The 137,472-nt window shown below is 36.7% G+C and overlaps 2 protein-coding genes and 1 pseudogene across 3 annotated transcripts in view; 2 read left to right on the forward strand and 1 right to left on the reverse strand.

The window, feature by feature from the left end:
- The window catches only part of FGGY (FGGY carbohydrate kinase domain containing), a 420,429-nt gene extending 419,438 nt beyond the window's left edge, over positions 1–991 (forward strand). The window contains exon 18 of the transcript XR_013828299.1: positions 974–991. The gene's annotated coding sequence lies outside the window, so the exon portion shown is untranslated. The remainder of the gene's footprint in view (positions 1–973) is intronic.
- Positions 992–33,887: 32,896 nt separating this feature from the next.
- On the forward strand, positions 33,888–101,575 carry HOOK1 (hook microtubule tethering protein 1). The gene is made up of 22 exons (XM_079943824.1): positions 33,888–34,021; positions 41,151–41,236; positions 48,109–48,181; positions 51,272–51,322; positions 52,648–52,780; positions 60,240–60,307; positions 61,476–61,538; positions 62,471–62,554; positions 67,754–67,920; positions 74,205–74,345; positions 75,483–75,684; positions 76,497–76,607; positions 82,127–82,214; positions 82,302–82,362; positions 84,021–84,161; positions 85,972–86,065; positions 89,124–89,158; positions 89,708–89,790; positions 90,406–90,506; positions 93,573–93,674; positions 95,624–95,692; positions 97,486–101,575. The coding sequence occupies exons 1-22, from the start codon at positions 33,959–33,961 to the stop codon at positions 97,654–97,656; spliced, it is 2,187 nt and encodes a 728-aa protein (XP_079799950.1). The 5' UTR covers positions 33,888–33,958; the 3' UTR covers positions 97,657–101,575.
- On the reverse strand, positions 75,756–76,471 carry LOC307193586 (large ribosomal subunit protein eL43-like; annotated as a pseudogene). The gene is made up of 2 exons: positions 76,440–76,471; positions 75,756–76,343 (listed from the first exon to the last, which is right to left on the reverse strand). The product of its transcript is annotated as a large ribosomal subunit protein eL43-like (transcript).
- Positions 101,576–137,472: the final 35,897 nt, after the last annotated feature.

Below are 137,472 nucleotides of genomic sequence, written 5' to 3' on the forward strand. Positions count from 1 at the left end.
AAAATGAAGGACATTGTCACTAAACAAAAACTAATGACCAAGCAGAGCTGTGTAATGTAATTATACTTAAGATGGGCCTTCTGATGAATTACAGAAGAATCTTTGTGCTGTCTCATGTCTCCATAAATGCACTTAACTGTTATTGACAGTAATAGGAGGAAGTCTTGAACATAAAAATCTTTTTCTTCCTTTTCTAGTTTCCACAGAGAGAACTTAAAAAGCAGTACATTTTTAAAAAGGATGTTTCTCCCAGTACTTCTAAATATTTGACAATTATATAAAATTTATAAAACAAAAGTAACTTAAATAAAAACAAAGACCACTGCTAATAAATTAAGGTTTTCCAATTTATTATTAGCTCACCCATTAATCTTACGGTCAATCTCTATTCTGCGCAGAAAATCATTTAAAATTACATATTAGAATAAATGCTTCTAAAGACCTAATTTTATTTGCTTAAGTCATACCTGAAGTCTTGATTAGAAGTGTTTCCTTATTAAAATCTAGGGTGAGCCTGGCTCCCTATTCTACAATTTTAATACACTGGAGGTGGAAAATATTTTACTTATTATTGTCTGGTATTTAGGCAAAGTCAATAATGATGCCTTCCATTTGAATATTTCTTTGCAGTATCCACGTTGAGTGCATGCATGTAATCTCAGCTGCTCCTCATAATAGATTGGTGAGGGGAGACCTGACAAAGGGAGGGATCTCATTTTATAAAAACCACGTCTCCAAGAGCTTAAGTTACTCGCCCAAGATTGGGTAGCTGGATCACAGAGGCAGGATCACTCCAATGCTTCTTCCTAAGTAAATTCAATTAGCTTATTTGTGCAACAGAGGATGATTCATTAGTTAGCTAATTGCTCTCTCCTCTGTGGTCCCCCTCTTTAGAAGATGTATGAATATCTAGGAGGCCCCTTCTGATGCTCATTGGTTGATCAAAGTACTGCATTATTTCTATTGGCAGCAGAGTGGTGAAGCGATAAAGGCTTGAGCCACGGCGTCACTGAGTCCTGCCTTCGGATCACAGCTTCACTGCTTACTAATCCACACAGTGTATGAACTCATGCAAGCTAGTAACCTGTGAGTCTCCGTTCCTTATCTATAAGGTAAAAGAAATGAAAATCTGCCTCACGGCTGATATGACAAGTAAATGGGATGATGTTTTGAAGTGCCTGGCCCAGTGCCTGATATAAAATAGAACTGCAACGAACACCAGTTTTTCTCCTCAACCCATCCATTTTTACATTATAAAGTAAATGCGTTGTTTCTAGAAGCATCTAGAAGCGTTGTTTCCAGTAACGTTGGATGACTTTATATTCATTTTCTATAGGTGAAAGTTCTGTGTTCTATCCATAACAACCAACCAGTACTAGGCCCTTACTACGTCAAGAGTGCTGGAATAGTTCCCGTCAGTGCGTAAAGGGGCCAGCTGCAGATTGCAGAGAAAGGGGACACACATAGAAAGAGATTTAACACGCCCAGAAATGTCATACTAGATGCCCCAATGCACACCACGGTTGATAGGTTCTACAAGAGGTCTAAGGATGTCAGTAATGCAGGCCTGTCTGGAAAGGCTCATCTGTAAGTGATGAAACATCCAGCCCTGCCTTTCTCAGCTCTGCTAAGCTCAGGTACTGAAGGTCTTTCACCCGAAGGTTCAGCTCTGCTCCATCCCGAAGATAAGCCAGGCTGAGGCAGGCTGTGTACACCCAATTCAGACCAGCTGCAGCTCTTCCCCAGCCAGTGAGTCTGGAATTCGTCTTTCTGCCATTAGGCCCTAGGCACTGGGAACCTCACTAAATCACAGGCTTCTCCCCAAGGGACAAACATGTTTATCCAGTCTGGCATGACCCCTTGAAATTGCTCAATTCTTCTTATGCTAGGCACAAAGAAAGAAATGTTGAGTCCACTCACATGGTTCACTGCGTTATTCCTAAGCCATTTGTCAAAGTCCATGCCTCACATTTTATTGCATTCCGCATGTAATCCTCCTGAGCTTTGTTTACTTATTCTCTTATTTCTGGCCTCACTAATCCCTTCAAATTTGACTTTTGAAACTGTCTTCCTGGGTAGAACCTTGGCTCTCCTTCAACCATAAGTTAAATTCACCTTCCTGCTACTCTGACTTATAAATCGTCTCTCCCATCCCACCTGGCCCCAGAAATCCCTCTCAAATTAAACCATATGGAAGGCTTATCTACCTGAACTCAGCAAACAGAAACTAGAGGTAAGCATCTGGCCCTCCAGTTTCTCTCCTGGGGCCAGAGTCCTGCTTGGATTTTAAGCAGTTTGATAGAACCCTGATACATTATCTAGCACTTATGAGCTCTCTGCCCCAGGGCCAAATGCAGTTCCCTGTAATTCTCCAGCCACCAACCCAGGTCTTGCTTTTGCCCATACAGACCTCCCAGAGAGAATCCAAAGGCCTCAAGCATGCTTTCTGGCAAGAAACTTTTATTGCGATGCCAGCTCCGCTGACATGAGTGATAGCCAGTGAAGATGTTCTCCGAGGGCTTGCCGTTCCTGATCTCTTATGGTTGAGTGGAATCTTGTAACCAGTTCTGTTTAATGATCTGTGAGAAATGATGGGTGTGATTTATGGACCAAGTCTTTGTCAAGTGAGAATCCCCAGAACTTTCTTTTCTCCCGTACGACAGCCAGCACTGTTCCAGAAAAGGGTTCTCCCTCCTCCTGGGCTCCAGAGTAAAGATGAGTCAGAACAGAGCCCCCAACCAACCCACAATGAACATGCAGCTCGAGTGAGACATAAGTTTTAAGGTTGTTTCTTCCCTCAGCATAATCTTTTCTACCCTTACTGATGTACCTCACAATTGATATACCTCAAACTATTAGCACCATCCTGACCCATTTGAAGCCAAGTTTGCCATGATCTGAACATCAGGCTCAGTCTTGTTAAATTAGTGCCCTTGGTCCCAGCCCTGAACAACGCTTCTTGCTTCCTTTTCCCACTCGTGTGTGTTGAGTGCTCAATCTCCCAGGAAATCATCAGGACACCCTCTTATTCTACTCCAGGGTTTCCCGAGAGAATGTTTGTCACTTGGGATGGTGCTGAGCTGCAAGTGATAATAACCCGAGAGTAGCTTATATAAGATTTTTTTTTTCCTTATTAAGAAATATGGAGACAGGCAGTCATCAAGTTGGCGTATGGATTCAACAATTCCATCGAAGATCCAAGCCCATTTTATCCTTCTGTTCCTCCCACCTCAGCCAGCTGGCTTTTGACCTTAGGTTTGTTACTTCCTGATTGCCAAGATGCTGTCACTTTTAGAGGCATCTCATTTTTCACATAACAGCATCCAGGACCTTCTCGCAATGCCACCGTTTTTGATCAAAGAAGAGCCTCCCAGCAGACTTCTCCTTAGGTCTCGTTGGCCAGGTTCTGCATCACAGATCTGCCCCTAGGGATTCTTAAGACTGGCTTAGAGAACTCAAGATGCACTGGGACTGGGCATATTGCCGTTCCAATGAAATCATTGTTCTGTTAGAAAAGGGGAGGAGGGAAGAGCTGTTGTGTAGGCAGCCAACAGGGTTTGATCTACAGGGTTTGCCAGAATAATAGGTTTTCCTTGGAAAAGTGAGCCAGGGCCAACTAAGTTTGGGAAACGCTGAGTTAAACAGGCTTTTGTTATTATAGGATATCTTAGAATAGTCTAAATATGGTATGTGCATTGTGAATCTCCTAGAGAGAGATAAGTTGTGAGACATCTTCCAGACTTATTCCATTTTTGTATCGAGCATTTTATTGCACTCATATAGAACCACTATAGTAATTTGAACCCAATGGACCAAGAATCCATAATGTTTTGACCTGAGTCATATGAATGTTTCTTTCGTGTTATCTGTGAATAAGGTTTATTCAGCAAATTAATGGTTACTAAGTGCAATTTGGTTGTTTCACCTAATTATAGAAACAAAATGCTGTTTACTACATTACTGTATCAATTTACTATATTCACTACTTTACTATATCAAATACTGTCTTACAAGTGAATATTATTAATTATCAAGGTCTAAACTAGTCATTAAAAATAGGCTTAAAGAAGATTTTTATTTAGAAACACATTATAATAAATCTTTCAATTCAATTAAATTGCCCTTTCAGTTAAATTAAATTGTAGCTCTTGAAGCACCATAGATCAAGCCATTGGGATAGCTAGTGTCAAATACTAGCTGAAAATTCAATCCTGCATTTCTTGGTGATCTTTTTAAATTTAGTATTTCTATTTATTCTAACTTTAAGTCTTCCTCCCCTCTATTATATATTCCAGGTAGGAACCTCTCTAGTCACCTCTCTAGTCAGCAGCCTGAGGACTTCTCACTCTTATCTCCCCTTCCTGTGCACACCCTAACCCTAAACACACGTACATACCTACAACATGGACAACCTTAACATAGTGTTAGATCTTCGGCTAAAAAGGGCAGAAAGCTCCTTCCTTAAGACCAAGAAGATACCAATGGGAAATATATCTAACATTAGCTATTTTGTGACACATGGAGTTTCTAATACTAAATTTCATGAGTTGCATTAAAATTGAGCTGATTTAAATTCCAATATTGTATAGAAATTTTAATATCATCCTTTTGACAATAGGTTTCTAAGACTTTTGGTTTATTATACGTTAATGATTTTAGAAGAAGTTTTGGCATATCCTAGAAGATTTTAAAAATACTTGTCACAGTTAAGAAAGATTTGAAGAAACCATACAGTTGAGTTATGTTAATAACAAACTTTTTTTTTTACAAATGTGCATTTTCCTTTTTGACATCTACATAGTAATTTTTAAAGTATAATTTCTGAAACATATGGCTTAGCTGTTCTACACAGGTGTTATATTGCGCTGGAGAATGTATTGTGCTTCTGTATATTCAAGCATATGTTTCAAACCTACTTTTCTTAAAATAAACACTTTATAGACTTCCTGCTATTTATATCAGAAACATATACTTGACCTTGATATCACCTGCTCCTTTTAATACAGGGTCTTGCCAGGAAACTTCTGGGAGCTTATGAAATCTACAGGAAGTAAGTACAATGTTGACTTTATTCTAAAGGTGATTGAGTTGGTGAGGAAGTGGTTAAAAAAAAACACTTTTATGACTGTAAATGTAGAATGAGATAACAATGTGTTACCCTTTTAAACCTTTCCTTATCATTTTCCTCTCCTCACAACCTTTTGCATTTGTACTTAATTCAGTGTTCTAAAAATTATTGTTTCTCATACTACACTTTAATCACAGCTCTCACTTTCAAATATATTATAGTTTATGTACCAATAAAAATAACTAATAATGATAGTATCTTACACTGGATAAACTCGAAGAGCTTCCACTGGCCAAAACAGGGCAATTGTTGCATCAAAAAAAGAAACAACTATAATGGATTAATAGGTATATACCAATATATAAGCATCCATGAGTGGTCCCTAAATATGAACATGACTTAATTTATATTTATCCACTGGATAACTCTGCAACATACTGCTCATCAAATCATACATTTGCAAGTAGATTGAGTCAAATCCTTCCACCCTGGACCTGAAATACAGGGTGATATTAAACTGAAACTATCTCTTTTAGGGAAATGAAGGTCCATGTTCCTCATAAAAGAGGAAGAATAACAGGTAGTCTTCTCAAATCTGGAGAGCACAAAGGATCATAAGAGCGTCATCTGTATTAGACTTCTCCAGAGAAACAGAACCAACAGTGTGTATATATGTATACACACAGATATATATATATATATATATATATATATATATATATATATATATATATATATATATCTGTGTGTATGTGTGTGTTGGTGTGTGTAGATAGATAGATAGATACTTGTTATAAGGAATTGGCTCACAAAATTATGGAGTCTAGGATATCCCACGATCTGCTGTCTGTAAGCTGGAGACCCAGGAAGTCCAGTGGTATATAAGTTCCGAGTCCAAAAGCTCAGGAAGAGCCGATGATATAAATCCAAGTCCAAGGGCAGAAGACAATGTCCCACCTTAAGCAGTTAGGCAGAGAGAATTCTCCCTCCACCTTTCGGTTCTATTCAGGCCCTCAGAAGATTGGATGATGCGCACCCACATTAGGGAGGGCAATCTGCTCTACTTATTCTACAGATTCAAGTGCTAATCTCATCCAGAAACACCCTCACAGACACACACAGAAATAACGTTTAACCAAATATTTGGATACCCCATGGCCCTGTCAAGTTGACACACGAAATTAACCATCACACCATCCAACTTCAGATCTATGGTTCCTCTAACCTAGTGATTCTCACTCCCAATTGCATATTAGAAGAACCTGTTTGGGTTCCACCTCCAGAGATTCTGACTGAATTGTTCTGAGATGTGGCCTGGCATTGGTATATTTGAAAATCTCTGCCAAGTAATTCTAAAATGCAGCTGGCATTAAGAACCATTGCAATCTAACTATAGTGGTAACTTCACTTTTTCTCTGGGAGAGAATAAGAGAGATGATCCTTCAGGAAATACATTTAAAAACACCATCACCAGCAATAACAAGCCACTAAATGCCAGACATGCCAGGTCAGATAGTAATACTCATTTAATTCTTTAAATAGCACTATAAGGGGCATATTACTATCCTGATTTTTGTGATAGGAAAATAATAAATGGTAAGTAAATAAATTACCAATAGTCACAGAGCCAGTAAATCGTGAAACCAAGGACTCAAACTAACTCTGAATGCATACAAAACCCATACTCTTCACAATATCACACTTCAGATACATTTTCTTCCTGGATTCTTAGCTAAAAATAGGCTGCTATCTAGGCTGAGTAGGTAACTTCTCAGTATCAGCCTGTGGTGACAAACATTTTCATTATTTTTCATCAAAGAGCCACCTCTGGGGAAGTGAACACTGCCGGGCTCACCTTTACAGGAGAGGGAAAGAAGGCATGTATGAGCCTGGTTAGAATGAGAGTGCACGTGGTTGTTTAGAATCACTGCCTAATGGTATTGTTTTAAAATAAAGTATAGATTTTAAGTGCCGTGATCAATCTTTGATAGCAATAAACTACCTCTTTCTGTAGAGAACTGAGAATTTCTATATAGGAATTGCTCTGGGCACTCAATTTGGTGGAAAGTAGGAGCTACCAGACTTCCCAAAACTGCTTTTGCAAAGCCCTTTCCATAAGAATGAGAAAACGTCAGCTGTCCAAGATCAAGGAATTAAAGGGGAAAACCAGTGGAAATTGTGGAGAAGCAAAAGCCCACTCACCCTAACAACCCTACTTGTCACTGCTGCTGTCTCTCAGACAGGCAAGGATGTTTATGGAACCATCTGACTGAGGCTAAAAGGAAGAGATTAGATACTCTGTGTCTTTATAATTAAATATTATTACTATTATTATCTTCCTTTAAAGAAATCTCTTGGATTTCCCATACATCTTCACCTCTTCCACTCTGAGAGTCTAGGTTCTAACTACATCTAAAAGCTTCCTAGCTAACTTCTTGCCTCTATCTCTCTTCCCTTTAATCTAGCCTGACTTGTTGCTGCCAAACTCATCATCAACTCTCGCATGCTGTCTTTCATTTGGTTTCCTATTTTTAAGGGTAAACTGAAATAAAAGGAAGACCCTGGTAAGGTCCTAAGTGGGGGTGTGGAAGGAGAATCTTCCATCACTGTGGTGGGGCTGTGAGGAGCTGGGAGACAAATGCCAGAATGACCTTCTGGAAGGGATACCAAGGTCAAGGTAGGGCAGCCGGCCAAGCCAGGTTGTTATTCCCAAGGGTGAGGTGAGGAATAAGTGTGAGAAATGGAGCCCAAATGAGGAAGAAGAGAGCAAGAACTCACGTGAGAGGCAGTCTAAATGAATGCTGGAGACAGTGCTGGTGATAGTAGCATCTTTTTGTATGAAGTCCCAGCATGACTAAGCCAGGTTTATTTAAAGGACCTGGAATGGTATGGATGCCCCTGCTCTGGCTCCAATACTCTGGCATACTTCTTTTTTAAAAAATTATTATTATTTTTTAGCTAATTAATTTATTTTTGGCTGCGTTGGGTCTTCGTTGCTGCGAGCGGGCTTTCCCTAGTCGCGGCAAGAAGGGGCTACCCTTTGTTAAGGTGCGCAGGCTTCTCATTGCAGTGGCTTCTCCTGTTGTGGACCATGGGCTCTGGGTGTGCGGGCTCAGTACTTGTGGCTCACAGGCTCTAGAGTGCAGGCTCAGTAGTTGTGGCTCACAGGCTTAGTTGTTCCACAGCATGTGGGATCTTCCCGGACCAGGGCTCGTACCCATGTCTCCTGCATTGGCAGGTGGATTCTTAACCACTGCGCCACCAGGGAAGTCCCACTGTGGCATACTTCTGAGCAGGGGAGCTCTTTGGCCCGTATGACCCCTGATGGATCTATCATTGGGGCTGGCTGTTGTGTCACTGTGATTCTGAAACTTCCTCCTCCCATCAGATGTTTCCTCTCTGTCTGGGACTGTCTGGAAAGCAGTGGTGCTTCAGTAATCCTAAACAGGCTCTCCTCAACACCTCCTTCTTCTAAACGTCAGGATACCTGAAGCCCAGGATGGTTCACAGCACATTGACTATAATAGATACTTAGGAAAACAACCAGTGTAGCAATGGGAAACCTTGCCCCAGAGTTTCAGTCTGTCTGGAAAACAGGGAATTTCATCATGACCTTTGTTTTTGTCAGAATCTAATCAGGAAGTAGAAACCACCTGAGCATTCATAGTAGCGATTCCAAAACTGGTAAAGTTACACGGGTAACGGAGGAACTGAGAGCCAAAATGAGGACAGGGAGGCAACCCAAGAGTCATTGACAGAAGGAGGCCATTAAGACCCTAGGTTACAGGGACAGAGGAAGAGGTGGTACCACTGACCTCTGGGCAAAACCTGAGACCATGGCAGGACTGTTCATGGAGATGTAGCTGCTGCTGGAGTCATTGCCCCAGCCAGGGACTCCAATCTCCCACCCTCCAGTGTCTCACCGTTGCCTCCCATTTGGCCATATTCAGCTGGAAACCATCAGAAGTGGGAGGCTGAGAAATGTATGCTTCAGGGGTCAGCCCTCTGCAAATACAGAGCTGAGTGCGGTTCCAGTGAAGAACCTACCTAAGGCAGCATGCCCCAGAGAGGCTAATCGCTCTTCACTATTAATCAAAATATTGATACAAGGCCCTCAGACATACTTCCAGTACTGCTCCTTGCTTCACTCTCCACAATTTTTACTTCTGCCATCTTTACTGCCAACCTACCCACTGTGCCTCATGGAACCCCCATTTCATTCATACTACTCTGTGCCCCGAACCTTTTCTCCAAACACTCTCTCTTTATGACTTTAATAGAATTGTGACTCTTTCTTAGCAAAAACCTTGTGTCATTCTTTCTGTCATTCAACAATGATACATTGAATGAGAGTTATGTCAATGATAACTAACCTTGCCCTGTTGTTTGTGTTTTATACATAGTAAGCCCTGCCGTTCTTGCAACCACCTTATCTTTCTCTTTATAGATGAGAACACTGAGACTGGAATACTTAAGAAACTTGCTCATAACACAGCTCATAAGTGGCCAAGACAGGAATTAAATGTACAGCCGGGCTCTAGAACCAAAGTCTTATCCAGCATACAGCCCTGTTCTAGGAATGGACATATAGTAGTGATCACTACAGGATGATTCCTGCTAGCAGAGTTCAGTGGGAGAAGATATTTTTAACTTCTCATTTTGAAATAATTTTAGTTTTACAGAACAATTGCAAACAGTATGGAGAGTTCCTATATGTGCTTCCTGCGTCTCGCCTAGTGTTAATGTGTAACACAACCAAAGCATATTTATCACTAAGCATTAACGTTGGTACGATACTCCTAACTGAACTACAAACTTTACCAGCTTTTCCACTAATGTTTTTGTCCCAGGATTCCATGCAGGACACCACATTGCGTTTAGTCAGCTTGTATCGCTACTCTCCTCCAAACTGTGCCAGCTTCTCAGACTTCCTTTGTTTTTTATGACCTTGACACTCTTGAAAATTACCAGTTAGGTAATTTGGGTTTGTCTGATGTTTTCTCACAATCAACTGGAGTTATGGATTTTTTGGATGAATAATCCAAAGGTGGAGTGTGCTTCTCATCACATTGTGTCAAGGATACATGCTATAAACATGACTTATCGCTGGTGATGTTAACCTTAATCATTTAGTGAAGTGGTGTTTGTCATATTTCTTTACTGTAAAATTACTACTTTTACAGTAACTGCTTTCATATTCTATTAGTTAGAAGGGAGTTGACTCAGCCTAGCCTACACTCCAGGGGAGAGGAATTAAGCTCTACCTTCTGGAAGGGGGAGCAACTGCTCTTATTATTTGTAATTCTTCTGTAAGAAACATTTGTCTCTTCTCCTCCAATTATTTATTTATTTATTCTATCATGTATATCATTATGGATTCATAGATGTTTGTTTTATTCTTTAGGTTATAATCCAATACTATCATTATTTATTTTGTTGCTCAAACTGTTCCAGCTTTGGCCATTGGGGGCTCTTTCAGGTTGACTGCCATGTGCTTTTCACATATCACCATTTTTTTTTTCGGCACGCGGGCCTCTCACTTTTGTGGCCTCTCCTGTTAAGGAGCACAGGCCCCGGACGCTCAGGCTCAGCGGCCATGGCTCACGGGCCCAGCCGCTCCGTGGCACGTGGGATCCTGCCGGACCGGGGCACGAACCCGCGTCCCCTGCATCGGCAGGCGGACTCCCAACCACTGCGCCACCAGGGAAGCCCCATATCACCGTTTTTTAAAGCACTTCCTTGTTTTCTGTCACTGCGAGATGCTCTAGGCTCATCTTGCATTCTCTCTGCCCCTAGAATCAGTCATTTCTCCAGGGAGCCCTAGCTCCTTTTATTGGAGAATGATGTTAGAAACCAAGGTCTGGATGCTAGATGTGCTTCTAGGCCGTCTCGGTCCTAGAAAATATACGTATGTATGTATCCTACCCCATGTATATACATATAAGAAGAATTTAAGTAAATAAAAGCCCAAATAGGTTGTTAAATAAATTAGCTATGAAGAAAAATGCCACATTCTGTGTAAAAGAATTATAGATGTGATTTAATACAAATGGGGCGAGGCAGTGGTCAGTGTGGTCTTCTTTGTAGCAGGAATACTTAAGCCAAAATCTTTTAAATGAGCAGGAATTAGCCAGGCTAAAGGGCAAGGAGAGAGCATTTCAGGCAGAAGGAGCAGCCTCTGAAGAAGCACTTAGTAGGACGAGCTCAATGCATTTGAAGAATTGGAAGGGATCCATCATGGTGAGAACAGAGTTATCCAAGGGAAATGCGACTGCAAATGGGCAGAGGCGGGATCATGTAGGGCCTTGAAGGCCATGGTAAGAATCTCCTTTTATCATGAAAGCAATGGGTTGCCACTGAAAGGTGTTAAATAGGGGAGGGGGTACGTCCTACTTCACATAGAAATGTAGGGTTATGTGAAGTGGGAACCTTCCCAACTGCCTCAGCTCTTCTGTCCCACCTATTCGCTTTTCTCCGCTGGCGCCCATCCCCAGGAAGCCATATCACTCTGGTCCACACCACAGTCTTATCTTTCCAGTTTGTTTTGGATTTCACCAAGGCCATATCTATAAAATGTACTCATGTGAGGGATATGTGTATACTTTTGTTGTAAAGTGTGCTCTCATTTACATTATTTATGTAAAGCCTTTTCTAAGAACAGATTTGAATCCAAAGCCTCACAGAACTCCAGGCTCTGCTAAATAGTAAGAATAATGTTTCCTTCTTTTCCTCAGTTGCTAAGAAGTTCATGACTACATATGATACACACTCAGTTGTATTTTCCTGTGACTTCCTGATAAAATTTTTCTCCTTTCCTCTTTTACAGATTGGTTGTTTTTAGTGACTTCGGATTGTTTATTTTATTATACCTGTACTTTTGTTGTAAATAAATTGAAGACCTTTCTTGAAATGAGGACAGTTACAATTTATTTTAAAAATTAACAAAGAAATAAGAAGCCCATCCTACAACTGGATGCTGGAATTTTCTCTTTGGCACCCCTACCAGCCTCAGCCTGAGGATTTCAGTAAAATGTGGAGCTCCTGAGTTGCTCTGTCTCTCTGAGCAGCTCTAATTACTGCAGAGTTATTGATGTTTATTCATTGTTGGGCCAAATGAATTAACAATGGTCTGTTGTTTTTGTTAAATAATGAGGCACTGGTTGTTTAAAAATGTTCATAGTGCCTTACATAAAAACTAAAGCGTTACTAAACTTAAAATACCTTAAGAAAACAATTTGTTTATTAAAATCATAGATTTAAAAATGCATGGATCAAATGTAACTATTAAAATGAAAATAGTAGGTTCTATATCATCTATAGAGTAGTGTTGCTGGAATGCAATAAAGACAAACAGTTATCCCCAGAGGAACACTATTACAATCATTGCTTAATTACGGTTTATTTTTCCTTTCCTCTTGTGATAATTACTCACTCCTTCAGACTAAGAGAAACTGACACTTCACTAACAGCATGATTGTTTTTATTCCACATACCCGGTGGTTTCCTCTCATTTTAGTCCTAAGACAATGTGTTCAATTATTTGCAGGTTCTAAATTTGTTTTAATGGTGTCTGTGTTTATTTAGATTAATGACTCTCTAATTTAAAAAAATAGAAAAATTTTATTTTGATATTTTACAAATATATTGAGTGCCACTTGACTTGTTAAGGAATTCTCAGTCCTCATACCATATATAAACTTAAGTTTGAAAGTCAAGCCAGAAAAGCGTCGGGACTTGGAGTTGCAAGACTTGGATTTGAATGACAGCTCTATCACATACTAGCTGCATGTGAACTTAGATGAATCAATCAATCCCTCTGAGTTGTTCTTTTCTTATTTTTAAGATAGAGTTGGTAGTCATCCCTTTATCCAACCCACTAGGCTGTTATGAGGTTCCAATGGAATAATGTCTGGTCAAGTTTCGAGACAAATTGTCACAGAAAAAAGACTTTTGAGACCATCTGTATCACCTATTTTTTCAGGAGTTTATTTCAGAGTGCAGAAATGGCATTAGGACTCCAAGGGCAAGAGAAATGTGAGCTGTAGTTACAACGGGGCAACAAGGAACTGAAATTCCTGCAGGGACAGCAAGAGACAAATTGATACGCCGAGTTCAAAGATCAGTCATCAAATACCGATGGACCATTTACCATGTACAGAGCACTAGTGACAGGGATACAGCAGTGAATACAGACCTGCTACCCTGCTCATGAAGTTTAGAGAAATGAGGAAGAGTCAAGAAGAGTTAGGCGGAAAAAACAGCACTTGGAAAGACTTGGAGGAAGAAAGAAGCATGACACCTTGGGGCTTGGAGGACATGTTCCGATTTGTTCTGTATATCTGTGTATCACTCCCAATGTCTGGTATTGTGTTGTACACACACAAATGAACAGCAGATATTTTAAAATCAGCAATAAATGATGAACACTAATGACTATGGCATCACTGGATCAGCTGACCCTCCCAGAGCTAGTGTAGCTCTGAATGCCAGAGCATTAGTATCTCCACTGGTAAAGTATGAACCATGATATCCACTATACAGGATGATATGGAAAAATAATGAGGTGATATATGAGACAGTAATTTTTTAAATGGGAAAACATCATCAATGTGTTCATTGTTCATCTTTGAAACAAATAGAGGAGTAGTAAGAACATGGAAAAGAAGAACTTCCAGGAAGATTCTATATTGGAAGGAGTCAGAATCCTGAATACTTTCTTAGTTTTAGTTTCAAATATATCAAAGAACAGACTGTATCTGAATCAGAAATAGCCACATCTGTGTCAATCTGTGGACTTGGGGGAGAAAGAGAAAGTGCTCAGGCTGTCAGTGGAGTAAAAGAATCATCATTCCTTATGATCAAAGCTCACAGGCCAGTGAACCTGAGTTTCACACAGCAGAGCAGAAGGGGAACAATTTGATTAAAGAACATATTAATGATGGCAATCAGCAAGTTTGGGTAGATCCTCCACAGACTCAAACGCATTGTGTTTATATATTTATATACCTACAGACAGATATGTGCATTACTATGCAACTTGTTAAAGCTTTGTTTGGAGGTTATGAAATGATATACCTGAAAACACATTATAATATACCAATACATGCAGAACTCTAAGAAACTGCTATTATCTGTAATATTTTGATTCCAGGGCCATTACGAACTTATGGGCAAGTCTTCTTAATAATGGTCCTTTGGGAACCACTAAATGGTCTTGAACGAAATCCAAGTCTCAAATTGCTTAAACAAATTCCACTGTCTTCTGAATGGTGCAGTCGTGCTGCTTCAGGATGTGAGATAATGTTACTGTGACCCGGCAGCTTTAGCAGAGCTAACTCAATTAATAAGGCCAAATAGGCCTTTATCTAGAATGATAAAAACCAATAGCAAGCAACTTTAAAAAATACCCATTGACATATCTTGGAATAATGCCACACATTTGAGTCTGAAGAAGAAAAATCAATTATTTGTAGAGGGAGTGCACTCCCGTATTGCTCATCTTGCCTTTTACTAAAGTATGGGAAGCAGTCAGACTGTAATGATGGGCATCACATACAATGAGCTTAAGTAAAAGCTCTCAGGATGTCTGTGATTAAGCATAGAAGCTACTCTCTCCATGCTGTATAAATAACTGAATTAAATTAAATTTTTTAAAAAAGAAGCTACTCTCTCCATAGGGCATTTCCATATTATAGACCCTGTAGATTTATCGGTCAATTTACTGGTCATATTATACCAGACATAGCAAATAGGTTTCAACTCCCCTGCCAATATTAATTGATGGGTAGTGGCTGCTGGGGGTAGTTTGTTGAAAAAGGCTGTGATGATAAAACCAACTCTGAAGCAGAGGTCATGGATGTGTGTGTTTGAAAGTGGAGGTGAGGGTTAGGGGTCCCTATACAGTGGTAGTCTGTATTAGGAGAAAGGCTGATCAAGCACAGGCCAAAGGTCACACAGATACTAGCTGCTCATTTATTCATTTGTTTATCCTTCACCTCTTCAAAAAAGACATGGAAGAGAATATCTGTAATATAAAAAGATTTTAAAAATCAGGGCAAAAGGAAAGTAAGATCAAAACAGTAAGTTAAGGCCACTGAGAAATGCAAATCCTGCACACTTAGCAATGGGGGCTTAACATTTGACTGAATTTCCTAACAGCCAAATTAAATATGGAAGTCATAATCATTGACAAGATTCACATTGTCAGAAATATAAGGTTGGTCATGTAATGTCAACTGTAAGACAGACATTCTGGTATAAAAGAATAGGTGTGGAACTAGAAGACGTGAATTTAAATCCAAAGGCTGCCACCTAGTAGCCATGTGACCTTCAGCAAGTGATTTAAACTTGACTGCCTCAGTGTCATCATTTGTAAAATTTGGATAATAATGCTGCTTCGTGAATTGCTCTGAAGTTAAATTATGAAGTGAGCATGCTCTTTATTTTCCATTTGGTCACCTAGATCCATGCCCTTCACTTCTCTGCCCAGCAGACTGCATCAGCCAGGCTCCCTTTGCCCTCTGGCTTCCTGTTCAGTTCAGCCAATAAGGAGTAACCTCTCCCCACCTCTTCAGTGCCGAGAGTCTAATGGTAGCTGGTCCCTTTATGACTGTAGCCCTTATGGGCAGCAGCCTTTCAGAGCACCAGCTCTCACCAAGCTCCATGATACTGTGGCCTCCCCTTGCTTCTTCAGGCCTAAAGAGTAACAGCTACTTGACGTTGCTATCTCTGGGTGCCTCAGGATCACTTTTTGGTTCCCCCAACTCCATTCATACTTCTGTAAACTGTCTCTGCATTTAATTCTCATCAGAATCCAATGTGAACATGTTTTCTGTTTCTGGCCACGGCCCTGACTAAGACAATGAATATTTATAACAAATGGGAGGGAGATGGGAATAGAGTCGATTTTTGAGCCCCTACTACAGCCAAGCAGAGAACCAGTCACTATTTATAACAGATATTCAATAAATGCTGATAAATCTGAAGTAAGGGGTCTGAGACAGGATAAGGGAGAACAGATTTCACCAGAATTTGAGACACAGGACTCAGATCCTTTCCATCAGATGACCTCCTTTCTCCAATATGGAATGTCAACAGAAGAAAGAGAAAGAATCAGGATTAATCGGCCGGTTTAGCCTGAGCAACAGCAACAAAATGCTAACATTTATGAAGGTGTAAAATCTGTTCTAGGTTTCAAAAAAAATTCAGAGGGAAATGGTGCAGCAGAGAGCGAGAATGTGAATTTTCTTTGTGCCATTTTAGGTACCTGGGGGAAGAGTGGAGGTGAGTGGGCATAATATAATTAATGGAATGCCTACTGTGCTTTTGTGCCATTCCATTTTGGAACGATTTACAATTTTCCAAGGATGTGCTATCAGAAAGGAAGTATTTTGCCTCCTTTTCACACAAAAAAAGATACTTTAAGAATCACAAACAAAAGAGAAAGTAACAACACGTGAACTATGTTCTGGCACCGGGACAACCAAAGGTTTGTGGGCACCCAGCAAATTCTGCTGTTGTCCCTAGAAACCACCAAAGGCAGGTCATTCCAAGTGCTTCCCTACTGAAGCATCCTACATGTTACTGCGGTCAGGAGAGGCTCACATCCTCAGATCCTCTTTATTGATAGAAATCTATTTTTTTCTCTGTTGACACACATTTTTACAGGAAGGCAGAGATGTCTTAGATCTTATGTGCACAAGTTGTTCCCATAACCAGAAAGACAGACCTGGTACAAAATAACCACAGCGCAGGGGAGAACTCACAAACAAAGAAAAAGAAGCATAAAGTGAAATGTTTTGCTTTTCTTTTCGCCATTTTCATCCTGTTTTGATTTCCAACATGTGCAAGTCGTTCTGTTGCTATAAAACTTATTAAATGAAGTAAAAGAGCAAAGACCAAAAATGTAATAATGAAATGAAGTTTTAATCCCTTACAGTTTTTTGGCATCATCAGCTTGATAATATTTGATATACACTGAAGGGTTTTTGAGTTTTAGACAGAACTTTTCTTAAAACTGTTCATGCGTCCCAGATGTGACCTAGTTTCTTTCTGGGAAATGGATGCTGAGTGTTGCACAGGCAAGTCAAGCAGGCATGGCTATTTTAGGAGCCATTAATGTAGTATATTTACAGGAACCAAATATGTGACTCCAGCTGGCCCGTGAAAAACCTTCATTGAGCATGTACTATGTGCTGAGCACAGAACTGTAAACACAAAGGACCCGTCCTGATCTTGAGGAGCTCAGAAACCAGGTAACAAACATGTTATATGGTAAAAGAAAACACATGTAAAAATAAAGCCAAGGCATAACGTGTGCAAATGTCAGAAGCTGGAAGAAGGTAGAGAAGTGTTCCGTAATATGTAGGCATTTTTTTTTGTCTTAGGAGAGTTAAGGGAATGCTTCACAGAGGAGGTAGAATCGGAACAAATTCTAAAGTTTTAATTCCAGCTGGGAAATTCTCTTCATTTAGGTCATGACTTACTTATGGACAAATGAATTTATGGTCCACTTGTATTGACAAGAAAACAGATGGAAAAAGCCTAAGATAAGGCTGGGCATAAAATAAGAATCATTAAGTGCTTTCTCTCTTCTCCAGTATTGTTTCAATTGAGGTAAAATTCACATAACATAAAATTCATCCTTTTCATCATTTTAAACTGTCCAGTTCAGTGGTGTTTATAAATTCACAATGTTTTACAAGCATTACCGCTATCTAATCCTACAGTATCTTCATTAACCTACAAAGAAAGGCTGTGCCCATTGAGCAGTCACTGGGCCTTCCCCTTCCCCTCCAGCACCTGGCAACCACTAATCTTTCTGTTCCCATGGATTTGTCTGTTCTGGACATTTCATATAAATACAGTCATAGAATATGTGGCCTTTGTGTCTGGCTTCTTTCACTTAGCAAAGCATTTTCAAGGTTCATCTAAATAGTAACATGAATCAGTACTTCATTCCTTTTTATGGCTGAATAACATTTATGATACACAAATACCACATTTTGTTTATCCGTTTGTCAGTTGGTGGACACTGAGTTGTTACTACCTTTTGGCTGTTGTCAATAGTGTTGCTATGAACATTCACATACAAGTTTTCATTTAAACATCTGTTTTAAATTTTTTTGGGTACGTATCTATAAATGGAATTGCTGGGTCTTATGCTAACTCAATATTTAACTTTTTGAGGCACTACCAAGATGCATTTCCATTGTGGATGCACCATTTTACATTATTACCAGCAATGTATAGGTGTTTTAATTTCTTCACACCTCACAGACACTTGTTATTTTGTTTGTTTGTTTGTTTGGTTTGGTTTAGTTTGGTTTTGCTTGTAGCCATCCCAGTGGGGGTGAAGTGGTTTCTCATTGTGGTTTTCATTTGTATTTCCCAAGTGACTGATGATTTTGAGCATCTTTATATGTGCTTATTGACCATTAAAATACCTTCTTTGGAAAAAAGTCTATTCAGATCCTTGGCCCATTTTTAAATTGGATTGTTTGATCTTCTTGTTGTTACATTGTAAGTTATTTATATATTCTGCAGACAAGTCTCTTAACAGATAGATGATATGCAAATATTTTCTCCCATTCTGTAGTTGTTTTTATTTAAATGACAGTGTCCTTTGATGAACAAAAGTGCTCTTTTAAATTTTTATAAAGACTAGGTTATCTTTTTTTTTTTTCTTTTGTTGCCTATGATTTTGATATCATGTTTAAGAAACCATTGCCTAATCCAAGGTCATGAAGATTTACACCTGTGTTTCCTTCCAAGAGTTGTAGAGTTTTAGCTCTTACATTTAGGTCTTTTGATTCATTTTGAATTAATTTTTGTGTATGATTGAGGTAGATACCCAAATTCCTTCTTTTGTGTGTGGATATCCAGTTGTCCCAGTATCATTTGTTGAAAAGACTATTCTTTCCCCAATTGAATATTCTTGGTACCTTATAGATGTCTGGGTTTATTTCTGGATTCTGAATTATATTCCATTGGTCTATATGTGTGTCCTCATGCCAGCACCACAGTGTTTTGATTACTGTAGCTTTGTAGTAAGTTTTGAAATAGAGAAGTATGAAGAATTTTGTTCTTTTTCAAGATTTTGGATATTTGGTATCCCTTGCAACTACATGCAAGGGATGTAATCAGCTTGTCCATTCTTCACAAAGGCAGTTAGAATTTTGATAGAGATTGCATTGAATATGTAGATCAATTTGAGGAGTATTGTCTCTTAACAATATTAAGTCTTCCAATCTATGAACATGGAATGCCTTTCCATTTATTTAGGTCTTCTTTAATTTCTTTGAACAATGTTTTGTTGTCTTCTGTGTACGAGTCTTACTCCTCCTTAGTTAAATTTATTACTATTTTATTCATTTTGATTTTAAATGGAATTGTTCTGTTCTTTTCAGATTGTTCATTGCTGGTGTATAGAAATACTACGATAAGATTTTTATATGTTGGTCTTGTTTCCTGCAACTTTTCTGAATTCCCTTATTAGCTCTGTGAGATATATATATACATATATATATGTATATATATATGTGTATATATATATGTGTATATATATACATATATATATGTATATATATATGTGTATGTATATATGTATATATATGTATGTGTATGTATACACATATGTAGATTGTATATATATTCATATCATCTGTGAATACAGATAGTTTTGCCTGTTCCTTTTCAATTTGGAGGCCTTTTCTTTCTTTTTCTGGACTTGTTGCCCTGGCTAGAGCTTCCAGTATCACATTGAATAGAAGTGACAAAAGCGGACATTCTCATCTTATTTCTGATCTTGGGGGGAAAGCTTTCATTCTTTCACACTGAGTGGGGTTTTCACACATGGCTTTTATCATGTTGAGGAAGTTGCCTTTTACTCCTAGTTTTCTGAATAATTTTATCATGAAAGATGGTTGAATTTTTAACTTTGTCAAACGCCTTTTCTGCATGAATTGAAATGACTGTGAGGGTTTTTTTCTTTTTTTTCTATTAATATGATGTAATATACTGATTGCTTTTCATATGTTAAACCACCCTTGCATTCCTGGGATAAAAATCACACTTTGTTATGGGGTATAATCCTTTTAATATGCTCTTGGATTTGTTTTGATGATATTTTGATGAGATTTTTGCATCTATATTCAAAAGGGATATTGGCCTATAGTTTTCTTTTCTTGTAATGTCTTTTTTGGTTTTGATATCAGAGTAATGCTGACCTCATAGAATGAGTTAGGAAGTGTTTCCTCCTCTTCTGTTTTTTGGAAGAGTTTGAGAAGGATTGGTGTTATTTCTTGAAACACTTGGTAGACTCTACCAGTGAAGCCATGCAGTCCTGAGTTGTTCTTTTTTGGAGGCTTTTGATTATTGATCAAAATAATTAGGTCTATTCAGATTTTCTATTTCTTCTTGATTCAGTTTTGGTAGTTTGTGTGTTTTGAGTAATTGTTCATTTCATCTAGATTATCTAATTTGTTGATACACAAATGTTTACGGCGTTCTCTTATAACCATTTTTATTTCTATAAGGTCAACAGTAAATCTTCATTTCATTTTTTATTTTAGTGACTTGAATCTTTTTTCTTGATTAGTAGATCTAAAGGTTTGGTAATTTTGTTGATCTTTTCAAAGAACCAGCTTTTATTTCATTTATCCTACCATTTTTCTATTTTCTGTTTCATTTATCTCTACTCAAATCTTCGTTATTTCTTTCCTTCCACTTGCTTTGGATTTAGTTTGCTAGTTTGGATTTTTCTTTGCTAGTTTCTTAGGAAGTTTAGATTATTGATATAAGGTTTTCCTCTTTTTTTAATGTAGACATTTTAGAACTATAAATTTCTCTCCAAGAACTGCTTTAACTGCATCCCATAAGTTTTGGTGTGTTGTATTTTCTTTTTCATTCATCTCACAGTATCTTCTAATTTCTTGTGATTTCTTTTTTGACCCATTGGTTGAGAGTGTGTTGTTTAATTTCCACATATTTGTGAATTTGGCAGTTTTCCTGTTTATCTTCCTCCCTGCCTCCTTCCCTCTCTTCTTTCCTCCCATTTCTTCTTTCCTTCCTTCCTTCCTCCCTTCCTCCCTTCCTCCCTTCCTTCCTTCCTTCCCTCCCTTCTTTCTTTTCTTTCTTTCTTTCTTTCTTTCTTTCTTTCTTTCTTTCTTTCTTTCTTTCTTTCTTTCTTTCTTCTGTCTTTAAAAAGGTTTTTTTGTGTGTGTGTTGAAGAACACTAAACATGAGATCTACTCTGTTAACAAACTTTAAGTGTACAATACAGTATTATTATAGGTTAACTATAGGCAGAGTGTTGTACAGCAGATCTCTAGAAGTTTTTCATGTGACATAACTGAAACTTTATACCTGTTGAACAGTGCCACCCCATTTTCCCCCCCTCCAGCCCCTGGCAACCACCATTCTATTCTCTGTTTCTATGAGATTGACAGTTTTAGATACCTCATATAGGTGAAATCAGGCAGCATTTATTCTTCCGTGACTGGGTTACTTCACTTAGCATAGTGTCCTGCAGGTTTATCCATGTTGTCACATATAGCAGGATTTCCTTCTTTTTTAAGGCTAAACAATATTCCATTGTATGTATATACCACATTTTATTTATTCGTTCATCTGTTAATGGATATTTAGGTTGTTTCTATATGTTGGTTATTGCCAGTAATGCTGCAATGAACATGGGAATGCATATATCTTGTAGAGATCCTGATTCCAATTCTTTTGGATATATACCTCAAAGTAGGATTGCTGGATCATATGGTAAGTCTAATTTTAATTGTTTGAAGAAACCCCATACTGTTTTCCATAGAGGCTTCACCCTTTTACATTTTACATCTACCAAGAGTGTACAAGGTTTCCAATTTCTCCACATCCTCACCAACACTTGTTACCTTTTAAATAGATATATAATAACTATCTTAGCAGGTGTGAGTGATATCTAATTGTGGTTTTGATTTGCATTTCCCTGGTGATTAGTGATGCTGAGCATCTTTTCATATACCTATTGGCCACTTGTATGTCTTTAGAGAAATGTTAATTCAAGTTCTTTGCCCATTTTTTAATCTTTTTTTTGTTTTTGTTTTTGTTTTGGCTGTTGAGTTGTAGGAGTACCTTATATACTTTGGATATTAATCTTTTATAAGATATATGGTTTTAAAATATTTTTTCCCACTCTTAGTTTGTCTGTTCATTCTGTTGATTGTTTCCTTTACTGTGCAGATTTTTAGTGTAATTACATATGTAATTTTGCTTTTGTTGCTTGTGCTTTTTGGTGTGTTATGCAAGAATCATTGCCAAACCCAATGTCATGAGCATTTCTTCTATGTTTTCTTCTGGACTTTTATAGTGATTTCTCATTTTATTTCATGGTGGTCAGAAAAAATGTTTTGTATGGTTTCAGTCTTTTTAAATGTATTGAAATTTATTTTGTGGCCTAACATATGATCTTTCCTGGAGAATGTTCCATATGCGCTTGAGAAAAAAGTGTATTCTGCTGCCGTTGGGTGGTGTGTTCTATATATGTCTCTTAGATCCAGTTGTCTTATAATGTTATTCAAGTCTTCTGTTTTCTTGCTGATTTCTGTGTAGTTGTTCTATCCATTATTGAAAGTGGGGTGTATATATATATATATATATATATATATATATATATATATATATATATAAAATATGTCCTACTGTTACTGTTCATCCCTTTGTTAGTTTTTGCTTCATATATTTTGGTGCTCTGTTTATGTGTCTATACTTAATATATCTTCTTGATGTATTATGCTTTCATCACTATGTAATAGCCTTTTATAACAATTTTCCTTAAACTCTATTTTGTCTGATATTAATATAGACAATCCAGCATGTTTTTTTGTTTGTTTTTTTAAATTTTATTTATTTATTTATTTTTGGCTATATTGGGTCTTCGTTTCTGTGCGTGGGCTTTCTCTAGTTGTGGCGAGCGGGGGCCACTCTTCATCACGGTGCGCGGGCCTCTCACTGTCGCAGCCTGTCTTGTTGTGGAGCACAGACTCCAGATGCGCAGGCTCAGTAGTTGTGGCTCACGGGCCTAGTTGCTCCACAGCATGTGGGATCTTCCCACACCAGGGCTCGAACCCGCGTCCCCTGCATTGGCAGGCAGATTCTCAACCACTGCGCCACCAGGGAAGCCCCCAGCATGTTTTGATTAGTGTCTGCATGGAATATTTTTTCACATCTCCTAATTTTCAACCTAGCTTACCTTTGAATCTAAAGTGAGTCTCTTATAGATGTAGTATGGTTGAATCATGTTTTTTAATCCATTCTGCCATTTTTTTGCCTTTTGATTGAGGTTTTAATTTCATTTACCTGTAATGTAATTACAGATAAGGAAGGACTTGTATTTTGTATAGGCTGTCTATATGTCTTATATCTTTTCTTGTTCCTCAATTCCTCCATTACTGCCTTCTTTCATGTTCAATATGTATTTTTTAGTATTCCATTTGGATTCCTTTCTCATTTTTTTCCACACAGTTTTAAGTTATTTTCTTAGTGGTTGCCCTAGAGATTAAAATTAGCATTTTGATTCATAACAATTTAGTTTGAATTAGTATCAGCTTAGCTTCAATTATGTATAAAATGTTTGTTCCTGTACAATTCCATCCCTCCCTTAATGTTATTGTCACAAATTACTTTTTATACTTTGTGTACCCATCAAAATAGACTTATTATTTTATGCCATTTTCTTTAAATCATATAGGGAAAACAAGGAGTTACAAAGTAAAAATACATTAATACTGACTTTTTATTTACCTATGTAGTTACCATTATTGCTCCTCTTGTGTTTTTTCCTTCCCCTTCTCCCTCTCTTCATTTGTTCCATTGTTCCTTTGCCCCTTCTTTCCTTGTTTCTTATTTTCATTTCTAAAACATTGGTAGAAAAAAGAGAAAGTTGTATTTTATTATTATTTTAAATTGGGAAGCTTATAATGTCCTTGGTAATTAATCGTTTCTCTTGTCTTTGACACTCACATGGTGTGTTACAAAATTGATTTGCCTTTTTTTATATGCAAGTTCAGCATCCCCAATTAGATGGCAAGCAGAGTAAGGGTAGACACTCTGCCATATACTTCTGCACATTTCCAGTGTCAAAGGAAATGTTCTGTCTATAGAAGATACTTAATAGGTGGTTGTTGATGTCCTAGATATCCTGCCTCCTTCCTTCAGGTACGCAAGCTATTATTATCTGCATTTACAGTGAGAAAACTGAGAACCAAGAGAGTTCAGGAACTTGACCACAGGCTTTGTACATGACATTGTTTTGCAGGCAACTTGCCTCAGTTATCTCTGACAAGCCTACAACAAGCTTTCCCACCACTAGCACCAACTTCTGGCAACAGGCAGTACTTGTAATGAATAATCCAACTGAGACAGCATTCAGTTTGAGATGCCTATCTGTTCTTTTTGAATCAACACTGAAAGCAAATGAAATAGAATTATTTCCCACAGACTTCCTGAGCAGTAGAGAGAAATGTTTGAACCTTATTCTCAACTGAAGGACAATATTTGTGAGGGTAGCTCTGCATGCAAGTCACAATGAACAACTTCAAGTGGAGCAGGGAAAGCAGCATGACCATAGTTTGCTATTCTTGAGACTTGAAGTGGTTGGTACTTGTCCTTCTGGCTCACAAACCTCCTTGCTTGGCTTGGGGAACACAGTGGGATAGTAGAAAGCACAGATGAGGCTTTTGGGGCCAAACAAAAAGGGTTTTAGTTCTGGGCTATCTGCCATACATATTGCAACTTTGAATAAGTTACTTCCTCATTTGCAAAAATAAGGATTGTTGTAAGGATTAATTTAAATTGTGTACGTGATGGTGCCCGGAATAGAAGAAATTGATGTTAGCTTTCTTTCCATCCATGGACCCATCTCACTTCTCCACTTCCCCCACCCCCACTTTCACATTGTCCAGAGTCCTCATTCTCTCTGCTTCCAACCCCTTATAAAATATACGAGCTGTTAAGTACTTTCACCCTGAAGTGTAAATGGCTACTAGGTTCAGTATTTTAGTTTTTACAGGGATGTTATTATTTTAACACAGAACTAAAATCTAATGTCCAAGGAATGAAATTATAATTAGAAAATATAACCTGCTTTGGTCATAGAAATTCAGCCTTACTAAACACCATTCCCCATAAAATGGAGCCAGGGCTTCTTTGAGAAATGACTGATGTCAAGATAGGGACAGGAAAGTACAATACAAGGGGAACCTGGAATGTCTTGTGTATGGAAGAGCTTAAAAAACAGTAGAAGTATGCAGAAATGACTCAGAAGCCAACTTGAAGGGGTTCCCATTAGCTGAACTTGGGACAGTTTGATGATTAAAAAGAAATAGTGGCAAGAATTTATTGTATCATATTGAATAAAAACACATTTATGCATCCATATTTATACTTTAAAAAGTAAAAGGTGGATATGGAGATAAGAGGAAAAGTCTTTTTTCTTTTAACAGAATAATGTCAGCTAATAGATGTAAAAAGAATAATGGAAGTAGAAAAGCACCATTTTGTGACCATCATGGTAATAGTTAATTCAGGCAATAATTAACAATGGAAGCTAAAAGCAAAAACATTGGGTGACAAACTTTTGGGGAACCATATATTTACACAGTCTCAAATTACTAAGTAATTACAATGGAAAAAATCTTTACAATGGAGAAATCTGGTGGACACTATCTGACTAAATTATAAAATCTAACATCTCCCATAATCAGACAATCCAATGTCATATTCCTGCCAAGGCGACACACTGAGCTCCTATATAATCTCTGCTAAAAATGGTAAAACCAAATCTGGTCATGAAGAGACAACCTGACAAATGTTACTGGACTGGACTCTTCAAAACTGTTGCTGTCATGAAATCACACACACACACACACACACACACACACACACACACACACACACACAGGCTGGGGAACTGACCTAGATTAGAGGAGACTAAAGCAACTTGGCAATAAACACAACGCATGGTCCTTGATTTCTTGATTTTTGGACTCCAGAGCAGGGAAAATAATTAGGGGCAATTAGGTAAATTTAAAGAAGGATTGCATATTTAATAATAATATTGTATCAATGTTAAATTTCCCAAGTGTGATAATTATATGTGGTTATGTAAGAGAATGTCCTTATTCTTAGAAGATTTAAGGGTAATTTATTTTGTTCTATTGAAATATATATATGGAGAGAGAGAGAGAATGTGGCAACTATAGCCTAAAAACCAATTTGAACATAAAAAAAATACACCCCCAAGAGTAGGCCAGTTATTCAGTCCAAATGGTCAACTTAATTATTCCTCAGAAAAATCATGTGAAGTTTATAAGAAAAATTGTATTCGAAATAACAGGTCCAGCTCATCTTCAGATAAAAAATGTCAAGATCTTAATCCATTCAAGGTCTCTCAGTCATGTATTTTAGTCACTAGGCTTCAGTCAGCAGATTCTCTAACAGCGACAATTAATTTCACTCATCTAGATATGATGGCTTCGCTTGCTTCACAGTGTTAAACAAAAAGAATCTTGACTGCCTGAAGAAATATTTCAGTAGCAAGGGAAAGTACAGAAACAATGACTGAAGAACTGTACATGCTATAGTTTATTTTGCAATGATTGTCTTTTAAAAAATCAGTTCTAACCACAAAAAACACACACACACACACACACACAAAAGAACACAATTTTTGGAGGTGATGGCTGAGTTTAGAACTTTGATTATGGTGATGGCATCATGAGTATACACAGATGTCCAAACTCATCAATATGCATATATTAAATGTGTGTAAATATTTGTATATCAATTATACTTCAATAAAGCTTAAAAAAATGGTTCTGATCTCCCCTAGGAGAATTCTCCTCTTTACATTTGAAAAGAGATTTTCTGAAGTATGCAATTTATTCATTATATGATCAGTTTCTTCATCTATAAAATAAAGATTAAAAGTGTTACCTATCTTGTCAGTTTGTTGAGGATAATGAATCAGCAAAGATGAAGAACTTAGAATAGAGCTTAGCACCTAATAAGTACTCCATACATTTTAGCTGTTATTATTGTTGCTGTTGTTGTCGTAGGTTTTTATAGCCTCAGGACTGGATATCTTCATGGTTACCAATCATGTTCATACAAAACACTGTTCCAGCGTGAAGTCCCATATGTTAATGAAATGTGCAGCTTCTCTCTTTTCTCTATAAGGCTAAGCCCTGATCAGTTTTTTAATTTATGTTTGTTTTGTTTTGTTTGGGGGATATCTGGAAAATATTTCCAAATCACATAACAGAGTATTTATTTATTTGGTTAAATCATTTCAAAAATTTTATTAACCGTAACTGGACTTCTAGGTATTTCCTACAACTGCTTCTATTAACAAACCCATCACACATCTTTCTTGGCATTTCTGTCTTTGTTTTTACAGCCCAACTTTTTATGGCTAGATAGCTCCCCCCTTCTTCTGTCCTTAAATGATCTGATACATTTCTTCCTTTTAGCATTTTGGTATTTTAAGATGTATTAAATTCTATATAAGTTATATTATCTAACACATGGAGAGTGAGGAAGATACATTTCCTCAGGCAAAAATCACTTCCTGTATTTTCAACTGATATATGTGTGGAGGTTTCAGAATACCATGTTTAGCCACGATGGTTTCAAGTATAGTTTTCTCAAGCTATAATAAAATATAAGCAGTATCTCTAACACAGTGATCCCTGTCATTTTTAGAAATCATGCTCTTATTATTATTTCTGTGAACCTTGTCTCATGAATGTGATTTTATTCACTTTCCATTTATATAATGTAAATTAAAGAACTTCTTATTTTAAAATATTTATTTTCAATACCCTTGAAAACAATAGGAGGTACCTTGGGTAGTTATACTGTAAAGTTAGATTTTGCTTGCTTTTTAGAGACAAACATCTTTGGATTAAGTGATTATCCACTATGTGTCAGTGTTTAGATTTTATTTTAAAAATCTGCTTACATGGATTAGAAGGATTTTTGTATAGAAGAAACAGGTCACCAACAGAATGAGGCATCTGGATCATCTCTTCTAACACAGTGTAAAATGATGACATGTCTTGTAATTCACTTAAATAAGCTGAGCTAGAAAGTACAGGATTTATATGTTTAAGTGATACTTTAGGTTGGTTACATCATCAGTACCTTTTACTAAATGTTTATTTTTGTTACCTGTTGTTTTTATGTTTTTGAAAACATAGCTTTTAAGAACAATATACCTTGCTATTACATTTTTTTCTCATCTGAGTGCCTTAGGACAAGATAAAATAATCTGGTCCAATTTTATTTGACTTAGAGCTTTGGGGTGAGTTTAAATATGCTTAATAAAATGAAATAGTTATATTCATCTTCACTCAATAAATGGCAAACTAATCATTCCTTCCCATCAGTGTAAAATGCAATTGATAATATCACCCTATGTTGTGATTTATCTTTCATAACTTTTGTTTCCCCAGGCACTCCAGTTTTAAATTCTCTAAGGCAGCGTTTGTTTGGTGTTTTGACACCAAGCCCCTACGTGAAATTATAACCATGGCTACGATCCCTTTCCATTTTGGTGCCTTCTCAATGCAAGAACCAGGAATACCAACATGCTTCCTCTGTGACCATTTTAACTGTGTGGTTATGATACTATTGCCCCAGTTAAGGTTACCTGTCCATGCTTTTTTGAACCATGCTTTACCATTCTGAGTGATGGTACCCCCACCTCTACCTAAATGACTGTGGACATTACTGCTGTTCAGATGATACTGTGATGTGATACCCAGATCCCAACATCTGGGAGTGCTGTTGGCAGACAGCCATCAGCCTTTGTGAATTGCCTAGGCTGTCATGCCACCTTTCCACAATAGTCCACATCCAAGGACTCATCAACATGGTGGCATAAGGATCAAGCCCCCTTCATCCAAACTCAGACATCTCAGAAGGGTCATTCCAGCTTCAGAGCTCCCCAGGGATTGGTTGGGACTTTCAGTAGGACTGCATCACAGCCTTCCTTCTTTCTCCCTCTGAGCACTTCTGCTTCCTTTCCTTGCCTTCCATGGCTGTTATTCCCAAGAGCACTTCTTAATAAACCTTTTGCATGCTAATCTCCATCTCGGAGTCACTTCTTGCAATTTTTTCTTATAGTATAAATTTGAAATCCCTTGCATTGTAGATGTACATTCATCAGTGACAGAGATGACTTCACCCTTAATTTGAACTTGCACTTCTTCATTGAAACCCTAGAATAATCTCTTTTTGGGCAACCCAACAGGTTAGTAATAACATCACTTGTAAATACTGAACTAAAATGCATTAAAAAGCAGTATCATTAAGTGATACAAAATCACTTAAGTCTATAAAAGCCCCAGAAGCAAAATTCTCAGTGTCATGCACAGTCTCCAAATGAACATTAATTTCATAACAGGAGTGAAATTATTCCCTTTTATACACAGTGGAAAGTAGTCCACATCCTTTATCCCCTTTCTCCAGTTTCTTTCTCAATAGTCACCATAGCTGAAAATACCTGTGGGGATGAAGTTTGTCCTAATCCCATCACCTAAAAGTTCAGATCTACTGAGTGCCCAAGTCAATTCTTTCCAAGATTGTCTCTTTGTCAAAGCCTAAAACTCACCCATGGTTAGTGTTTGGGATTGGTCTTGCTTCCCTAAACCCAGTACAGTATTTAACAGAGCTAGGCACTTGCAATGAGTGTGATCACAGGTCTGAGAACTAGAAGCTGTTTTAAAATGTCAATTTTTGTCATCATCTCTCTTCCCTACCTAGGGTTTGTAAATCCCCTTGCCCAGGGCCTGGGCATTCTTATTTCAAAATGTCTCCCAGATTCTGAAAACTGTTACAATCTAGAAATGTCTCCTGTTGCATTTAACTGACTGTGGATCTCGATGCTGATCGGATGTTGGATCTTCTGTGTGGGGGAATGCTTCAGGAATGAATGCTTTGCTGGCAAGGTCCACTGGATTGTCTGCTGCTGATATGGTGACTCTGCTAGAATGGCTGCTCTTTTTGAATGTCTAGTTCCATGCCTGTCCAGGCCAGGGTTTTCTTCTAGCTGGTGAACACCCTCAGCCATTCAGGGTATCTACCTATCAGCAGAGAAAACCTTAGACTTCTCCATTTTTTCACTCCATGGTTTGAGTGTGCAAGACATAGATTTCCTCTTTACAAGAGAGCCTACTACAATTCTTCTTAAGGTACTTAATCAGAGATTTTTCTCCTTTTATCATGTATCCATCCACTTAGAGTCCAACTCAGAGCTTAAAATCTCATCCTGACCTCGTCTTTCTCTTAAATTTTTTTTGGTTTATTTTAAAAAGGTAATGTTAGTTCATTTTGGTAAAATAGGAAAATGAAAAAAAATAATCACAGTGAATAACCTCTACAAACATTTTAATATATCTTCTTTCAGTTTTTTTAATGAGTGCAAACACACACACATACCTTAAGACATACACACAGTGTAAATAATAGTTAAAATAGATTGAGCAAGTATTATGAGCTAGGAATTCTGTTAGGCATTTTATATGCATTTGATCTTCACAGCAACCATAAGAGAAAATGTGGAGAGAATTGCTGTTTTTGTTTTTGTCTGCAGGCATCCAGCTCCCCTACTCCATCCACATGGGGCAACCACCCCATGATTTCATCTTGGGTCTGCAGTCCTGGTGGGGCAGCCAGTCGAGGTCCTTTGTCCTCTTCTGGCAAAGGGTTGGATACATATCCCTGATAGACCCATCAGATGCCCTTCCTGCAACTTGAATCTTGAACAGAATGACTCAGAAAGACTTGCAACCATTTTATCATATTCATCTGGGTGGTGCTCTCCTGAAAAGACTTCTTATAATTTTTGCTACCTCGATCTGATGAGCTGCTCTGGGACCTGCCCTTTCCCATGCAGAGTTCTTCAAATTTTTCTCCGAATCTGTGAGATTTTCTACACTTGCAATAACATTGTTTTCTTTATAGTTACCAGGTTTGATTTCACCCACTTACCACCAAAAAAATCCCTAAGCAATATACACATGTACAGAAATATACAAGTATTATTCGAGTTTACAGATGATAAGATCACTACAGAAATTTTCTAAATTATTGTAAAGTACAAAGAAGGTAAAACTTACCAATTATTCCAAAACCTAGATATTATCATTATTACTATTCACATTTTTGTTTATTTCCTTTAGTCTCTCCTCTCTCTGTGTATATATACATACATATATACACACACATGCGTCCACAGATATGTGTCTATATATATACAGAGAGAGAAATCCATACTGTATGTACAGATTTGTATCATCACTTTTTAATTTTAATATTATTTTGTAAGCATTTTCCTGAGTAATTAAACTTCTTTCAAACTATTTTAAGATCTACAATATATTTTATTGTATGGATGTATCATAATGTAGTTAATCATTCCTCTTTCAGACATTTAATGGCTGTTTCTTTTTTTGCTTTGATAAATAGCACTGCAATCAACAACTTGGTTGGCATCTGATTATTTTCTTAGAATAGATTCTGGAAGTAAAATTGACTTAAAGGCTTTGAACATTTTAAAGATTCTTGATATCTATTCTCAAAAACTTCTCAGAAAGATTGTGCCAATTTATAATTCCATGGCTAGTGCTTCAAAATTAGTTTTATTCAGTTCTCCAAATATGGATGCTGACTTTTAGGAATGAATGCCAGAAGTTGGAAAATAACAGCCTATATTGTATCAGGCATTTCTTTAATATCTTTTTTTCCTGGTATAATGTAATGCAAGCTAATTTTATAATTAAAAACTTAGAAAAATATTCTAAAATGCTTGTTCCAGTTGTATATGCAAGTGTACTTTACTCTTTTCAACATTGTTTTGTGTTGTTTTATTTCAATGATTCATGTTTTGCACTTTTCTACCTTTTCATATTTGTTTGAAATATTTGTATTTCTTCTTCTCTGAATTCACAATCATGTCCTTCACACATTTTCCCATTAGATCTAGTACCATGAGGACAACTGGGCATCCTTCCCTGAGGACCTATTCTCTGCTTGTATAAAGCCCAGAAGGATAGCTCAGTTGCCCCTCACTTACTCTTCTTAAATACTTCAAGTAGTTTAATCACCTGTGGCTCTTAGTAGTAAGTGTTCTCATACACTTCTAAGCATATATGGTTGCAGTAACTCATATTTGCAAAGGAGTTTTTAATTCATAAAAATCTTCCACATCCGTTATTTTTGCCTCTGTGAGGTATGCAGGGCAGGTTAGCGTCATTAGCATTATTTCAGGAATGTGGTGGTTGGGTTCCAGAGGAGAAAGCTGTCATCATTGCCAGTGAGAAGTAAAGTCAAGACTCAGACAAGGTCTTCAATTCTTAGATCTTTTACTTTTCATTAAGTCATATTACTAATGTTGCTAGTGTCCCGAAGTATAAAATACTTCACACAAGGTAAGAAAGTTCTGGAATAATGTTAAGGGACTCAATAACAAATGCATGTACTGTATTTTAGAATGAGACTGATTTATATTGGCGGGCTTTTAATTGCAGTCATCCATCGGTTTTAAACTTTCAGTGTCTAAGTATAAAGATGCAGTAATAGAAAGGATCCAGCTGCATTTTTACACAGAGCATGAATTGATGAGTTTATGAATGAGTTGAAGTGATGTAAATCAACAGCAAGACTAACAATATGCCAGCCCATTTCAATAGCCTAAGCTATACATCAGTACCTTGGAGAGTTTCCAATTTTACACCTCCCCCTCCCCCATGAACATTCTCAGAAAAGACAAGTTTTCAACCGTTAAAGAAAAATAAGAAGCATTGTACATTGATATCTTCCATGTTTTTTGAAAACTAAAAGATCATTTCATTTTTCATTTTCCTACCTTTTGCCTCATTTAAAATAAAATTGCCCATGGTTTGTAATCTCGTGAGAGCTTATTTGATTTAAGCAGCTTTATAGTATTTTTCTCCCATAGGAAACACATTTCTTTGCCTTATCTGCAAATTAAAATATCGTTTTCTAATGAGAGCCTAGAAGAAAATCAACTCTCCCTATCTGGAGTGGTTTTTATTCACGGGTAGGATCTATTTCTGCAGACGTTGTGGAAGCAGTGTGGGTCTCCATAGCTGTAGCCAGGAGCTTGTCCTACCGGCGAGGAAGGAGGCCGGAAGATGCCCAAGCCGGCCCTGCGTACCCTTAGGCCCCCGTGGCCGCTTCTGCCCTTGGGGCTGCGCCTCAGCAACCCCCAACCGCGCACGCGCACTCGCTGCCCCCCACCCTAGCTGCACCTGCCAGGTCATAAACCCCTTCCCACCGTCTCGCTCGCTCTCTAGGAGGCACAGTCTTGTCTCACGTTGATTGGTCGAAGCCCAAGAGGGCGTGTCCAATCAGCAATCCCTCCTGCTCAACCTATTCCCGCTCTTCCCGCCCCCTCCCCGCCCCACCCGTCCCCCTCCGGCACCTATCTTCTTTGTGACTGGTGCGCGCCCAGGTCACTCAGTGCGGAGGGGAGAGGTGTGCCGGAGTGGAAAGGAGTGCCGGAGTGGAAAGGAGGGGTGGGAGGACGGCGGGGAGGGGAAGGGAGGGGAGGGGGCGGGGCTCAGGTGCTGAGCTGCGCGGCCCGGGCCAGACGGGGGAGGGGGCGAACTGCGGGGCGGGGCAGGGGCAGCGGCGAGGAGGGGGTTACGCCGGCGACGTCGGCAGCGCGAGGCTTCGCGCGTGAGCGGCGCGGTCGCTGGGCCTGGCTACCGAGCTTTCCTGACGGGCGAGCAGGTCCTCGACACCGGCGCCTGGCGGAGCGCGGGGAGGAGGGAGGTTTTGGTGTCAGCGGTGTAGTTGACGGCAGTCCCGGCCATGGAAGAGACGCAGCCGCTTCCGCAGTCCGAGCTGCCACTGTGCGACAGCCTCATCATCTGGGTGAGTACCAGGGGGCGAGGGGGGCCGGGAGACCGCGGAGAGGTCCTGGGGGGTGCCTGGTCACTGGCACCTCTCAGGTGAGCCTGCGGAGCAGCGGGGACCACCTGCGCCGTAGCGGGGGCCACCTGCGCCCCGGACTCCGCGCATTGCCCTCCGCGCCTCGCGTCGCCCTTGACCGCGAGAGTGCCACCTGCGGGTCGCGGGGCAGGTGTGCGTCCGTGAGTGAGTGTGCGTGTGTTTATGTCTTCGAGGGCGGGGGGAGGGTAAAGGGAGCTCTGGGGGGCGGGACGGAGGAGGCTCGTCTTACCGCCCTGATCGTGCTCCGAACAGCTGTGGCGGGAGCCAAGCGCCCATCCCTTTACTCCCTGCTCTCCCATTTTCTGCCCCTGCCCTGCGCCCAAGCCCTAGACTTTCTGGGCCACTGACACCCTTGCCTTCCGTCTGCTGAACAGTCTTCCCACAGTGACCTTTGTGTCACTTGGGAGTGAAGACCCCCGCTGAAACCTCCCTCCCACTGCAAGCACCTTCCTCTACTTGGACACGGGTGACCAAGAGGTGGTTTTAGTTAGTGGATCATTGCTTCTCCCTGACCCCAGGACATCCATTTTTGTAGAAGCCTCTTAGAAGAGATGTTTCCACGTATTTCCTGCATGGATCAGAAGATATGTTAGGGGTGGGGGCATGTATTCCCTTTTTCTCACTTGTTCCCCTCCCCTTCCAATGGACAAGCATTTTCCTTAAAGAAAAGAACGTGGCATTTTCGTTTGCACTTTATCCACGTTTAGTATTTCTGTTAATTTGTTGGGTTTGGACGGGCAGGATCTGTCCCCACTATTCCCACCAGCAAAACAATGTCTCTGTCACCTTTTGGAGGTGCTCAGCGATCAGAGAGAGCTGACATTCAGGTGTGGCTTCTAACCCACATTGGGCAAGGTTGATGCTCGATGGTCCACAAGGTGCTGTCAATGATGCCCATCCCTAAACCAGTTGTTTAGTTTTGTGTAGGGGACTGTGTGCAGAATGGAATGTAAACAGACTGGATTAGGAGGCGGTAATTGGTTGATGAGATTCCCTGTCTATCTCACAATGCATGTAATTCAAAAGAATGAGAAATTAGGGAAGGTTTCTGACAATGTGTGAAGTTTATTGGAAATAACCATAATGTAAAGCAACCGTTACACTTTGGAGGTAAATAGCTTTTGCTTTAAGTAGAATGCAAGCATCTGGAGTTTCTGAGTTAAAAGCAATTAGCAAAGTGTTCATCTGTATTTTCACTTAAAAGAAGTATTGGGAGTGCTTCCCTGGTGGCGCAGTGGATGAGAGTCCGCCTGCCGATGCAGGGGACAGGGGTTCGTGTCCCGGTCCGGGAACATCCCACATGCCGCGGAAAGGCTGGGCCCGTGAGCCATGGCCGCTGAGCCTGCGCGTCCGGAGCCTGTTGCTCCGCAACGGGAGAGGCCGCAACAGCGAGAGGCCCGCGTACCGCAAAAAAAAAAAAAAAAAAAAAAAAAAAAAAAAAGAAGTATTGGGATTTAGATGCCATGTTTAAGGCTGTCATGAAACAAGGCAACATTACTTCTAATGATGTGTTTTATTAAACAAGTGACTAATTAAAGGGTGTATCCTAATCTGTTGCATTGTTGCTCTAAACATGACTTACCTAGTAAACTTAGTCTTTATGATGTCATTGACTTACATGAGAGTTGGTGGTGAAGTATAGGATTTTCTTGAATTGTATTTCAAAATTTAAAATATTTTGTGACTGTATCCATTGTTTTAATCAGTATTAATAAATAGTGAAGTTCCTACTTTGTGTAAGACACTGAGGAAGAAAGATATCAAGCATAATCAAAGAATTTTCAATTTTAATTGATGTGGTAGGCAGAGCTGTGTATTTTTTATAATGGAAGGCAAAATTCCTTAAAAACTGTAAAAATATTATTTATTTATATTTACTTTTATTTTTCTGGCTGCGCCATGTGGCATGTTGAATCTTAGTTCCCCCGCACAAGGGATCGAACCCGTGCCCCCTGCATTGGGAGCACAGTCTTAAGCACTGGACCGCCAGGGAAGTCCCATGTAAAAATATTATTTATAATATAAGGAAAGATAAGGAATCATAGGTGACAGAGTATACCTGGTTGTTCGCTTCTCCAGTTCTCTCTCAGGCTGCTGAAACACTATGGAGAAAATGGAATTAACGTGCAGACTGTTGCCTCTCAAATGCTGCTACAGCCAAATTCTCTTGTTCCTGTATACTGCCCAGCTTTATGATTAAGAATAACCACACAGTTCCTCTCTTACTTCTCCTTGCAAACCTTTATCAGTACCCTGTTTGAGCCCCAAACCTTCTCCCCATCAGGAAAACGACCTCCTCCTTATCTTTGGCTCTGGCTCTAGGTCCACCTCTTTCACCTCTTGTAAAACTTTGCTCTGTCATTTATCCCCTTTTGGTATTTATTTTTTTCCTTTCCATTAGCTCTTTCCTCTCTACATGTAAACTTGCTCGAATCTTCCCTCTCTTAAAAAGAAAAAGAGCCATCACTCCCTATTAAAGCTACACTGTATTCCCCCTCTTCCTTCACAGTCATATTTCTTGCATTTTTAAGTACTCATCCTTTATACTTTTTGAGCTTTAATTTACTCCTCAGCCCATTGCACTTGAGCTCTTTTCTCTAAGGCCTTCACGTACTGGGATTGGCAGACTGGGAACTATTATATTATCCTTATCTTGATTGATGGCTCCTTTGTGAAATTATCTTCTGCCTTAGTTTCTTAAGTTCCTGCCTCTAGGCTTTTCTTTACCTCTCTGGATGATTCCCAGTGAACTTTGCTGTTCGTCAGCTACTGCATAGTTGGTCTTACCTCACCTCCCCAACTTTCTGCAAACTGGTCTCATGCCACACTCCTCCGTGCCCACCATGCTGTGTTGACTTTCTGTTTCTTGAAGTCAAGCTCCTTTTTTTTTTTTTTTTTTGATGCATCAGGGCTTTTTAACTTCTCTTCCCTCTTCCTAAAATATCCTCCTTCTGGTTCTTCCAATGGCTGGCTTCTCACCATTCAGTTCTTGGGTCTCTTGTCATCTTTCAGAGACAGTCTGTGACAGTGAGTGACCTACCTGTCTCCTACTCCTATCCCATTGTAACCTGTTAACCCCTTTTTGTTGTGTCTGTAACACTTAACATTTTCTGAAGTCATCTCGTTTGCACTTTGGGGTCAGAGCTCTTGTCTGACCTGTTTTCTGCTTTATTCCCAGAAACAAAAACTGACTAGGATCTGCAGTACAACATTGAATCAAAGTGATGATAGTAAATATCCTTGTCTTGGTCCTGACATCAGAGACTAGTATTTCACCATACATTATTCACCACTAAGTATATAGGTTTTTGTAGATACCTAGGATAAATTTTTAACTATTTCATAGAGGATTGATGAATTTCAACAAGTAGAAATCAAGAGAAATGAGTTTTCCAGACACAGGGAGGAACTTCTAGCAGTAACGTAATAGTCTTCTTTGAGGATAGATTGAAAGAAGGTAATGGAAGACACCTTTGTCATGATATCCCTGGACTCTTAATGAATGTGCTCCCTGCCAAGCTAAGTAATGTTGCGTGTTGAGGGGAAGTTGTAGGAGATATAAGATTAAAAAACCGTTATGATGGGACTTCCCTGGTGGCGCAGTGGTTGAGAGTCCGCCTGCTGATGCAGGGGACGCGGGTTCGTGCCCCGGTCCGGGAAGATCCCACATGCCGGGGAGCGGCTGGGCCCGTGAGCCATGGCCGCTGAGCCTGCGCGTCCGGAGCCTGTGCTCCGCAACGGGAGAGGCCACAACAGTGAGATGCCCGCGTACCGCAAAAAAAACACAAAAAACGTTATAATGGAAGTGAGAAGACAGCTGGTAGTAAACTGTGTTCTTTCAGTACTGGACATTGTTCTAGGACAATAGAACCATCCTTAACAGAGAGGTCATCAAGAAAAGTCGGTTAGGTGAAGAGATGCCTGTTTTGGCAGTTCTTTAAAAGTTATATTTTATGATTTGGAGCTCACCTTAAAATAGTTAGTTCTTAGAAATGTTATACTGCTACTTAGCAAAACATTCAGGGCTGAAGGATAAATTTGGGCATCATTTACATGGTAGAGAGAGTTTGAAGTACGTGTGTGAAGATAAATTTAATTCTGCATTTTGGCTCTGTGATTTGAAAATTTTAAATCTTTGGACTTTAATTTCTTCAATAAAGTTAGAGTGCTGGACCAGGCTTTCCTTAATGGTTTACTTGGTTCTTTCATTCTTTGCCTTCAACATGCTGGTGAAGGAAAAACTAATACCGAATGTATGCCCAAGTTACAAAAAAAAAAAAAAAGGCTGAATCATTTTTATGAAGATCTTAAAACTCAGAGCAGTGATTCTCTTTCTGAAATGAGCAGCTGACGGAAGAGAATTTGAGAATAATTTGAGAATAAAGTTGACCCAAAGTTGAGTTTTTGTTGGGTATCAGTGGTGAAAACCCCTTTTCTTCCTTGATTTCTTTGACGTTTATATTGAAGCAGTTCAGGAACAGCATTTCCACATTTCTGATTGTTTGCTTTATTTAAAAATAAAGAAGAAAGTAAGATGCTATTTGCCAGAGCACTGTGTTTAGTGATGGAAGCCCTGTTTGTCCTTTCTGGGTCACTCACCAAAAGACTTTTGCATCTTCACCTCTATGAAGAGTAGTCTGAAAGGTACATTTTCTTTTGTCCCACTGCTTTGGCTTCACTCCCCTCACTGAGCTTTATAATTCATTCACACTTCTTGGTTATAAAGTCTTTCAATTTAGCCAAATGAAGTGACGTTCTCTGTTACCTAATTTATTTTGCAACTAGTTTAAGAGCTTCCAAGAAATACTTTTCATGGCTGTAAAAAGAAGAAATTGATCTTAATCTGGGCGTGGTGGACCATGAGGCACTCAGTGTATTTACTCCTTTTACATATTTCTTTACTATTTTGCCTAATATTCTGTGTCTCGTGAAATTGCCTTCTTAAAATCACTAATCATATCCATTTTGTAGAAACTTAATGATGTAATGTGTAAGTAGGAAGGGTTGAGAAGTGGGAGCCACATTTTACCCGAACGTATATGATTATCTTCCTTTTAAAGATGCCCTAAACCCTGGGGTTTTTCTTCCTTGTACATCCACCCAACTGCAAAATCCTTCTTATTTTATAATTTAAACATTCCATGAATTCACGCTGTCCTGTTAGTCAGCATTACCCTAACTAATCTTAGCATTCCATGTTGTCAAAAAGACCATTGCAGGAGCCTTCTAACTGAGCAAGCGTAAAGCTACTCTCTCCCATTCTCTGTGTCACTCTTGCTACTATCCAAAACATACTAAAGATGTCTCTTCCTTGTTACTCTTTAGTGATTCTTCATCACCCAGAGCAATGGTTCTAAAGAACTGATGTACATAAGAATCACTTGGGGATTTTCTGATTTAGTTTGTCTGGAGATTCTGTTACATATTGTTCTTAGATGCCACACTTTGAGAAACCCTGACTCATAGCTAATGTGCTAACAGCTGTTGAGTTTGTACCACGTGCCAGGCACTGATCTGAGTACACTGTGTTTGCTAATTTATTTAATTCTCACAACCAACTTGTGAGGTAGAAACCATTCTACTGTTTCCCTATGATATAGATAATACCATTAAGGATAATTCCAAGTTTGTTGCCATGACCCCGAGTTCTGACGCATGCCTGTTTTTTATCCCCTTGGTTGTCTCCCTTAACAACTGAACATGCAGAGAAATCCAGCAATACTGAACTGCATGTTACCTAAAAATACCATATCTTTTCTTGTACTTGTGCTTTTATCATGTTGCTATTTCCTGAAGTTTCCTTCCCCTGGCCCTTTCTTTACTCAGGGTCATCCATTGGAATCATCTCTAAGAAGTCTTTAATAAATAAATCTTTAAGAAGTCTTTAATAAATACAAGCCCTAATTAGGTTAGTTGACTCTTGTATATTTTGGAACATTTTGTGCATACTGCAGTCATGAGACTAGAAGTGACATCTTCTGCAAATGATTTGTGTCTTTTTCTCCTCTCCTTAACTCTGGATTGAAGCGACTTGAGAGTGGAAACCTGGTGTTTTTCCCTTGTAACTCCTTCCTATACTACAGTGCCCTACGTAGAGTAGAAGCTCAGTAAAGTATCTTTATCTTTGTGCTTTGAAAGTAACTGTGGCTAGATTTACGTAGTTTGTGTCATTCTTCCACTTTGTATAAGGATAATGGAGACAGATTTGTAGAATCTCAAAATACAACAACCACTAAAGGTGTATTATGGTGGTAAACTAAGGAATTATAATTGAATAGTAAAGGAGATGAATATGTGAGGGAATAAAGAATCATAGTATATTTAATTTAAGATATTTATGGATTGAGATTAGATTTCGAGAAAGTATATAATCCATTGAGCTCTGTTGCAATTTGCTTTAAAAAAATTCCTCTATCTTGTATTTGCTTATTAGGAAGAGTTGCCACTGTTTCACTTCTGTTTTTAAAATGTACATGAATGTTTAACACACAGAGATTTGAAAAGTTAGTAGCATCTAAAGCCAAACTAGATAGATACAACTTGACGTGATTGGTGGGCCCTGGACTGTTCATGCTCTAAGGGTAACTGTTGATAACAGGCAGAAGTCCTGCCTTATTTAGAGCTTATTGATTAACTAGGTAGTTTTAGACTTGACATTTCTAGCTTTTGTTTTCCTACCAAATGATATGAGTGAAATTTTAACTTGCAGATGTTAGGTTATCTTAAAATTCTTTTCCTGATGTTATTCTCCTAAAAATTGACAAAACACAGACTATTACTATCTTAAGAGTTCTACACGTGTTTTTCAGAAATTCTGAAGTACTTCATGCATGACATCAATACGTTTGACTATTAGGTATGGTAATGATTTTATGAAATGTTAAGTATTCTTATAAAAATATAACAGTCATAGAAACATATTAGTATAATTTCATTTGTTTGGCAGGGTCTATTTAAACAAAACAGTTTTCTCTCTAGTGTTCATTCATGTATATAAATTGAGGGGGGAGGGGAGTAAAGCAGTTAAGTAACTTGCTTTATGTCATTTTAGCTGCAGACATTCAATACTGCTGCACCTTGTCAGGATGTGAAACAGCTGACTAATGGAGTTGCCATGGCACAAGTTCTTCATCAAATGTAAGTAGTGTTCCACACTCTTCCTGAAATAATTGTAAACCCAATTTCAAGGAAGAAAATTTAGACTTGTGTTCTAAAGGTTATTGAAACTTTATCCTTTCCAGTGATGACAGGTGTATTTTGCCAAGGCATTCTTGCATGTAAGGAACAAAAAATTTTACCACCTGATTATTTCTTGCTTGTTCATAGAGATACATCTTAATTAAATGAGCAATCAGGGTTCTTATCTATTCAAGAGATGTTAATTTTAAACTTGTTCTGGTCATGTTCACAAGTTATAGTTACTGAGAAAGAAATAGGTTAAATGAGTGATATAACTTCTTATACTGTAATGTTTCCTTCAGTTATTCTGTTGTCATCTTAAGATATCAATACATGGAGATTATTATTTTTGAGATAATTGAAGCAGGAAATACTGGATTTGGAAAAAATATTAATTTAAAATCTATATTGAATTAATAATCATAATTGTATGAATCCACCAATAATGAAATGTTGTGTAAATGACATTTTAAGTCACAAATGCTGGGTACCTTAACCAATAAAGTGATTCTGTTTGGGTTGGGCCCCTTTTATATAATTATACAATATCAAAAGTTCCTAAATCCATTATTTCATAATTTTTGCCAAACATTGTATAAGGATTAGGGTTATAATATCTACAATATGAGTTGTACTCTTCTGTACAGGGCCTATTCTATAGTCATAATTTTTTAAAAATTAATTAATTAATTTTTGGGGGCTGTGTTGGGTCTTCGTTGCTGTGCACGGGCGTTCTCTAGTTGCGGCAAGCAGGGGCTACTGTTTGTTGCGGTGTGCGGGCTTCTCATTGTCATGGCTTCTCTTGTTGCAGAACATGGGCTCTAGGCACACGGGCTTCAATAGTTGTGGCACATGGGCTCAGTAGTTGTGGTGCATGGGCTTAGTTACTCCACGGCATGTGGGATCTTCCCCGGCCAGGGCTCGAACCTGTGTCCCCTGCATTGGCAGGTGGATTCTTAACCACTGTGCCACCTAGGAAGCCCTGTGGTCATAATTTATTAGTTAATAGTCATACTGATTTTGTATTAGCTTACTTTCATGGTAATATATCTTCAGTGAGACCAGACTCCTATTTCTGCTACATGCTTTTATATATCAGAAATTATTTAATTATTGCCATCATTTTGTAAAGGTTTTTTATGATTGACATTGAAAAACTCTGTAGATGGATTAGAAAAAATTCTTTACCACTCTTAGAAAAACAACTTCAAACAATGTAATCTTAGTTACTTGGAATCTTCAAAATGATCTAATTTGAATAGACAGATTTTATGGTTAACTCAAGATTAACACTTTAAAAGATAAATTTAGCATGTTAACATTTTTTTTTGGCAGTCATTCTAAAATATGCCTTACTCCCCTGCTTTCTTAAAAATGTTTCTTAATTATTTATTTATACCCTAATTGGTTTCAAAGTGATTTAATTGGTCAGAACTAAGAATTCTGAATATGGTCCTTTCTTGATGATTTGGGAAAGTCATCATTGTTTTTTGTCATTAGAACATACGACCTGGCCTTTTCTCATTCTTGTGCGTGTTGGTGTAGACGCAGCTACGTTGTTTTGGTATAGGTGTAAGGCCGGTGAGCATTCACTCACTTCAACAGTGCCATCCAAAGATGTCATTTATATGTATTGAAGTGTCTTTAATAGCTTTACACCACAACACAGTAGATGAGACCTGTTTTTACTATTATATGGTGATACATATGGCTCTTTGACCTCCTGTATGCTAGCACTGTACCTGATGTTTAGAGTAGGGTCAGGTCAATTTTAGTTAAACCGTATCCTTTATCACCAACTCATTCTTACATAATGTGTTGGATTCTGTTGTTACTGCTGATCCTCTGTCTCTCTGATTTTTCTTTTTTTATTCTCTCTTTTGTCTCTTACTGTCTTCTAATAGCTTTTCTGCAGGAATAATAAAATAGCCAACCAATCAGAAAGCTCTCATTCTTCATAAAACAAATGACAGTGACCTAAAATTGGGCCTAAACCTCTTTTTTGTTTCATTTGTCTGTTTTTGCATGTACTTAGATGTCTATACCTCCTTATAGTATAAGAGCCAATTTAAATTTATTTTTCTTTTTGAACCCCCTTCCTCTTCTGTAAGCTTTTCAGAAGTCTGGATCCAGACAGTGAAACTTATAGCATACATTTTCCCCTAGTTGGGTCAGTTTATAATATTCCTGCTAAAAAAAGCAAATTTTACCTTATTTCTTTGAACACTTCAAAGCACTTTATATATGTTCCAATTTATTATGTATTGCGTTGATGGCTGTTGTGACTCACATCAAAGTTGTTACTGAAAATGAGAAGGAAAAATTTGCTTTTTAAGGAAGTAGCAAAATCTAATGAATAATTCTTTCATTAGTTACCTGAGGCAGGTATGCTTCTAAATAATAAAATCTTAAAAATCAATTCCCAGGGCTTCCCTGGTGGCGCAGTGGTTGAGAGTCTGCCTGCCGATGCAGGGGACACAGGTTCGTGCCCCGGTCTGGGAAGATCCCACATGCCGCGGAGCGGCTGGGCCCGTGAGCCATGGCCGCTGAGCCTGTGCGTCCGGAGCCTGAGCTCCGCAACGGGAGAGGCCACAACAGTGAGAGGCCCGCGTACCGCAAAAAAAAAAAAAAAAAAGAATCAATTCCCAAAGTATATGACTTAGACATGGTGAGCCATGGAATTGTTGCTAGGATTCTACAATTCTTTAATTGTTTTCTTAAGTCTTAATACATAATATGTATCTCTTTTTTAAATGCAGAAACTGTTGTTATTTTAAAGACACATGGGGGGAAAATTATAACTACAACTGTATTCATACTCCATGGTTTCCATAACAGTGCCACAGATTAGGTGGCTTAAAACAACAAAAATTTGTTCTTTACGAGTTCAGGAGGTTAGAAGTCCTATATCAAGGTATTGGCTGGACCATGCTCCCTTCAAAACCTCTAGGTCAGGATCCTGCCTTGCTGTTTCTAGTCCTTGGTAGCCCCAGGCATCCCTTAGTTTGAGGCATCATAACTTCAATCTTTGTTTCCGTCTTCACACGGCTGTCTTCCCTCTGTGTCTCTTCTCCTCTTAGAAGGACACCAGTCATAATGGATTAGGGTCCACCCTAATTTAGTGTGACCTCATCTTAACTTGATTACATCTGCAAAGACCCTATTTCCGAATAAGGTTACATTCACAGGTAGTGGGGGTTAAGCCTTGAACACATCTTTTTTTGGGGACATAATTCAACCCATAACAGCTATAAATAGTGCATGCTACTTTTTAGCTTTGTCACTTTAAGCACCAGATAATTTCTCTGTTTTTTTCTATTGTCTTTGACTAGACATTTTTATGAGAGGGAGAGGAATGAGACAGAGTGTAGAATATCCAGAGACCTCAAGTATCATGCACTTACTTGTTCATTCATTCATTCAGCAGATATTTGAGCATTTAAAATAATAAATCATGAAAGCCAACATATGAGTATTTACTAAATGTAAGACATTGTTCTATACCCTATACATATGGTATTTCATTTAATTTTTATTACTGTTTTGTGAGGTAGGCATTATTTTTATCCTCAGTTTATAGGTGAGGAAACAGAGGTTTATAAAGGTGAAATGACTTCAGTAAGTCAAATAATGAGTAAAATTGCAAAGCCCATATTTTTATCACTTTGGCCTGACTCAAGCCAGTGCCCTCAGTCAACTGTAATCATTTCAGCCTAGTATGTTGAACCCCTCCTGATAGACTTTTACTTTGGAGTCTTAATAAATGAGAGGCCAGATGTGCATGTCCAAAGTACAGATCACAATTTGATGTGCTAAGCACACAAGGCCTTTTGATTATTTACGAAGAATGGTGTCAGGGTGTCCACTGAAGCAACACAGCTATGTTGTGTCTAGTAACCAGTAGGTGTTAATTACTACCTCTATTTAGTTGGTAGAATTGTGAAGACAAATACCATGGGTGGAGTTAAAAAATAATCCTGTAGTGTTTCTTACTTAGTTTTATTAGAAAACAGTTAAGACCACATTTCACTTCCTTAGTCTTGTGTTCCCTTCTTATTTGGTGTCTCTTAAGTTTCATTGAAGTTCTGGGAAATACTAGAAAAAAGGAGCTAATTGTTGGGGCCAAGAGTCTAGTTAAAGCATGTAGATGTGGCAGTGCAAAAACGTGAAAGAAGGATATGTCCTGAATGTTCTGAGATTGGATATAAAGTTTAATAGTGGGAAAGATTGGCTGCAATTATAATTGTTTGAGAAGGATGGATTTGTTTATAAGAGAACAGGAGTTAGATTTCTATGGAGAAGTTAGAAAGTATTTCTCAGTTAGGGTATTATGGACTAAATGTTTGTGTCCCTTTAAAATTCCTGTTGAAGCCCAAACCCCCAGTTTAACTATATTGGAGATGGGGTCTATACAGAAGTAATTAAAGTTAAATGAGGTCATAAAAGTGGGGAGACATCATCCAGTAGGATTGAACTCCTTATAAGAAGAGAATTCAGAGAGCTCACTCTCTGTCTATAAACATACAAAAAAGAGGTCATGTGAGCACACAGCAAGATGATAGCAACTAGAGATCTCAGAATGAAACCTACCTTGCTAGCATCTTGATTTTGGACTTCCGGCCTCCAGAACTGTGAGGAATACATTTCTGTTAAGCCATCTAGTGGTATTTTGCTGTAGCAGCCTGAGCACACTCTAAGACATAGGGCTAAAGCTGATTTGAGATGGGAAGGAAGACAAGTAGGAATGCAAGACAAAAGGAGGAAACACTAGAAGAGGTTATCTCTAGATCCATTTTCTAAAGGTAATTACAATGGAATTATAGAATTATAGAATCATATATGAAGATTTTTTTTAGGGTCAGAAGACAAGTGTAGTAGGTAGTCAGGGTTCTCCAAAGAAATAGAACCAATAAGATATGTATATATACGCATGTGTATATGTACACACACACACACACACACACACACACACACACACACACACACACACACACACACGATGAGACAGAAATTTAAGAATTGGCTCACGTGATTTTGCAGGCTGGCAACTCCAAAACCCACAGAGTAGGTAGACCAGCAGGCTGGAGATCTAGGGAGGAGTTGATGTTGCAGCTAGAGTCCACAGGCAGTCTACTGGCAGAATTTACTCTTTCTCAGGGGAGGTGAGTCATTTTCTTAAGGCCTTTAGCTGATTGGATGAGGCCCAACCACATTATGGAGGGTAATTAGCTTTACTCAGAGTCTACTGATTTACATGTTAATCTCATCTAAAATACATCTTCACTACAACATCCAAGCATGTTTCACCAAATATATGGGTACTGGGGCCCTGCCAAATTGACACATAAAATTAACCATTGCAACTGGCATACCTCTTCAACTTAAACTGATGTCAAAAGAAAGTAAATTTACTTTGAGAGTTTTGACTCATTAACTAAATAAATTTAGTCTTTTCAGGTAAATACCTGGTTAGAAATATACCATTTATACACTTAGCCAAGTTATTTTGGTAATTATAGCCTTAGCATCTGAGAAAAGTCGAAAATAATTAACATTAATTTGCTCAAAAGAAAATGGTTACAAATTCCAAAGAACGAATTGAAAATGGTGAAGCCATTTCTGGTTACTGTAGTCAGAAGTGACATCTTCTGTTTTAGCACATCTGAGGCAGAATGATTGCTGAAAAACTAGGCACTGTTTTCAGCTTTGCATCTTTAAATTCAGGATACCACCTTGGAAATAACCTCTTTAATTTCTACCCTCACTTTAGTTGGCTTATCTGTAAAGTAAAAATTTAGGTAAGACCTCTTCTAGTACTAACATTCTGTAATTTCTTGGTGTTTGTTTACTCCTTAAAGCATTTATCACATTCTCCTTTGAGTATAGTTATTTGTGCTCTTTACTTTCTCCCTTTATTAGATATTTCTCTAAGAGTCAGGCTAATAAATTATTCATCTTCATTTTACTCTTACTCACAGCAAGCATCCAAGTATTTGTTTAGAATATAATCTATTGGGCTTCCCTGGTGGCGCAGTGGTTGAGAGTCCGCCTGCCAATGCAGGGGACATGGGTTCGTGCCCCGGTCCGGGAAGATCCCCCATGCCGCGGAGCGGCTGGGCCCGTGAGCCATGGCCGCTGAGCCTGCGCGTCCAGAGCCTGTGCTCCGCAACGGGAGAGGCCACAACAGTGAGAGGCCAGCGTACCGCAAAAAAAAAAAAAAAGAATGTAATCTATTATTGTAGTTCACTATTTATAATCGGGTGTTATTCTTCAAGGCCTTATTGATTACATAAAAATTTGGTATAGCAGTTCTTTGTCTTGGCCTTCAATGTCAATATCGGACTTAATACTAAACTTTGCCATGTAGTAGTGTCACTTGGGGAAAATTATTGTCTTATTCTCAGTTCACTGAGGAGTAAGATTGGGGATAATGGTTGCCTTGCCAAGTTACTATGATATTTAAATGAAGTAATATGAAAAAACATCAAGCACAGTGCTTGATACATAGTAGACATGTTAAAATGTTTTCCTTTTTTTTCCCTTTAGGATTGGGACTTTTACATCTACCTACCAGGGTGCCTAGTATGAGATATTTAGTAAATGTTTGTTAAATTGAAGATGTTAATGACTTAATTAATTTACTATGAGAAATTCCAAAAGAAACCCTTAGGAATAACAAAAAGTTCAGTGGGTTCATTTTAAATAATATTTACTATTCTTATTAAGGACAGGCTTTAAGATGGAAAATAACTTTGAATCTGTTGATTAAATTTGGTATTTTTCATGAAATAAAATCATTTTAATGTTCAACATTTGTATTTTTGTTGTAGTGATGTAGCTTGGTTCAATGAATCTTGGTTAAGCCGAATTAAAGAGGATATCGGTGACAACTGGCGAATAAAGGTATGTAGAATGAATGCTAGAAATACTTGATCCAAACAGTGGTCTGAAATTAGCACTAAGCTCAACTAAATCTTATTTTTTAAATTAACTGAAGGGTACATTTTATTGTGTATAGTTTGAGTTTTGACACTTGTGTATGTTCTTATACCATCATAGTTAGATATAGAACGTTTCCATTAAGCAAAAACAGGCACATATGCCCCTTCCCAGTTAATCCTCACTCTTGACTTGGCCCTGGGTGGCCACAGGTCTGCTTTCAGTCAGTATTGGTTTAATTTCTGGAGTTCCATATAAATGGAATCAGATATTATGAACTCTTTGGTATTCTTTTACTCATGTATTGTTTTTGAGACTCATCCATATTGCCTGTATTAGTAGTTATTTCTTTTTTTTGCTGAGTAGTATTTCATTACACTGATTTACCACAATTTGCTTAGCCATTCACCTGTTGATGGATGTTGAATTGTTTCTGTTCTTTCTTCTCTAATATTGGTAATTTATGTCTTTTTTATTTCTTCCTTGATAAATCTGGCTTGATGTTTTTCAATTAAAAAAATTTTTTTTGAAAAGAACTAGCTTTTGTTTTCTGTTTTATTGATTTCCTTTCTCTTCTTTGTTATTTCCTTTCTTGACATCTGCTCTTTTTCTTGCTTCTTAAGGTGAAAGCTTAAGTCATCAGCTTTAAGCACTTTTCCCTAGTAGCTAGCATTGCCTTAGCCACATCCCACACATCTTAACATACTGTGTTCTTATTTTCATTTAGATCAAAATATTTGGTAATTTCCCTTGTGATTTTTCTTTTGACCCCTGGGTAGATTAGAAGTAGGTATTTCAAATTCTAAATATTTGAGGATTTTCTACATATCTTTCTTTTATTTATTAATTTCTAATTTAATTCCATTTTGTTTTGAGAACATACTCTGAATTCTTTTACATTTACTAAGACTTATTTTATGGCCTAATATATGGTCTGTCTTGGTGAATATTCCATGTGCACTTGAAAACAACATGTATTTTGCAGTCCTACAAATACGGATTATTACAGCTTTGTTGATAGTACTGTTTACTTTTATATCTTTATTGATTTTCTGCCTGATTATTCTATCAGTTAAGGGGGGAGGAGTCCTCAGATCTCTAATGATGATTGTAGATTTGTCAATTTCTCCTTTCAATTCTAATTTTTTAATCATGTAATTTGAATCTGTGTTATTTGGTTTATATACATTAATTTTTTATGTCTTCTTGTTGAATGAATCTACTTATCATTATAAAATGACTTATTTTTATCCCTGGTAATATTTCTTTTTTGGAAGTCTACTTTGTCTGATACTGATGTACCACTCCTGTTTTTTAAAGATTATTTTTGCCTATTATATCTTTTTCTCTTCTTTAGTCTCTCTGTGTATTTATATTGAAAGTGATGTAGTCACCTAATAGTTAGGTCTTGCTTTTTTATCCATTGACAATCTCTTTATTTCGTTCTTTTTTTAAAAACAAAATACTTGTTTTCTTATATTCCTCTTATTTAAATCCTTGAACATTTTTTTTTTTTTTTAAATTTTTGGCTGCGCTGGGTCTTCATTGCTGCGCATGGGCTTTCTCTAGTTGCAGCAGGCGGGGGCTACTCTTCGTTGCGGTGTGCGGACTTCTCATTGCGGTCGCTTCTCGTTGCGGAGCACAGGCTCTAGGCACGTGGGCTTCGGTAGTTGTGGCACGCGGGCTCAGTAGTTGTGGCTTGCGGGCTCTAGAGCGCAGGCTCAGTAGTTGTGGCGCACGGACTTAGTTGCTCCACGGCATGTAGGATCTTCCCGGACCAGGGCTTGAACCTGTGTCCCTTGCATTGGTGGGCGGATTCTTAACCACTGTGCCACCAGGGAAGCCCCCCTTGAACATTTTTAAACTAACAGTTTTAACTTTTTTATCTTCTGATTCTTTCATCTCTCATTTTAGGCTTGTTTCTATTGACTGAGTTTTCTCCTAATTATAGTTCACATACTCCTGCTTCTTCACATGTGTAGTAATTTTTTATTGGACGCTAGACAGTGTGAATTTTATTATTGAGTGCTGGGTTTTTTGTATTCCTTTAAAGAGTGTTGGACTTTGTTCTTACAGGCAGTTAAGATACTTGTGAATCAGTTTGATCTTTTCAGGGTTTGGGGGGATGGAAGGCAGATCTAGAGTTATTTTCTCCTCTAGGGCTAGGTTAGACTCACTACTAAGCTGTTACCTTTTGGGGGTTTTTAGTGAATGCTTGTCTGTATTAGCATAGTCATGATCTCTTCACTCTGACTGGTGGGAATTTCAGCAGTTTCTGGCCCTGTGCAATCTTAAAGGAATTGTTCAGCTTATAGTTTGTTGTTTCCTAGATTGTTGTTTCCTCGGAAATCATTTTTGTTTAATCTCATTGAGTTTCACCCATGCACATGCAAATTAGTATTCAGCCAAAGAGTCAAAGGGACTACTATGGAGATTTCTTTCCAAAGCTCTCACCTCTTCATTTATCTGCCCTGCAAATCCCAGCTACCTCGACCTTCCTGAACTTCTGATGTCTATCTTCTCAACTCCACGAAAACATCAGGCTTTGTTTTGTTTCCACCTCCCTGTGCCATGGTATGAAAATTGCCTCTAGAGAGAAATCTTAGACTAGTGTAGGGCTCATCGTTTTTGTTTTCCTTCTCTTAGAAATTAGAGTTCTATATTGTCTTTTGGCTAAAGCTTGAAAACAATATTCCTTGTATTTTGTCCTGTTTTCTAGTTGTTTGTGGTGGAGAGTAAGTCTAGATCCAGTTACTCACTCATGACTGAAGGTGGACATGCTCATAGCTAAATCTTTTAAGTTGGTACTTGAGTTTGTTGTGGCTCACTTTAAATACAATCACTCTGGTTCAACTATCTAAGGAAGAAGACATTTTTTCTATAATCAAACTCTGAATAAAGCTTTGATGTTTAAAAATCATGTATTTGTATTTATAGAACTCTAATATATGTTTTTGTTGTCATTTTTATCAGGAAGTTTTTATTGTATTTCACCTTGGCATATATTTTATTTCATTGTTAATATTAAATAATTTATTTTTTTTCCTCCATTAGGCTAGTAATTTAAAGAAGGTACTTCAAGGAATTATGGGTTATTACAATGAGGTATGAAAATCATTTGACTTTGTTTAAATATAAAATACTCTGTGATAATTATATTGACACTGAAAAATGACTTGGCTTTTTGTTTATAACATTTTACTGGTATATAATTCATAATTGAAATATATTATGATTTTTAGAACACTCAAATTTTGTTAGCGTAAAGGGGCTAAAAAGTAATATATTGATTTGTAAAATAATGTTTCTATATTGATACTCTTCAAGTTGATTTTTTCTCAAATAAAATCACTTTCATCTTTATATAATTTGATTTTATGCAGTGCTATAAAGTAGACCTTATAACTAAATTAAAGTACTTTTCTATTTAAAGCGTTGTTTTTATATTTCTTTCCAATGTAAATAACAGCAAAGACATACTATGAAATTATGCTTGTGCAAGTGAATTGGGAAAAAATGCAAAATAAAAGAAGTATTAAAGTCACATTAGATAATGCATTATTCAAGTGATTTGTTTTTCTTATTCAGCATCTTAAGAAGTTCTCTAGCAGGATTATTTGATATTAGAAAGTTTATTGCTTAATGTGTAAAAGTTTTTGGTTTGGTTTTGCCATTAAAGAATTTTGTTTTTACTTTTTAAAGTTTTCATACAATTGAACTTGCAGTTTCTTCCAAATAATTCTAGAACTAAAATTTTTCAATTCATTAATGCCTAAAACTCATTTTGAAGTTTTTTGGTGTTTTTTTAATGGCAAGAATACTTTTTAATTTCTTGCAAAAAACAATCTTGGGAATTCCCTGGCAGTCCAGTGGTTAGGACGTGGCACTTTCTCTCCCAGGGCCTGAGTTCAATCTCTGGTCGGGGAATTAAGATCCTGCAAGCTGCATGGCACAGCCAAAGAAAAAAGAAAAAAGCAATCTTAAAAAAAAAAGATAGAGCCAGGAAAGATTAATCCATTAGATTTTTTGTTCATTTGGTTTATTTTATGGTTCTCTATTCATTGAACATGTATCAAAATATTATGAACTTTCTTTGACTTAAGTCTGTTTATTTTTTTATGGAAAGGCATAAGTTTTATCATAATAGATCAGGCCAGGGGCTTCTTAAACAATTCCTCTCTCTGACAGTGGGGTAAAGGATATTTGTTACAAAACCATTTTAGTTGCTTTTGGTTGGTTCTCAAAATTTTGGGAGGTGGCTTGAACTTTACTAACTGGTTTTAGTCAGTAATTGTGGGTTTATCATTTGTTAATTTATCTGAGTCTTTTCGTGAACCTATTTATAATTTATTTTCCTTGCAATAATTCAGTGTAGTCAATTCTCTGTAGCCTACATAAATGAGTGATCTAATTTATTTTCAACACTGCAGTTTTTGGGACAACAGATTTCTGAAGAACTTATCCCTGATTTAAACCAAATAACTGAATGTTCCGATTCTGTGGAGCTTGGGAGGTTGCTCCAGCTTATTTTAGGTTGTGCTGTCAACTGTGAAAAGAAGCAAGGTAAGTGAATTTCAGTCATTTGAGGATATCTACTTTCCAGAGACAACCTACATTGCTATAGGAAATTGCATAAAAATGTACTATTGTAGACTGGTGGAAAGCACACTGAAATGTAAGCCAGAAGATCTGAATTCGAGCACAGCTCTGCAATTAAAAAGCTATAAATCTTCAGTATCCTAACTGTACCTAGATTCTGAGATTCGTATTCAGTGGCTAAATAAAATGTACTTTAATTAGGTTAATTTAATCAATGCTTAGGACTTAGTGGATATTCAATAAAAATTGTACTTATTTATTTGATACATTATCTCTTTAACATGTGAGAGACAGAACCTTAGGTTGATTCAGATTTTCATAAATGATTATGCAACTACTTCCAGGCTTCTTCAGATGATATTCTGCTCTTTTTAGAAGAATGCTTCCAAAGTATCCTCCAGATAAAGATAAGCAGTCTGATGATATAAATGGAATTGGTGTGCTATGTTGGTATATATGAACACAGTGATCCATATCCTGCTGAGTACAAAAAGAACATTTTTGGTTGAATGTAATGAATAAAATGTGAACTGAACAGACCAAGGTCTACTTCCTTGAGGGGCTTGCATCAGTCTGGGTGATGACATTTTTTTTTTTTTTTTTTTTTTTTTGCGGTACGCGGGCCTCTCACTGCTGTGGCCTCTCCTGTTGTGGAGCACAGGCTCCAGACGGGCAGGCTCAGCGGCCATGGCTCACGGGCCCAGCCGCTTCGCGGCATGTGGGATCTTCCTGGACCGGGACATGAACCCGTGTCCCCTGCATTGGCAGGCGGACTCTCAACCACTGCGCCACCAGGGAAGCCCTGGGTGATGACATTTTTGATGCTGATGTTCTTTGCATGCTCATCCAAAATTGGCCTTAGGACATCACCTTCATAAAAGAATGTTGGGTGCTGAAGTTTGTAAAACATTTTAAGTCAGAACCTTAGGAAACACATTCAGTGTTATCTAACTAATGAAGAGAACATATGAGACAAGATAAATTCAGTAAGAATCAATTCAGGAAGGAGAAAAATGAAACACATGAAATCAGCTATAGTTTATCATAAAAAAGGGTTTTGGTATCAGAAAACTTTCATATTAGTCCATCTCTATTATTAACTGGCTGGTTTTTTTCTAGGGCAAGTCAGTACTTCTCCATAGGCTTTTATTTCTCATAGATAATGTCAAAGGTCTCTATGTTTCTGTTGTTTTGTTTTGTTTTTTTTAATGAAAGTAAGAAACGTTTTCTTATGGAAAGTTAAAACTTCTATATATTTTTAACTACAAATTGACAAATAGTAATTCTTTTATGAATTACCAATTTTCTATTACCGTGATCCTTTTTATTTTTCTATTTAATGCTTTGTTTCTATTTCAGTTACTGGTTATTTATAACATCTTTTGGCTTAACTTTAGCATGTTTGTTGATTTTAATAGTCTTTTTCAGAGAACCAACTTTGGGCTTTGATTCATTTTGTTTGTACTATTTAATATCTATTCTGTTATCTCATTGCTTCTATTGTGAATTAATCAGTTCTTTCTATTCTAAGCTATAATTGATGTTTTAAGCTATAATTTTCTCTTAAGTTTTGTTGCCTCCTATAAATATTGATATAATATGTAGTATTTTCATAATTTAGTTCTAAGCATTACTTAGCAATTTTGACCTCAGATTTTTAAAAGGAGGCTCAATTCCTGGGTATATAAATAAAAGTTTAGCAAGTAATAAATATAAAGAAATAGTTTAATTTTCATTATTTTGAAAGTCAGGATTATCTGATTGGGTCTATTTTTGGAGGTATGTGTCTGGGGTCTCAATTTTTAGGAGTGAGCAGATAAATGGAAAAAAAACTTGTAGTAATTTAATTAAAATGTAAAACCAAAACACATCCATAATATAAACCACCTTCCACATATTTGTACTTTTCATTGAGAATTGATTTTCAAAATGATTCAAAGGTATTGCAGCAGTCTTAATCTTGAAAGAATTAACTAATTTGGTTAACAGTACCCTGTTTATCTTGGTGTGGAAAGAGAAAAATTTTATGAAGGTTTCAGTAGACTTGAAACACTCCATTATCCAACAAATCCAGTTAAAAGAAATCATTCCATTGCTTGTGCCTCATCTAGTTAATTCTTCCCCCTCCAACACACACACACACCATAGAGTTTAGTGGTCGGGTGCATACCAGAATCTATCAGAATTTTTTTCCAGTACTTGGCTTCACAAATAAAAGAGAGATTTAGAGAACTTTTAGAAGTCTTCCAGAGTATCATTAAAACAATAAAAGCATTAGAAAATAATAAATCCTTAAAACTTTTGGAAAATTGTTTTAGGTGGAGAACATACAGTTGCTGTCGATCTAAACCTGCAAATACAGGAAAAACTCTCATGATTCATCACTTCTAATTGTGACAGAATCAACTTATTGCGCTCCCACGTGTGTGTGTGTGTGTGTGTGTGTGTGTGTTAAGGTATAAGGATCTCCTTAAGGTGAAACTTGGTGAATGTCGAGCAGGTGTTTGCAGGAAGCTGTATAAGTCTCTTCATTGAAAACCTTCCTGAAATGAACTAAGTAGGTGATAAATGAAACTTTCTGAGCTTAGATCTTAAGAGTTCACTGAATACAGGCATACCTTGTTTTATTGAGCTCTGCTTTATTGTGTTTTTCACAAATTGAAGGTTTGTGGTAACCCTATGTCCAACAAATCTATTAGCACCACTTTTCCAACAGCATTTGCTCACTTCATGTCTCTGTGTCACATTTTTGTAATTCTCACAGTATTTCAAACTTTTTCATTATTATTATATTTGTTATGGTGATCTGTGATCAGTGCTTTTTGGTGTTACTATTGTAATTGTTTTTTTTTTAATTAATTAATTTATTTATTTATTTTTGGCTGTGTTGGGTCTTCGTTTCTGTGCGAGGGCTTTCTCTAGTTGCGGCGAACAGGGGCCACTCTTCGTTGTGATGCGCGGGCCTCTCACTGTTGTGGCCTCTCTTGTTGCGGAGCACAGGCTCCAGACGCGCAGGCTCAGTAGTTGTGGCTCACGGGCCCATTTGCTCCGCGGCATGTGGGATCTCCCTGGACCAGGGCTCGTACCCGTGTCCCCTGCATTGGCAGGCAGATTCTCAACAACTGCGCCACCAAGAAAGTCCTATTGTAATTGTTTTGAGGCACCATGAACTGCACCCATAGTAACGTGGTAAACTTAATCAGTAAATGTTATAAATGTTGTATGTGTTCTGACCGCTCCACCAACCAGCCATTTCCCCATCTCTCTCCCTTCCTCTGGCCTCCCTACTCCCTGATACACAGCAATATTGAAATTAGGCCAGTTAATAACCCTGCAGTGGCCTCTTCGTGTTCAAGTGAAAGGAAGGGTCCCACGTCTCTTACTTTAAATCAAAAGCTAGAAATGATTAAGCTTAGTGAGGAAGGTATGCTGAAAGACAAGAGGGGCCAAGATCTAGGCCTCTTCCACTAAACAACCAAATTGTGAGTATGAAGAAAAAGTTCTTGAAGGAGATTAAAAGTGCTGCTTCAGTGAACACACCGATGATACGAAAGCGAAAGTCTTATTGTTTATAGGCAGAACATTTTAGTGGTCTGGATGGAAGATCAAACCAGCCACAACGTTCCCTTCAGCCAAAGCCTAATCTAGAGCAAGGCTCTAACTTCAATCTTGTGAAGCCTGAGAGAGATGAGAACACTGCAGAAGAAAAGTTTGAAGCTAGCAGAGGTTGGTTCATGAGGTTTAAGGAAAGCCATCTCCAGAACATAAAAGTACAAGGTGAAGCAGCAGGTACTGATGTAGAAGCTACAGCAAGTTATCTAGAAGATGTAGCTAAGATAATTAATGAAGGCCACTATATTAAACATATTTTCAGTATAGACAAAACAGCCTTTTATTGGAAGAAGATGCCATCTAGGACTTTCATAGGTAGCTAGGAAAAGTCAATGCCTGGCTTTGAAGGACATGCTGACTCTCTTGCTAATGTAGATGGTGACAGAGTTGAAGCCCGTGCTCATTTATCATTCTGGAAATCCTAGGACCTTAAGAACTATGCTAAATCTAATCTGCCTGTGTTATAAATGGAACAACAAAGGCTGGGTGACAGCACATCTGTTTACAACATGGTTTACTGACTATTTTAAGCCCACTGTTGAGACCTACTTCTCACAAAAAAAAGCATTCCTTTCAAACATTACTGCTCATTGACAAAGCACCTGGTCACTCAAGAGCTTTGATGGAGATGTTCAACAAAATTAATGTTGTTTTCATACCTGCTAACAAAACACCTATTCTGCAACCCATGGATCAAGAAGTAATTTTGACTTTTAAGTCTTGCTATTTAAGAAATACATTTTGTAAGGCTATAACTGCCATAAATAGTGATTCCTCTGATGGGTCTGGTTTTCAAAGTACATTGAAAACTTTATGGAAAAGATTTACTATTGTAGATACCATTAAGAATATAGGTGATAAGGGGGTTCCCTTTTCTCCACACCCTCTCCAGCATTTATTGCTTGTAGACTTTTTGATGATGGCCATTCTGGCTAGTGGGAGGTGATACTCATTGTGGTTTTGATTTGCATTTCTCTAATGATTAGTGATGTTGAGCATCTTTTCCTGTGCTTTCTGGCCATCTGTATGTCTTTTTTTGGAGAAATGTCTATTTAGATTTTCTGCCCATTTTTTGATTGGCTTGTTTGGGGTTTTTTTGATATTGAGATGCATGAGCTGTATGTATATTTTGGAGATTAATCCCTTGTCGGTTGCATTGTTTGCAAATATTTTCTCCCATTCTGTGGGTTGTCTTTTCATTTTGTTTATGGTTTCCTTTGATGTGTAAAAGCTTTTAAGTTTAATTAGGTCCCATTTGTTTATTTTTGGTTTTATTTTCATTACTCTAGGAGGTGAATCCAAAAAGATCTTGCTGTGATTTATGTCAAAGATTGTCCTGCCTGTGTTTTCCTCTAAGAGTTTTTATAGTATCCAGTCATACATTTAGGTCTTTAATCCATTTTGAGTTTTTTTTGTGTGTATGATGTTAGGGAATGTTCTAATTTCATTCTTGTCCAGTTTTCCCAGCACCACTTATTGAAGAGACTGTCTTTTCTTCATTGTATATTCTTGTCTCCTTTGTCATAGACTAATATACCATAGGTGTGTGGGTTTATCTCTGGGCTTTCTATCCTGTTCCATTGTTCTATATTTCTGTTTTTGTGCCAATACCAAACTATTTTGATTACTGTAGCTTTGTAGTATAGTCTGAAGTCAGGGACCCTGATTCCTCCAGCCGTGTTCTTCTTTCTCAAGATTGCTTTGGCTATTCAGGGTCTTTGTGTTTCCATACAAATTTTAAGATTTTTTGTTATAGATTTGCAAAAAATGCCATTAGTATTTTGATAGGGATAGCATTGAATCTGTAGATTACCTTGGGTAGTATAGTCATTTTGACAATATCGATTCTTCTAATCTGAGAACATGGTATATCTTTCCATCTGTTTGTGTCATCCTACACTGTTGGTGGGAACGTAAATTGGTACAGCCACTATGAAGAACAGTATGGAGGTTCCTTTAAAGACTAAAAATTGATTTGATCCAGCAATCCCACTCCTGGGCATATATCCAGAGAAAACCATAATTTGAAAAGGTACATGCACCCCAGTGTTCACTGCAGCACTATTTACAATAGCCAAGACATGGAAGCAACCTAAATGTCCACCGACAAATGAATGGATAAAGAAGATGTGGTACATATATACAATGGGATATTACTCAGCCATAAAAAAGAATGAAAGAATGCCATTTACAGCAACATGGATAGACCTAGAGATTATCATACTGAGTGAAGTAAATCAGAGAAAGACAAATACCATATGATATCACTTATATGTGGAATCTAAAAAATGATACAAATGAACTTATTTACAGAACAGAAACAGACTCACAGACTTAGGAAACAAACCTATGTTTACCAAAGGGGAAGGGTAGTGGGGAGGGATAAATTAGGAGGTTGGGATTAACATATGCACACTACCATATATGAAATGGATAATCAACAGAGACCTACTCTATAGCACAGGGAACTCTACTCAGTTCTCTGTAATAACCTATATCAGAAAAGAATATGAAAAATAATGGATATATATGTGTATGTATAACTGAATCACTTTGCTGTACACCTGAAATGAACACAACATTGTAACTCAACTATACTCCAGTGTAAAATAAAAACTTTTTAAAAATAAAGGAATGTTTCCCTTGAGGGGAAAAAAAGAACATAAGTGATTGATGGGAAGAGGTCAAAATATCAACATTAACAGGAGTTTGGAAAAAACTGATTCCAACTCTCATACATGACTTTAAGTGGTTCAAGACTTAAGTGGAGGAAGTAACTGGATATGTGGTAGAAATAGCAAGAGAATTAGAAGTGGAGCTTAAAGGTATGACTGAATTATTGCCATCTCATGACAAAATGTTAACAGACGAGTCGCTTCTTATGGATGAGCAAAGAAAGTGGTTTCTTGCGATGGAATCTACTCCTGGTGAACATGCTATGAAGACTGTTGAAATGACAATAAAGAATTTAGAAATTACATAAACTTAGTTGATGAAGCAGCAGCAGAATTGGAGAGGATGGACTCCAATTCTGAAAGAAGTTCTACTGTGGGTAAATGCTATCAAACAGCACTGCATGCTACAGAGAAATTGTTTGTGAAAGGAAAGGTCAATTGACATGGCAGACTTCACTGTTGTCTTATTTTAAGAAATTGCCACAGACACCCCAGCTTTCACCACCACCCTATTCAGTCAGCAGCCATCAACATCAAGATAAGATCCTCCACCAGTAAAAAGGATTACCACATGCTAAAGTCTCAGATGATGGTTAGCATTTTGTTAGCAATAAAGTACTTTTTAATTAAGGTTTGTACGTTGTTTTTTTAGACATAATGCTATTGTCACTTAATACACTACAGTATTGTGTAAATATAACTTTTATATGTACTGGGAAACTAAAAAATTCGTGTGACTCACTTTATTGCGATAATTGCTTTATTGGGGTGTTTTGGAACTGAACTGGTACTATCTCTGTGGTATACCTGTACATGTGAATTCATCTCATAATACTGAATATTTAACAAGAGGAAAGAAATTGTCATAATTGTTTTAACATTAATTGCAATTTCTTCTCTTTTTCTTCCTTGTCAGAAAATTAGAGATTTTCTTTAAAACATTTATAGATATTTTTATGAATATTTTCAGTTCTGCTTATTTGTTTACAATGGACATATTTTTTGTGGTAAAATAATATACTTGCATAAAGAATTATGTGTAGTGAATGAATTTTTATGTTGTTAATTGAACGACTAAATTTCTATGGGTGAAGAGTAGGGTTTTTTCAGATCTGACTTTTTTTTTTTAATCATAGAACATATTCAAAATATAATGACACTGGAAGAGTCTGTTCAACATGTGGTCATGACTGCCATTCAAGAGGTAAGCTATATCATGATCACATATGTATGAAAATCCTAAACCAAATTATATAAAACTGTTCACATAGATTTTATGGATGTATATTTCACCCCTGTATAAACGAGCCCTTTGTAGTAGGTTTACTTATCTTTGGCTGTTGTGTCTTCCCCAAAAATTTCTTATAAGGACTTGAAGCCCAATTGTAGTACCTCTGCATTTTAAAAGTTAAATTAACATTGTCAGTTTCCTTTAAATAACTTCAACTAAGCAAGATAAACAGCCTCTTGCCAGTTAGGAGTTTTTATAACTTCTCTTTGTTTCTGCCAGGTAGAGTAATCTTTTCTGAAATTTTAAAGTGTGTGTGTGTATGTATCTCATATGCATTTTCAGAATGTTAGAACTGTGAGCAAATAGAGTGAAAATTAGGTTTCGGAGCCAGGTAACCTGAATTCAAGCCAGTCTAGTTATCTAAGTTGTACCATAGAGATTCAGAATTCATTCGGTGCATGTTCATTCTTAAAATCAGAACAAAAGGCTGAGATGAAGTCAAGTGAAGAGGAGGCCTGAGGGAAAGTTGAGTGAAGGGTTAGTGAGGAAGACATAGTTTGGAAGAGGCATGACTTAGAGGGAGCCAGCATCTAGGACTTTAGAAGTGTGTATACTCTGAGTTTGCATTGCTGGTTTGAATTCAAAACATCACTATGCATAAATCTGCCTTTCATATGCAGAAAAGTTATTTTACAGTATCCTTTTTTTTTCATATAATTGTAACTCCTACTTTTAAAATGACTTCTCAAATTAGGAATTTTGCCACATCACTCATTTAAAGCTCTATTTTTAAAGTGCCAATTCATGTTATGGAAAAATAAATTTTTTTATTATGTGATGTGTTCAGTTTTATTTAGTAATTCATTGTTTAGAACTTGAATTATAATTTTTCAGTACATTAGTATTTTAAATATATCTAAATATTTCAAGCACATTTTACTTATGTCCTCACTAATGTAATGCTTGAACACTGTTATTTAGCTTAAACCTCTATTCATTTTTTATTTGAATAATATAAGGATCATCAAATTAAGGCAAGGAAAAGTTAAACATAAAGCATTTTACTTTCCTTTCAAGTAAACATATTTTTTACTGTGTAAATCTTACTTTATTGTACTTAATTTTACTATTTTAATTCTAGTTGATGAGTAAAGAAATAGTGAGCTCTCCTACAAATGATGCTGTTGGAGAATTAGAGCAACAGGTGAGTATTTTAGTATGTGAGGAAAATGTTGCACAGTGATAGAGTTCCTTTGTCAATTACTATCTTAAAGGCTTACATAGGAGACCACATACGAGATTATTTTCTTCCATGAAATTTAGTTTATTCTCCTATAAGATCTTAATTGACTATTATGCATTCCTTCATGAATGCAAGTAGTGTTCATCTTCAGAGTTTTTAATGATCATGTTTGAAGAGATGAGTGGCATTAAACTTTCCTGACATTTGTTAATACATATGTGGCCCATTCTGTATAGTTACATAATTAAATAGTACTTAAAAATTCTGCTGAATTCTAATTTACCTAATAAGGAAATATGATTTTTGTCACGGTTGCTTTCCTCTAATATTGAAGAATTAACTCAAAGGTCCTGTACTCAGGGCTTCTTTCCCTGGTTGTTTTACACAGTTGTTTTACATGGAGGAAAAGGCACACTCCTCTTCTGTATAACCAATCTGGGTTATAAGGGGAAGGGTAAGAGGAGAGGTAAATGCATCAAATACTTTTCCTGTTATATGTTTGGACACTTGACTTTCCTGAGTGTCACCAGCCATCTCAAGAAGTATTTCAAATTAAAAAAATTTTTTTCTATAAAAATTTTATTTAAATATAAACATGCTGTGCTCTAAATTTTTTTCTGTGATAAAATAAACAGCTCATCCTCTAATACTCTGTTTTAAATATTTCACAAAGATTTACATAAAATTTTATTTCTGTGGGACCTTAGCCTTAAATGTTAATGAGACTCTGTTGATATTATTTACAGAAAAACAACATATTACTACTTATTTGTTAATAGGTAAATTTTAAAAGCATTTCCAACATCAGTGTATATATGTGTTTTGATAAAAGTATATTTTTCAATTTGTTTCAAAATGTGATTTACTAAGAGTTAGGACATTTTCTATTTCAGCTTAAAAGGGCCCTGGAAGAACTTCAGGAAGCACTAGCAGAAAAAGAAGAACTGAGGCAAAGATGCCAAGAACTAGATATGCAGGTATGGATCGAAGAATAATTTCCTCTTTAAATTTACAAGAGTCTTATTTTAATTAATTAATTAGTAAAGTGTTTTGGAGGTTGGGTTTCATTTCATGGAGGGACCATTGAAAGAGTCTGTTATAGGCTTGACTCTTCAAACATGAACTTTATAATTCTTCTTTTAGAGTTGAAAATTGCTTGCTTAACTACTTCATTGAGAGGGTCATTCTAATTGCAGAATTTCAACTGCTTAGATGATGCCTTGGTTTGTTGTTTTGTAAAAAGGGGAAACTAAAGTATCTACTTTATAGGGTATGAATATTAAGTGGGGTCCTTTATGGAAATATTTAGAAGGGCTTGACCCCCAATAAATTTGAGATCCAAGTTTGTTTTGCTAACATGTAGGTTTATATGAACACATGTATGTGATTCTTGGGTTCCTATGCACATACGTGTTAGCAAAATAAACTTGACATGAGAGACAGTAGTTAACAGTTAAAGGAGTAGATTGTCAAACCAGGCCGCCTATATTCAGAACCTGGTTATGTTACTAGCTGGTTGTATATGCTCAGGCAAATTGCTTAATTTCTCTATACTTCATATTTCTCTTTTGAGAAATGATGTGTTAATAGTATATATCTCCCAGAGTGATAATTACATTTAAATGAATTAATATACATAAAGCACTTAAAGCAGGGCCTGGTGCATAGGACTGTGTATATGTTTGCATGTATTGTTATTATTGTTATGTGAAAATTATGCAATGTCTCGAAAAATTATACAAAGATTTAAATGTACCATCATATTATGCTGTATGTAAATTGCACTTTTCATTCAAATAATGAGCTACATAAATAATTGACTCTGAAAAGTGTGAGGACAAGGAACAAAGGTTGTGGTAGCATTATCCTTGCTTGATGAGATAAATATCTAAAGTGATAGGGCTGGGTAATATTTCTAACATTCAAGGGTCTGCAAATAAGAAGGCGAGAAGTGACTTGGTCAGGGTGACTCAGCTACGTAGGGCAGTGACAGCACTAGAATCCAGATCTTCTAACGTCATCTTTAAACATCACTCCTCTATGTTTGAACAAAGCCAGTGTTTATATTTGTACGAAGCTAGTGTCTCAAAATTATGAGAACGTCTACCTTTTCTCCTTTTTCCTTTCCTAACCACACTCACCTTGCATGTATATCATCACATATATGCACAGACCTGCACAGCATCAGAGATGTTTTATTTTCAAGTAAGATTATATCCTCTCTCCAGAATACCTCATATAAAGAATAGAGGATTGAATCATTCACGTATTACCAGTCTCATGTAGGATCTCTGTACAGTTTTCTGAGAAATTCTTATTCAAAAAAGAACACAAAATTCTGTGTTAAAACATTTCAGTGTTTGTAACACATGATGGAGAGTATGTGATGATCTGATTTTAGTTGAAAAGTGTAGACATCCCAAGTTTTGGCATTTTTAATTCCAGTATCAAAATAGAGTCAACCCTCAACTATCTGCTACACATGTGAAATGAATATAATCAAAACTGCATATAATCAAAACAAAAATAATTAATTTAACAATATGAATTTCACACAGGTGTATATGATACCCCAATTTTATAAGGAAAATTATTTTTGAAAAATGTTTACTTTTAATCATATGTCACTTGAGAGTGATTCTAAAATTTGGGGGGAATTCTTTTTTAATACTCAACCAAATAAACCAAAAAAGAAAAATAAGCTGCAAAGAAATTCACCAAGGGCAGGTGAATAAACAAAAGGGCATAACCTAATGAAGTTAAATTAAAAGCTGGTAATCAAGGAAAGAAGCAGGCATATGATGTTGACAGAGGTGCTGCATGGCAGGAACCTGCTGTTCTTCCTTCATCCCCAGCCCATGCAGGGGAATCAACAAAAATCTTGAGACTTCCCACAGTAATCTACCCAATCAGAAGGAAGTTCACACTATGAGTCCTTCATTTTCTTTGGACTGGGGAAGAGTGGAAATGATGGCTAAGAAGAAACTAAGGACTCTTTCTGATAGGAACAAAGGCTGTAGGGCCACACACTGAATTGGGGAAACAGTCTGATGCCCAAAGGAATTTCTCCATGGGAATGGAATATACTTCTCACCACCCTGGTATGAAGTACTTAAACCTCAGAAGTGAGAGCCTAGCCCAGGTGTTATAAAAAGATTGCCCGTTGTCTCAGCTGCCCCCATGCTGCCCGCCCCCTCCACTATCTTCCCTGACCATTCACAAGGCTATATAGAGAGGTGGAGAGAAAACAGTCCCAACTATTACCCAGAGGGGAGAACATACTGGGCCATGGGTTACAGTGGAAAGGGTGTCCAAGAAGTCTTCAACACTATGCCAGAACAAACGGGGTATCTTAACTGCCCACAAAACATGAACTAGATGAAAAGAATCAGAGCATGACATCTCTGTGAACATTACAGACTAAAACCAAAAACAGACAAGAGCATGTAAAAGACAATAGCCAAGCTTAGAAAATAACTTTCACTTCATTTAGTATTACAATTTCATAAGAACACATCAATAGAATAGACTAGGTGGTAGGACAACAAAGTGAAGATTTAAAAGGAAATCGCAGCTAGATAGAAACAAATCAGTGAATAATGTTTAACACCAACCCTTACCCTAGTTAAGCTATCAGACTTCAAGAATACAGGAAAAACAACTCAGTCAGTCAAGCAGAAAAGGTAAGTCACCCACAAAGATAAGAAAATCAGGCTCCCCTACAACTTCCATGCCGGAATATAGAGGAGCAATATCCCCAAAATGCTGAGGCAGGGAAACAGCATTAACTGAGGAGTGCAGGTGCAAACTCCCTTTCTTGAAAAAAAACTACTCATTGACACAATCCAGTTAGCGAACATGTTTTAATCAGAATAAAGAATGCAAGAACAGAGGAGATTCTGTAGTGAAAGATCTGGTGATGAAGCTCAATCCATTTAAATAAAGATCTGTGTGAGTTCTGTGTAAATTATGGTTATAGATACTGGGACAAATGAAATTATGACTCACTAAGTCAGGAGTAAGGCCTGATTATACGTACTTTAAAAAAAGAAAGAAAAAAAATCCACATGAGAATTTGATGTAAAGTTTTGAGAAACTTTCACAAAGTTTTGGTCCAAGATGATTATGGGGCCTTGGGGCAAGTTAGGACAGGTTTATCAACCACTCTTTACCTGCCTTTCCCAGTCATTATTGATACCACCTGGCAGCAGTAGGTAACACTGCTTCACTTACTGCAGTAACAGAGGCTGGTTATTCTTGCTTCTAGTATGTTAGAGAAAAGCATACTTTTACCCAGCATTGTATAAGATTCAATGAGGCAGTTATTTTCAAACTTAAGGTGTCTACAGAGTATGTGTGACTGGGCACAATGTGATAAAGAGGACTCCAGCTATAGCAGTTTACTTTATATTTTAATTTTTAAAATAAACAATTATAAAAAATATTAAGTCTGAGTGATGTGAGAATATGAGTATTATTTTGAGCTTTTTTTTTTTTCTTTTTTAGCTTTTTGAACTTTCTGTCTCTTTTAAATAGCTCAGAGAGAAAGAGAGACAGAGAGAAACAGAAAGGGACAGAGGCAGGTACAGAGTGAACCTAAACAAAATATCACCATGGCATCTTGTTAAAAGAGATGCCTAGAACCACCACTGGACACTCTTAAGTCACCCATCTGGGATGGGTCCGAGGAATTCTCATGTTTAATACCCGCCTCCTTCATATCTGTGATAAAGGTGGCTCTAGAACCACAATGTAAATTGCATGGATAGGAACAAGTTTGGTTACCCACTAGGTACTGAAAACTAAGTTTGCCCGTGCTCCTCTCCCTTCTTCAGGGGATTCTTAGCCAGTTTGAAGACAGGGTATTGTTTCTCCTCTACCAGTCTTTTTACAACAGCCCCTACCTTCAAGCTAGAACGAGATCTTGTTTTCTTTGTGGGCCCCCAACCCCCCATAGTATAGTTCCACCAAAGCACCACATTTTCTGTCCTGTAATTGTTTATATTTCTGCTGTAGCGATCTTAAAAGGGCACAACCTCTCATTCTTTTTTGTATCCCAAACACTTAGGATTGTACATGACAGGTCATTAGACTGCTTGCATGACAAGAATGGATGCATGTACTGAATTTAGGAAGAGAAACTGTTTCCTCCTAGACAGGTCACTAGACTGCTTGCATGACAAGAATGGATGCATGCACTGAATTTAGGAAGAGAAACTGTTTCCTCCTAGTCTGTCTGGGAACAGTTTCCCAGCCTTTGTTTGTGTTCCTCATTTGGAGGACAGTGTTTGTAACATGCCTACACTGTATTTAAGACTATAATTTGATTTTAATTTCCTCTTATTAGCTTGGTGTGTCAATATGTAGTCCCATTCCCATAACTGGACTGAATTGATTATACCTTTTGAAAATATAAATAGCAAACTTGTGCAATATTATATTGTAAGTTATGGGAGGTCAACCTTTTTTCAAACTAATCTTAATAAAATCACACATAAACTTCTAGTCTTATAAAAGGTCACAGCCTTAGCTGTAAATTTTTAAAGATGTTTTTAAATGAAAAAGAAATAAAACTGAGAGAGCAAATCATGCTTAACATAAATATGTAAGTAAAATTAAAAATGTATCAAGTGCTGATGTTGATGTGATTCTGAAGTTACATGTTTGTATCCATTTTAAATAGTTTCAGTGTGCAGTTGCATTCAATTCAGGTTTTTGTTACTGATTCATTAACCAAATAATGTGCCTATTGCCTGAAGACATGATGTGTAACTGATAATTTTCTACCAGGAACCTAAAATGGTAACTTTGTATATATGTGTGTATATTTTGGCTTACTAGGTAACAGCATCCTAAAAAATTATACCTAAAAGGGAAACAAATTAATTTTTTGAAGTTCATTGGTATTTAGAGATTTTAGAGACTTAGAAACATTTTCTTTTCAGAACTAAAGCAAACATAACATTTGAAAGATATTCTTATATGTATTAACTCTGTTTTCTCTGTATTAAGAAAGTTGATTTCTTCTGACCCAAATCTCCCAGACCCAGAACTCCAGAGCTCTAAGGATCCTTAGAAATTATCTAGTCTGCTTGACCAAGCTATTTAATGGCTTGGTCAGATTTATTCTAAGCTTTTTTGCTATTGATGCTTATGTTTGTGTATTTGTTTTTTAGGTGACAGCACTTCAAGATGAAAAGAATTCACTAGTTTCTGAGAATGAGATGATGAATGAAAAACTTGACCAGTTGGATGGTTCTTTTGATGATCCAAATACAATGGTTGCAAAAAAGTATTTTCATGCACAGTTGCAACTAGAACAATTACAGGAAGAAAACTTCAGGTAACATTTGCAGTGGAAATCATTTTATACAGTTTTATTAAAATAGTAGCTAAAAAATCATAATATCAACAACTAATTTTTAAGCATTACAAAGCATGTTTAGGATTAGAATCCTAAAAATACTGTTGAAAATACTGAATGGTGTAAGTGGTTCCTGCCCTCATAGGGCTAACAGTTCAGTTTGGCAAGTAGGATACATACGTAAAAAACAAAACAATTCAAAATAATGTGTGATAAGGGCCAAATGAAGGCCATAGGCAAGTCCAAGTGTAGTTTAAAGGAGTGATTGCTGAAGCCTGGAGAGAAGTGGGAGTTTCTTACATAGGAGAAGGAACTTGATAATAAATGGAAAAAATGTAAATCTTAAGCTAAAGATGCTTTTCATATAAACTTTTATATTTCTTCTTTTAAAAAAAAAGTGTACATCTAACCTTTAATAAAAATGTATTGTCTCTTATGTGCTTACCACTGAGCCTTGCACTATAAGGCCTTGAGGGTAGGTGCTCCAGTTGTACTGTATGTATTTTTGTTGTTGTTACTTTATTATTTTTTTTATTATTATTAGTTTTTTTTTTTTTGCGGTACACGGGCCTCTCACTGGTGTGGCCTCTCCCGTTGTTGGAGCGCAGGCTCCAGACGTGCAGACTCAGCGACCATGGCTCACGGTCTCAGCCGCTCCGTGGCATGTGGGATCCTCCCAGACCGGGGCACGAACCCACATCCCCTGCATCGGCAGGCGGACTCTCAACCACTGCGCCACCAGGGAAGCCCCGTTGTTACTTTATTTTGATATGATTTCAAACTTACGAAAAAGTTGCAAGAATAGTATAAGGAGCTCCTTTATACCTTTCATTCAGATTTGACAGTTGTTTTACAGTTTTCTTCATTTGCTTTAGCAGTCTCTTTACATAATCATATATATATATATATATATATATATATATATATATATATATATACACACACACACACGTGTTAGTTTTTGGAACCATTTGAGAGTAAATTGGAGACATGCCCCTTTACCCCTATATACTTCAGTATGTATTTCCTAAGAACAAAGATATTCTCTTATAAATCACAGCATAGTGATCAAAATAGTGAATTGGTCATTGATACAATATCATTATCGAATCCACAGATCATATTCAAATTCCAGCAGCTATTTCAGTGTCCTTTATAGGTAATTTTTTTCTTGGTTCAGAATCTAATCCGGGGTCATGCATTGCATTTAGGAAATGGATCCAATTATTGATAGTAATGGATATTCAATGGACAATAGTTCCATTACTGTCATCATTTGTCTTGATGTTTAAATTGTCCCAGATTTGACCACTGAGAAACCTTTCAATTTCAACATGTTGCTATCCTTCTTTGAGTATTTTCTTACTTACTGGCACAACAAAATGTTCCAGACTCTTCTTATTCTTCCTCAACTCTAGAATCAGCCATTTCTCCAAGAAGCCCTTATTGCTTTTAGTGGAGAATGTTATTTAGAAACAAAGAACTATGCTCCAGATGAAACTTTCTGTCATTACTTCTGAGCCACCTTGGTGTACAGAGCTAGGAAATACTCTTGCACAGGTTCATACCAGTCCATGTTTGCACACGTGCGTATATGCACATATCTGCATTTATTTTCATACCTACAATTATGAACAATGAGTTCATCTTATCATCTTCCATTTTAGTCCAGTGACTTCAGGGTTCATTCTGATTTTCTCCATTTCCATATTGTAACTCCCTTCTCCAACAGTGAGAAACCTGGCTTCCACTTTCCTCAATACATTTTCTCATTTACTCAATCCCAAAACACATAGGAAGTAAGAATTGCTAACCCATACCTCTGTAAAAAGCAAACTCATACTAGACTTCAGTACATTTACAGTTCTGTTTTTTTTATGATGACATTTGCATATTGTGAAATGAATAAATACTGAGTACAATTTGGCCTGTTTTAACAAATGCGTACATTTTTGTAACTCACACTTTTATTGTTTGATAGATCATTTCTGTCACTACAGAAAGTCCCCCTATGCCCTTCCCAGTCAACCCCTATCTCCCAGAGAGTAATTACTCTTCTGATTATTTTCCACCATAGATATGTTTTCTCTCATCTAGAAGTTCTTATAAATTGAACTGCAATATGAATTCTTTGGTAACTGGCTTCTTATGCTCAGCATATTTGTGAAATTTACAGATGTTGCTGAATATATCAGTAGTTCATTCTTTTTTATTGCTGAGTCGTATTCTATTATATGGAATTATTTCTCATTATGACACATTTTGCTTATTCATTTTCCTTTAGATGGGCATTTGGGTTTCCAGATTTTGGCTAATATAAATAAAGCTGGTATGAACATTGGAGTATAAGACTTTCTGTGAACATATTTTTTCATTTCTCGTTGGCAAATACATGAATGAACTGGTATTGCTGAGTTACACATTATGTCTGTGTTTAGTGTTAAAAGATACTGGCAAACCATTTCCCAAAGTGTTCATATTGTTTTACATTCCCACCAGCAGTGTTTGCTGCTGGTTGCTCTAGTTACTCTGCCTGTATAACATAACTTGGCTTTATCAAGCTTTTTAATTTTAGTTATCCCAGGGGATGTGTTAAGGGTGTTGAATTGTGGCTTTAATTTGTATTTTCCTGATAACTAATGATATGGTAAGCCCCTTTTCTTGTGCTTATTGGCAATATATCTTACATTGTGAATCGTCTCTTCACACTGTTAGCCTATTTTTAAATTGGGTTGTTTGTCTTTATTACTGAGTTGTAGGAGTTTTAAAAATATATATTCTGGATACAAAATCTTTGTCAGATATACAGGTAGTAATATTTCATCCATTCTTGGCTTGCCTTTTCATTTTTCAAATGGTATCTGAAAGAGTTAAAGTTCTTAACTTAGGTGAAGTCTGATTTATCAGTATTTTTAAGATCAGTGCTTTTCGTGCACTGTCCGAGAAATCTTTGTCTGCTCCCTTGTCATGAAAATACACTCTACGGTTTTCTTCTAGAATCTTTATAGTTTTAACTTTCACATTTAGGTCTGTGATCCATCTTGAACTGATTTTTTGAAACTAGTGTGAGGTGTGGATGTGAAGCTTTATTTTTATTTTCCTTATGAGTATTTAGTTGTTCCAGTATCATCAGCTGAAAAGAAATTTATTTTACTCTGTCAAATTGCTTTGGCACCTTAGTGAAAAATGATACAACCATAAAATTTGGGTCATTTTCTGGACTCAGTTCTTTCCCATTGATCAATTTTTCTATCTTTATGCCTATAAGACACGATTTTGATCACTATGGCTCTAGAGTAAGTCATTTAAAATCAGGTAGTGTGAGTATTCCAACTTTGTTCTTTCTCCTCAAAATTTGTTTTACCTCTTCTATCCTTTGCTTTTTTAGTCAGTTTCTGTTAAAAAAACAACCTTTTGTGATTACGATTTGGATTGTATGTGATTGATACCTTGACCATATTGAGAATTTCTGTCTATGAATGTAGTATCTTCGTCTATTTAAGTCTAATTTCTCTAGCAATTTTCTGTTGTTTCCATCATAGTTTTATGTGTGTCTTCTGTTAATTTTATTCCCAAATATTTAATTTTTTTGCTGTTACAAACACAAAACATTATTCTGAAAAGTTACTGCTGATATATAGATACACAATTGATCTTTGTATATTGAAACTTTTATCTTGTATCTTGAAACTTGTGTCTTGTATTTTGAAACCTTTCTGTCTTGCAAAGTTTCTTAATTTCCTTACTGATTCTTCTAGTTGTTTATTGAAGTAGAAAATCCTAAGGAATCTACACTCACCTTGTCTATTAATAGAGCTTTACCTCTTCCTTGTATTATTTCTGCCTTGTATTTATCTTCTTTGTTTTGAGCAAGAGCAACCATCTTGGTTTGTTCTGGGTCTTTGGAGAAAATGTTCAATTAAGTACTGTCAATTATGAAGCTAGCTGTAGAGTTTTTAAATTTGCTTTTTATCAGATTGAAGGAGTTCCCCCTTTATTTCTGCCTTGCTACAAGTTTTATCATTAATTGGTGTTGATTTTTTGTCAAATGACTTTTCTGCGTCTTGAGAAGATGGTTTGGTTTTTCTTTTTCACTCTTTTAATATGATTAATTTTTGAATGTTAAAAAATCTTGTATTCTAGGGAAAACCAATTGGTCATATTTTATTGTCTTATATACATATGACTGGATTTGGTTTGCTAATATGTTGAAAGTGTTTTTGTGTCTGTCTTTATAATAGATATTGGTCTGTAACTTTTTTCTCTTGTAATGTCTTTCAGGTTTTGTTATCAGAGTTTTGCTAGTCTCATAGAATAATTAGGAAGTATTCTCTCCTCCTCTATTTTCTGAAAGAGTTTATGTAAGAATGATACTATTTTTTCCTTCAGTATTTGATAGAATTTATCAGTAAAGCAATGGGATCTGTGGTTTTCTTTGTGAAAGGGCTTTTAATGGCACATGTAATTTCAGTAATGGTCATAGGGCTTTTCAGATTTTCTGTTTCATCTTATGTCAGTTTGCTAAATTGTTTTTTTCAAGGTATATGTTTATTTGATTTCAGTTTTGAATTTATTGGCATAAAGTTGTTCATAATATTCTATTTATTGTCCCTTTAGTGACTGTAGGAGCTGTAGTGGTATTTCCTTTTTCATTCCTGATACTGGTAATTTGTGTTTTCTCTCATTTTTCTTAGTCACTCTTGCTAGAGGTTCATCAATTTTATTAATCTTTTCAAACATCCTTTATTAACTTTCCATATTGTAAGTTTTAGAGCTCTGTTCTTTATTTATTTTACTTCCTTTGGATTTAATTTGCCCTTCTTTTTTTAGCCTCTTCAAGTTAGATGATTGATTTTAAGGCTTTCTTCATTTCTAAAATTAGCCTTTAAAGCTGTAAATTTTCCTCTAAGCACTGATTTAGCTGGGTCCCCAAAATTTGATTGATTGTGTTTCTATTATTATTCAGTTTGAAATATTTTCTAATTTCCCTCGTGATTTCTTCTTTGACTTGGGGATTATTTAGAAATGTGTTGTTTAATTTCTAAATATTTAAGGCTTTTCTACAGACTTCGTATCGTGACTGATTTCTAATTTAATTTCCTTGTGGTTAGAGAACATATTCCATGAGACTTCAATCTTTTAATATTTATAATACTTATTTTATTGCTCATCATATGTTGTATTGTGGTGAGTGTTCCATGTGTACTTGCAAAGAATGTGTGTTCTGTTTTTTTGACTGACTTGTATCATAAATATTAATTATATCAAACTCGTTAATAGTGTTATTCAGATCTTTTCTGTATTTTTACTGACATTTTTGTTTAGTTCTATCATTTATTGGGAGACTGATGTTAAAATTTTCGACAGTAATTATCGATTTGTGGATCTCTGATTCTGTTAGTTTTTGCTTTATCTATTTTAAAATTTTGTTTTTACTTATATATACCTTTATGATATGTCTTTCTGATAAATTGACCCTTTTATTATTATGAACTGTCTCTCTTTATCTTTGGTAATACTTTTTGTCTTTAAAATTTTTTTGATGTTAATATAACCACCCCAGCTTTCTTTGCTTACTGTTTGCATGGTACTTTTTTTCATCTTTTTACTTTTAATATATTGTGTCTTTATATTTAAAATATTTCTTGTAACTAAAATATATTTGAGCCTTGCTTTTTTTTATCCAGTCTGATAGTCTCTGCCTTTTTAATTGGTATGTTCAGTCCATTTGACTTTTATGTAATTTTTGACATGGCTGTATTTAGGTCTATCGATTTTCTATTTTTCATTTGTTATATCTAGTCTTGGGTTTATTTTCTTCCTTTTTTGCATTATTTTCAGTTGATCAAATAATTTTTTAATATTTTAATTACTGTATTGTCATTTTAGTTTTTGTTGTTCTAGGCTTTGAAGTATTTATTCTTTATCATAGTCTATACTTAGAGTTAATACTTTACTACTTTACACGCTATGTATATTTTTGGATAACTTTAATATATACATTTTCTCTTCATCTTTTGAAATTAAAATTCCTGTTTGAACTAGAAAACCAAGCTCAGTGTTTTAGAAGTAAAAATGAAAATTCTGAACATCTGTTGCTTCTCAGGTCTGTTTTAAAACCAACAGCTGAAAACTTTAGTTTTTCTTCTTTTGAATGCAGAATCCAAAAAAACATTTTAGAAGTAAGTTTTGCTAAGCTCATATCTCAGTAAGAAAACAAATAATGGAAATTACATTATAAATACTTGTTTTCTTTATGCAAGGCTCGAAGCTGCAAAAGATGATTACCGTGTTCACTGTGAAGAACTTGAAAAGCAATTAATTGAATTTCAACATAGGAATGATGAGTTGACTAGTCTTGCTGAGGAAACAAGAGCCCTGAAAGATGAAATAGATGTTCTTAGGTATGGCATGTCTAAATATAATTATGTCACTTCTAAGTTATTACTTAGTCATTTCAGTATTCCATATTTGAATCAGGGATTCTTAGAGTTTTCCCTATGTATCAAGTATTGATCAGTTTTTATCCAGCCTCCTAGTCTTTACTTCTTTTATGCTTGTTGATAGTTATGGACTGTTTAAGGATAACATTTGATTCTTGTTAGGACAGTTTCATAAACCTTTTTCTTATTTCTCATTTAAGAAAATGATACCTTTTTCTTAAAAATTTGTAAGCTGAGTTACTTTTAGATACATTTGGCTTGACTTTCTTGTGCTTACTAGTATATCTTGTGAAATTTTTGTGTAAGGAAATGCAGTCACAAACCACATTTTGACATTTGATAAAATATAGATAAGAATCCTAGCATTTATTTCAAGGTTATCTCAGGTTTGTCTTATAGTCTTTGACAATATAAAATTTATATTTAGTTTTTGCCTGTAAAATGTTACTGAAGCAAATAGTCTATCCACATGACTTTTATATTTTCTGTTAAATTTTTTTAATCAGCCATTTTCTTGCACAGTTTTTAATGTCCTTATTTTAAACGAAATCTTTATAACCATTAATTTGAACTTGCATGTGATATTGAAGTGGTTTGGTTTATTTATTTATTTTTGCTCTAGCCCAGTTGTCAGATAAGCACAACTCCAAAGGGAAGTGCTTTGCTAAACAAATTATAAGTTGAGTCAACTTCCTTAGTATATCAAATACTTAGAGCAGAACTACATTAAATATTATGCACAAAGCACAATTGGCCTGTAAGCTACAGAGCAGCTCAGAATTGTTCAATTATATTTAGAAAACCATTCTTTTTTTATACATTTTTCTGATATATAAAATAGTTTGATAATTCAGTTTGTCAAATTTGAAGCATTTTTATTTTGATGACTTTATAACGGAAGGGTTGAACTTTAGACAGTTTTAGGCCTGAGTCTGTCTCCAAAGTTCTCGCAAAGTTTATGATTTCTTTTCTCTGTCCCTCTCATTTTTTTTTAACCAATTGATAGTTCATTGGGAAGACTCATTTTACAGCCAGAATAACATTGTTATGTGTACTTACTAGTTTTTACACAGTAATGTTTAGTCTTTGTTATTATAGGGCTACCTCTGATAAAGCAAATAAACTGGAGTCAACAGTTGAGATATATCGTCAGAAGCTCCAAGATCTGAATGACCTTCGCAAGCAGGTGAAAACTTTACAGGAAACAAACATGATGTATATGCATAATACAGTCAGCCTAGAAGAAGAATTAAAGAAGGCAAATGCAGCACGTACACAATTAGAAACATACAAGAGACAGGTAAGAAAATATCTTGATTTTTTAAATCAGTAAAATTGAAAAGAGTTTAACTTTGAGTTGTCTAAGTCTTTTACATTTTTGTTGGCTTCTGAGCTTGTATATTTTTTGGACATTTTTATTGTTTTGTTAGTATTTCTGGTAACCAGTGATAAATGCCTAGAGAATGGAGTTATAGCCTAAAATATTCTCTTCTGCTGTTTATCAAACAACCTAGATAAACAGGGTAGAAGGCTGATATTTTTTTTTTGCTAAGTTATTATTTGTGTATTTTAAAACTTACGTTTATTCTTATCTACATGCCATTTCCACAAATTTTTTTTTTGTTATATAAATTAACCAATTTTTATAGGCTAGCAACATTTCAAATGGTGGTGCTTTACTGGGCCTTCAGTTCCTTCAGTCCTCTGATGGCAGACTTTACTGTGACAGCAGAAGTGGTATTGTAGGTCCAGGCACCACCAGCTACCGTTTTCATGCAGGAACCACAGTGCCAAATGCCCACAGCTCATCTCTTCATCTTGGTTTTGCCACAGAAGGAGCAAGTGTATTTGGCATGCTGGCTGATTTCAGTTTTCTTCACCATTTTCCTGAGGGAGGCACCATAATGGGTCCCGTATTTACCCACAATTCCAACCTTCTTGATGCATTTAGCCACGTTGCTGCAACCTAGGACCAAGCCCAGAGAGTCCACAAATATTTAGAATTAGACTATAATCTTAGTATAAATTTTATTTCCAGTTTCTCATTTATTGAACTCTGAAAAGCTATCAATATTATATACTCTCATTTTGTACTTTTGTTTCCGATAAAAGGTTCAGGATCTTCACGTTAAACTTTCCTCTGAAACCAAAAGGGCGGACACACTAGCATTTGAAATGAAGCGGCTTGAAGAAAAACACGAAGCTTTACTTAAGGAAAAAGAGGTAAACGTAAATATAATTGATATGTAATATGTATGTCTTGTTTTAGTTTTTAATACTGTCCTTGCTGTTTTAAGAATGGAAGTGATGTAATCCGTTCTGTCTTTCTCCAAATTGAAATTGGTGATATAAAAGAAAGTCTTGTAGACATTTTTTATGGGGTTTTGTAAGTTTCTTTCATATGGGAAGATGAAGTCACAGAGCCTAGGTCATGTCTCAGTGCATGTTTTCCAGCTCTAGACTGTCAGCTCCTTGAGAGCAAGGACCATAGATGCAATTTTTTAACAGCTTTATTAGGATATAATTTATATACCATAAATTTCAGCCATTTAAAAGGTATAGTTTAATGGTGTTTAGTGTATTCACAGGGTTGTGAAACCATTATCACAATCAAATTTTAGAATACTGTCATCACTGCAAAAAGAGACCGTGTGCCCATTAGCAGTTACCCTGCATTCTGGCCTCCCTTCCCTCAGCCTTAGCAATCATTAATCTACTTGCTGTCTCTATAGATTATATGAATATAATATATATATAATATACGAATATTATATATATGAATATATAATCATACACTTTGTGGGTTTTGTAACTGGATTCCTTCATTTAGCATAATGCTTTCAAGGTTCAACCATGTTGTAGTGTGTGTCAGTACTTCATTTTTATTGCTGAATAATAATCCATTGTATGGATATACCACATTTTATTTATCTGTTCATCAGTTTATGGACATTGGGTTGTTTCCACTTTTTGCCTATTAAATGAATAATGTGGTTATAAACATTTATGTACAAGTCTTTATGTGGACGTATGTTTTCTTTTTTTTTTTAATATTTATTTTTTGGCTGCGTTGGGTCTTAGTTGCAGCACGTGGGATCTTTCCTTGCAGCACGTGGGATCTTCATTGTAGCGCGTGGGCTTCTCTCTAGTTGTGGTGCGCAGGCTCCAAAGCACACAGGCTCTCTTGTTGTGGCACGCGGGCTTAGTTGTTGTGCGGCATGTGGGATCTTAGTTCCGCGACCAGGGATCGAACTGGCGTCTCCTACATTGCAAGACAGATTTTCAAGCACTGGACCACCAGGGAAGCCCCTTCATTTCTTGAGTATATACCTAGGAATGGTATTGCTGGATCATATGATAACTATGTTTAACTTTTTTAAGAACTACCAGACTTTTCTAAAGTGGATGAACCATTTTTCATTATCACCAGCAATTTGTAGATTCTAATTTCTCCACATCCTTGACTAAGTATATTAAATTTTAATTTTGGCTATCCTAGTGGGTATGAAGTAGTATAGCATTATGATTTTGATTTCCCTAATGACTAATGATATTGAACATCTTTGCATGTACTTATTGGCCATTTCTAATTATCTTTGAGAAATATCTCTTCAAATTATTTGCCCATGTTTTGTCATTTGCCTTTTTAATTTCAAGTTCTAAGAGTTCTTTATATATTCTGGATATAAGTCCCTTGTCAGATACATGATTTGCAAATATTTCCTCCCATTTTGTGGGTTGTCTTCTCACTTTTTTTTTTGATGGTATTTTTTTTGCAGCAGAGTAGTTTTTTTATTTGATGAAGTCAAGGTTATCTATTTTTTCTTTTGTTAGTTTTATGGTGGTGTTTCTATGAAACCATTGAATAACCCCTTAAGGTTATAAAGATTTATTCCTATGTTTTCTTTTAAGAGTTTTCTAGTTTTAACTCTTATATTTACTCTGTGATCAATTTTGAATTAATTTTTTATGTGGTGTGAGATAGGTTTCTAACTCTATTCTTTTGTGTGTGTATATTCAGTTGTCCCAGCACCATTTGTTGACAAGACTTGCCCCATTGAATTGTCTTGGTACCCTTGTTAAAAATCAATTGACCATGATACTGTAATGATGGATATACCTTTGTCAAAACTCATAAAAGTGAAACAGAAAGAATGAACCCTAATGTAAGCTATGTCCTTTAGTTAATAATAATATTATTATTATATTGGCTCATCATTTCTTACAGGTAACCACAATAATGAAAGATGTTAATAATAGGGAAAATTGGGGAATGGGGGGAGATGAGGGAATATATGGGAACTTTGTACTATCTGTTCAGTTTTTCTGCAAAAAAGTGTATTAATTTTTTTAAGTAAAAAAAAATCATTTGGCCATAAATATATGACTTTATTTCTCGGCTTTTCTTTGTCATTGATGTGTATGTCTAGCTTTATGCTAGTACCACACTGTCATGATTACTGGCGCTTTGTAGTAAGTTTTGAAATTGGAAAGTACGAGTTCTCCAACTTTGTTCTTCTTTTTAAAGCTATTGTTTTGGTTATTCTGGGTCCCTAGCATTTCATATGAATCTTAGGATCAGATTAGCAATTCCTGAAGAATAGCCAGTTTGAGATATTGATAGGGATTGCCTGAATTTGTTGATCAGTTTGGAAATCTGGCCACCTTAATAGCATTAACTTTCTGATCCATGACTGTAGGATAACATTCCATTTATTTAGGTCTTTAGCTTCTTTCAACAATGTTTTGTAGTTTTCCTTGTACAAGACTGCACCTTTTAAAGCTTTATTCATGAGTGTTTTATTCTTTTTGTTACCATTATAAATGAAATTATTTTTTCAGTTTCATGTTTGGATTTTTCAATGCTAATGTATAGAAATACAATTGATTTTTGAACACTGATCTTGTATTTTGCATCCTTGTTGGATTCACTTAGTATTTCTAATAGTTTTTAGTAGATTCTTTAGGATTTTCTATATAGAAGATCAGGACATCTGCAAATACAAGTAGTTTTACTTCTTCCTTCGCAATCTGGATGCCTTTTATTTCCTTTTCTTGTCGAATTGTTCTGGCTAGAACCTCCAGTACTTTGTTGAATAGAAATGGCAAGGGTGGATATCCTTCTCTTGTTTCTGATATTAGGGAGAAAGCATTCACTCTTTCATCATTATGTATGTTACTAGCTGTGGGTTTTGTTTGTAGATGCCCTCTATCAGGTTGAAGAAGTTTCATTTTATTCCTAGTTTGTTGCATGTTTTTATCCTGAAAGGTTTTTGGATTTTGTCATCTGCTTTTTCTGGGTCAGTGAGATGATGTGTGGTTTTTGTCTTTTATTGTATTAATGTGGTATATTACACTGATTTTTGATATTAAATCAGTTTGCATTCTTGAGGTAAATTCCACTTGGTCATAGGGTATAATCCTTTTTATATATTGCTAGATTCAATTTGCTAGTATTTTGTTGAGTGTTTTCCCATCTATATTATAAGAGATATTGGTTGGTAGTTCTCTTTTGATGTCATTGCCTGGTTTTGGTATCAAGATGATACCACACAGAATGAATTGAAAATTTTTTCCTGCTCTTTAGGTTTTAGCTCACTTGAAGTCTTTTATCTAGTGTGTCCACCCACTAGGGTCATCTTATTGACTTTTTCTGTTAACTGTTTGTCTTTTTTTTTCCTGCATTGGGACTGTCCTGTTTCTTTGCATGTTTCATACTTTTTTTGAAAATATGACCTTTAAAATAATATAATATTTCAACTCTGGAAATCCAGATTTTCCTTCAACCTCAGAGTTTGTTATTATTGCTGTTTTTTTTAGTGACTCTTTTGGACTAATTCTATAAAATCTTCTTTCTTTGTAATGTTCAACCACTGAATTCTCTGCTCAGTTACCATTGAGATCAGTTAATGATTAGTCAGATATTTCCATAGATGCCTTGAGCCAATAACTCTCCCAACCTTTGCCAAAGGACTCAGTGTGTATTTTGGAAAACGTCTTCAATTCTTAGGCAATTTCAAACTCTGCCTTTGCCTTTATTTCCTGTTTGCACAGGGCCTTAAGTTTATCCAGAGCTGAGACATTGGGGCCCTCTCAGGTCTTTTCTGGGCATGCACACAACTCTATATATAGCTGGCCTCCTGGATCTCCAGGGATATGTCAGAACTTTTCTAAGTCCTCTATGGATTTCTTGTTTCTCAGCTCTTCCTTGTAAGGTTTTGGCAAGGCTCTTGTTTGCCCTAACTGGCATCACAGCCTCCAGCAGCTATAGTGAAAACAATTGCTGATGATTGTTTTTGACAAATCAGTCAATGAAAAGTATGACTGGGGCTTCTCCAGAGTGCTTCTAGACAGACCAGATAGTGACAGTTCTCTAAGCATGGGGCTTTTTTAGGAGGAGTTTCATATCCAGTCTGACCATTCTGGTGGTGGCTAAGCTGCTGTTTTTCAAAGCCATAGAAATTGAGAGGGAATTCTCTGGTGGTACAGTGGTTAAGACTCAGTACTTTCACTGCCGTGGGCCTGAGTTCAGTCCCTCGTCGGGGAACTAAGCCGTGTGGTGCGGCCAAAACAAAAAACAGGAACAAAGCTACAAAGATTGAAAGTCTGCTGGTTTTCAAGGCTACTCCAGAGTTGGGGAGAGGGTGATAGTAGTAAGAATAGTTAGAAGAACAAAAAGCTCCCTGTTCTGAGATTTAGCAGAGTTTCTTTAACAAGTGCTCCTCAGATCATGGCCGACCCTTGGTTAATTTTCAGAGTTCTGGAAAAGTTGATTTTGACAAATTAGCTAGTGTTTGAATTGCATTTATGAAGGAACAGATTTATAGGGGTCCTCATGCCTGACTGTAGTTATAGTTTATAGTGTTCATGTTCAGAGATTCCTACGGCATCTGTGCACTCTGGCCTAAGGACCCTTGGAGTCAGGACCCTTGGACCCTAACCAATTTACTGTTAGGTTGATTTGAACCACATAATGGACTAAGTAGAGTTTTGTTTACTGATTTGAAATATAACATTTAAAATATGATTTTATGTTAAAGTACTTTTCAAGTTCCGGGAAAATCATTTAAACATGAGCCTTTTGTACAGAGTGTAGAAATTTGTCATTGGCTGTCAGCGGTAAAATAAAATAGCCAATGATATGAAGTCCTAGCATGCTATCCCTAGGAAATAATGTTTTTCCACAAATTCATACTTCCAGTATGCTACTTAGAGTAATAGAAGGAAATAACAAGTCTCCAGCATCTCTTACACACCAGACTATAGTCTAGATATTAGACAAACTTTATCTCATTCGCTACTCAGAACACCTTTGCAGGGGCTTATGAATCAGTATTCTCATTTTGATGATAAAGATCTAAAGCCAAAGAATCAATAACTTGCCTTAGATAGTATAGCTGGAAATAGTGAAACTGAATTCGGGGCATGATCTATTTGCCTCCAAAGTCCATGTACTTTTATTACTCTACAGTTGCATATTTGTGCTCTGTTGCATAATTACATTCATTTGGTTCAAAGATAAACTATCTAATGGGGAAAATCACAAGCTTTGTGTTGTATAAAGTCTATTATTTATGTGATTTATACAAGAGAAATTACCCCTTAGCACTAAAACTAAAACATTGTCATTTTTAATTAAGGAACAATTATCAAATTAAATTAAGATAAATTATTCTAAGCATAAATTAAATTGCCTGTGGGCAGAAGTAAATATTTTGCTTATATAAACAATTCTTTTTTAGAGACTAATAGAACAGCTTGATACTCTGAAAGAAACAAATGAAGAGCTTCGATGTTCACAAGTACAACAGGATCACCTAAACCAAACAGGTGAATTTTGTTGCATTTAGAAAAGGTTTTGTTAATGGTAGATATACTGAAATGTTAATCTATTTTTTTGTTGCTGATGTTGTTTAGATGCATCTGCTACAAAAAGCTATGAGAATCTTGCTGCTGAGATTATGCCAGTGGAATATAGGTAAACTTGTTTTTATTAATTGATAACCCATACTTAATATTAGAAACGTGATTTCTTCTTCCTTTTGTAAATTTCTAAGCCTTTAACATTTTCCATTTTACGAGTCATAGGGCTTGAAAATTACTTTGTCTCATGCTTATGCTTTCTAAATCAGATTGTTATTGCTACTATGGAAGCTTAAAAATTTACCAGAAATAAAATTTCACTTACTAGCTGAATAACATATTCTAGTTTATATAATACAGCCTTTATTGTGTTTAACTTATTTTTTTATCCTTAATCTCTTTGATAATACTTCAAAATGACAGCTATTGAGTGGACAGGAATTTCCTCTTTTAAACACTAAGGAAAACCTTTTTAATACTTGGCATTCAGATCCACACTGGTGAAAAAAATAGGAGAGGAGCTGTCAATTGCAGGAGGATTAAGCTGGAGTTAAACAAAATACAAATTTTAGAGGTTCCTCTTGACCTAACTTTAATTTTGGTATTTTACTGCTATGTTTACTTCTAGGTATTTGACTAATCTGGTATAAAATTTTCTTTTCCTTTTTTGTGGCAACAGTTTTATTTGTTAATTACTTCTAATTCTACTCTTTATTTAAACAGCTTTATTGAGATATAATTCACCCGTTTACAAATATACAGTTCAGTGGTTTTTAGTGTAATCACAGAGTTGTATAACCATCATCACTATCTAGTTTTAGAACATTTTCATCCTCCACAAAAGATACCCGGCACCTCTTAGCAGCCATTCCCCATTCCTGCCTCCCCTCCATCGCCAGCTCCAGGCAACCAGTAATCTACTCTGTCTCTATGGATTTGCTTGTTGTGGACATTTCATATACATGGAATCATACAATATGCGTGTATGATTGTGTATGAGTGAATTCTTTCACTTTGCATAATGTTTATAAAGTTGTTGATTTTCAATTTGTTCAGCTTTTTGCTGTTAAGATAGAGCTCCTTACATGCTGGGCTGGAAACTAACTTGCACTTTTTAGTTAGTAATATCCAGTGATATTAATCATTTAAAAATAGCCATTTTTTAAAGTGATGGTGCTGGCATTCAGAAGAACAAATATTGTGATTAATTAAAATTAGTTGCTTTTGGGGAATGGAATTTAGGAGGGCAGCAGGTAGGAAGCATTACTTTTTAATTTAATACCATTCCTATCATTTGCATTTTTAAAAACATGTATGTAAACCTTTAATAAAAATTTTTTCTAAAAACAAAAAGTCTAGAGACACTCATATGACTGTCATTATCATAAGAGTATACTTAAAAATTTAAAGCAAACTGTAGTTTCTTAAATCTGCTTTTTATTTATATGTTTTCTAAGGATATGCTATATATTACCTTTAGTGTGAATAGTTTCTAAATTATCAAAGTAAAATAATTCATATCATGTCTTAGGGATTTACATAATAAACATTTATTGACGTATAATCTTATACCTGTACCTTTAAAAACTTACCATTTGTTTTTTTGAGACATAGTACTACAATGCACAGTTTTTTCTTAAGAACTTTCAGAAGCTTTGGTAACGTTTCAAAATGACAGCTAGCGAGTGGACAGGAATTTTCTTTTTTACAAAGCAAAGAATTTAAAAAACTCTTATACTTAAAAAATTGTTTTTAATTGCTTTTTAACATCAGGGAGGTGTTTATTCGACTGCAACATGAAAATAAGATGCTTCGATTACAGCAGGAAGGTACTGAGAATGAACGTATTGAAGAACTTCAGGAACAGCTGGAACAGAAGCACCGCAAGATGAATGAATTGGAAACTGAGCAGAGGTGACTGACACACTCCTTCATAATTGATAGTCATAGCGATTTAATTACCTAACCACAGAATCTTGATTCGCAGAAGTGGAAGATATTGTAGTTCCAATAATTAGGATTTGCACAAGTTTCGATTTTTGTTTTTTCATCTCACTACCCACTATTTTTAGCAGACTTTGTTAAAGCAAGTTGCTTATTCTTGAATTTCATTTAGATGTCTTCACAAATGACAAAAAATTAACAGATGAATAAATGACAATCTGGTTTTCAGCTGGAGTCTTGTGCATAGATGGTATGTAGATTGTGGAGTCAAATTTGAATTCCACCTCTACTTAAACTGGGCAAGTTACTTAAATTCACACTTAGTGTCCTCAGCTATTAATTGGAGATGACACCTATTTGCAGGTTCTTATGAAGATTACAGATAATGTGTTTAAAGCAAGTGGTGTACTTATCTGATATCAATGAGGTGTTCAAAAATTATAATGTTTAAAAAAAATAACGTTTATATGGTGCTTACTAGTGCCAGGCACTTTTCTAAGCACTTTTTAATATTAACTCAGTAAATTCTCACAATAAGTCTATGAAGTAGTAACTATAATTATCTCTTTTTTTATGGACAAGGAAGCTGAGGTGCAAGGTGTAACTTGCCCAAAGTTACACAGCTAGTAAGTTCTGGATCCTGCGTTTGAACCCTCTGTCAACCTGACTTCAGAGTCTGTGCTCTTTAACCACTTTGCTAACCTGCCTCTTATAATAGCATACTGACAATGAAGGTATTTGGATTTATCTGACCTACCTTTATTGGATCTTAGAGACCACCAGGAATTTTAAAGACACTTGAACCTTGTCTCTCAACTTGTATGTATACTATTACATCAACTGCAGTTAAAAGAAAAATAACGTTTTAGCTTTCTGAAGAGACCATTAAATATTGCTGTTTTATATGGTTCAATATCAGCACTGGAGATCCTAAGTTTCAGCTGTTAATATAGGAAGATAGACATGTGAATAGATAATTATTATGTGATAACTGTAATATTGGAAAAATGGAGTGTCATGATGGGCAGGTGTGTTGTGTCATATATATATGAAGAGAGAAAGTCAGACAGATAGTAACTCTCTCTCTCTTGCTGATAACTTCAATGGCAGTAATGATTAAGCAGGGTTTTTTGTTTTTTTGTTTTTTTGACTGGAGTATAACTGCTTTACAGTGTTGTGTTAGTTTCTGCTGTACAACAAAGTGAATCAGCTATACGTATACATACATCCCCTCCCTCTTAGACCTCCCTTCCACCCCACCCCCATCCCATCCATCTTTAATGAGATTTTGCCAAGTTAAAAAGCTGCAGTAGTTGCTAGTGCCAATCTCTTTAGTTGAAATAAAAGTCATGAAGAAATGGTTGGAAAATGGTGGCCTTCCTCTTCTCCCAACACCCTGTGAAATCTGAAACAAGAAATGGAAACCTAATTTCCATTCATTAAAAATACAACTGAAGGAAAACTGAGCTAGTTTTCTGATTTTTATACCAGTGAGTACAGTGCAGAAACGTTATGATTTGCCACTGACTCATTAAGAACCTTAAATTTTTAAATGTGGGCATGTATGCTTTCAGGATAAAAATGTCTTTTTTTAAAGAATATTTCCTTGAAAGTAGGCTACTATACCATATATTATACCTAGCCACAGATAATTGTTCAGCTTTGGTTATTGCTATTAAATGTATACATTATGAGTTAAATTGCATAAATGCACCTTTATAGATCCTTAACTACTTTGACTTTCAGTACAAATAAACACGTGTGATTCATCTTATAATAGGCTGAGCAAAGAACAAATTCGAGAATTGCAGCAGCAGATTGAGGACCTCCAGAAGTCTCTGCAAGAACAAGGCTCCAAGTCTGAAGGAGAAAGTGTAAGTAACTTAAAAGTTATGATAATTCTGTTGTGTATGGACTCTCTGTAATAGGTCCTGATGTCCAAATTAATCTTGTACTTGCAAGTGCTACCCTTATCATTGGGGGTGCCCTTAAATACCGTATATATATGCATAACAGATGCAGTGATTTTGCCAACTTGAAGCCTATAAATTGATCATATGGATTGGAAGGTGATTTCTATCTGTCCTACTTCAATAGCTACCCTTAAGTTCATGGTAATTCCTGATTGGGAGCATGCTACAATTGAGGCCTTCACAGTTTTGCTGGGATCCCAACAGGACTGGCCTGAGAAAACCCTAGTGAGAGTAATCTGCAGTCAGAATAGAGGAAAAGAGAGAATGAGAAAATGATTTCTAGCAAAAGAACATTCAAGAAGTAGGTCACATCAACCTCCAAAGGACAGAAATCTTAAAGCAGTCTTGAAGTACATCACCCCTTATTTCTTCCCTCCTTTCATACAGACTCATGGCCTTGCCATTTCTCATGGTTTTTGATGGCAAACAATTGTGAGGGCAGCGGTAAGAGGACTTAAAAAAGATCAAACAGCCTAAGTCTGAATAGAACTAGCGATGTTTATATAGTTCAATCTCTATATACTGAGAGGAGAAGAAGTAATAATTGAGGGAGGAATGTATTTAACTAAAACAACAACAAAAAGATAGGGCTGATGTCATACTTGACACATTGGACCTGTCTTCAAGATCACACAAGTATTACAGCAAATATTTTCCTTTGTTTCCATTGGGAAGTGTGACAGAAACCGAATATCTGCCCTTGATTCTTTTGCACTTGCCATCCTATCTTCATGCTTTTCAGTATAGACTAAATCCTTCCTTAATCTAGTGTCCCTTGTACTTCTTTTATAGCCTAGCATTTAAGCTAAAATTAGGACTCAGGGCCATATTCTTGTTAATATCCCTTGTAAGAAGGTGTGTTTCTGTTGTGTTAGCAACCTGTGTAGCTCATTCTCAGTCTGGACTTGCAACTAGCAAACTTACAGAACGAGAGCAAAGCACAGGTGGGCTGGCCCACAGACCATTCTTTCCTCTTCTTTTCTGCCACAGCTTGCATCTCAAACAGTCCCCCAAGAGAATTATTTGATGAAAGTTTGGCATTTGGAAAATATAAATAGACTTTGTAAAATAGTATGGATGAGCAGAGATTTTTTTGAACTAATATATGAGAGAGAAAATGAACAACATTGAAATGGGAGTTGGATCCATAAACTCAAATTGAAGAACTGCTTTCTTCACAAAGACTTCAAAATACTAAATGGGCTTTGTGCCAATAGCTCCTCAGTGGGCTATGCTATTGGGAGTCTAGGAAGCAAAATGAAGGACAAAATGTTCATTTCAACAAAAAGCCCTTTTTGTTGACTATAACATACATACAAAAAAGTATGTTGTGTATGTGCATTGTGTATGTGTGTGTGTGCATATTTCCTAGCTCTGCTCATGGAAGAGGCTTAGAAACAATGATCCCAATAAGCATGCTTGAAACTGAGCGGGACGCTGTAGAGCCCTCCCAGGTACAAAAGTCTTTCTCTGTCTCCCATTTCATGTTTTAAGGAAAAAGGCTTTGGCCTCCTAGACCTTACCTGAGTTCTAAAGGGCAGATTCAAACAGTTACTAATTAGGGAAGGGAGGGAATGCAGAAACAGAGGAGGAGCGGTCAGGAAACAACAGTGCAGATGAAGGATGGTCCTGGTTCCTCCTCAAAGGATATACATAACAATATATCTCTGAGTTCTTCTACAGGAAGTAAGATCCCCACCCAGGTGGAGGATGGTAACTTCAGGCTGAGCACATGATTTCTAGAGCACTGCCCTGTTACCTCACCACCAACCAATCAGAGAAAGGTCATGCACCCTGTAGCCCTCCCTCAAAATTTTGCCTATAAAAACTCTTCCCTGAAAACCATCAGGGAGTTCAGGCTTTTTGAGCATAGGCTGCCCATTCTCCTTGCTTGGCCCTTCCATAAAACTTTTTCTGTTCCAAAAAAAAAAAGATAGGGCTAGATGTGTGTTAGATATTGATTGGATAGAATGTTAGGTAACTATACTTGTATTGATGAGGGAGAGTAAATAAAGAGATGAAAAGGAAGATTGAAAGGGTTGAGTTTTCTTTCTGTCTTTTATACGCTTTATATGATTTTCTCTTTTTTCCCTGGGGGCTTGGAAAATAGAAATCATCTCATGCATGGCAGCATCTCATATGTGCATATATACAGTATTGTAACCTCTCTAATACAAATTTTTTTAAGCCACATTAAAAAATATTTTTAAATGGGATCATTTTGGGGTAGTACATTTTGGATTGCAGTGTTTTAAGGATTTTAAATTTATCTTTTTAAAAAAATTTATTGGTGTCCAAATTACATTTTAGATTATATATTTTAAACTCTTCAAACTATTTGGTAGATGATACAGAACTAGTATTGCAATCTAAATTCCTTTTTGCAATCTAATTCCTAAATTCCTAAGTTCTTTTAAAGAGGAAATTTTGTGTTTTAAATTTTATTTTTTAACAAAATCCAATTGCTTCATTTTGATGTTAATATTGAAAGTGCTTGCATTTATAATGATAAAGTTTTATTATAGAGATAATTTTTGTTCATTAAGTCTATTCTTTAGTGAAGGTCTAAAATCCTAAAATTTGTGTTTTAGATGGATGATTCTTTAGGAGTTTAAATGTTTGATACTCCTCAATATATCACATTCAGCTTGCATTTGCTATTTTCCTTTGAGTTCAAATTTTATTTTCATTGTATTCAAAAATATGAAGTATTTTTCTTTCTGCTATTATACTTACTCTTCCTAATTTAATTTCCTATTCTCTTTCTCTTTCTTCTTTGAAGTAAGAATATACCTAAAATTTCCTGTTTTTAAAAGTATGTTATTAGAAATACAAATTTTTAAAACATTTATAATTTTATATAGTATCCCTTCAAAAGGAGGTAAAGAGATTTCAATGTCTGGAAAACTTACCTTTGTCACAATAGTTATCTTACAGCAACTTTTTCTAATTTTTATAGTCCAGCAAACTAAAGCAGAAGTTGGAAGCTCATATGTAAGTAAAACTGATTTTCATTTCAAATATGAGAGGGGAAGGGTTTTAAAAGCTTCTGAAGTTATTAATATCCTTTTCTGATTTTGTTTATTAAAAGTAAAAACGCTGATGCCAATTCAGTGTTCACCACTGCTATCAAAAGTGAAAAGAAGAACATGGTAAAAGGGTCAGCCTACCTGCTCATGATCCCAAACTCCTACATTTTTTTATCGCTAATGTCGTTTGAAGAGTTTATAAAGCAGACAACTGTCAGAACTAGATTATGTGGAAGTGTGGGATGTTTAACCTATAAAATATTTAACTTTCTTAGGAAGCAAGGGTGGCCAGGGGAAAACTGTAAAATTTTTGGCACCCACCATGTGTCAGGCAGTTTACATCCTCATAACCAACCCCTAGAATATTTGGCAGGTATTATTCCCATTTCACAGATGAAGAAACTGAGGATCAGAAAGTGACTTTCCCACAGTCCACAAATGTTATGTGGCAGAAACCAGTTTTCATTCTTAGGTCTGTTTGGCTCCAAAGCTCCATGCTCTTTCCACTACTTAGGGAAAAACTAACGGAGGTCCATGAAGAATTACAGAAGAAACAAGAGCTCATTGAAGACCTCCAGCCAGATGTAAACCAGAATGGTAGGTATTTGTAAAAATCTGGATCAGACTTTATGTAAAGACTTGACTTTTTTAGTTGAAGGATGCAAGAACTGTGTATATAAGTCTTCAGGCAAGGCAGATACGTACATTGCAAATAAGAATCATAATAATTTTTAGTGATTTAAGTAATTAATAAATGATCATATCCTAAAGCAAAAAAAGGTAAATCTAATAAAATGACCTGATATATAGGAGTATCAAACATTGTAAAATATAATAAAATTAATACTATGGAAGTGTAAATAAAATAATTTATAATCAGATTAAAATGAACTTCAAACATGTAGAAAGAATGCTTTATTTTGTGATGGTTGTGCTTACATTGTAAGGTGTATTTGCTCAATGAAATACTTGATAGAAGGGAGAAAAATAACTCAGTAAAGCAGATTAGAGATATTTTTTAAGAAAAAATAATACAAAATGATCAGGGATGTATTGGGTGTAGTTCAAAAGTTTTAGATAAGAATTGACTACAAAGAAGAAATGAAATGTTTCTCTTCTAAGTTCTCATTATCAGTCTTTAGAAAATATATATTTTTTTATGTGAGGAGGGAGTACTTTAAATTGCTCGTTTCATTTTCTTTTCAATAACAGTACAAAAGATCAACGAACTTGAAGCTGCTCTTCAGAAGAAAGATGAAGATATGAAAGCAATGGAGGAAAGATACAAAATGTACTTAGAGAAAGCAAGAAATGTGAGTGGCTTACCTTTCAGGGTTTTAGTCTTTGTGAGTTGGGTTCTAATTGGGCCTATCCCACCTCTTCTTGGATCTATGTCACATCGCTTTGCTCCCCACTACCCTGCCTTGCCAGTCAGGTTCCTGGTGCGTCTCCACCTCAGTCCTCATGTTCTTTCCCTCTCACTCATCAGCATCAGAAAATACTACGCATGGCTTCATAGGGACAGTTAAATATTGATTGTAGTGACCTCATATAGAGAAAATGACTACTGTAAGGTATGTAATCTTTAGCTCTTACAGTGAACATTTGCCTTTGTGAAAATTGAGCTTTGCAAACTTGTTTAAATTGTTTTAGCATTAAGTCTGTATTAGACAGTTAATGTTCTAAATGTTCACCAAACTTGTTTAAATTGTTTTAGCATTAAGTCTGTATTAGACAGTTAATGTCTAAATGTTCACCAGACTAATTATTCTTTTCCTTATTTCATACTTTTTCTTAAATATCTGTAAGTACTGTTCTCATAAAATCTTTTATTTCCATGAATATATTTTCCTAATTAACTGTAAGTATTCTCAAAGAATGTTAATGTGCCCTTTTTTAGTTACTGAATAAAAGAAGAGAATTTTATGACAGAGCCTTAAAATACTAACATGTCTTCCCTTATGTTTAAGTTTTTTATTTATTAAGGTGTAAATAGTACCTGCAGCAACAGGTACGCCCCAAGATCTCAAGGCTTAGCAAGATAGAAGTTCCCTTCTTTTCTTTTTATTTATTTATTTATTTTTTTGCGGCACGCGGGCCTCTCACTGCTGTGGCCTCTCCCGTTGCGGACGGAGCACAGGCTCTGGACCCGCAGGCTAGCGGCCATGGCTCATGGGCCCAGCCGCTCCGCAGCATGTGGGATCTTCCCGGACCGGGGCACGAACCCGTATCCCCTGCATCGTCAGGTGGACTTTCAACCACTGCGCCACCAGGGAAGCCCAGAAGTTCCCTTCTTGATCACATGAAGTTCAGTCGTCAGTGTGGGAGGGGCCGTACTCTATGCAGTCATTCAGAGCCCCCAGCTGACGAAGGGTCAGCCTTCTTCACTAAGGGGTTCTCAGATTCACTCGACATTGTCCAGCTACAGAGGAGGGAAGACAAGCCAAGATCGTGTGGGACATATGTAATGGATCAGGCGTAAATCTCTTCCCTTGCATTTCATTGGGCAGAACTCAGGCAGGTGGCTGCACCCAACTTCAGGAGGCCGACTTACTAAACATCCGGGCAGTCTGCCACAGTTCAGTGTCTCTGTTACAAATGTGTAAATGCTTTCAGTAGAAAATTTATTGAAAGGTTCCCAGAGACAACTGCTGTTAACAGTGCATTTTTTTCAGTGCCTATTATCTCTGTGATTGTTTACCATAACACACCCACACACCCAATTTGTATGATCGTATCATGTATGATTTTGATCGTGTGATTTGTATTTTTAAACTTAATGTCCTCATGTTATATAAATATAGCTTCATATTTATCAAGCACCTGTCATGGTAAGCACTGGGAATACAGCAGCAAACAATACACTCGTGTATGGAGCAGACTGCAAAATTAAAGAGTTAGCTACATAATATTCTTTCAGTTGAGTAGATATATCATTGTTTACTTAGTCAACATCCTATTGTTGGAAATAGTTTGTTTCCATGTCTTTTTTGCTCCTAGAAATAAGGCTACGGGAAACATATTTATACAGAAAGTTTCCCCTTATTTTGGTTTATTATGTTAACCTTGTTCCTAGGTTAATGCATCAAAGTTATTGGGTCAAAGGATAAGAACATTTTTAAGATGCTTAACATGTATTTCTACATGATATTCTAAAAGTATTATAACTAATTGGACAAAGCAATGACAATGAATACTGTATTCTTGCCATCATCAAATATTATCATTTAAAAAATAGTTGCTTTCTTGGTAAACATGATTTCATTTTTTACCCTTACACTATTTCAGGGGAGAGGTTAAAATAGTAACATATGTACATGATAGAAAGCTCAGAAAATATAGAAAAGTCACAACCATACTTTCTATCACTTAGAGGCAACCAATTTTTATGTGTTCTTTGTAATTATGATTTAAAAACTAATGTGTCTGCTTTTACAATGTGTACTTCATAAGGGGAGGTACTTCGTAAGAGTCAGTTGCCCTGACTCTGGCAAACTGCTGCAGCCCCATCTGCCACAGTGCCTGCCACGTTTAGCAGTGAATCGTTTTGAATGAACCACAGTAATGTTTAGGGATATTACTTTCTACTCTTTTTTCTTTACCTCTATAAACATAGATGAAATTTTCTTGTCATTAAATTTTAAATCTTTTAAAATAGATTTGTAATTAGGTGATACAGATGACCTTATTATTGGAAACTTGTTTTGCTTGTATTTATACCTAATATTTCTGAGTTGATTTGCTACCATACTGCTGACTACATAGTTTAGTTCAGTCTCTGAACAACATTCTGATCAAACTTTGTTTTTGCTCACATTTGGTAATTTACATGGATATGATTGAATACTCTAGAATTTGCAGACAAAATCATCAATGTCTATTATATTTATCTTATATATTGAATTACATCTAACTAGATAATGGTAGTAAAAGATTGTTGCTAAGATTTTTTTTTGTGTTAGTTACTCCTACTTTGTACAGATAGCAAGTTCCCATATAACTATTGAATTCATTTTAATTAATTAAAAAATGTTTTAATTTATCTGATTCAAGTTAAAGGTAGAAAAGGGTTATTTCAAGACCTCAGTGCTCAAAGCTTGATAAGGCTAAGTAACTATTTCTGAGTACTGAGCCTGGAGAAGGATATTTGATTTGGGGATGGGTATCTTCCCATTTTTGTACTGAATTTTTACACCATTTCTAGTCTGTAGAATGTTATTTTTGTTACTCAAATTAGAATGTGAAACAAGTTATAGTTAGCTCCTGGATCACTTTCTGGATAATGTTCCACTTTACACAGATTTTACACACTGTGTTCTTATTTCAGTATTTGACAAGATAAAGTGAATGTAAGAGATTTGTTTTTTTCCTTTAAACAGGTAATAAAAACTTTAGACCCCAAATTAAATCCAGCATCAGCTGAAATAATGCTACTTAGAAAGCAGTTGGCAGAGAAAGAGAGAAGAATTGAGATTCTGGAGGTAAAACTTCCATATTCATATATCTCCTCTTAATTATTCTGTCAATGTATAATTAACTGCTGTCAGTATTTGCCATTAATGATCAAATTTCACAAGAATTTAGAAGTTAGGAGTGTCATGTTTTAGCACTCAGTATGCTTATTACAAAGCATCTCACAAGCCCACAAGATGGGCCTCTACAAGCTCATGTGTCTTGCTCCATTGTATGTCTCTCCCTCTGTATCAGCCAATCATATAGACAGCCCTTCTTTCTAGTAGAGTCCTGCCATCATGCTCCTTTTAATATTATGTGGATGAGAGTTCATTTAAAAAAAAAAAAAACACACAAAGCTCACCTTTTTAAAAATGTACTACACTCAGTTAACCAGATTCTTCTTTTACTTTTCTTCTCCCAGTAAATCAACTAGGAAGGTTATGTTTCAGGGAAATACACTATATTCATTTACCATTTTCTTCATATTATTTCAGGGAAATACACTATATTCATTTACTCATATTATTTCTGAGCCAGTAGATAGAGACTGTGGTGGAAATAATTTATTTAAAGCTTTAAAGACTTTAATGTACAGAGTACACACCAGCCTTATGGTGCACTTGCTGCAAGTGCTTGTCCAGGCCATGTCAAGTGTTGTAAAAAAATCACTGGATAGAAGTGTCTCTCTGAAGAAATACTATTCATTCTTCAGGATCCAGCTCCAGTATCTCCCATTTATAAAGCTCTCCTTGTATATCTTAGGCAAAGTTAGTTGTCTCTTTATAGTGACTCCATGTACTTTGAACTCATGAATTCATCCCACAATAGCATTTTTCTTTATGGCATGTGTCAGAGTGTCGTGAGGGCAGAGGCTGTATCATATCTCTGTACCCCCATGGCATTAAATATCACATCAATCAGAAGCCAAGGTTACAGCTTTACTGTTAACTTGTCTTAAAGTTGTCACTCCTTTCTGGTCCTCAGTCTCCTCATCTGTAAAATAATGGGAATTGAACTGAATAATCTATGAACTCTAAGTTGCTTTGAATAGTCACTTCCCAGTGAAAGCCAATGAGAATGTGCACCAGTGTTGATACTTGAAATGTAGCTCCTTTACAAGTGTGATGACAAAATGGTGCCTCTAATATAGGGCTGTGAGGAAAATCTTCAGTTAAGTCACAGCATATGGGCCTTTAATTTATGTGTAGTTATCTGTACACACACTGCAAACACTAAAAAGGAGAAAACTAATGTTTATAGCAGAGGTTATTCTGTCTGCATCCTTCTCGGGCAGTCTGTCTGGAGTGGATGTGAGCGAGAAGATGGGCATCTTACCTCCTTTGTTTCCTGTATGCTTTTCGTACCATGAGCATCTTGCTGTAGGAACATTCATATGTTTTAGATGCCAGCTATATCTGGCGTGCTCCACAACATGTACAAAATCAGCTGTATTAGAGTAACTAAGAAATGAACGTCAGTCTCTAGGGTGGCACGCAGATAGGGCCCTGGGCAGTGTAGCATACAGTCACCAAGGACTGAGACAGAACAATTCTTGTTAAGCTTTACAGGAAATTTTAAAGGATTTTCTGGGGTATTTTTCCCTACATCCTTTTTCTCCTTAGTTTCGACTCTCTGCAGGTGCAGCTTTGTTTTGTCACCTAAGCCAGTTGTTACTTTTTTCTCTAGATATAGGAGACAGTAGCATAAGAATCACTCGTTTCTCGTTTGTTATTGTTTAATATCTGTTCTACCAGTACAGTTCCTAAAATAAAGATTTATTAGTCACAATCTTACTCTTTCCTAAAGGTGCTGGGCATGCATTTCCCATGATTCAGCTTTACAATGTGTATACTTTCTGTGCCTCACAATGCATTCTTCCCATTCTCTTGATCATGGGCATAGTGAAAAAAATATTCCATTTTCAGTAATTTGGGTTTGTTTCTGGAATTTTAATAGTCCTCATATCTTTTTCCAGAGTGAATGTAAAGTAGCAAAATTCCGTGATTATGAAGAAAAACTCATTGTTTCTGCCTGGTATAATAAGGTGAGTTGAAATTTAGCCAGTGAATCGATGTTTAGAACAGTGTTTATCAAACATTTTGACCATGAACCACAGAAGGAAATATACTTTATACTACAAATTAGTATGTGTTCATGTTTATGTATAACTGAACAAAGTTACCTTGACTGTGTGTGTTGCACTCAGGTGTTTTCTATTATATTCTCTCGTTTTTTTTAAATGTTGATCATAATCCAAATTTACTTTATATTTTAATATTTTTAGTTGATTTTGACTTTGAAAACCACTAAATTGATTTCAGGACTCACCAACCTTTAAGTTAATGCACATGAAGCACTCATACAGTTCTTAAACATTTTTAGAATCGCCTTATTTGAACTAAAACATTTAATTTGTGCTTCATAAAGTGTTTCTGTAGAAATACGAATATCTGTATAATGCAAAATTAATTGCTTCTAGTACTCAGCATGTATTTTAACATCCCTAAAGCCTCTCAGTGTATCCTTTGTTGTATTTTCTTTTTTTTAATCCAGAGACTGCTCTTTAAGAATTGTCTATCTGTCCTAACAGAGAAAATAGTATAAAATAATTTGGTATATTTTATTTTGTCATCCTTAGTATGGTGGGATGTTTTCAAGAGTAGCATTTCCTGATGTATATGGTTCTTTTGAGTATCCTAATCAGCTAGCATAGATAATAACACAGCCATTATCTACCTTAGCTGCCATTTATTTAGTATGAGGGAATATCAGTTTATAGACTCTCCACATGTGAAGCCTGTGCTTCACCATGAAGAACTGGTTCTCCATCCTCAAACATGCCTTTTTCTTTCATGTCATCATACTTTTTGTCTGCGTTTTCTCCCTCCCTTCTCTATTTGGTGAAATCTGGCTTAATTTAGCAAGACCTTGAAGGAGATTGTGTGAGGTGTCCCCAGAACCTTCCTTCATGGGTTAGCCATCCTGGTTAAGATTAGGGACAATGTATTATTTTCCTTGTTGTTCTGTGGCCTCTTGATACATAAATCATCAAAGATATTAGAGCCAAATAATGCATTATTTAATCATTTTTCAACCCATATTTTTTGAGCATTTACAATATTGTTGTCTATTGTACTAGTTACCAGTGAAGCTAAGTTCAGTAAAATCGCTTTATGTGATCTAGTGAGAGAGGAGTAGTGACTTCTTCCCTTAGTAAGAAACCCAGTAGCCACAACTACAGTAATTTGTCATGTACTGATATATAGCTAGACCATAGTAAATTTGAACTATTCTGTGATTCTCAAACTTTAGCATTCAACAGAAGACTTGTTAAAACACAAACTATTGGACTTACCTGCAGAGCTTTTTATTCAGTAGGTCTGGGTAGAATCCACAGGTATAATTTGCACTTTTAAATTCCCAGTTGTGCAAACGTTAATCCAGGGACCACACTTCAAGAACCATTGATCCTAAACTTTTCTCTTGTGCTGTGTCTGCTCATAATGGCTGGAGTAATGGCCCCAACACAAAAATTTGCCTTGGGACTTTTTTCTATTGTTAGAATTAAGCTTAATTCTGGAGCATTATTTTAAGCTACTGTTTTTAACAATTTCAAATTTAATGGGTCAAAATAGAGAAACAGGGATTTATGCCTTTGTTTTCCCCTTTCTTACTGGCATTATCACGTGGAGTGTAGCTCCTGAACCCTTAATTTTTCTATAACAATGAGGAAGATACCAGCTATATAGAATTGTTTTGAGGATTAAATGACTTTGTATATGTGGAAAGCACTTTGCAAACTCTACATAGTCATGTTATTTGTTTATTTTTGTTCAGAGTCTAGCATTCCAGAAATTAGGGATGGAATCTAGACTCGTGAGCGGCAGTGGTGCTTACAGAGACACGGGGGCTTGTGCTCCTGCCCGGTCTTTCCTAGCACAGCAGCGGCACATCACCAGCACCAGAAGAAATCTCTCTGTTAAAGTTCCTGCTACGACATCTGATTAAACTGCAAAAGAACACATAAACAGAAGTGCCCTTAAAATATTTTGTATCTTTCAACTAACTACCAGGTTGGAAAAGAAGTGTATGATTCTGGACATCAGCTATTTTAAAATCAAAATTCATAAAATTAGTCTTGCCAGCTGATTTTGAAAACAGAATGTGAAATTAGCATGTGTGAATAAATGGAAGATATAATAAGGCAAAAATCTCAAACATTTGTCTTTTGAGAGTATTATATTATCTCAAATTGACTTTGTATATTTTAATGTTTTCGGTTGGACCAGTAACTAATTTGCAATGTGTAATCGGTAATATGTAATCTAAAAATACATCTATTTTAGTGTTTTGGTATAAAAATAGTTGTGAAAAAAAATAGTTGTGAGGTAGGCATGTGGAGAACTATACAAGAGTTATATTTTTTGACTTGACCTACACAAGGCGTTACCTCTGTCCTCTAATTCTGTCGCTGAATGGGTATATTTTATCATGTAATGGAAGATATAGCATTTGGAAGATTGGACTATTAAAATGACTTCTCCATAGAAGTGACTACTTGGCAATTTTGCAGATTTAGAAGAGGTCACAGTTCTCATATGTACCTACTATAAACTAAGGCTTCTGTGCAGCATGGTTGAAATGTTAAGGGTATAGAAATGAACTGACTTGAAGAGATGACTTTCTGATGGGAAGCAAGCTAAAAAATATACTTCGTGTGAAATGCCCACACTATTTTAATATAATTAATGAAGATTACAATTATTATTACTTTTAAGCATAAAATTATCAGGGTTTCTGCTAAAAAAAAAAAAGATGCATTAGTAGTTTTGCCTCTTCACTGAAAAGAGATAGTGAAGTAGAGGAACAATTTGGAATCACTTTTTTTTTTTTTTTTTTTTTTAGCGGTACGCGGGCCTCTCACTGTTGTGGCCTTTCCCATTGCGGAGCACAGGCTCCGGAAGCACAGGCTCATGGGCCCAGCCGCTCTGCGGCATGTGGGATCTTCCCGGACCGGGGTGCATGAACCCGTGTCCCCTGCATCGGCAGGCGGACTCTCAACCATTGCGCCACCAGGGAAGCCCTGGAATCACTTTTATCTTGCTTACTAATTAAGGAATTTGTCTTGGGTTGAGTTTATGGTATTCAGTTCATTTCTGCCCAAAGCTCCTTTTTTCAAAGGCATTCCTCTGCTATTTTTGGTCATTTTTAAGAGTCACACTTTGGAATTTTAATTTAGTTGAGTTAAATCTGTGCTGTCCAATAATGTAGCCAAAAGTCACATTGGCAATTTAATTAAAATTAAAAATTCAGTTCTTTGGTTGCACTAGCCACATTTCAGATGCTCAATAGCTGTATGTGGCTAGTGCCTACAGTACTGGACAGTGCAGATATAAAATACTTTCATCATTGCAGAAACTTCTTGGACAGTGTAGTACTAAATCTTTTTATAATAACTTGGAAACACTCATTGATGTTAGACCACAAAAATGAAAAAAAGAAAAACGTTAGGACGATTTCAGATATGAAAAATAATTGAATTATGATGTAACTAGTATCTTACATTCCTTATGGTTGAATACCTTATGTTGTGACATAATCTTTCCAGTGCTATTCAGAACTACATACCTATCAGCATATGTCTAGACCACGGGTCAGCAAACTTTCTGTAAAGGGACAGATGGTCAATGTTTTAGTAAGTATTTTAGGTTTTGTGGGCCATATGATCTATCGCAAGTACTCGACTCAGCGGTAAGTATAAAATCAGGAGCCATATACAATATGTAAATTAAATGGGTGTAGTTATATTTCGGTAAAACTTTGTTTGCAGAAACTGGCAGTAGGCCAGATTTGGCCTGCAGGCTGTAGACATCTGTTCTAGATTTTATTCTTAGCTTTTTTTTTTTTGCAAATATGAGTATTGTTCCATTTACAGTATTATTCATTTAGATACTTGGTTTTTATATTCTATACCAGTAAATGTTTTCTAATCACTGAAAATATAAGAATTTCATACTATATTTGGGTCTCTGAGATTAGGGAGCATCTGTCAGGATATTTTATCAGGGTTACTTCTTTTGACTACCTCTTAGATTTTGGTGTTCTTTACTTGTACAATTATATTGTTGGATTTCATTTTCCTGTATTATTGTAGTCTCTGCTTGCCTGTGACTTTTAGTGAAATGAAATAAGCTTTTGAAAATATTTTAGCATGCTAATTAAAATTTTCTAAATATTATAGCATTTTGGTACATTTTGGTCAATGTAAGATATCTGCTCCTTTGGTGTTTACTACTTGCTTATAATTGAGATTTCACAAGCTCTTCAAGCTCCCTTTTAATGAAATTTATTGTAAAACATCAATTTCAATAAATTAGTATTTTCACAGTTCAATTGCTTATAAATTTTCAATCATTATATTTGGAATTTCTGAAAAATTCATTCAATTTCTGAATAAGGATGTAAGGCTAGATTCTTTTTCCTAAATAGAGAAAAAGCAAATTTTGTGATTTAGCACTTTTCTAGTTGGTAGAATTTAAAATGCTCAATATGTATTTATACTAATAAATTACTAATGTAATTTAAAGTTCTGTATTATTGTGATTAATCATATGGAAATTCAGGAACTGATCAGAAGTGAGAGTCTTTTCCACATCTGGTTAGTGTAGTGAGATTGACACCCTGTGGGTGGTAAAGCATTATAAATATTCATCTTGAACCATGATTATACATGTCTGTGCTGTGAGGCTTGAGTGCATATACCAGGGAAGAGAAATTCAGCATTTATCTCTCTGATTGATAAGGAATTGAATGTCCCAGTGATTATAAAGTAAAACCACAGACCAATTTGGGAATGATCTTTAATTTTGAGTATTTGCTCTAAGATTAATAAGTATTCCTTTACCTTTTTAAAATAAAAGTGTGTATACATATGACAATGATGTTTATCCTCAGCTTAACTTAATGTATTGTGAAATATTTGAAGTTCACTCTATTTTTTTTAATGAATAAGGCTGTTGAACTAATGATTTAATATAGATTAAGAACTAATGTCTTGTCTAGAAACATTAAACTGAGTAGCCCTTACTCAGATGTCATCGTCTTTGATAACTGGAGCGCTCATTTGAATGTCAAATAATGCTTCTGCATCTACACCTGTTGCTGTATAGTGGCATATGTGGCCCAGTGGGTTGGCTTTTAGGCCACAGTACTATCTGTTTTAGGTTCTCTATATGTATATTTAATGAGAAACATTCCTATGTAAAAATGTGTGTATATGGTTGTATGCATACATTCTTGTTGTGAACCTGTACCTTGCAAAGAAGTAGTTTGGAAATTTGTAAAGCACAAACATAAAAGGAAATCGTGTGCAGTTATTAAACTTGATGGAGCTTAAATGTAATTTTTAGTTTATAAAAGGTTCTTTCTATTTTCTATGGCAAAGACTTTGACACTTGAAAAATAGAAGCAATACTTGATTTATTTTTGTATTTAGTATATTATTTTAAATAAATGATTGTCCAATAACAATACTTGTCAAATGTTTTAAAGTAAATAAACTTTCCGATTCTGTGTCTGACATGATGAATTTTTAGTGGGTACAAGTGCACATTTGTTGCTTTAAATAAAGGACTTAAATATTTAGATTGGTAAAGAAAAAATAATTCTAATTTTTTCATTTGTTTTTGTGTGTGTGTGTGGGGTGAATGATGTGTAAAAATGATATTTTTGGTGTGCTCTTTTATATCTCCAATTTGCATTATCATGGAATCCAGAATATTTCTGGGGTTTTTTTGTGTTTTTTTGGCAAAGACTACGACTATATCCATTCTTTCTCCCCTTCTTCCTTTAGCAATAGAACCCCATACTTCAGCTTGTTATATTTACCATGAGGTGGGGGAGTTAGATTAACTACTTGCCAGATTCCCTTGTAACTAGGTGGGGCCATTTAACCAAGTTCTGGCCAAAGAGATGTGAATAATAGTGATGTGTGCCTGTTAAAAGAATGGGCTGCTTTCCCTAGCTCTTCTCCCTCCCCATCTGGAATGCCATGTGCCTGAGGGCAACCCTAGTGGAACAACAAGGAAGAAGGCACTTGTATCCTGAAATCACCATTTAGTCATATCAGCTGTGGACTTCCAACCCAGATTTCTCTTAGTTAAGCAGTTTTTAAAGCTGCTTTATTTGGAGGTTTCTTTCTTCTAGTACCCCATTTCCGAATCTTACACAGGTTTTTCAAAATGAGTTGTGAAGTTTTTAGAAAAGTGCAGGTGTTTCATGTTCTTGGAACGTGTCTTGGAAAGGTTTAATTCTGTTCATGTTAATGGATGCTCAATAAATATTTGTTTAATCACATGAAGTTAGTTAATGTGTCAGTTATGGAAAGATGATGGAGACAGAAGTGAAGTCCTATCTCACTCTAGGTAGATCAACATGATCCCAAAAGACCATGATTCTACGAATTTGACTTTCTGAACTATACAATAAATGCTGGCCATACATTATTTTGTGACTAGTTCACTAAGAACAACCCAGAGTTCTAGCCCTGTACTGACCAATGTGATGGCTGTTAGCCACACTGGTTATTAAAACAAATTTAGATTTTATTTCCTCCTTCTAGCCACATATGGCTAGTGGCTCTGCTATTGGACAGTGCAGATTAAGAACATCTCTATCATCACAGAAAATTCTATTGGACAGCTCTACTCTAGATGTCTAAATTAAATGTACACATTCTACAGCTCTCTGAAGTTCCATATTATAGGGGATAACAAATGTAGTGAAGTGAAACTTTCAGGCATCACCCTGCACACAGGGACATGCTGAGGGATAGAGCTACAGTTGGATCCTTAATCTGGCTATGGTTTTGATGGTGACGTGCTCCATTCCCTTGCCCACCTGGGCTGCAGCAACTTGCTATCAGTAAAGTGGTTAAAAGTTGCAAGTTAGACCTCTTGCCTCTTGCTTCAACTCAAACATTCCCCTCTTCCATAAATTCTTCCGGGATTTCTCAAAAAAGATGAGATACATTTTTTCTAAAACTTTCAAAGTCTTTGTCTTAGCAACCTTAATGTGATCTACCTTTGTTTTTTTTTTAATGTGTCTGTCTTGCTACACTGTTTCTTGAAGTCACCGGCCTTATTTGGTTCATCTCTGCTTCCCTCACAACACTCAGCACAGTACCTTCTACACAGTTAGTAAATATGAACTAGCTGCATTAGAATTGCTGATGGACACAATGTTTTCTTTAGAAATCCAGTCTCAAGATGCTCTGAAGAGATCAGGGGGTGCATTGGAAGGAATATCTGAATAGGCAAAAGATCTTCCACCCATAGACTCAATAAACTGCTTCACATGTATCAGTACTTCTGAGAAAAATCCAGAAACTAGAAAGACTCCTACACACTGGGTGACTAAGAAAATACCCACATTGAAAAAGGTAGGAAACGCTGATACCCTCTCACCATAAACCCCACCCCAGCAATGTGCCATGCAATTGGCAAATGGGAGGAAACCCTCAACTACCTTCAACCTGAGGAGTGAAGGCTTTGGGCCAAACAAACATCTAGCATCACAATTTTTATGGCTGCTACCTGAAGGACTAGCTTCTAACTCACCCATCTCTGGAAGCTGATAGGTCCTGGCATTTGCTAGTTCCCTGGGACCTCAAGGAACTATGAGGCAGTTTTGAACTTGTACAAGCACTTGCCCAGCTCGTTCCCCTTAGCTAGGAGCTGAGTGAGCAGGCAATAAAGTTCAGCTCCCAGCTGCTCCCTGGAAAGGGTTTGACTGCACATCTGGCAGTGACTTTTCCAGCTGCTGCCTGAGGATTTGCCTTCTAACTAGCCTGCATCTTGTAGATAATGGGGTAGGCAATTACTAGTCCTCTCAGAGCTTAAGTGGACATGTGGGCATTTCCTGTGGCTTTTCCCCTTAGCTCACTCCAGTGAAAAAAACAAGCTTCCAGCTTCTCCCTGGAAGGAGTTGAACTACACGTGTCGTGATTTTTCCAGCTGCTATCGGAGGGTCTAACCTGCCTGTCTCTGGGAGGTGATGGGGCCCAGCCTGTACTTCTCCCCCAGGGTCTACAGAGAAAGCAACAATTTTTAATGTCCCTGCATGCTCTCCCCATGACTCCTCCCCCTCCTCTTAGCTCACTCCAATAAAACCCAGCTCTCAGCATCTCTTTAGAAAGGGTTAGACTGCAAACTAGTGCTCTGACTTTTCCAGCTGCTGCCTGAGGGTCTGGCATCTAACTTGCCTGTCTCTGGGAGCTGACAGGACAGGCAATGACTAGTCTCTTGGGAGTCTGAACAGGTGTGCAGACACTTCCTGCAGCTCCTACCCTCAGCCTGCTACAGTGATAAAATCAAGTCCTCAGCTTCTCTCTAGAAGGAGGTGGGCTTCACATCAAGCCACCCACTTTCCAGCTGCTACCCAAGCGACTGGCTTCTAACCCACATGTCTATGAGACCTAACATGACCCAACATTTGCTAAGACCCTGGGGGCAACAGAGAGCAAAGCAGGCCATTCGAAAAGGTGGTTGGTCTGAATGAGGGTGTAGAAATTTGCCACAGTTCCTCTCCCAAGTTCATTGCAGAGCAAGTGAGTGAGAAACTCCAGCTTCCAACTTCTCACTAAGGAGAGAAGGAATTGGTTTACTCATCTAGTGCCCCAACTTTTCTAGCTGTTATTTGAGCTACTGGCTTCTTTCTTGCCTTCTTGAGGCACTGAGGACTTGGCATACTTTATTCTCCTGGGGGACACTAAGAACAAAGATGGCAGTTTGGACAAGCACAGAGGTTTCAGAGGCACCCAGAATCTCTGGCCAGGATGATTGGTGAGGTTTATTTCCTATACTATGAGGCCAGTCCAGGAAGACAGAGAGAGATGGGTGTTTTATCTAATGTGCAGACACCAACATAGAGAGTCAAGGGAAATGAAGAAAGAAGGAAATACGTTCGAATAAAAGAACAAGATAAGTCTCCAGAAACTGACCCTAATAAAATGGAGATCTGTGATTTTCCTGACAGGGAATTCAGAATAATGGTCATAAAGATCCTCACCTAGGTCAGGAGAGCAAAGCATGAACAAAGTGAGAATGTCAACAAAGAGGAAATTTTTTGAAGTACCAAGCAGAAATCACAGAGCTGAAGAATACAATAACTGAACTGAAAAAAATTTAAATGGGCTTCAGAACAGAATAGATCAAGCAGAAGAAAGCACTGACAAACTAAAAGGCCATTGGCAATCAGAGGGGAAAAAAAAAAAAAAAAGAAAGAAAGAACATAGGTTAAAGGACTTATAGAATATTCATTACGAGAGTCCCAGGAGGAGAGGAGAGAAAGGGGAAGAAAGTTTATACAAAGAAATAATAGCTGAAAACTTCCCAAACCTAGGGAAAGAAATAGCCACCAAGGTCCCTGAAGCACAAAAGACACCAAATAAAATGAAAAAGACACATTATAATCAAATTGTCAAAAGTTAAAGACAGAATTTTGAAACAGCAAGAGAAAGGTGACTTGTTACATACAAGGGAAGCCCTGTAAGACTATAAGCAGATTTTTCATCAGAAATCTTGCTGTCTAGAAGGGAGTTGCATGATATATTCAAAATGCTGAAACACAAACAAACAAACCCTGCTAACCATGAATACTATACCTGATAAACCTATCCTTCAAAAATGAAGGGGAGAAAAATACTTTCTCAGCTAAACAAAAGTTGAAGGATATTAAACAGCCACATAAGAGCTTAAGAAATTATGAAACTCATTAGTAAAGGTAAATATACAGACAAAAACAGAATTCCATATTACTATTTCAGTGGTGGATAAATCATTTTTCATTCTAGTAAAAAGTTGAAGGACGAAAGTATTAAAAATAACTAAAACTAAATCATGTTATTGGATACACAATATAAATAGAAGTATATTGTGACATGACCATATAATGGGGAAGGAGAGATGAAAGTGTAGATTTGTTTGTAAGTGGAGTTGTTATCACCTTAAATAGACTGTTACAACTATATTTTATATAAGCCCCAAGTTATCCACACAGAGAATACTTAGAGAAGTTACACAAAAGAAAAGGAGAAAGGAATCAATACAAATAATAGCAACAACAACAAAACACAAAGACAGTTGGAGAGAAAAAAAAGGACAAGAGAACAATAAGACAAATAAATCAGTTAACAAAATGGTAATAGGAAGTCCTTTTCTATAAATAATTATTTTAAATGTAAGTTGATTAAGCTTCCCAGTCAAAAGATATAGAGTGGATGAATGGATGAAAAACCAAGACTATGTGCTATCTACAAGAAAGAAGCGGACAGGCTGGAAAATGAAGGGATGTTAGAAATGTAATATATCCCTTTCTTACAGCAATTCAAAGAAAGCAGAAGTGGCTATAAACATATCAAACAAAATGGACTTTAACTCAAAAAGTGTCTCTAGAGACAAAGAATGTCATCATGTAATGATAAAGAGTCAATTCAACAAGAAGGTAGAACAATTATTGGGTGCAATATATATATGCACACAACAGGGCACCTAAGTACATAAAGGAAATACTGACAGATATGAAAGGGGAAATTGATAAAAATACAATAATAATAGGAGACTTTAATAAGTCTCACTTTCAATAATGCATAGAACATCCAGAAAGAAAATCAATAAAGAAACAGCTGACTTGAACAATACTACAGACAAAATGGACCTAACTGATACACACAGAACTTTCCACCCAACAGCAAGCACACATGGAACATTCTCCAAGATAGATCACATGTTAGTTAACAAAACAAGTCTTAGTAAATTTAAGATCTAAGTCATACCAGCTATTTTTTTTTTACCACAACAGAATGAAACTAGAAATCAATAACATCAAGAAAATGGGAAAATTGGCCGGCCGGTGGCGAGGGATGTGGGGGGAGAACTTTCTAGAGACGGCGGCCGGTTCGGGCTCTGGAGCTCCTTTCTGCGAAAGGTGCTTTCTGAACCCCTTTGCTCTCTGTGAAGTTGACTCTGCTGGAATTTGGTGCTTATTTTCCTACCTACAGGGTTTTTGCTTATAAGAGAAATCAAATCTCCATGTTATGGCGAAACTGGGACTTTCTGGAATAATGCAAGGGGTTCAGAGAATTGAAGAGAGCCTGACAGATGGAATCAAAGCTGCAGGACTTCCCTGGTAGATCAGTGGTTACGAATCCGCCTGCCAATGCAGGGGACATGAGTTTGAGCCCTGATACGGGAAGATCCCACATGCCGTGGAACAGCTAAGCCTGTGCGCCACAACTACTGAGACTGTGCTATAGAGCCCATGAGCCACAACTACTGAGTCCGCCTGTCAGAACTACTGAAGCTCACTTGCATAGAGACCGTGCTCCACAACAAGAGAAGCCACCACAATGAGAAGCCCGCGCACCGCAACAAAGAGTAGGCCCCACTTGCTGCAACTAGAGAAAGCCTGTGCAGAGCAATGAAGACCCAATGCAGCCAAAAATAATAAATAAATAAATAAATAGATTTTAAAAATATATATTGCATTATAATATTAGAATATTTTACTACTGAGTAAATTTATGTATTATATTAGCTCTAGAGGAAATCTGAGAAACCATGTTGTTTAACTGCATCTACAATATTACAAGGAAGAAAAACTTAAAGGCACAAAACAGGCTTGCTGAAAGTAAGAGGTAGAAAGCAGTTCTATTCTTTCCTTAGAGCCATGGCACTTTTTTTGTAATATAATTTAGTGTTTTTATGGAATATTCATTCTTTATTCCATAAGAGAGGCCTGTGGTTCTTTCATTTGACTTTTAGAGCCCTATTCCTTTACTTCACACTCTTCCATTTTTAAGAAATTTTCTCCAAAGAGAAAACCTTACTTGGTTCTGAATGGCTTCCTGGAAGATGAGAAGTTGAGTGGACCTCAGGGATGACTGGGGAAGGACAGAAACCTGGCTTGTTCCACAGAAAGAGAAGACTCCTGAGGAACTAGCTTTAGAATGAGATGTCTTCTCATTGTTGGTCAGCTCAAGTGGACAATCAAGGTCTCTTGGGAAGTGACCCAAGGCATTTTCACCTGGGAACAAACTTCAAGCAAGAATAGCTAAAGGACCATCTTAGCCTCAAGAATTTTTAATAAAATACTCCAAGATTGTCTAACCTAGGCCATTATCATTTCAAACGAACTTCTCTAGATAATTATTGTAAAATATTTTTCCAACTAACTGCATGATGGGACTTTCCCTGTGGTTAACCATAAACCAGTAAGAATTTGAGGATTTTTATCAAGTATTATGCTCTGGTTGTAAAAGTATTGGTCTGAAACCAGGCTTTCTGAAGCTATGCAGAAAGTGCGGCCAGCCTACAGTTTGAGAGATATGAAGCTACCTCATGCTGATGGTACTTCAGGCTCTCCATTTCTCCTAGTTCAGGCTGGTTTGGTGACAGTAGCAGAGTTGCTTTCCTTAACAAAGCTCAATGTAAATGCCATGGCAGTTTACGCAGAAGGACATAAAATAGAGCGTCTAGATGTGAAGACACCAAGGTGGGGAATTTGGAGAGATGATAACACAAAAGAAATCTCCTAAGAAATCCCTCATTTAAGAATCAAAATGATTAAGTAAAGCCTGTGAGGGAGACCTAGGAATACCATTCAGGCAGAGTAAAACTAGGGCAGTGACGTAGCTTGGAATCAAGCCATTAGGGAAGAATTTACTTGAGATTCAAGAGATACCTTATAAATAAGGAGGGAGAAGAGGCAGGTGAAAATGGGGTTGTTAGGACAGGTGAAGGGATTAGTTTTGAAAATGGGAGCAGGGTATTTCTTTGTGACAAAATTGAAGAAGTGTATAGGAGGAAATAAGGTAAACTTTTCAGATTAGAAAAGAGAGGAAGTCAATCAAGCTTATTAATGACTTAAACCTTTTCAGTGAAATAGCCTCTGGGTTTTGATGTAGAAGACATACTAGGAATTTGGGGAATGTGAAAATTATTTACAATAGACTCTAGGGAAAATAATGAAGAAACGATTGCTAACTAATTTAAGCCTGGTTGAATTTAGTTAGCATGATTTTAAATGAGTACAATCAACCATCATGGGTATGAGAACGATGGAAACCATAGGATTAACCCAAAACAGGGGATTATCATTGCTGGTATAACAAAATGCCAGGGGAACAAAGGATTCTACGTTGATTTTTGGACATCTCTGAAACGACTTACCATGAAGGCTAGGCTGGGACAATAAAAAATGGGGCAGAGATAAAAAAGGACTGTGGAAGGAAAATAAAAATGGAATTGGTGTTGCTAAAAGGATCTCTAAAATGGAGCCAGGAGGCCATTAATAATGTGTGACTTATATATGTCTCAGCCTGGATGGATCTGACCTTTTGACCACTTACTGTCCTGATGATGTCATCCAAAATATCTGCCAGAAACTCAAGATACTTTTTGGACCCTTACTCTAAAATACCTTGGAACAGCCTAAATACTTATCAGACCCCTACCCTAAAATAACTTGTGATTCTTAAGGACAAATATTTCCTGACTCACATGGGAGACAAACACAATTCTCACCAGGCAACTTTTAACAACCTCATGGCTTTTTGTTTTTATAAGCCCCTGATTATTTCTCTTCCCCAGAACACTCTTTCAGGGTTACCTGAATCTGTGCCTTCTGAATTGCAATTATTTATACCCCAAATAAACTCTTTTCTTATTAAAAAAAAAAAGAAAATGGGAAAATTTACAAATATGTAGAAATTAAACAACATACTATTGAACAACCATTGGATCAAATGGGAAATAAAAAGAGAATTTTAAAAATATCTCAAGATAAATTAAAATGAAAACACAATGAAACTATGGGATTCAGCAAAGCAGTACTAAGAGGGAAATTTATCAGAATAAATGCCTACATTAAAAAAAAAAAAGATCTCAGGGAGAGCAGCCATGATGGCAGAGTAGAAGGACCCTGAGCTCAACTCCTCTCACAGACACACCAAAATCACAGCTAACTGCAGAACAACCACTGATGAAAAAGACTGGAACCTACTAGAAAAGATCTTCTACAACTAAAGACATAAAGAAGCAACCACAATGAGATGGGTAGGAGGGGTGGACTCATGATATAATCAAATATCATACCCCCAGGTGGGCAACCTACAAACTGAAGAATAATTATATATAATAATTATATTATAATAATTATTATAGGGAATTCCCTGGTGGCACAGTGGTTGAGAATCCATCTGCCAATGCAAGGGACACAGGTTCAATCCCTGGTCCAGCAAGATACCATGTGCCGCGGAGCAACTAAGCCCATGCGCCACAACTACTGAGCCTGTGCTCTAGAGCCCACAATCCACAGGTACTGAGCCCACCTGCCACAACTACTGAAGACTGCCTGCCTAGAGCCCGTGCTCCACAGCAAGAGACGCCACTGCAGTGAGCAGCCAACACACTGCAGTGAAGAGTAGCCCCTGCTTACTGCAACTAGAGAAAGCCTGCACACAGCAACGAAGACACAACACAGCCAAAAATAAATAAAATTAAATTTAATAATAATAATTATTATAACACACAGGGTCTTGTTCACACTAGGACCCAGGGAAAAAAGTGGTGATTCCATAAAAGACTAGGCCAGACTTACCTGCTAGTATTGGAGGATCTTCTGCGGAGGCAGGGGGTAGCTGGGGCTCATTGCAGGGACAAGAACACTGGCAGCAATAGCTCTGGGGCGTACTCATTGGCGTGAGCCCTCTTGGAGGCTGCCATTTTCTCACCAATACCTGGCCTCACCCAACAGCCTGTAGACTCTAGTGCTGGGACTCCTCAGTCAAAAAAACTAACAGGGCAGGAACACAGGCCCACCCATCAGCAGACAGGCTGCTTAAAGTCTTCCTGAACACAGAGCTGCCTGATAAACATACCCCATGACACGGCCCTGCCCACTAGAGGGACAAAATCCAGTTCCACCCACCAGTGGGCAGGTACCAGACCCTCCCACCAGGAAGCTTGCACAAGCCTCTTAGACAGCATCATCCACCAGGGGACAGACAGCAGAAGCAAGAACTACAACCCTGCAGCCTGTGGAAGTGAAACCACAATCTCAGAAAGTTAGACAAAATGAGATGGCAGAGGAATATGTTGCATATGAAGGAAAAAGATAAAACCCCAGAAGAACACCTAAGTGAAGTGGAGGTAGGCAATCTACCTGAAAAAGAATTCAGAGTAATGACAGTAAAAAGTATCCAAGATCTCGGAAAAATAATGGAGGCACAGAGCGAGAAGATACAGGAAATGTTTAAGAAAAAGCTAGAAGAACTAAAGAACAAAATAACAGAGATGAACAATACATTAGCTGAAATGGAAAATACACTAGAAGGAATTAATAGCAGAATAACTGAAGCAGAAGATTGGATAAGTGACCAGGAAGACAGAATGGTGGAAATCACTGACACTGAACAGGATAAATAAAAAAGAATGAAAAGAAATGAAGACAGAAGAGACAGCTGGGACAACATTAAATGCAACAACATTTGCATTATAGGGGTCCCAGAAGGAGAAGAGACAGAAAAAGGACCTGAGAAAATATTGGAAGAGATAATAGATGAAAACTTACCTAACATGGAAAAGGAAACAGTCCCCCAAGTCCAGGGAGTGCAGAGAATACCAGACAGGATATACCCAAGGAGGAAAGCACAAAGACACATAGTAATCAAATTGAAAAAAATTAAGGACAAAGAAAAAATATTAAAAGCAATAAGGGGAAAGCAACAAATAACATACAAGGGAACTCCCATAGGGTTATCAGCTGATTTCTCAGCAGACATTCTGCAGGCCAGAAGGGAGTGGCATGATATATTTAAACTGATGAAAATGAAAATACTACAACCAAGAATACTCTACCCAGCAAGGCTCTCACTCAGATTCAACAGAGAAATCAAAAGCCTTAAGGTCAAGCAAAAGCTAACAGAATTCAGCACCACCAGACCAGCTATACAACAAATGCTAAAGGAACTTCTCTAGGTGGAAAAGAAAAGTCCATAACTAGTAACAGGAAAATTATGAATGGAAAAGCTCACTGGTAAAGGCAAACATACAATAAATGTAGGAAGTAACTGCACACAAATATGATATCAAAACCAGCAATTGTGAGAACAGGAGAGCACAAATGCAGGATATTGGAAATGCATTTGAAAGAACAAATTAAAAGAACAGCAAATTAAAACAATCTTGTTTATCTATATACTGCTATACCAAAACCATATAGTAACCACAAACCAGAAAGCTACAATAGATATACATAGAAAAAAGGAATCCAACACAACACTAAAGTTAGTCATCAAATCGCAAGAGAAGAAAACAAAAGAGGAAAGGAAGAAAAAAGACTTAGAAAAACAAACCTCAAAAAATTAACAAAATGGCGATGAGAACATACATATAGATAATTACCTTAAACATAAATGGATCACATGCTCCAACCAAAAGACACAGACTGCCTAAATGGAGACAAAAATAAGACCTGTATATATGCTGTCCACAAGAGACCCAATTCAGATCTAGGGACACATATAGACTGAAACTGAGGGGATGAAAAAAGGTGTTCCATGAAAATGGAAATCAAAAGAAAGCTGTAGTAGCAATACTCATATCAGACAAAATTAGACTTTAAAATAAAGACTGTTATAAGAGACAAAGAAGGACACTATGTAATGATCAAGGGATTGATCCAAGAAGAAGATATAACAATTGCAAACATATATGCACCCAACACAGGAGTACCTCACATCCATAAAAGGAGAAACTGACAGTAACACAATAATAGTGGGGGACTTTAACACCCCACTTCCATCAATTGACAGATCATCCAGACAGAAAATCAATAAGGAAACACAGGCCTTAAATTACACATTAGACCAGATGCACTTAATTGATATTTATAGAGCAGTCCATCCAAAATCAGCAGAATACACATTCTTCAAGTGCACATGGAACATTCTTCAGAATGGATCACATTGTGGGCCCCAGAGCAGGCCTCAGTAATTTAAGAACATTGAAATCTATCAAGCATATGTCCTGACCACAATGCTATGAGATTAGAAATGAACTACAAGAAAAAAAAAATGTAAAAGAAAAAGAACACAAACACGTGGAGGCCAAGCAATATGCTACTAAACAACCAATGGATCACTGAAGAAATCAAAGACATCATCACAAAATACCTAGAGACAAATGAAAATGAAAGGATAATGATCCAAAACCTGTGGGATGCAGCAAACACAGTTCTAAGAGGGAAGTTTATAGCAATACAATCTTATCTCAAGAAACAAGAAAAATCCCAAATAAACAACCTAGACTTATACCCTAAATCAACTAGAGAAAGAACAAACAAAACCCAAAGTTAGTAGAAGGAAAGAAATCATTAAGATCAGAGCAGAAATAAATGAAATGGAGACTAAGACAACAATAGAAAAGATCAATGAAACTAAAAGTTAGTTCTTTGAAAAGATAAACAAAATTGATAAATCTTTAGCCAGACTCAAGAAGAAAAAGAAGAGGACTCAAATCAATAACATTAGAAATGAAAAAGGGGAAGTTACAATGGACACCACAAAAATACAAATGATCATAACAGACTACTACGAAAAACTATATGCCAATAAAATGAACAACTTAGAAGTGGACAAGTTCTTAGAAAGGTGTAATCTCCCAAGAATGGACAAGGAAGAAATAGAAAATATGAACAGACCAATTACCAGTACTGAAATTGAATGAGTAATTTAAATCCTTCCAACAAATGAAAGTCCAGGACCACATGGCTTCACAGGTGAATTCTACCAAACATTTAGAGAAGAGTAAACATCTATCCTTCTGAAACTATTCCAAAAAATTGCAGAGGAAGGAAGGAACATTCCCAAACTCATTCTATGATGCCACCATCACCCTGATACCGAAACCAGACAAAGATAACAAAAAAATTGAAAATTATATGCCAATAGCATTGATGAATAGATACAAAAATCCTCAACAAAATGCTAGCAAACGAAATCCAACAATATATTAAAAGGATCATACATCATGATCAAGTGGGATTTATCCCAGGGATACAAGGATTTTTCAATATCTCTAAATCAAAGTGTGATACACCACATTAACAAATTAAAGAATAAAAACTATCATCTCAATAGATGCAGAAAAAGCTTTCAATAACATTCAACATCCATTTATAATAAAAGCTCTACAGATAGTGGGCATAGAGGGTACGTACATCAACATAATAAAGGCCACATATGACAAACCCACAGCTAACATCATACTCAATGGTGGAAAGCTGAAAACATTTCCTCTATGATCAGGAACAAAACAAGGATGCCCACTCTCACCACTTTTATTCAACATAGTTTTGGAATTTTTTTTTTTTTTTTTTTTTTTTTTTTTTGCTGTACACGGGCCTCTCACTGTTGTGGCCTCTCCCGTTGTGGAGCACAGCCTCCGGATGCTCGGGCTCAGTGTCCATGGCTCACGGGCCCAGCCGCTCCACGGCATGTGGGATCTTCCTGGACCGGGGCACAAACCCGTGTCCCCTGCATTGGCAGGCGGGCTCTCAACCACTGCGCCACCAGGGAAGTCCTAGTTTTGGAATTTTTAGCCACGGCAATCAGAGAAGAACAAGAAATAAAAGGAATAAAAATTGGAAAAGAAGTAAAACTGTCACTGTAGATGACACGATACTATACATAGAAAATCCTAAAGATGCTATCAGAACACTACTAGAGCTCAACAATGAATTTGATAAAGTTGCAGGATACAAAGTTAATACACAGAAGTCTGTTGCATTTCTATACACTAACAACAAAATAGAAGAAACAGAAATTAAGGAAACCATCCCATTTACCATCACATCAAAAAGAATAAAATACCTAGAAATAAACCTACCTAAGAAGACAAAAGACCTATACTGTGAAAACTATGACACTGATGAAAGAAACTGAAGATGACAAAAACAGATTTAAAGATATACCATGTCCTTGAATTCAAAAGAATCAATATTGTTAAAAAGAACATACTAAACAAGGTGATCTACAGATTCAATGCAGTCCCTATCAAAATAAAACTGGCATTTTTCACAGGTCCAGAATAAAACAAAACTTTTAATTCATTTGAGACCCAAAAGACCCTGAATAGCCAAAATAAACTTGAGAAAGAAAAATGAAGCTGGAGGAATCAGCCTGCCTGACTTCAGACTATAACGTTACAGAAATCGAAACAGTATGGTACTGGCACAAAACCAGACATATAGATCAATGGAATAGGGTAGAATGCCCAGAAATAAACCCTCACACTTATGGTCTATTAATCTATGACAAAGGAGGCACGAATACACAATGGAGAAAAGACAGCCGCTTCAATAAGTGGTTCTGGGAACATTCTCTAACACCATATACAAAAATGAACTCCAAATGCTATAAAGGCCTAAATATAAGACTGGGTACTATAAAACTCCTGGAGGAAAACATAGGCAGGACACTCTTTGACATAAATTACAGCAATATTTTTTAGATCCGTCTCCTAGAGTAATAGAAATTTAAAAAAACAAATGAGACTTAATTAAACATAAAAGCTTCTAAACAGCAAAGTAAACCATAAACAAAATGAAAAGTTAACCTACAGAATGGGAGAAAATATTCGCAAACAATGCAATGGACAAAGGCTTAATTTCCAAAATATACAAACAGCTCACACAGCTTAATATCACAAAAACAAAAATCTCAATCAAACAATTGGCATAGGCCTTAAATAGTCATTTCTCTAAAGAAGACATAGAGATGGCCAACAGGGACCTGAAAAGATGCTCAATATCACTATTAGAGAAATGCAAATCAAAACTTCAATGAGGTATCAACTCATACAGGTCAGAATGGCTATCATCAAAAAGGAATGAAATTAGGTCATTTGTAGAGATGTGGATGGACCTAGAGTCTGTCATACAGAGTGAAGTAAGTCAGAAAGGAAAAAAACAAATATCGTATATTAACGTATATATGTGGAATCTAGAAAAATGATACAGATGAACCTCTTTGCAGGGCAGGAATATAGATGCAGATGTAGAGAACGAACATGTGGACACAGGGGAGGAAGGGGAGGATGGGATGAACTGAGATTAGGATTGACATATATACACTACCATGTGTAAAACAGATAGCTAGTGGGAACCTGCTGTATAGCACAGGGAGCTCAGCTCAGTGCTCTGTGATGACCTAGATGGGGGTGGGAGGAAGGGTGGGAGGGCGGTCCAAGAGAGAGGGGATATATGTATACACATAGCTGATTCACTTTTTGTACAGCAGAAACTAACACAACATTGTAAAGCAACTATACTCCAACAAAAAAATAAAGTTAAAAAAAGTCTATAAATAATAAGTGTTGGAGAAGGTGTGGAGAAAAAGGAATCCTCCTATACTGTTGCTGGGAATGTAAATTGGTGCATCCACTATGGGGAACAGTATGGAGCTTCGCAAAAAACCTAAAAATACAATTACCATATGATCCAGCAATCCCACTCCTGGGTACATATTCAGACAAAACTATAAGTTGAAAAGATATATGCACCCCAGTGTTCATAGCAGCACTACTTACAATAGCCAAGACACGGAAGCAACCTAAATGTCCACTGACAGATGAATGTACAAAGAAGATGTGATATATATAAATAATAGAACATTACTCAGCCATAAAAAGAATGAAATAATGCCATTTGCAGCAATACAGATGGAACTAGTGATTATCATATTGTGAAGTCAGAAAACAAATACCATATGATATCACTTATACGTGGAATCTAAAATATGATACAAATGAACTTATTTACAAAACAGAAATTGACTCACAGACATAAAAAACAAACTTGTGGTTACCATAGGGGAAAGGGGGGAGGTATACATTAGGAATTGGGGATTAACATATACACAGTACTATATATAAGATAGATAAACTAGCATAATACAAAAGAAAATCATCAAACCATAAAAGGCAAAAGAAAAAGAAAGGATCAAATACAAAATCAACAGGAAAACAAGGTTTAAAATGGAAATAAATACATATCAATCAATAATTACCTTAAATATCAATGAACTAAATACTCCAATCAAAAGATATAGAGTAGCAGATTGGATTAAAAAAAACCCAAGAGCTTACAATATGCTGCCTAAAAGAAACCCAATCTAGGGCAAAGGACACACATAGATTGAAAGTGATGGGATGGAAAAAGATATTTCACGCAAACAGAAATGACAAGAAAGCAGGGGTTGCAATACTCATATCAATCAAAATAGACTTTAAAACAAAGGCTATATATATGGGGGTGAGGTCCAAGAGGGAGGGGATATATATATATACATATAGCTGATTCACTTCACTGTACAGTAGAAACTAACACAACATTGTAAAGCAATTATACTCCAATAAAAAAAGGCTATAAAGAAGGACACTAAACAATAATAAAAGGATCAATAAACGGAGAGGATATTACACTCATCAATATTATGCACCCAGTAAAGGGGCACCCAAATACTAACAGACATAAAGGGAGAAACTGACAGGAATACAATAATAGTAGGATATTTTAACACCCCACTCACATCAATGGACAGATCTTTGAGACAGAAAATCAATAAGGAAACAGAGATCCTAAATGACATAATAGAACAGTTAGACTTAATTGATATTTTCAGAAAATTACATTTAAAAAAAGTCAGAATGTACATTCTTATCAAGTGCACATGGAACATTCTCTAGGATGGACCACGTACTAGAGCACAAATCAAGCCTCAACAAATTTAAGACTATAGAAATTATTTCAAGCGTCTTTTCTGAGCACAGTGGAATGACATTAGAAATCAACCATAGAAAAAAGAAACGAGAATAAACAATTACATAGAGACTAAACAATATGCTACTAAAAAACAAATGGGTCAATGATGAAATCAAAGAAGAAATTAGAAAATAGCTTGAAGCAACTGATGATGAAAACAGAACCACACAAAATCTATGGTATGCAACAAAAGCAGTTCCTAGAGGGAAGTTCATAGTGATACAGGCCTTCTTTAAGAAAAAAGTAAAATCTCAATTAAACAACCTAACTCACCACTTAAAAGAATTAGAAAAAGAAGAACAAACAAAAACTAAGGTCAGCGGAAGGAAGGAAATAATAAAGTCAGAGAGGAAATAAATGAGATTTTAAAAAATAAAAAAATAAATAAAACCAAGAGCTGGCCTTTGAAAGGGTAAACAAAATTTACAAACCTCTGGCCAGGCTCACCAAGCAGAAAAGGGAGAGGACCCACATAAACAAAACTAGAAATGAAAAAGAGACATAACAATTGATACTGCAGAAATACAAAAAACCATAAGCGAATACTATGAACAATTATATGCCAACAAATTGGACAACCTAGAAGAAATGGACAACTTTCTAGAAACAGAGCCCACCAAAACTGAATCAAGAAGAAATAGATCACTTGAGCAGACCAATAGCTAGAAATGAAATAGAATCTGTAAAAAAACAAAAATAAAAAAACTCCCTACAAACAAAAGTCCAGGACCAGATGGCTTCACTGGGGAATTCTACCTAACATACAAAGAAGAACTTATACTGATCCTTCTCCAACTCTACCAAAAGATTGAAGAGGGAGGAACACTCCCCAAAACATTCTATGAAGCCATCATCACCCTGATACCAAAACCAGACAAAGACACTACCAAACAATAAAATTACAGGCCAATATTTTTGATGAAGATAGCTGCAAAAATTCTCAGCAAAATATTAGCAAGCTGAATACAACAACATATAAAAAACATCATACACTATGACCAAGTTGGATTCATCCCAGGGTCACAAGGATGGCTCAACATATGCAAGTCAATTGATGTGATACACCACATCAATAAAAGAAAGGACAAAAACCACATGATCATCTCAACAGACTCAGAAAAAAACATTTGATAAAATTCAACATAGATTCATGATAAAAAAAACCTTTAGGAAAATGAGTATAACATGAACATACCTCAACATAATAAAAGCTATTTATGACAAACCTGGAACCAATATAATACTCAATGGTGAAAAGCTGAAAGCCTTCCTGCAAAAATCTGGAACAAGACAAGGATGCCCACTCTCACCACTTCTATTCAATACAGTATTGGAATTCCTAGCCACAGCAATCAGACAAGAAAAAGAAATAAAAGGTATCCAAAGTGGAAGGGAAGAGGTACAATTGTCATTATATGCAGATGACAAACTATTTATAGAAAACCCTAAAAAATCCACACAAAAACTATTAGAACTGATAAAGGAATTCAGATGTGCAGCAGGATAAAAGATTAACATATAGAAATTGGTTGCATTTCTTTACACTAACAATGCAGTATCAGAAAGGGGATGTAAACAAAGAATCTCTTTTAAAATTGCATCCAAAGGGCTTCCCTGGTGGCGCAGTGGTTGAGAGTCCACCTGCCGACATAGGGGACAAGGGTTCGTGCCCCAGTCCGGGAAGATCCCACATGCCACGGAGCGGCTGGGCCCATGAGCCATGGCCACTGAGCCTGTGCATCCGGAGCCTGTGCTCCACAGCGGGAGAGGCCACAACAGAGAGAGGCCTGCGTACCACCAAAAAAAAAAAAAAAAAAAAAATTCCATCCATAAAAAACAAAAGACTGAGGAATAAGCCTCACCAAGGAGGTGAAAGACATATGCTGAGAACTACAAAACATTAAAAAAGGAAATTGAAGATGATTCAAAGAAATGGAAAGATACACCATGCTCTTGGATTGAAAGAATTAATATTGTTAAAATTACCATACTACCCAAAGCAATCTACAGATTTAATGAGATCCTTATCAAATTACCCATGACATTCTTCACAGAACCAGAACAAATAATCCTAAAATTTATATGGAACCATGAAAGACCCAGTATTGCTAAAGAAATCCTGAGGAAAATGAACAAAGCAGGAGGTATAACCCTCCCAGACTTCAGATAATATTTACTACAAAGCTACAGTGATGCAAACTGTGGTATTGGCACAAAAACAGACATTCAGATCAATGGAACAGAACAGAAAGCCCAGAAAAAAACCCACACAGTTATGGCCAATTAATCTTTGACAAAGGAAGCAAGAGTATACAATGGGAAAAAGTCTCTTCAGCAACTGGTGCTGAGAAAGTTGAACAGCTGCATGTAAATCAATGAAGTTAGAACACACCCTCACACCATATACAAAAATAACCTCAAAATGGCTTAAAGACTTTAACATAAGATATGGCACCATAAAATTCCTAGAAGAGAACATAGGCAAAACATTCTTTGACATAAATCATACCAATGTTTTCTTAGCTCTGTCTCCCAAGGCAATAGAAATAAAAACAAAACTAAACAAATGGGACCTAATCAAACTTACAAGCTTTTGCACAGCAAAGGAAACCATAAACAAAACAAACAACCTACTGAATGGGAGAAAATATTTGCAAATGATACCACTGATAAGGGCTTAATTTCCAAAATACACAAACATCTTATACAACTCAACAACAAAAAACAAAGCACCCATTCAAAAAATGGTCAGAGGACCTAAATAGACATTTCTCCAAAGAAGACATACATATGGCCAAGAGGCACATAAAGAGATGCTCAACATCACTAATTATTAGAGAAATGCAAATCAAAACTACAATGAGGTGTCACCTCACACCCGTCAGAATAGCCATCATCAAAAAGTCTACAAACAATAAATGCTGGAGAGGGTGTGGAGAAAAGGACACCCTCCTACAGCATTAGTGGGAATGTAAATTGGTATAGCCACTATGGAGAATAGCATGGAGGTTCCTTATAAAACTAAATATAGAGCTACCATATGATCCAGCAGTCCCACACCTGGGCATATATCCAGAGAAAATTATACTTCATAAAGATACATTATCCCAGTGTTGATTGTAGCACTATTTACAATAGTCAAGACATGGAGCAACCTAAACGTCCATCAACAGATGAATGGGTAAAGAAGATGTGGTACATATATACAATGGAACTCAGCCATCAAAAAGAATGAAATAGTGCCATATGCAGCTACATGGATGGACCTAGAGATTATCATAGTAAGTGAAGTAAATCAGACAGAGAAAGACAAATATGATATCACTTATATGTGGAATCTAAAAAGTGATAGACATGAACTGATTTACAAAACGCAAACAGACTCACAGACGTAGAAAAAAAATTTCTGTTTACCAAAGGGGACAGGTGGGGGGGGGGGAGGCAGGATAAATTAGGAGGTTGGGATTAACATACGCACACTACTATATATAAAATAGATAACCAACAAGGACCTACTGTATAGCACAGGGAACTTTACTCAATATAATAACCTATATGGGAAAAGAATCTGAAAAAGAATAGATATATGTATATGTATAACTAAATCACTTTGCTGTACACCTAAAACTAACACAACATTGTAAATCAACTATACTTTAATAATTTTTTAAAAGTTAAAAAACTAAAGGTCTCAAACAACATACTCTTAACCTTCAAGAAACTAGAAAAAAAAGTAAGCCCAAAGTTAGCTAAATGTTAGAGCAAAAATATACCAAATAAAGGAGAATGATAGAAAAACAACAACAAACCTAAGGGTTGGGTTTCTGTTTTTGTTTTGTTTTTTGTCAAAGATAAGCAGAATCAGGAAAACCTTAGACTAAGAATAAAGAAAACTCAAAATCATAAATTAAAGAGAAGACATTATAATGGATGCCTCAGAAATAAAAAGGATCATAAGAAACTATTATGAATAAATAAATTGTATAAAATTGGATAATCAAAAATGTATAAATTCCTAGAAGCATTCAACCTACCAAGAACAAATCAAGAGAGAATAGAAAGCCTGAACAGATCAGTAACAAATAAGGAGATTGAAACAGTAATCATAAACCTGCCCACAAAGAAAATCCCAGGGCCAGATGGCTTCATGAGTAAATTCTACAAAACATTCAAAAAGAATTAATACTAATCCTTCTAAAATTCTATCAAAAAATAAAAGCAGGAACACTTCCAAACTCATTTTATGAGGCCAAAATAACTTTGATACCAAAGTTAGACAAAGACTTCACAAGAAAGGAAAACTACAGGCCAATATCTCTAATAAATACAGATGCAAACATGTTTAATAAAATACTAGTAAATCAAATTTCAGCAGCATATTAAAAGGATATACACCATGACCAAGTGGGTCTTATCCCTGAGATAAAAGGATGCTTCAATATACACAAATCAATCAATGTGATTCACCACATCAATAGAATGAAAGATAAAAATCACGATTATCTCAGTAGATGCAGAAAAAGTATTTGACTAAATTCAACATCTATTCATGATAAAAAAGTAAACTCAACAATATAGGTATAGAAGAAACGTACATCAATACAATAAAGACCATATATGAAAACCCCATATCTAACATCATAATCAATTGTGTGTGTCTATGTCAGGGGGAGACTAGCAACTTTTCCCTTAAGAACTGGTACAAGAGAAAGATGTCCACCCTCACCACTTGTACTCAACATATTATTGGATGTCCATACCAGATCAATTAGACAAGAAAAAACAAATGAGGCATTTAAAATGGGAAGGAAGAAGTAATATTATCTCTTTGCAGATTTCATAAACATATATGTAGAAAACACTAAAGACTCAACCAAAAACAAACAACTGTTAGACCAATTTTTAAAATTCAGTAAAGTTGCAGGATAAAAATTGACATACAAAACTTGGTAATTCTATAATACACTAACAATGAACTATTCAAAAAGGAAATTAGGAGAGCAATCCTATTTACAATAGCAACAAAAAGATTAAAAATACTTAGGAGTAAACAATCAAAGAGGTGAAATATTTGTACACCAAAAAATATAAAACACAAGGAAATTTAAGAAGACACAGATAGTTTTAACAACATCCCATGTCCATGGATTGGAAGAATTAATATTGTAAAAATGTCCATACTACCCCGAGTGATCTAGAGATTCAATGTTATCCCTATCAAAATGCCAATGGCATTCTTTACAGAAATAGAAAAAAAAAATCCTAAAATTCATATGGAAACACAAAAGACCCTGAATAGCCAAAGCAATCTTGAGCAAGAACAAAGCTGGAGGCATTACACTGCCTGATTTCAAACTATATTACAAAGTTATTATAATCAAAACAGACATATAGCTCTTCCACCACGTGAGGGAAAAAGAAAAATCTGTGACCAGATGTGGGGTCTCAGCTGACCATGATGACACCTTGAACGCAGACTTCCAGTCCCCAGAACTGTATTTTCGAGTCAGGACAAGATGGCAGAGTAGAAGCACCTGACTTCACCTCCTCTCATGAAAACACCAAAATCACAACTAACTGCTGAACAACGATAGACAAAAAAGACTGGAACCAAAAAAGATATTTTACTTCCAAAGACAAAGAAGAAGCCACAATGAGACGGTAGGAGGGGAGCATTCATGATACAACCAAATGCCATACCCACTGGGTGGGTGACCCACAGACTGGAAAATAATTATATTGCAGAGGTTCTCCCACCAGAGTGAAAGTTCTGAGCCTCACCTCAGGCTCCCCAGTCTGGGGGTCTGGCATTGGTAGGAGGAGCCCCCAGATCACTTGGCTTTGAAGACCAGCAGGGCTTGACTATAGGAAATCCACAGGACTGGGTAAAACAGAAACTCCACTCCTGGAGGGTGCATACAAGTTTTTGTGTACCCAGGGAAAAAAGCACTGACCTCAAAGGGGCCTGGGCCAGACATACCTGCCAGACCCACAGGGTCTCCATGGGAGGCAGGTGGCAGCTGTGGCTAACTGGGGGACGAGGACACTGGTGGCAGAGTTACTGGGAAGTACTCATTGGTGTGAGCTGTCCTGGAGGCCGCCATTTTGACACTGAGATTTGGCCCCATCCAACAGCCCTTATGCTCCAGTGCCGGGACGTCTTAGGCCAAACAACCAACAGGGAGGGAACATGGCCCTACCTATCAGCACATGGCCTGTTTAAAGTCGTCCTGAGCCCACGACTGCCTCTAAACACACACTTTGACACAGCCCTGCCCACCAGAGGGACAAGACCCAGCACCACTCACTGGAGGGCAGGCACTAGTCCCTCCCACCAGGAAGCCTTCACAAGACTCTTAGACCAGCCTCACCCACTAGAGGGCAAACACCTGTGGGACCACAAACACAGAAAGTTAGACAAAATGAAATGGCAGAGGAATATATTCCAGAGGAAGGAACTACATAGAATCCTAAAAGAACAACTAAGTGAAGCAGAGATAGGCAATCTCCCTGAAAAAGAATTCAGAGTAATGATAGTAAAGATGATCCAAGATCTTGGGAAAAGAATGGAGGCACAGACTGAGATGATACAATAAATGTTTAACAAAAAGCTAGAAGATATAAAGAACAACAACAACAAAACATAGATTAACGATACAATAACTGAAATGAGAAATACACTACAAGGAATAGATAGCAGAACAACTGAGGCAGAAGAACACATAAGTGAGCTGGAAAACAGAATGGTGGAAATCACTGCCACAGAACAGAATAAAGAGAAAAGAATGAAAAGAAATGAGGACCTGAGGTCTCTTAAACTCATTTCAGAGTTTAAGAGAACTTTGAGTCTCTCAAATGAGTTTAAGAGACCTCTGGGACAATATTAAACACAACAACATTTGCATTATAGGGGTCCAAGAAGGAGAAGAGAGAGAGAAAGGGTCTGAGAAAATACTGGAAGAGATAATAGCTGAAAACTTCCCTAACCTGGGAAGAGAAACAGTCCCCCAAGTCCAGGAAGTTCAGAGAGTCCCATACAGGATAAACCCAAGGAGGAACATGCTGAGTCACATTGACACAAACTGACAAAAATTAAAGACAAAGAGAAAATATTAAAAGCCACAAGGGAAAAGCAACAAACTACATACAAGGGAATATCCATAACCTTATCAGCTGATTTTTCAGCAGAAACTCTGCAGGCCAGAAGAGAGGGGCATGATATATTTAAAGTGATAAAAATGAAAATCCTACAACCAAGAATACTCTACCCAGCAGGGCTCTCTTTCAGATTTGACAGAGAAATCAAAAACTTTACAGACAAACAAAAGCTAAGAGAATTTAGCACCACCAAGCCAGTTTTACAACAAATGCTAAAGAAACTTCTCTAGGCAGAAAAAGAAAGGCCAAAACTAGAAACAAGAAAGTTACAAATGGGGAAGTTCACCAGTAAAGGCAAACATACAGTAAAGTTAGGAAATCATCTGTACACAAACATGATATCAAAACCAGCAATGATGAGAAGAAGAGAGTACAAATGCAGGATACAGGAAATGCATTTGAAATTAAGAGACCAGAAACTGAAAACAACCTTGTATATATATAGACTGCTATATTAAAATCTCATGGGAACTGCAAACCAAAAATCTACAATAATATACACACAAAAAAGAAAAAGAAATCCAAAGCCAACACTAAAGATAGTCATCAAATCATAAGAGAAGAAAACAAAAGAGGAAGGGAAGAAGAAAAGACCTACAAAAACAAATCCAAAACAATTAACAGAATGGCAATAAGAATATACATATCAATAATTACCTTAAGTGTAAATAGACTAAATGTTCCAACCAAAAGCCATACACTGGCTAAATGGATACAGAAACAGGACCCATATATATGCTGTCTATAAGAGACTCACTTCAGATTTAGGGTAATGTACAGACTGAAAGTGAGGGTATGGAAAAAGGTATCCCATGCAAATGGAAATCAAAAGAAAGCTGGAGTAGCAATACTCACATCAGACAAAATAAACTTTAAAATAAAGTCTGCTACAAGAAACAAAGAAAGACACTATATAATGATCAAGGGATCAATCCAAGAAGAAGATATAACAATTGTAAATATATATGCCCAGAACACAGGAGGACCTCACTATATCAGGCAAGTGCTAACAGCCATAAAGGGAGTAATCGACAGTAACACAATAATATTGGGGGACTTTAACACCCCACTTACATCAATGGACAGATCGAGACAGAAAATCAGTAAGGAAATACAGGCCTTAAATGACATTTAAGACCAGATGAACTTAATTGAAATTTAGAGGACATTCCATCCAAAAGCATCAGAATGCACATTCTTCTCAAGTGCACACAGAACATTCTCCAGGATAGATCACATTTTGGGGCACAAAGCAAGTCTTGGTAAATTTAAGAACATTGAAATGATATCAAGCATCTTTTCTGACCACAATGCTATGAGATTAGAAATCAACTACAAGAATAATACTGCAAAGAACACAAATATGTGCAGGTTAGACAATATGCTATTAAAAAACCAATGGATCACTGAAGAAACCAAAGAGAAAAAATACCTAAGAGACAAATGAAAAAGAAAACATGACAATCCAAAAGCTATGGGATGCAGCAAATCCAGTTCTAAGAGTAAAGTTTGTAGCAATACAATCTTACCTCAGGAAACAAGAAAAATCCCAAATAAACAACCTAACCTTACACCTAAATCAACTAGAGAAATAACAAAAAAACCCAAAATTACTAGAAAGAAAGAAATCATGAAGATCAGAGCAGAAATAAATGAAAGAGAGACAAAGAAAACAATAGAAGAGATTAATGAAACTAAAAGTTGGTTCTTTGAAAAGATAAACAAAACTGATAAACCTCTAGCCAGATTCATCAAGAAAAAAAGGAAGAGGGCTCAAATCAATAAAATTAGAAATGAAAAAGGAGAAGTTATAACAGATACCACAGAAGTACAAAGGATCATAAGAGACTACTACAAGCAAACATATGCCAATAAAATTGACAACCTAGAAGAAATAGACAAATTCTTAGAAAGGTACAATCTCCCAAAACTGAACCAGGAAGAAACAGAAAATATGAACAGACCAATCACAAGCAGAGAAATTGAAACTGTTATTTTAAAACTCCCAAAAAACAAAGTCCTGGACCAGATGGCTTCACAGGTAAATTCTACCAAACATTTAGAGAAGAGTTAACATCTATCCTTCTAAAACTATTCCAAAAAATTACAGAGGGAGGAACACTCCCAAATGCATTCTATGAGGCCACCATCACCTTGGTAACAACACCAGTCAAAGATATCACATAAAAAGAAAATTACAGGCCAATATCACTGATGAACATAGACACAAAAATCCTCAACAAAATACTAGCAAACTGAACCCAACAGTACATTAAAAGGGTCATACACCATAATCAACTGGGATTTATCACAGGGATGCAAGAATTTTTCAATATCTGCAAATCAATCCATGTGATACACCACATTAACAAATTGAAAAATAACAACCATATGATTGTCAATAGATACAGAAAAGGTTTTGACAAAATTCAACACTGATTTATGATTAAAAACTCTCCAGAAAGTGGGCATAGAGGGAACCTTCCTCAACATAATAAAGGTCATATATGACATAGCTAACATCATACTCAACAGTGAAAAGATGAAAGCATCTCCTCTAAGAACAGGAACAAGACAAGGGTATCCACTCTCACCACTTTTATTCAACATAGTTTTGGAAGTCCTAGCCATGGCAATTAGAGAAGAAAAGTAAACAAAAAGAATCCAAATTGGAAAAGAAGTAAAACTGTCGCTGTTTGCAGATGACATGATACTATACATAGAAAATCCTAAAAATGCTACCAAAAACTTACTTGAGTTCATCAATAAATTTGGTAAATTTGCATCTATAGATTCCATGCAACCCCTATCAAATTACCAATGGTATTTTTTTGCAGATCTAGAACAAACAGATCTTAAAATTCCTATGGAAACACAGAACATCCTGAATAGCCACAGAAATCTTCAGAAAGAAGAATGAAGCTGGAGGAATCAGGTTCCCTGACTTCAGGCTACAGTATAAAACTACAGTAATCAAAACAGTATGGTACTGGCACAAAGAAGACTTACAGATCATTGGAACATGATAGAAGGCCCAGAAATAAACCTACACACTTATGGTCAATTAATCTACAACAAAGGAGGCAAGAATATACAATGGAGAAAAGAAAGTCTCTTCAATAAGTAGTGCTGAGAAAACTGGACTGCTACATGTAAAAGAATGAAATTAGAACATTCTCTAACACCATATACAAAAATAAACTCAAAATGGATTAAAGACCTAAAAAAAGTATATATGTGTATAACTGAGTCACTCTGCTGTGACTCACACAGCAGAGATTGGCACATTATAAATCAACCATACTGCAACAAAAAAAGAAAAAGAAAAAAAATGGAGTAAAGACCTAAATGTAAGCCTGGATACTATAAAACTCTTACAATATAGCATAGGCAGAACACTCTTTGACATACATGACAGGAATATCTTTTTGGACCCACCTCCTAGAGCAACGAAAATTTAAAAAAAATAGATGAATGGGACTTAATTAAACCTAAAAGCTTCTGCACAGCAATGGATAAAATAAACAAAAAGACAACCCATAGAATGGGAGAAAGTATTTGCAAAGGATGCAACAGGCAAGGGATTAATTTCCAAAATCTAAAAACAGCTCATGCAGTTTAATTTCAAAAAACAAACAACAATTAAAAAAGGGGCAGAAGACCTAAATAGACATTTCTCCAAAGAAGACATACAGATGGTCAATAAGCACATTAAAAGATGTTGAATATTGTTAATTATTAGAGAAATGCAAATCAAAAGTACAATGAGGTGTCACCTTACGCCAATCAGAATGGCCATCATCAAAAAGTCTACAAACAATAAATGCTGGAGAGGGTGTGGAGAAAAGGGAACCCTCCTACAGTGTTAGTGGGAATGTAAATTGGTACAGCCACTATGGAGAATAGTATGGAGGTTCCTTATAAAACTAAACATAGAGCTACCATATGATCCAGCAATCCCACTCCTGGGTATATATTCAGAGAAAACCATGATTTGCAAAGATACAGGCACCTCAATGTTGACTGCAGCACTATTTACAATAGCCAAGACATGGAAGCAACCTAAGTGTCCATCAATAGATGAATGGATAAAGAAGATGTGGTACATATATACAATGGAATATTACTCGGCCATAAAAAGAATGAAATAATGCCATCTGTAGCAACATGGATAGACCTAGAGATTGTCATACTGAGTGAAGTCAGACAGAGAAAGACAAATATATGATATCACTTATATGTGGAATCTAAAAAAAGGGTACAAATGAACTTATCTACAAAATAGAATTACAGATATAGAAAACAAACTTATGGCTACCAGGGGGTAAGGGGGGGGATGGATAAATTGGGAGATTGGGATTGACATATACACATTACTATATATATAAAAGAGATAACTAATAAGGACCTACTGTATAGGACAGGGAGCTCAATTCAATACTCATAATGGCCTATATAGAAAAAGAATCTAAAAAAGAGTGGATATATATACAACTGATTCACTTTGCTGTACACCTGAAACTAACAAACATTGAAAATCAACTATACTCCAATAAAAATTTTTAAAAAAGGAACTTAAAGACAGGGCAATAGGAGCAAGAATCAAGATGGCAGAATAGAAGGATGTAGAGCTCAACTCCTCCCACAAATACATAAAAAATACATCTACAGGTGGAACAATTCTCACAGAATACCTACTAAACACTGATAGAAAATCTCAGATGCCCAGAAATGCAAGAAAGATCTCCCTCATAACTGGGTAGGATGAAAGGGGAAAAAGTAAAAGATAGAAGCAGGACAGGACCTGTGCCCCTGGGATGGAGCTGTGAAAGAGGAAAGGTTCCCACACCCTGGGAAACTCCCTTACCAGAGGAGAGATCAGCCAGGACAGAAAGGGAAATTCAGAGGCTTGGAGAGTTCAAGCAGCCTGGTTGTCTCAGGTTGAACACAGAGAGAACAGCACAGAGGATCCATGCTACTTTGCTGCAGTCCCCAGCCTAAGATGTGTGCCTGCTAGTACATGCAGGGGCTGAGTGCTGAAACAAGCTTCAGAGGACAGACCCAGGGAGAGGACTGGGGTTAGCTGTGTGGAGACAGCCTGAAGGGGCTGAAGTGTAGCATGGGCTGCAACCAGGGGTGTCTGCAGAAGAAGCCCAGCCCACCATAGAAGCAAAGCACCATTAAGAGGCATATGAAGGGAAAGGTGGGGTCCACCATAGCAGCCTCACTCTTGGTGTGCTCACAGCCACCATGCACTGCCACTGCCACCCCATTGTTAATGCGTGAGTGAAGGGAGAGGTGGGGCCTGCCATAGCAGCCCCTTTCTCGGAGCTGCCTCTACAAGCTCTGGGAGCATGCAAGCGCCAGTGTCAGAGGGCTGCCCACGTGTGGATGTGGAGCTGAAAGCAGAGCTCTTTCCCCACAGCTGTGTGATCCACACCACCATGACTGACTTTGTAAACTCAGCACCTGCAGGACATCAGAGTGGACAATGGGTACTCCTGTGGCTGGGACTGGTCCAGCCTTAGCAGCTATAGTCTTTGTGGGCACATGCACATGAAAGTGGGACCAAGGTTTGGGCTGCTTCCATATCTCCCATGGTAGGACCAGGCATGCAACTACAGCAGTCCTGGTACCTGATTTCAGTGGATGGGTGCCTATGGATCTACTCTGGTGGCTCTGTGAACACAGAGCCTGAAGGATACCGGGGATGATTGCCTGCATTCCCACAGTGGAGGCAGGGCTAAAGGTAGTGCGAACAACAGTATACTTTGTAAGCCCACACAATGGGTGACAGATGACACCATAGAGTGCACTCCCTGGTGGACAGCTCCAGCAAAGGAATAATCAGTGGCTCCTCTTCCAGAGGGAGTGCTCCAATCCTGCCTACTTAATACTGCAGCTTAGAAATGGATTTAGGGCTTCTACTTCAACAACTAGGGAGCAGACCCTGACAACCACAGAGCAAAGAGGAGGCCCCATTCAACATCCAGTGCAGGCTCTGGTCACCACAACACCAGTCATACCCCCATCAAGGGGATAATGGCCAGCACACACTGAGGAAAGAGGCGGCAGGCAAAAATACTAAAACAGCCCTTGCACCAAAAATATTAAACCCATGCAAGCTACACAGGGGTCCTTCCACAAAAAAATAGCCCTCCAAGACTACAACAGATAATTGTTTCTCCTAAATTCATAAAGTAAGAGAAATGTAAGTAAAATGAAGAAGCAGAGGAACCACTCCCAATTTAAAAAATCAAGAGAATTCCCTTGAAAGAACAAACAATGAAAGAGACCTCTTCAGTCTAATAGACATCGAGTTCAAAAAGGAGATAATGAGAATATTGAAGGAATTAAGAAGGGCTACTGGGCTTCCCTGGTGGCACAGTGGTTGAGAGTCCACCTGCCGATGCAGGGGACACGGTTTCATGCCCTGGTCCAGGAAGATCCCACATGCTATGGAGTGGCTAGGCCTGTGAGCCATGGCCACTGAGCCTGCACGTCCGGAGCCTGTGCTCTGCAACGCGAGAGGCCACAACAGTGAGAGGCCCGTGTACCACAAAAAAAAAAAAAAAAAAAAAAAAAAAAAAAAAAAAAAAAAAAAAAGAAGCGCTGATAGAAATGCAGATTACTGTAAAATGAACTAGAAACAATAAAGAGGAACCAAGAAAAATTAGAAAATTCATTTGCCAAGACGAAAGCTGAGCTTAAGGGAATAAATAGCAGATTGAATAATGCAGAAGAATGAATAAGTGATCTGGATGATAGGATAATCGAAATCACCCAATCAGAACAGAAGAAAAAAAGCCAAATAGAAAAAAAATGAAAGCAATAAAAGGGACCCATGGGATAATAGGAACCCTTGCATAATAGGGATTCCAGAAGGAGAAGAAAGAGAAAAGGAGATCAAAAATATATTTGAAGAAATTATGGTTGAAAACTTCTCAAACCTAAAGAAGGAAACAGATATCCAGGTACAGGAAGCACAGAGGGCCCCAAACAAGATGAACCCAAACAGAACTACACCAAGACATATCATAATTACAATGGCAAAAATTAAAGATAAAGAGAAGATTCTAAAGGCAGCAAGAAAAGAGTTGATTACAAGGGAACCCCCATAAGACTATCAGTTGATTTCTACACAGAAATGTTGCAGACCAGAAGGGAGTGCCTAGATATATTCAAAATTCTGAAAGGGAAAAATCTGCAAGCTAGGATAGTCTACCCAGCAAGATTATCATTTAGAATAGAAGGAGAGATAAAGAATTCTCAGACAAGCAAAAACTAAAAGAATACAGCACTACTAAATCTGTCCTAAAGGAATATTGAAAGGTCTTCTCTAGATAGAAAAGAAGCAAGAATCTACAGGAAAGAGAAAAATCACAAATGGAAAGTAAATCACTTAAATAAGCCAGTACATCAATTTAAGAAACATAAAAATTAAAAAAAATTCTGTGAAAGTGATGATAACCACAACGAACAGCAAAAGGTAAAACATGAAGATGTAAAAAAGGACATCAAAATAATAAAATGCGGGGGAGGAGAGTAAGAAAACATACTTTTTTTTTCCAGAATGTGTTTGAGCCTATATGACTACTAGCCTAAAGCAAGTAGATATAGGAAGGGGTTAACATACTTGAAAAACAGGGTAACCACAAGTCAAAAACATACACTAGATTCACAAAAACCAAAAAGAAGAGAACACAAGCACAACACAAAAGAAAATCTTCAAACTACAAAAGGAAAAACAAAAAGAAAAAGGATCATATAATAGAAAAGCAACAGGAAAACAAGGTTTAAAATAGAAATAAATACATACCTATCAAAAATTACCTTAATGGTCAATGGACTAAATGCCCCAATCGAAAGACAAACTGGCAGATTGGATTAAAAAAACAAAACAAAACAAAAAACAAAAAAAGAAGCTACAATATGATGCCTAAAAGAGATCTACTTGAGGGCAAAGGACACACATAGATTGAAAGTGAGGGGATGGAAAAAGATATTTCATGCAAAGAGAAGTGACAAGAAAGCACTTGTAGCATTACTCATATCAGACAAAATAGAGTTTAAAACAAAAAGCTCTAAAGAAAGATAAAGAAGGACACTATATAATGATAAAAGGATCAATACAAGAAGAGGATATTACACTCATCAACATTATGCACCCAATATAGGAGCACCTAAATACGTAAAACAAATACAGACATAAAAGGAGAAATTGACAGGAATACAATAATAGTAGGAGACTTTAACACCCCACTTACATCAATAAACAGATCTTCTAGACAGAAAATCAATAAGGCAACAGAGATCCTAAATGATACAATAGAACAGTTAGACTTAATTGGCATTTTCAGGACATTACGTCCAAAAAAAAAAAAAAACCCCAAAACAGAATACATATTTCTTTTCAAGAGCACATGGAACATTCTCTAGGACTAACTACATACTAGGGCACAAAACAAGCCTCAACAAATTTAAGAGTATAGAAATTATTTCAAGTATCTTTTTTGACCAAAATTGTGTGAAACTAGAAATCAACCACAGAAAAAGAAACAAGAAAAAAACAATCACATGGAGACTAAATAACATGCCACTAAAAAACCAATGGGTCAATGATGAAATCAAAGAGGAAAAAAAAATCTTGAGACAAATGACAATGATATCACAACCATACAAAATCTATAGGATTCAGCAAAAGCAGTTCTTAGAGGGAAGTTCATAGAGATACAAGCCTTCTTTAAGAAACAAGTAAAATCTCAATTAAACCACCTAACCCACCACCTAAAAGAATTAGAAAAAAAGAACAAAAACTAAAGTCAGCAGAAGGAAGGAAATAATAAAATTTGGAGAGGAAATAAAAAAGAGATTAAAAAATTAATATAAAAAAGCAGTAAAACCAAGAGCTAGTTCTTTTTATGTTGTTGTTTGTTTGTTTTGTTTGTGGTATGTGGGCGTCTCACTGTTGTGGCCTCTCCCGTTGCGGAGCACAGGCTCCAGACGCGCAGGCTTAGCAGCCATGGCTCACGGGCCCAGCCACCCTGCGGCATGTGGGATCTTCCCGGACCGGGGCACGAACCTGTGTCCCCTGCATTGGCAGGCGGACTCTCAACCACTGTACCACCAGGGAAGCCCTTTTTTTTAAAAAAATAAATTTGTTTATTTTTGGCTGCGTTTGGTCTTCGTTGCTGAGCATGGGCTTCCTCTAGTTGCAGCGAGCGGGCACTACTCTTCGTTGCGGTGCATGGGCTTCTCATTGTGGTGGCTTCTCTTGTTGCGGAGCATGGGCTCTAGGCGCGCAGGCTTCAGCAGTTATGGCTCGCGGACTCTAGAGTGCAGGCTCAGTAGTTGTGGCGCACGGGCTTAGTTGCTCCGCGGCATGTGGGATCTTCCCGGAACAGGGCTCGAACCCGTGTCTCCTGTATTGGCAGCAGATTCTTAACCACTGTGCCACCAGGGAAGTCCCAAGAGCTGGTTCTTTAATAGGTTAAACAAAATTGACAAACCTCTGGCCAGGCTCACCAAGAAAAGAGAGAGCACCCAAATAAACAAAATAAGAAATGAGAGAGGAGAAATTACAACCAATATTGCAGAAATACAAAAACCATAAGAGAATACTATGAATAATTATATGTCAACAAATAGGACAACCTTAAAGAAATGGACAACTTTCTAGAAACACACAGCCCACCAAAACTGAATAAAGAAGTTATAGATTATTCGAAGAGATCAATCACTAGAAGTGAAACAGAATCTGTAAGAAAAAAAAAAAAACCAACTCCCTACAAACAAAAGTCCAGGACCAGATGGCTTCACAGGTAAATTCTACCAAACATAAAAAGAAGAACTTATACTGATCCTTCTCCAACCCTTCCAAAAGATTGAGGAGGAGGAAATAGTCCCGAAGACATTCTATGAAGCCCCCAATACCCTGATACTGAAACCAGAAAAAGACACTACCAAAAAATAAAATTACAGGCCAATATCTTTGATGAATATAGCTGCAAAAATTCTCAGCAAAGTATCAGCAAACCAAATCCAACAACACATAAAAAAGATCTTGCACCATGACCAAGCCGGATTCATTCCAGGGTCACAAGGATGGTTTAACATTTGCAAATCAATCAATGGGATGGACCACGTCAACAAAAGAAAAGCCAAGAACCACATGATCATCTCCATAGACGCAGAAAAGGCATTTGATAAAATTCAACACCCATTCATGATAAAAATGCTTACCCATTCATGATAAAAATGCTTAATGGGATTAAAAGGAACATATCACAACATAATGAAAGTTATTTACGACAAACCCAGAGCCAATATAGTACTCAACAGTGAAAAGATGAAAACCTTCCTGCTAAAATCTGGAACAAGACAAGGATATCCACTCTCACCCTTTCTATTCAACATGGTATTGGAAATCCTAGCTACAGCAATCAGGCAAGAAAAAGAAATAAAAGGTATCCTAAGTGGAAGGAAGAGGTAAAACTGTTATTACATGCAGATAACATGATATTGATACTATATGTTGAAACCCTAAATAGTCCACACAAAAACTTCTAGATCTAATAAACGAATTCAGCAAGGTAGCAGGATAAAAGATTAACATACAGAAATTGGTGGCATTTCTTTACACTAACAAGGCAGTATCAGAAAGAGGATGTAAACAAACAGTCTCTTTTAAAATTGCATCAAAAAAAAAAAAAAGAAAAGACTTAGGAATAAGCCTCACCAAGGAGGTGAAAGACTTATACGCTGAGAACTACAAAACATTAATAAAGGAAATTGAAGATGATTCAAAGAAATGGAAAGAAATCCCATGCTCTTGGATTGGAAGAATTAACATTGTTAAAATGGCCATACTACCCAAAGCAATCTACAGATTCAATGAGATCCCCATCAAATTACCCATGTTTTCACAGAACCAGAACAAATAATCCTAAAATTTATATGGAACCATGAAAGACCCAGTATTGCCAAAGAAATATTGAGGAAAATGAACAAAGCAGGAGGCATAATCCTCTCAGACTTCAGACAATACTACAAAGCTACAGTGATGAAAACAGTGTGGTCTTGGCACAAAAACAGACATATGGATCAATGGAACAAAACAGAGAGCCCAGAAAAAAAACCACACAGTTACAGTCAATTAATCTTTGACAAAGGAGGCAAGAATATAAAATGGGAAAAAGACAGTCTCTTCAGCAATTATTGCTGGGAAAGTTGGACAGCTGTATGTAAATCAATGAAGTTAGAATACACCCTCACACCATACACAAAAATAACCTCAAAATGGCTTAAAGACTTTAATATAAGATATGACACCATAAAACTCCTACATGAGGGCTTCCCTGGTGGCACAGTGGTTGAGAGTCCACCTGCCAATGCAGGGGACACGGGTTCATGCCCCGGTCCGGGAAGATCCCACATGCCAAGGAGCAGCTGGGCCCGTGAGCCACGGCCACTGAGCCTGCGCATCCGGAGCCTGTGCTCCGCAGCGGGAGAGGCCACAACAGTGAGAGGCCCGCATACCGCAAAAAACAAAACAAACAAAAAAAACTCCTACAAGAGATCATAGGCAAAACATTCTCTGACATAAATTGCACCAATGTTTTCTTAGCTCAGTCTCCCAAGGCAATAGAAATAAAACCAAAACTAAACAAATAGGACCTAATCAAACTTACAAGCTTTTGCACAGCAAAGGAAACCATAAACAAAACAAACAACGTACTGAATGGGAGAAAATATTTGCAAATGATGCCACCAACAAGCACTTAATTTCCAAAATATACAAACAGCTCTTACAATTCAACAACAAAAAAACAAACAAGTCAATCAAAAAATGTGCAGAAGACCTAAATAGACATTTCTCCAAAGAAGACATACAGATGGTCACTAGGCACATGAAAAAATGCTCAACACCACTAATTATTAGAGAAATGCAAATCAAAAGTACAATGAGGTGTCACCTCACAGCCGTGAGAATGGCCATCATCAAAAAGTCTACAAATAAATGCTAGAGAGGATGTGGAAAAAAGGGAACACTCCTACAGTGCGGTGGGACTGTAAATTGATGCAGCCACTATGCAAAACGACATGGAGGTTCCTCAAAAACTAAAAGTAAATGATCCAGCAATCCCACTTCTGGGCACATATCCTGGCAAAACTATAATTCAAAAAGATACATGCACCCCTATGTTCATAGCAGCACTATTTACAATAGTTGAGACATGGAAGCAACCTAAATGTTCATCAACAGCTGGAAGGATAAAAAAGATGTGGTATATATAAGTACAATGGAATCCTACCCAGCCACAAAAAAGAGTGAAATAATGCCATTTGCAGCTACATGGATGGACCTAGAGATTATCATATTAAGTGACTTACGTCAGAAAAAGACAAATAGGATATCACTTATACATGGAATCTAAAATATGACACAAATGAAATTATCTACAAAACAGAGGCAGACTCACAGATAGAGAGAACAGACTTGTGGTTGCCAAGGGGGAGGACGGGTGGGGAAGGGATGGATTGGGAATTTGGGATTAGCAGGTGCAATCTACTATATACAGAATGGATAAACAACAAGGTCCTACTGTATAGCACAGGGAAACTATATTCAATGTCCTGTAATAAATCATAATGGAAGAGAATGTGAAAAAGAATATATATAGAGAGATATAACTGAATCACTTTGCTGTGCAGCAGAAATTAACACAACATTGTAAATCAGCTATACTTCAATTAAAAAAAAAAGATAGGGCAATGGAATTTATC

The sequence above is a fragment of the Stenella coeruleoalba genome (assembly GCF_951394435.1).
Source record: "Stenella coeruleoalba genome assembly, chromosome: 1".
Classification (NCBI taxonomy): domain Eukaryota; kingdom Metazoa; phylum Chordata; class Mammalia; order Artiodactyla; family Delphinidae; genus Stenella; species Stenella coeruleoalba.

Bases quoted from the DNA above. Each gene is read 5' to 3' on its own strand.
- HOOK1 (XM_079943824.1), top strand. From the start codon at position 33,959: ATGGAAGAGACGCAGCCGCTTCCGCAGTCCGAGCTGCCACTGTGCGAC. The intron at 67,921-74,204 runs GTAACATTTGCA...TCTTTATGCAAG, and splicing joins TTACAGGAAGAAAACTTCAG to GCTCGAAGCTGCAAAAGATG. The intron at 76,608-82,126 runs GTAAACGTAAAT...ATTCTTTTTTAG, and splicing joins CTTTACTTAAGGAAAAAGAG to AGACTAATAGAACAGCTTGA.